We start from the raw sequence: 143,390 nt of genomic DNA on the forward strand, positions 1-143,390 counted from the left end.
CAAAGTGAGCCAATAACAGCTTTGAGTATTTCCTTAAAGCTATGTTTCACACCCACCCAGAACATAGAGATAACAGTGTTTACTATCACTTTGTAACTCTGGATGACTAAATCAAAAAGTAATGTCACGTAGCTGCCTGCTCTGTTCCTCTTTCCTCTTTCATTTATTCATCTTTCTGTAAAAGAGCCCAAGGTCTGTGATCCCCTCCTCTAGGAAAAGCAGGAGTAGGTTCCCCTCTGGGGAAAGCCTGGCTGCATCTGGGGAGATGTGGAGGCACAGAATGCTGCTCCTGGGGGATTTCAGCTTTGCTGGCAGAGTGGGCTTTGCTCAGGACTCTGAGTTTAGCCTCCCCACTGAGTAATCCTGCCACCCTCCAAACCCAGTGCAATATCCCTCTCTCTACCAGTACTGGCAACTGATTGTCAGAGCGAGGGAGGAAAAAGAGACAACAGTAGAGGAAGGAAACAGGGATACCGTTGGAAATCATTGGCCTTTGAAGACCTTTTTTAAAGTCTCTCTATTATTGCGAAGATGAGCTTGCTATAAACTCCCAAATGGACAGACAGAGCCTGATGTGCAAGAGAATGGGCCTGAGACAGTTTTCTATTATCTGGGAGATTTCTGTCTTAATAGAAGCTTTCAGAGCCAGCATGAATGTTGAGCTCTAAGATTATGCCCCCACAGGAACATAGTGTGTTCTGGTAGAAAAAGCAAATAAATTGTGTTTTATGATATTGGACACACACAGTATTATTCTGCTGGTTCTCAAGTCACGCAGACTCCATCACAGACATCGAACCTAAACATCTTCTGTGGCAAAAATCAAAATCACTTTCTGTTCTCACTGGGAAAATACTAATATGGAGCAATACCTGGTGAAGGTGGCTCCTGTATTCATCTCACAGAGCTCTTTTCTTCTCCTCTCTACTGCTCCTTTCTACTCTTATGCACTCATTTTTCTTTTAATTTTTCTTATGACAGTATCTACTTACTCAACCTGTAAGTGTGAAAATCAATGTTTACATAATTTGAAACAGTTAAAACTAATTAAAGCAAACTGTCACCTTCCAGGCTGGGCTGAAATGGAGAATACTCTGCCCCAATGCACACACACCCCTTCCATCCCCTTCAGCCTGTCTCACAGCAGGAGAAAATGGTAACAAATCACAATGTCAACTTAGATGAAATTCTGCTACCACACTGCTACTCTGTGCTGTGATTTCAGCCATCAGAACAGAACTCTCTCCACATTCAAACCTGTGGTTTACCAAATAGATTTTGTACTTCCAGTCTTGCCACTACTTTATTTACTTTACTACTTTCTTTACTTGCCACTTGTGGGTGGTGCCTCCTTTGGGAATACTGGCCATAGCTTCCATTACTGGCTGCACTATTTATCATAATTCCACATAATTTTATTTTCTGCCAATGGCAATCATATTGTAGCAATGGATTATTTACCTCCTTTCAGCTTAAATATGATTTATATATTTTAGACCAGCTTAATAGCTCTTACATTTACAGTGCATTTTTTAAAGATTTTAATCAGATGTATGCTCCAATAATTCCTACAAAAATATTTATTTTTCTAGCAAAACCCAGGATTCAATAAAGAGCCTGCCTTCATGTTTTGCAGATTTTTAAAAGACTCTCATGCGCAGTTTTTGGTGTTATATGTTTTTTTAAAATCTGCAATTAAGGGAATATAATTACTTTTCACCTTGTGTTCTGTTTGCTTTTTGCATTCCACTTCTGTGCTTGGGTTATGAATCATGTTTTATTTCATAGTTGGAAAGCAGGCATGGGTGTGCTGCTGATTCCATGTCTGGGCTGTATTTTTGGTAGAGACATTCAGCTGCTACAAATCAACAAAGGAGTCACTGAAGCCAAGTTGGTTTAGATGAGCAAAGGATGTAACCTTTGATCTTCTTCAAGAAAAAGCCCTTGACCCTACTCCTTTGAAAAATCTAATTTCAAACAAAAAAGTACATGACTGTCAATCAAACACATACAATTGTCTGGGTGAGGGTTTGCCCTTGCAGGCTTTTTTCCTCCTCCAAGGAATGCAGTCAACAGAATTCAGATAAAAACCTGATAGCTAAGAAAGACCCTTCAGCAAAATGTTTGTCCAGCAGTGTTAGAACTTGCCCCTGGATGATGAGTTAGATCCACCTTTGTCATTCCCCCACAGCTCTCACGCAATGAAGGCAGCCGATTCCACACTTGTTGGAACTCACTGAGAATTTCCAGCCTGGATCTGCTCCTGCTGACAATCAGTCTGACACTGCTGCAGCAGAGTGGGCCTGGGCCCATCTCTCCCAGGTCACCTGCCTGTGTTCTGTTCTCCTTTCCAAACCTCAGGCTGTGTCACTGATGCAATAACTCTGCAGGCTCAGCCGAGCTTTCCCTTGAACCTGCTCTGTAATTAACTCTGGTTTAGGTTCTTATCAGTAGATTAACTTACTGCAGAAACATTCTCCATTTCCACAGCTTCCAAGCCACAGAGGAACTTGGCCACAGCCTTGGCATTACTCAATATGTCAGCTGAAGTCTTAGAAGTTTTCCAGACCTTTTAATCTTTACTCCTCACATAATATTGTTCCCTTCAAATAGATGTCATTCCACCCACAGACACTTTGCCTCGTGGGGACCTAAAGCAAGCTGGGTTGGGTAAAGACCCATTTCACACATGGAGGAAAACACAAGAAAGATAAAGCCTCTAAATATACACCTCCATTTAGGAGTACAATAAAGCCCATGCTTAAATCCATACCTGTTGTAATTATTGGTGTTATGAGAGCTATAGAAACTACACCCCTATTTGTACTTGATGTTGTATGAACATATAATGAGGAGGAAGTGGTGTGTCCTGAAAGACTGCCTGGCAATGTAGGGATACAGACAACAGGGAGATCCAAACAACAGACAGGAGCACGGGAAAGTTGACAAAACCTTTATCTACAGAGGGATTCACTGGCCAAAACAAATTACTTGTTGAACAGCACTGTGATCTCTGTGGGTATTGTGGCATATCCTCAGCCCTAAGCATGTATTTAAGTCTAATTGAAGAAATTAAAGTTTAGCATGTGCTTCAGTGCTTTGCTGAGTCAGGGCCATAATGCTGCCACCAGCCATTTTAACACTGGACAGAGACAAACTAAAGACTTTGTGATATCAGTGACATTTCTCAGCGGCTCCCAAATTGGGGATGTCATGTCCAGCCAGGAGAACTGAAGCCCCTTTCTGTGCTGTGATTTTCAACTCTGATTAAACCATCTCAATCTACATTCCCGAGGCCACTGATGTAATAGATTCCTTCCAGAGAAAAATCTGGTAAAGCAATGCTGCCAAGAAATGGGAGCCCCACACTTGGTGCCTGTATTTATTGTAAATATCCTGACTGAAGGCTTTTGTGTAATAGTTTGAGAAGCAGCTTGTTGTTGCCACTCTCTTCAACTGCACCATTGTCCAAGTCTGAAAAGAAATTGGGATCTCATCTGTGGCAAAAAAAAAATCCATCTGAGAAAAGGAGATGAAATAGAGTCAAGACAAAAATAGCCTGAAAATGGGTTTTCAGTGGGAAAGTAAGTTTCCTGGAGTTCTTGTCAAAATAATCTCATCAACAAAGAGTTCTTAAATGCTATGGGATTTTCAGGGTTTTTTCTGTAACAGTAGATTCAGTACATGAATGCTCATTCCCAAAAGTGGCGCTCTCCCTGACCGTATGGTCACAGCATGACCCCTGCAAACAAATTCAGCAGCTTGGCAGCCTTCTATGCTCACCTTACCCTTAGTCAGTTCCCAGAAGCAGCAAAGTTGAAGGGGAGTTTTGCAGCTGAGGAGGATAAAACCGCTGAGTGTTTGTGCTGGGTGCTCCACCATACCCGTACCAAAGGCTCGAGAGCTCTTCTGCTGGAATCAACCCACCCCTGGTCCCAGCACTCTGAATGTGCAAGGCTCCTTTATGCATTGAAGCAGCTGAAATGTAGACAAAAGAAGCAGCCAGTTTTTTGGTATACTAATAGTATCAAATGTCATTATACTGTTAAAGATCAGAGAAACTGAGCTTGGACCAGAGTTCTCTGTTGCTGAAGCCAGTCAGTGACTGCAGGCTATGGCATCTGGGCACGCCAGCACTAACCAGGGGGGCACATCTGCTGCCTGTGCCACAGGATCAGCATCCACAGCTGCTCTCCAGCTACTGCTGAAACCTGCAGGCTTTTCCACAGCCCTGACCACTCACCAGATTCTCACTAAAGCTAAAGATGAGGAATTCCAGGTTAATGCAGGGCAAGGATAGGGCTTAGCCAGCGAGAAGCGCTCCAGACTTTGACCCTGGGGGCACGTGGGGACACTGCTCCAGGGATGATCACTGCTGTGGTTATGTGTGGTTATGTGCATGTCCATGTGCTGTGGACAGCCACACTGCCCTGTGGCTGCTGACAGGCCTCACATGGTAACAATTATCACAGTGCTAACAGAAGAGCACAGCTAATTACCAAAATTGAGAGGGGAATGTCTCAGTAAAACCGCACAGCTCATTGGGTGCGCCTTTCAATTTATGGTAAATCTCTCGGTGGAAACACCACCAATCTGCCACCACAGGTACCTTTCTAATTAAAGTGACAACATCCCCCACATGTTTCTCAATGTCCAGTGCTCTTTTTCCACTGGCACTCCTGGTTTTGATCTAGGAGCTCCTCATGTGATTTGGTTAAGGGCTGCCTTGGTGTGTGCTCCTTTTCCCTCCCGCAGCAGCAGAGACCAGGGATGCTGTGACAGGGACTTGCTGAAGCCAAACTGCTGATAGAGTTTGGGCAGTTCTGTCTTACTGGTATTAATTCCCCTGCTGAGTCAATAAAATCTGGATGTTAGCACAGAATGTAACACTGAGCCATGTGAGTGAGAGCTGAGAGGGTTTCTTAAGTGAAGAAACCATGCCGGTGACTGTCAGAGGACACGATTTTTTCTTCCACAAAAAAGTATGCAATTAATCAGCTGCTGATGAAGAAAATATACCTCTTTGCCACCTTTTTTCTTTCTGTCCTAGAGTCACATCTGCATGTCAAATGATGATGTGCAAGAACCCCACCCTTCCTTCAGAACCCTGCACTTCCTTCTGCAGCCTGCTGGCAACAGACAAAATGTGGCTCAGTTGTGTAGAGAGACAGCAGTGATGAGGATGTAGAACATCTGAAGACCAGAGGCTTCCCTCTGGATTTTTTCCATGGTGTTTTATAGATTCTACCACCATCCTCCCTCACCTGTGGGAGAAAGTTATGAAGTGACAGGGAGCAATGTAGTCACACAGCTGGGCGAAGCTGCATCTTTATGTGCTAGTACCAAAAAGTCCTTTTGTGGGAAGGCAGAGATAGGGAGAGATTGGGAGACCAATTCAAAAGTATTCTGGGATTTTTGTGGTTTTGTGATGTTTCTTCACTCTCCCAGGTGTCTCATTAAAAATGAATTAAAATGAGACAATTAGCTGCTACAGAGAATTTACAATGCTGCTGCATCAAAGTATTTTGGAGTACTCACTAAATAAGAGCCAAGTAATTGGTACCTATCTCTACTGCCTGTCATAAAAACAATGGACATGGTGAGGGTCCTGGAGAGATGTGGTCTTTTTTGAAGAAAGAAAATGAATGCTTATAAACACTAATTATAAACAACATATATAAATTAATATGATTAGCAGTAGCTTGACTGGCTTTTCCTTTCTTTTCTCTTTTTTTTCCCCTGCTTCCTTCCTCACATTTTTGTTCTGGTTGGCTGTAGGATGGGTTTCCTGGTGAACAAATAAGGAACTTCCAGAAAATTATGGTAAAAATGCCCTTGTGCTTCTTAAAAATGGAAGCCTGTCAGCTGGAACCCACTGCCTGACAGTGCCTGTAGCAGTTGCAAGCATTTGCAGCTTCTGTCTGTTCTCTCTGACCTTGCTGCTTCTCCTGCGAGTTCTTGAGCAGAATTCGGGTCTTGCCTACAATCAGGACCAAAATCAAGGCCAGCATTTCCCATGTCAAACGCGCTGTGAGTGCAGCAGCAGTCCCTGTGTGTGCAGGGCACACAGAGCCTGGCCAGGTCCCTCTCTGGCACAGCCATGTCTGATCCCTGTAGGCAGAGCCACCAGCCTGGACTGAGGGATCCTGCCAGCCCTCTGCTCTGAGCCAGGATTTACTGCTTCCCACATCTTCAGGAAGGTCTGCCTGCTTCTGCCTCCCCAGCTCTCATACTCTGCAGGATTTCACCCCAACAAAAGGAGGAAAGAAACAGAAAAAGCAGTAAGGCAGGGGAGTGGCAAGAGAGAATTTAGGATTAACTCATTTTCACAAGCTCCATTTTTATTTGAGACTATACCAATTCCAGTTTTCATAACAATGCATTTTCCCTTTGACAAGTGCTTATTTCATTTCATATAGTTGTCTAAATAGTTATCACACTGCTAATGTTTCCAGCCAGAAATTATTCCCCAGTGTGCCAGATCCAGACCTTCCAGTAATTTGTGTATGTAAATTTAGATTATTATTATGTTCACATGTAATACTACAGGTAACAAAATGAAAGAGCAGGTACAAATTATCTGCATAAAAATCTGCATAAAATATTCACATAGAGAAACCTAATTTTTCTTGTTTAAAGAAATGTCTGAACATGTGAGATCTATTAATCAATCTCACTTGCACCCATACAGCTCATACTTATTGTGTGACTCCTTACACCATCTTCCAGTAGTTCATAAAATATGATCACTGTGAGGAGCTGAACAGAATTCAGAACTGTATGCTTATTTGGTTACTACTCTGGGTCTAAAATGTCTTTTTTTTTTTCTCATTTGACAGCCAGTTCAACTGTACTGATCTCAGATTTAGCAGCTCATGACTGTTCAACACTGCAGGATGTTTAATGCAATTAGCAAAGTTAATAAAATATCAGACAGGTGCCTTGTACTGGGGTGGGGGGGAAGCGTTGGTCTTGTTTGTTCAGGATCAAACAGTTATATTATCTTGTTTCTTTTAAGAAAGCACCTATTCAAAAAATGGGATGAAATAAAGAACAGAATCAATGACTGACTTGTTACTGGTTGAATTTTACAGTAAGTTTCCCTGTTTTCTACTTCCAGGAAAATACAAGCACAATGCTTTCAGGAAACAACACCTACCTATTTGCAGAAGGGCACAGAAACAAAAATTACGCTGAAAAGGCCAAAGCCTAAAGAAGGTTACCCTGGAATATCTGAGGAGCAAGCTGGAGTCTGATCTGAACCATCTACCTTTAATAATGGATGGAGGACAGGAAATATAAGAGAGGTCAGAGAGGAGTAAGTCCACTGTTCCTCCTCTCTTTAACAGAGTTGATCCTTGGAAATTACACACTTACCAGTTAACACCTGGAAAGAGGCAGAGAAACTCAGTGAGAGAGAGCTGAAAAGTACTTATCTGTAGAACTGGGGGAAGCAGAAGGCTCCTGCTGGGAGATTGGCCATGAAGCATAAAAGCAAGGATAAGGTAAGTGTGAGTTTGCTTGTATCTTTACTGGAGAACTCACAAACTGGAGAACTTCTCTGCTTAAGGTGAATGTTCTGCATCTGCCCTCGAGGGGAAACTAAACTAGGTAGTTCTCTGAATTAATTTCTGTGCTGGTTTTAAAGAAAGATTGGGAAGTCTAAGTGAGAGCCTGTAATTATGATGGGCTAATTAAAAAAAAAAAAAAAAAAAAAAAAGAGCTTGAAAGAGAAATTGTAGTCAGTCTGTCAGGTTGCTTGTCCTCTGTTTCAAATCATGTTGTTCCAGGTTGTATTGCTTTTGTGCTTCCCTCACCTGTTCTATATTTATATCCTTCTAAGAAAGGATTCTACTATGGCTGAAATGAAACTGGAGGAAAGGATAGTCTTAGTTTCTTTGTTCCCACCCTGCCTCCTAAGCCATCCACACTGCAGAGGCATCTGCTCTCAGGGAATACACACAGCTGCCTCTGACACAATGCCTTCCCCATGCCTTCACTTCTGGAATCAGAACTGAATCAAGAACAAGAAGCAGACATCAAAAATAGTGTCTGGAAGACCAGTATCACTTGTATCTCTGTGACTGTGTTGGATTCTCTGTCTCCTGAGCAGCCATAGGCATACTACAGGGTGAGCAAAACCCCAAAGAGGCCCAGCAGAAGGCAAACCAAGGATGCTCCATGTTCTGCCCAGCTTGTGAAACCCTCTGTTTGTTTTGGTCCCTCAGAAATCCGCAGAGCATTGGTGTGAAAACAAGGAGTGTTGTACTGTTTCTGCTGAGGCAAAGGCAGAACTCCTCATGCTGAGAACAGAATTAACAGTGATGTAGCTCCAGACTCTGTGTAGAACCACCCTTTTACCCTTTCTATAGATCCAAAATGATTCTCTGTTCACAGGTGTCACCTTGGTATCAGTGGTAAATACAAAATGGGAGCATGACTATAGTTGTGGGCTCGGGCTGAGTTTTTAATTGCTTGAAAGAACTGTAGTCTCTTGCCTTCACTTAAATTGACAAGACCTGTTGGTTAAGACCCTGGACTAGGCAAGAGGAGTGGGCAGGACAGAATCTCTTTTGGGGATGGGGGAACTGACTTCCAACCTGCACTTTGTGTTAACAAGCAGGACTGCCCATCCCCTTAGACACTGCCTGAGCTGACAGGAGAGAAGTACAGATATGTCAGCTCTCTGCGGCTCCCCTCTGCAACCCTGGGCTAAAAGAATTCCCTAATCCTGCTTATCTGAAGTATTTACACCCCTCATAGTGTCCAGGTGTCAGCAGGAATGGTGTGGCTGGGTTTCAGCTTTGAGTCATCGGGTGAAAGCAGTGTGGTCTGGGGCCTGTAGTGACTAGAAATCATTACCTTGTGTTGGCTGCTTGTCCTCTGCAAGATGAATTTGTGGGCTTGATCCGTTTTCCCCACATAGATGCATAAAACGCCTACACATCTGGCTTGTATTAGCGTGTCCTCATTGGCAATTTCCCTAAAGACAAACCAAGCTGAGGGGAACTGGGAAGTTTTAACCATCAGCAGCTCACCTGGCCCATTGAGAGAACAGGTACAGCGAGGGAGCTGCACGGGGGTGCTGGTCCTGCTCAGATGGCCAGGACATCTCCTGCTGCTGAGCTCCTGTTCAATAACAAGGTCCTTCCTTTCCCAATGTGTGCAATAACCTTTCCGTCCTACAACCACGGTGTTTCATCCTCCCTGCCTACGGGCAGCCCAGTTTACAAAGCGAGCCCACACTCTCTGAGGACATGCACTTTAAGAAAGAAATAAATAAGCGTTGCGCCTCATGTTCACCTGCTGTGAGCCAAAAGCTCCCACTGCAGTCGCGGGTCTCTGAAGAAGGGGGGTTCTCGGGAGCAGGGCCCGGGCCATGGGGGGTCCCCACAGCCGGGGGTCCCCGGGGCAGAGCCCGGGCGCGGTGGCGGGGGCGGCCCCGGCTCTGCGCTGCCGGCGGAGGGAGCGCACGGCAGCCGGGAGGGGAATTCGATCAGCGCGGCTGCCAAAGCCAATTATCGGGGAGAGGACGATATAATTATATTAGGGAACATCTGTACTTCATTAAAAGCCCTCGCGGGGCAGATTCGCGCCCGGCCACGTTACACACAGGCGCTTCCAGCCGTTCCTCGCCCCCCGTTCCGCGCACGGCCGCCGCCAGCCCCGCTCCGGCGGCTGCGCCACCCCGGGGCCGCGCCCGGCTCCGGTTCCGCGCCGCCCCCCGCCCCGGGCGGCTGCACCTGCCCCCGCGGCCGGGCCCCCCCTCGCCCGCCGGGAGCGGATCCCATCCCATCCCATCCCATCCCATCCCATCCCGGCGCGGCGGGCAGGCGGCGCTCTGCGGCCGGGCTGTGCTGGGCTCTGGGGCGGCGCGCTCCGCTCTTCCTCCTCCTCCTCATCCTCCTCCTCCGCGGCGGCGGCGGCGCCGGGCAGATGCGGCGGATCGCGGGGCGGCTGTGGCCCGCAGCGGGCTCCCGTCCCCCCGCCGGCCCCATGGACGGCAGCGGGGGCAGCAGCAGCCGCGCGTAGCTCGGTGAGTGCCGGTCCCGTCCCCTCCGCCGCGCCCTGCCCGCACCGCGCTGCCGCAGCCGCGGCTGCCGCTCCTCTGCCGCGCTCCTCCGTCTCCTTCTCTCCGACGAAAAATCACCCCCGGCCCGGCCCCCCACGGGCGGCGGGGCCCCGGCTGGCGGCGGTGACCGGCTCTGGCACCTGCTCCCTGCGGCGGCTCCGGCTCCCCCCGGGGCTGCGGGAGCGCCGCCGCCGCCGCCTGCTCCCTCCCGCCGGGACGGGCTCGGGGAGCGCTCCCCGCTGTGCCGCGCCAGCGTCCTGTCCTGCCTTCCTCTCTGCCGGGAGTCCCGGGCTGGGATTGCACCTGAGCTCCCGAACGTTTGTTTCAGGGTAGGAATTTACCAATATCAATTTTGGAGTTATTTTGCTTCAGTTAAATTTGATTTAAATTGACCCAGCGGTTGTGAGATGAAAATGTCAGTTTCAGGATTGTTTTCTTTACCTCGCATTTAAAGATCTCTCCCTTTATATTCGGTAATGATTTCTTTTCGTAAAATAATTTTGTTGTGTTTTATTAACTCCTGGAGTTTAATAGTCCTCCAAGACAGTCAGGCTTGTTAGAGGCTGAAATTATCAGCTCCAAGGCGTAGATAGTGCCCTTGGTCGTAACAGGTGCAGCGTGCATGCTGTTATGAACAATGAAATGGTTTCAGCATTCAGGTTTATTTGTATGCTCTGCATTTCTGTGACTCTGGAAAAATTGTCATGCTGTGTTATGTCAAAGATGCGCTTACGGCGTGAGCGTGTCCACAGTACCCAATTAGCAGGACAGGGGAGCAGCTGCACAGCCCTCCTCAGCCCGTGGTGCCTTTAATACCCAGGGCATAGCCTTGGGTGTTTTGGTGGCTGTTTGAGGACCCACGCTGGGCACTGCTCCCTCTGGCACAGCATAAAACACTGGGAGATGAGGAGGAAAACGAGAAGTGCAGAGGAGGAACCATTTATGTTTTGATTGTATTTTTCTAGACTTGATGGTTTCTGTCCATGTGTTGAGTAGGGTGATGATGGCACATCCTATGATGTTAGTGAAACCTGAAATACTGACATTTGTATTCAACAGGAGAAATTTCCTGGGCATGTATTTTCCAGATAAAAAGATTGTTTAGTAGCTTCCTGGGCTCCTTATTTAAGGCAAACACCCAGAGTGATACCACAGCTGGGAATTGGCTTAATGGGAGTCACTAAGGAGTTAGAGCTGTAGATTAGGAGGAAATTAGACTGGAATTTAATTATTGTTTCTCAAGCCAGTGTAGCTGAAAAGGTGTATTCCAGCAGTTGTTGCCGTGGGATGCCTGTGCTCTGTGGTGCAGCCAGTGGCACCTGGTGCCTGGAGGTGTGTCTGCCCTCCTGAGCACTGAAAGATGCCCCTTGCTGGTGCTGTTTCCCAGGACTCTTTCAATCTTCCTGTTCACTTAGGGATGGGAGAAGGAGTGGGCTGCCTTTGAGGGGTGGGGAGGATGACAGGGTAAAGGAGTGAGGATGGGAAGTGCATTTCTTTGTTACTCTGGCTCTTTGTGCACTTAAACGAAGAAGTGGTAGAGCAAAGGAAGAGTCGAGGCTCTAGCAAGGGGAAGGTGCCTGGTAATGAAGTCCTGGGTGATATTAATGGGGGCACCAGAGATGAATAAGTGGTCTGAGCTTGTTTTGAGAGATGCCCCACACTGCACAGGCTTGGAGTTATGCCTTGTAGCTAACCCCATCATAGGAGACAGTGCTTCTTCCTCCAGGAAATTGGTGAAGGAAAGTCATGGAGGTGTCCCATGGGGCTTTCAGTCCTCTTCAGAGGGTTTCCCCAGTGGTGGGGTCTGCCAGGTCATGCTGATAAGCTGCAACAGCAGTGAACTTTGCGTTGTTTTGTAGTGTCTGCAAATCTTGGGACAGCAAAGTGTCTTGCAAAGGAGGTGGAGAAATACAACCAGGACTCCTTGTGGTGTCTTAACTTCACTTGACTTCTTACAGCCTCACCCAGCATTGTTATTTCATCCCTCGTGCTTCTTGGTTTAAGGCAGGTGAAGGTAGGAATACTTCTGCCTCCTTTGAGTCAGGGCATTTTGTGTAGTTCTAATTCAGCCAAACAAGGAAGATAAACACCTTGTTAACCCTTTGTAAGGTGTGACTAGTACAGCTCCCTCTGGTTTATTAAGGTAAAAGTGCTGTGCACTGTTATAATACAACGTGCTTCTCAGAAAGCCATTACTTGAGAATGGTTCTTTTATACCATCAAGGCAATTTCATCCAATGATGTTTAGTTGAAAATATTTATAGCATTTTTTAATTAAATTTGAGGACAGTAATCTTAAAGGATTCTTTAAAAATCTTTAGAAAAAATTTGCAGCCTTATTTAACTTCTCGGACAATTTATGCTGGTGAGAGAATGATTTGTGCTTTTCATGTTGCTGGCAAAACATGATGTTGCTGTGAGTAAGCTGGATAATGTTTACAGGTCTGCTACAGCAATGAGGCTCTGCATAGTGGCCCTTTGGTTGCCTGAGGCTTTTCTTGCTATACATGCTTGTTTAACAGGGTTTTGAAAATCATCTCTGGAAGCCAGCTCTATGTTTATGCTGCAGATGTTTGTCTGGCCAGGGCTGTGTCCATGCTGCAGCTGTGGTTGTAGCTGGAAGTGCTCTGCAGGAGTGTCTGACTGTGTGGAGCTGGCTACATCCTAACGCTGCAGGTCCCTGCTCTTGCTCTGCTGCTCCCACCTGCACCAGAGGAGCTGTGTCCTCACTCCACAGAGCTGATCCAGCTGCAGGAAAGGGCTCAGGGTGACCTGGCTCAAGGTGGGGTTGATGCAAGAGCAGAGACTGCTGGACACTCTGGCCAGCTGATTTAGCAGACTGGTAGCCCCAAGCCATTAGCTAGCCCAGGAGTTGAGCAGGACGTAAATTGAGTTAGATGTTTCAGATAGTGAGGATGAGAGAGCAGCATGTGCTGAAAATGAACAAGGCTTTAAGGGGGTTCCATTCCTTTTGCTCAGTATTGTTCCTTTCTGATGCAGAGTTACAAGATGCTTTCTAGGTGCTGCTGGAGGCATATGGAATTTGTGAGGACTGGGTGGCAGCGCCTGTCCTCTGAGGAAAGCCTCTTCTCTGACAGTAAACAGTTAATAAATGAATGCATTCATTTGCAACTATAAATTCCTAGTCAGAAGTTCAAATTTGTGTGGTGAATTTCTTAATAAACTTTGTTTCTTCTGTTTTCTGATTTTCTTGCTCGATGACTGCTCTGCCTGTGTAAGAATAGTAGGTCACATGCTCTGGGGTGTTTCTTTCAAATATCATCATGCTGGTTATTTTAGAAAGGTTTTGTCTAAGCAACCTCACTCTGGACACTTTTCCCACCTGCAGGTTTCCTGAGTGATGCGGAAGCTTAGCAGGTGTGTAGTGAAGGCTTTTCCTTTGCTGGCCAAATGTTTGCTCATGTCCTAAATATAACTTCTGGGAATTTGTGTTTGTTTTGGATCTAGGGAGCACTTTTCTCTTTTACTGTCTTTATAGATTCAGAGAATTTAAGCATATGATTAACATTAAACATGTGAATATTCTCCGTGGACTCATTTTTTGGATCAAAGGCAGAGTGCTCAGTCTGTTGAGAGGATGGAGCCCACAACCACTAACTGCAGGGAGCTGATCTGCTGCTATGCTTGTCTGAAAGAAGTATATGATATGAATGCTTTGGATTTATGTCTGTCTGTGCCCCAAATCCCTCTGCTAACTGCTGTCTTGATGTTGCTTATCTACAAAGTGCTTACAAGCATTAACAAACCTTTGTGATCTGCTGAGACATGTTGTTATCCCCCTTTTCCATAAGGGGATGCTGAGAGAGTTTGGTGATCTCCTGAGACCACTGTGGGTTATGGACAAAGCTGGGTATTGAACATGGGGCTGTGAATTCCCAGCCCAGGAAGGGAGCGGGAAGGGGCAGCAGCACAGCTCTCCAACACTACTGGGTTCAACACTGCCATCTCTCACACTGTCAGAATGCTTCCCAGATTTCTATCCTGACACAGAAGCTTCTCATTTCATCTGCTGGATCAGGCTGCAATGCAAAATGCAGCCTGTCTGCAGCAGTGAGCAGTGGCCTGTTAAGGGAAGGAATCTGAGAGTGAATTGTGTGTCCGTGCTGGCTCTCAGCCTTGCTGGATGCTACAGGCAGAGCTGATACGTCAAGATTCCTCTAATCTGAGCTTAGAGAAAAGGGAATTTTTCCATCTTCTCCAAGTACAGTGATTCTTCATTTCTTGCTGATATAAAAATACTCAGAGTGCCTCTACCAAGCAGGGAGCCTGAGCCCGTGCATATAAATATAGACACGCTAGGTGTGTGTGCCTATGAGCTGGCAAATGAATCAGTTTCCAAATCTGAAGTTGGCGTGGTGTCACTTTTGGCTCTGAGGTGGTTGTTTTTCTTCTTCCTGGTTTTATTGTGTTTCACTTGCTTAAATTAGAAGAATTTGTTGAAAGAGAATGGGAAAACTTCAAACATGGAAGGACATGCTTTGCACTGGTCCAGAGGTGAGAGGCCAGTGCCTGCCTCCCTCCCTTGCCCCTGGTCCATAAGACCCTCCTGAACCACTGCAGGATTCCAGGACATTGGGAAACTGTGGTGACCAGGCAGGCTTGTATTGGGTCCAATAATAAAGATTTGCTGTGACAAAGGCAAGGTTCTGTGCTTTTTGAATTTTTGGTTTAGGAAATGCGATTCATCAAAATCCAGTGTTCTGTAATATAAGGCTGGTGACAAATTTGCACCTATTCTCAAGTTTTTCCACGAGACAGCCACCTGCTGTACCTGTACACACAAACCTGTGAGGGACAGACAAGCCCTAATTGGGAATTTACTACCTTTATGTGCTGGGTGAATGAACCATCCTGAGATTTTGCATGTATATAATGGCATCCTTTCTTCATTCCTTTTATCCTCTGTAAGGAACCTGTGTTCTTCTGAACTAATGTTCCCTTCCATAAATGACCCAATCAGCCTTCATCACTCCTTGTTAGATCAGAAACTTATTAGTTAATAGCAGTACTGTTCTTCCTTTTAGCCCCTTCTACAGCTAAGCTCATGGCATTTACAGACAGACTTGTTAGTCATTAATATTCTTTGTATTCTTCATCTTTGGCTTCAGAAGAGAAGGCCTTTCATCTTTTGCCTTGCTTTGTTTTTTAGAAGAAGCCAAGTTTGACTGGAGGAATAAAGAAACCAAAAAACCATTTCTCTACTGCTTTCTTACAAGCTTCCAAGCAGTCTCCCCTGCTGACTTTGTACTTTCGCAGTAGACAAACATTGACTTTGTTTTCACAGAATATAGCTGATTTTTTTTTTCTTTTAGTTTGCCTTTTTGGTTATGCCTCAGTAGCTTGACAGGACAGGATTAATTAGTCAATGACTGCGTCTTTTGCTGAAATTCTCATTCTTTATTCAATTTTTCCATCAGGTTTATTGTAACTGAAGTCAAGTTGGTGTAGAGATAACATAAGCATGTGTCTAAATTTAGCAAAATTATGAAGGGTTTTCCTGGTTTGGAGACTAAAAGATTACTGAGATTGATCTGTGGGTTCTTGTTCTTTTCTATAAAAGAAACCCAAGTGCTGATACTCAGGAATGTGTTTTAAGTCTGTACACTGGGGGTGACATGTGCGTGGGCAGGTAGGACAGAAAATCGTGTTTCTCAGACTGGCAAGGCTTTGTTAACATCACTAAATTCTCACTACTTGTAAGTGGTCAAATCCTTTGCTAATCTGCAGTGCTAACTAAAAGGAAAACACAGAGAACAGCATTTGTTGTCTGTGATCACATGAAATCTCACACCTCATTTCTGAAGAGCAGGATCAAAAGATAAAAAACTTGGTGCCTGAGTTGTGTGTTTTGTTCCTGAGATTTGTTAAATGCTTTTTTGAGAGTGCCAGTAGTTCATATCCATTCTGCTCAGGTTTCCTCACTCCTAGCTCTGATGCGGTGCACATCACAGTGTGATCATTAAGTGTGATTGCTGCATTTTTGACCTATTTAAAAGTGTCTGGCTGTGAAATTCCAAAGATTCTAATTTAAGCTATAAAACAGATTATTAATGTGCCGCCGCTTACACATTTCATGGCTCATTTCCTGATTACAGCAGTTTTGAACGTGTACGTGTAGGCTGTTCCAATGCATGTGTATAAACATCCTGCACCGTGTTCAGCCTGGTCACCTGGCTCAGGGATCATGTTCCACGTACCTTCCACAGCTTAAAAACAAATAGAAGAGAAAGCCACAAGTGCAGGAAGTGCAGGAAGTTGGGATGTTCCACATCAGCGCTGTCAAAAAGCCCGATGCTTTCTGCAGGGCTGGAACTCGGGACAGGCTGTAGGAATGGGAATTGTGCAGAGGTATGGAAGCTGGGAAAGGAATGTCTTCATCTCCTGCTGTGTCCTGTGGACTGGAGAAGGTGCACTCTGAAAGCTTTAGGGATCCATGGCTGTCTCTGGATTGCTGCCAGGAGACTTCAGCTGTACTGAAACTGGAACATGGACAAGATGCTGAGTGTAGTCAGTGGATATGCAGAGAGAAAAGATGATTGTTGAGATCTTCAATCTTTTCCATTGCTTCATTCAGATCTGTCAGCTTTTTCATGGAATTGAAACTCTGCAGAGCCTCCTTATCTGTGTGCACAGAAAGAGTTTGGGGTTCTGGTTACATGGGTCACTTATGGTTCAGCCATTAGGATGAGCCAGCATGGAATAATTCACCAGGGTTACAGGTGCAACTGCAAACAGTGGGTCCATCAGAGAAATTCAGGGAGAAAGATCAAGAGCAGGTGAAAAGTGGTGTAGAAAATACGCTGTGAAGCACTTCCATGCATTACATTGAGTCTTCTCCTGGTGAGGACATAAGAAAAGCTTGTCTTGCAGTGTTTCATAGGATTATTTGTGTGCTGAAAACTGCACCTGGAGATTTCTCCCTGAGCTGGGAACATGTGTAAAGCTAGGTTTGTGACTGGCTGAGTTTGGTGCTTTGTTCCAGAGGGGCTGAACCTGGTCCTACATGAGCTGCCAGATCGTCTGTGTGAGATTAGCAGTGATTTTATACAAGTTTGGGATGCAGGATGAAAGCAAGGTCTGGAGCAGGTGTGATGCTCTGTATCAGGGGTGGGATTTGTGCCTCTGCTCCTGGCATGTGCTCACACTAAACAGCATTTCAGTGTATATTGCTTCAGAACTTCATGAAGGCAGAGTTGCTGCCCTTTGTTACTCAGTTGCTAGAACTGATTTGGATCCTTTGGATCCTTCTGTCTTTCTCCCAGCTGGAAGGTTGGTAGTGAGGCTGACTGAGCCCTGGTGGAAAGTATCATTGCATAGTGTACACAGCTGGGAGAGTATCAGCTTGTCGTTTGCAGTTGTCTTATTTCTTAATGTGGTGTAGTAAATTATAAATGTACACAAACACCTACGGAGTGTTTCATTCATGAGCTGCCAGACTGCACTGTGCTTTTTGAAAGTACTGGTTTGGGGGTTGTTTTTGTTTTGTGAGATAATTTCATTATCTGATACCAGGCATTTCCTAAAAGTAAATCGATCACATGAGGACTCTGTATCCATTAGTGATTCTGCTAATAAAAATTTGGGGTTTTTTTTATTCCATAAAAGACCTTCTGTGCCACAGCCTTTTTATGCTTTATGACAGTTATTAGCTCTTATTAGGTCATTTTAGGAAGGTCATGATTTGCTAATAGGTGTGCTGTGGGGCTTGGAAGCATATGCCACAACATCCTGTAGACCAAGTAAAGTATTTGAAAGTATCAATTGTTAGGAAAATGTGCAGGAGGGTTGTACAAACAGGGCTGGTTTTGGGGAGTCCCTCTCGTGGCATTACTCACATGCCTCTCTCCTGGGCAGCAGCAGTGCTAACAGCAATCCCATTTGTGTACTAAAGCAAGGATCTTCTGAAGTGAAACCACAAATGACAGCAGAATTATGATTAAAGGGCGGTCAGTACTGATGGCAAGCCCAACATAACATCCAAGCCTGCGGTTTGGAGAATGTGCCCATCTAATAAGCAGCTTAACTTGGTGTATTACTGCGAAATAGAAAGAACCATGGAATATGTGATGTGAATAGTAGGCTGGATTTCCCTGTCACTTCCTATTTATGTTCCTGGAGCTGCCCTGGCTTCTCCAGGGTTACTTCTGAATTGCACCCAAGGGAATGAGAAGTGGATTTCCACTTCTCAACACCTTTCTTTTTAATCTGAAAACTATACTAGAATTTCTTTGCTTTAGCCCTAGATTTGAAGTTTTCCTATCAGATAAAATGTGTGCTACGTGTCTTAGCAGTGAGACTAATTGGTCCAAATGTTTTATTTTTTCAGTTCAGGTGCTAACTGATACAACTTCATCCAACTCTACTGAAGAAAATGGACATTGTTCTCTTTTCACTAATACCAGTTGAATTGGGCCATTAAAGGCCAGTTCCAGGAGACATATTAGCAAATACAAAGTCTTGATCCACAGCACTTTGCAGTCAATAAATTAGCAATTGCTATCTACACAATAGCAGGTCTAGCAGGGTTTGAGTGTCTTTGAGATTGAGAGCCCTCGTCTTGAGTGTTGCTTAAGTTTCCTGAAATCAGTTAAATTGAGATAAAGCCAGTGACTTCTTCACGTCTCTTGGAGTTGCTCAAAATTTATGTTCTTCACTGAGAATAGACTGTGCTCTGCTCTGGACTGGGGAAAACCCAAACTTATTCCCTTGACCTATAAATAGCCTGCTGAATATTTGTATTCTAAAGGTGTTCAACCAGCCACAGAAACGGTGTTTACAAATTGCCTTTAATCACTTCCTAATAGTTTCTGTTACAGATATTCAAGTTTTACTTTTTGTAGCCTTTTACACGTGTGAAGCCTCCTTTTAAGATTGTTGTGTCTCCCTTCCCTCCCGTCAGGATTCTTCTTTACAACCAGGTCTCGGGGGTGTGTTGAGGAAAGAAAAGCCTGTGTTGGTACCAGGCTGTGTGTTTGGGTGTTTCAGCACAGACCACAAGAAACCGGCGCTTCATCAAGAAACCATCTCGGTGTTTTGACAAGCCCCATTGAAAAGCTCTTACGGCAAGTGATTTTTATGAGCACGTGGGGAGAGGAATGTGCAAAGTGTTTGGGATGGTAGGGGCTGCAAGAAGTGTGACAACTGCTTTGTGTAAGACGATCTGTGTTGGGAGGAACAAATGGTGCATTGAGATGACAAATGGAGCGGCAGAGGTGCAGCTGGGCTGCTCCATAGCGGGGCAGCTCATGGGAGGAGTTCGTAGTCGATATAAACAATTTCCTATTAACTTTGAACTTTCTGGTGAATTGACGATATAATTCTCATTGATTTAATTAAATTAAATTCCAGGGGCTTGATTTGCAGAGTTTTCTGCTAGTAGTTTTATAACTAGGTGGACAAATAAATGCCCTTTATTTTCTTGCTTGCTGGGTGGGGTGCCTGGTGATAATTATTGCATTTATCAAAGCGTCCTTCCCTGTCGGAGCCAGGCTGGTTTCCACTTGTGATGGACAGAAACAGGGACTGAGACTCTGGGACTCTGCTGTGTGACGGCTCAGAGCACAGGAGTTCAGTGCTGGCACACTAAAAGCCAAACTGGTCCCATCGCTCATCCTTTGGGCCACACTGAGCCTTTGCCCCTCCTCGGGAGGGTGAACAAATACCCCAAACCCGGCGCTGCTCCCCGCCCCAGGGCGTCACTGCTGCCACCGCTCCAAGCGCAATTGCAAAGGCTTCAGCTTTGGGTACCATCCCAGCTTGGCATCTCACCTGGTGAGACAGCCTGATGCTGTCACATTGCTCTCACTGGTTTTGGTTTCCCTCACACCAGTTTGAATGTGTGTTGGCTTTTGTCAGGACATCAGGAAGGAATTAAAGCTGTGTTCTACTTAATTGTTCCTGAACAGTTCAATCACGACAAAACTGCTCCACCCTAACCAGTAAAATACCACTTAAGAAGACTTAATTAGAGTCAATATCTGAATTTTATTTATATCTATCTGTTTATTTCTACTAATTACTGTGCTGAGTAACAAGTTTAATAAGACCAGCTTGTAAGATGAATGACAGTAAAAACATGGGAAGAAGAGAATGCTTAAGGTTTTTCCTGTAACAGGACTGGAGGAATTTGTACCCATGGGTTAGATTTGCAAATCCTCCAGCCCTCCCCTATTGGTATTTTTTTCCTAAAAACAAAGATGCTGTCAGCACAAGTCACCATATCTCAGAGAAGGTAGTTTACCTTTCATAAAAAATAATAAAGACCTGTATAAATACTCCCCATGTGCTGCTGCTGGATTGTATTAGTGAAATATGTCCCTATTCATGCCGTGTGGAGCCCCATGTTTCACAGCACCACTTGAAAAATGAAAGACATTCATGTGGGTCATTTGGAAGACAGTGACAAACCTATTCAGCAAAGCAGTGTCCTGAAGAGAGCATTTCCAGGCTCCCAGCAGAGGCAGACGTGTGTGACCAGGCATCACCAGTGCTGGGGGAGCTTCAGCCCAGTTGCTGCTGGAAGGATGGATGGATGGATGGCTGTGGGGCTTTCCAGATTGCTGGGTTTTCCCAGTGTGACCTGTGGGACCAAGTGCTTACAGGCACCAAGCCATGAAGATCTTTTCTGCATGACTTCCGGAAATTTGAAAGCGGGGCGGTTGTTTTTGGTTTGTTTTTTTTTTCTGACAGCCAATGTGCTGTTGGGTCTCTACTATACCTTGGCATTTCTTAGCCATGTCTTTACTGAGCTTCTTGGATAATCTGTGTGTTGCCAAGACATGTTGCAGAGCTCAGCTGACACAGCAGAATCCAAGGCTGTGGTTGACCTCTAAAGCAACGTGGCCTTCCACCTGCCAGTGCAGGCTGGAGCAGGTTGGAGCCCTGTACATCTGGTGCCCTGTACTGCTGGGTGCAGATGTTTGCATTGGTGACCAGAGGTGTTTTCTCTGAACCACAAGAACAGGGAAAGCTGTTCCCAGCTTGGGAGCTCAGGGATGAGCTGGGTTTGGATTTGGGCAGCCAAGGAGAAGGTTACCCCAGCCACCCTTCCTGCAGAAGCTGTTATGCTCTGCCTTCCCCATCCAATGCAGCAGGGACAACTGATAGTAAAGAGCAAGCAAGAAGCAGCTTTTGCCTGCATCTTTTTATGATTTTATCTAGTCCCTGAGCCTTCACTGTATTATCTCCTTAAATCTCTGTGCCTGACACTTTTGCTTTAGCACAGTTGAATGTATTACTGTCCTGGGTTGTAAAAGAAAAGCGTGTGCATGCAAGCTCCCATAGGCTTTGGGTTTGGAGTAAATCTCCCAATGTGCAGCTGCCCGCTCCAATTCTCCCTTTTCATGTAGCTCTTTTTTAAGCAGTGAACTATTGCGAGGATAAGTTGCCATATGCAAATTTTAGATTAAACCTTTTGTGTTTCCAGCATTTTCTGTTTGAATTGCTCAAGGGGCGGTTGCAGGTTCCCAGCTTTGGGCTCTGGCTGTGCAAATGCCCCAGCTGAGGGCTGGCAGTGTTGCTGCATTCGAGGCTCAGCATTCCTGGGACAGCGAGGGACAGGACTGATAAAACCTGTGGGTGGGTGATTTGTACCGCAGGCAGCAGCAGCACAAAGTGGGGGCTCTTTTGGTTAATGAATATTGAACTTCTCCTGTCTAACAGCAAGTTGTGTCCTGCTCTGCAAATGAGCATCTTTGCAAGAGACTGAGCTGCAGGCGAGGGGGCAGCTTGGGAATTCATTAATTCCTGTCTGGGTGATGAGTGTGCTCCAAACAGGGCTCTGCTGGTCACCCAACAGTTGGTGCCATGCAAAATGACTTTTTATTTTTTCAGTTGTTCAGTTCTAATTATTTTCCTCTCAAAAATCTTTACTCAGGGTTGGATGCTTTTCTCTAGATGCTTTTCTCTAGCTGCCCACATTGCATTTTCTACATGACAATGTCCTCAAAGAATTGATGTAATAAATTTGTGCACTCGACAGTCCCTACATTCAGCTGTTTGTGGCAGGAGTTCCAAAGGGCAAATGCATCTCAGAAGCACTGTGACTGTTGCATGAAATGGTAATTGTAATGCATGGGAGATCAGCTGCTGATTTATTTTTATTAGCGCAGAAGAAAATTACTATGATGTTTCAAGTAGGGTGTAAAATAATATCTTTAATCTCATTCCAGGAGGAATATTAACTTCACATTTTGTATTTCTTTTCTTTCCCAAACCACTGAAAAATGCTTAGTATGTGACTTGAGTGTCTGTTCTATCATGTTTATGTAGGAAGGTTTCTCCTTTATTTTTCATGCTCATAATAGGAAAAGTGTATTTTGATTTGTTGTGTTTTAGGTAGTATAGGAGTTTCTCTTCCTTTGATCAGAAAAGTCTCAGTTTTTAAGCAGAAATGTGCATTTATCCTCATAGACAAAAGTGCATTAGGGAATACTTTTCCAAACAGGTCCCTGAAGGCGAACTTCAATTTAAAATCCACCCAGAATCAAACATTTGCTATCAGCAGGAATACCTGGGCAGCCACAGCTTGTGGAAGGGACAGTTTCTACTCTTGGTTTCCTACAGATGAGAACCACTTTGTTCCTGGAGATATACAAGTAGTTCCATGGAAGGCTGACTGTAAATTGAGGTTCTGAGCAATGTCTGTGTGCTTGAGTCTCCACTTCTGGAGTTTCCCCAGCTATCTTGGCACGAGCTGCAGGGAGGATAAGGCCTTTGCAGACTTCAGCTGTGTCCTGTGTGTGACAGGTTAATCTGCTGCCCACGTCCATGCCTCAGGGTGGTTGGCAGCATGAAACCAGCTCTGGAAATGGAAAGCAGTGTTCCTTCCTGCTGCCACTGCAGGGCTGGCACGTTCTGCGAGGTGAGTGGCACGATGTGTCCCAGCTGCTCCAGCACCCCTGCGTGCTGTGTACAGCCCAGGTCATTCTGTGAGTGTTGACTGATGGCACTGGCCATGCCAAACATCCCTGAAGAAAGAGTGATGATTCTGCTGTTGTGACTCAGCACTCCTGCTCTGAACAGAGCAGGGTAAGCAGAGTTGTGAATAGATAAGGGTTTTCATCCCTAGATAATTTAACAAAAACATGGTTATGGGCAAGCCAGGACATCATACCTGCAGGTGAGGATGTGCAGAATGTGTGTTTCTATCACATTGTCCTGTCTCTGAGTGCTGCTGTAAGAGCATTAGATAGCAGTGGTGTTTCAGAGGGGTTAATTGCTAGTCTAAATAGTACTGTGGGGAAAATTGCAAAAGGCCTTGAAGAGAATATTAAAGGATTCAAGTATTGCTTAAAGTATTAACAAAAGATGAACATGTAGGTGTGTGCATGCATGTGTGTAATTGACAAAGCAATGCCTTTGAATTGGAAATCATTGGTACAGAAATACAGTTAAGGGTTTAGAGTGGACTTAGTTCAAACAGCCATAGGGAGAAGTCAGCAGTAAAAAGATGTATGGCAAGTCATTCACTACTTTATCAAGATATTGATTATACAGAAGGTGGAGTGTGTGCAGAGATGGAAGGGAAAGGAAAATGTATTTTTGGGAAATGGGAAAAATCACTGAAAGTGCTGTAGGATATTCTTAATGCTTCTTTCTAAAAGTCTGGAGAGGATCCTTGTGAGTTTTGCTCTATGTTCCAGAAGTTGAAGACTGTCCTCTATCTGGGGGAAGTTTTGCACAGGTGAAGAAGTCTGTGTGGTCTAAGACTCCACAGGAATAAGAGAAGGAAAGTAATGATATGAAAATATTTATAATGACAAGAATTGTACACTGCTGAAGTCACACTTCTGCTGTGAATAATTTTCCATAATGAAAGTCAAGAGTTGGGCATCCTGGTGAGTTGACATTGGCTGTTTGCAGTGAGAGTGCTCAGATCCTGAGGAGGCCAGGTTGGTGCTTATTATTCCATAGAACAACTCAAATAGTCTTTCTCTATCAGTAGCACACAGTCTGCTAAGGGTTATGATTAGCTAGTCTGGGGAATGAACACCTCCCCAGGAGTTTTGTGGTCAAGATGTTTATCCCAAATGCCTTACTTGCCTTGGAGCTCTCTGTGTGCAGTGCTGGTGAGCATCCCCTCATCTGGGCTGAGCATTTGGTGGGGGTAAAGCTTTTTATAGGCAAACATCTGGGAGGAATTTGGAGGAGGTGGCTTTGGGAGTGTTACAGGTTGAGCTGGGCAGAGACCTGATAACCCACTCTGCTCTTGTGCCTGGTCTGACTGCTGTTGACCTTGTTAGGGATGCCCCTGCCCACTCTCAGCAGGTTTAGGGTGTCTGAGGGTCTGTGATGGAAAGCTGCCACATCTGTGTGCTCCAGACTGAAGTGGGAGCAGGGGTCCACTACTGTCTCCACCACTTCTGTTTGCTCAAGCTGTGCACTCACCCACTTGTTGGTGCCCAAGGCCACTGGGGATTTCAGTACAGTGCTAGGGATGCTGAGCCTGTCTGCCCATACCCTACACAGTGCACAAACACTGTGAACTCCATCTGAACCAGCTCACACCGTGGCTCACTGTTCACATGAAATTCACAGTGGCCCCCAGGTACTGACCGTGTGAGAGATGTGATATCTGTGCAGTGCAGGCTATGGAGCAGTTCATTGCTTTATACTGCAGAGCATAAACCTGCCCCGGGAGCCTTCTGGTCACAGGAGGCAGCTCATCCCTGTCTCCTGAGCTTTTGTATAACCAATAGGCTGAGCTACTGTGGGGGTTTTTTACTACTAAGTGCTAAATCTTTGAATGTACCAGCTCCTGTAGGAGGTACTGGTATTTTTAAGGATTGCTTGGTTTCCGCTTGCAAATACACTGCTTGTATTCCTGGATGAAGATATTCTTGGAATACTTTAGTGTGAACCCTCCAGTGGGCAATCTTTTATTCCAGAATAATGGGCCTTTGTCCAATTTAACATAATGTACTTTGGAAGTGGAAGCCTGTAGTTTGTGGCACAGGAAATGCACTCATTTACCAAATCTCATTAATTAACTGGCACCTATTTAATGGAAGTCTCTTCTCTCATGTGGTGTTTAAAACCTCATCTATCATAAAAAGTAGCTCTTTAGTTTTTTAGAATTCATCTTTGATTTTACAAATGATTCCTTCTGCATATTAGAAGTAATGTTTCTGCTGTTTCTTGTTACGAAAAAGGGGCTTCAGCTTTGAGAATTAAGCTGCTCAGAGTTGTGTGGCAGCTCTGTGCTTGCTGCCAGAAGCTGGGACTGTGCTCAGGACACTGCGTCTCTGCCGTTCGACATAATATTCTACGTGATGAAAAACTAAAGTAGCTATTTTTTTCTTCTATATGTAGCCCTCACCACTTCTGAAAGGTACAAGATTAATCTTCTGGCTGCCAATCTACAGAGCTTTGCCCACAGCAGAGACATCCAGCAGCGCCTGCACTGCACCAACTGTGTCAGACAGACCTCGTCGCCTCTCCTCAGCGGGCGCTGTGGAAATAACCGTGCAGACGTTTCTCCTCAGCCACCTCGTCTTTGCTCCTTCCCTTGCTTCACTTTGTCATTTCCAGGTCACTTCCCTTGCCTTTGTCAGCATGTTTAGCACTGCTCCGTGTAGGCGCTGCCCTCAGGAGCACTGTCATGCATACTAAATCCACATCTGGGGCCAGGCGTGGAGTGGCCCATCCACTCGGGAGTGAGATACAGCCAGAGGGAAGAACAGGCAAGCTGTTGATCTCCTGGAGGTCACACACAGGCACCTTCTCCTGTCCTCCCAGAGCCAGGGTGGCTCTTGTGTGGGGGGTGCACTGCTCCTGCCACCCCTGGCTGCTCTGACCTATCTTCAGTGGTGCCTGAGCCAATCTATTTCAGTAATGCAATAATTCACATTGAATTATTAATCAATGAGCCACAGAGCAATCTACTGGTGGCTCCAATCAGTGGAATTAGTCAGAAGGATCAAAATGAGCTGCTCTTCCCGAAAATGAAGCTGTCCTTCACACAGAAATGAGTTGGAGGGAACCCTGTTCTTTATGCAGGCAGGGCATGCTGTGACCCAGAGTTCATGGAACTCCTTGTCTTGCTGTAGTGTAAGAGTAGGGGTCTGTGCATGGGAGGATGAGGATCCCAAAGCAAAAGGGCCAGGGTGATAACCTTACTGAGGGAATATGAATAAAGGGCTGGAGAGAACCCTGCACTTTCCTGTCTCCCTGCCAGCAGCACTGGTGCAGTGGATAAAAGATTGTTTCAGTGGGGCCCAGCTGAGTGTCTCGAGGGCAGTGTGGCACAGCCCTGACTGTGATCACCATCTGAGGGGGAAGTTTGTGCAGCTGTCCAGCTGTGAGCTGCTGTGTCTGGTACCTGCTGGCATGAGCCTGCTGTCCCCATGCTAATGTTCCTTATACCTTCAGCACCAATGCCTGAACACACAGCATGTGGGCAGCTCCTCCTGCCTCCCTCACATGTGCTCGTCCTTCCAAATTACAAGAATCCATGGAGGGTTTCAGGGGGTGGGGAGGGGTTTGGTGTGAAAGCTGGCACTCCTGTGTGCTTGGCAGCACTTGGTCCAGGCTCCCAGCTGTACGAGGGGAGGCCAAATGTGCACCCCTGTGTGAGCGTGCCTCGGCACAGCTGTGGGGAGGAATCCCACGGATTGTCAGCCCCGTGCTGTGATTTTTATGTGCACATCTCTGCCTGCACTGCTCATGTGTTACTCTGCAAACCTGCCTGTGTCTGCTGGCTAGACCCAAATCCCACAGCACTGTCTCCTCCCCCACATGTGCTGGATGCCACTTGCTCACTGAGAGCGTGGCTTGAAGGTTTTACCCTGCCCATGAACTGATGCCAAAAGGGAGTCTCTTTCCTCTTTTGGAGCTGTGAATCACCTCCCTCTCCCTTGTCTCAGGTTTGCAGGTTGTGGGACAGACAGGAGCAGGCTCCCTGGGCTCATTCTGTGGGCTATGTTCACTTCTGATAAGGGGCAGGGCAGTCCTTGGAGGGGTTTTTACCTCTGAGTGCTTTCATTTTCTGCTGGATCAGCAGATTTAACAGCCTCATCCCACTTTCTTCCAGTTGCTGTCTGTTGCAAGGAAAGCAACTGGCAGCAGTGGGAGAGCAGGATGTCTCCTTCACTCTCTGCATGGTCATACCACATTATGTTTAACATCCAAATGCTGTCTTGCTTCTTACCTTGGATGTGACTGCAAGTGGAAACTGCTGAGCTTTTATATGATTATTTTTGAGTTCTGAATATCAAAATGCAGCCACAAATAGCTCTGTTTGGCTCTGTAAAGCTAAGATGTTAGGTGCATGTAGTGATTATTTGCTGTCAGACTCTTAATCTGTCTGGGGTAAGTGAGAAGCTGATGGTGAGATCCAAATACTTCCTTGCTTTTAGAGATCTCAGTTCCCAAGTTGGAGATTAGCCCCAAATGTTCCTGGTGATCCTTCTCAAAATGCTTCATCCCAAAGGGCATAACACTTCCTGCCCATCTTTGGTCCCCTTCAGCTCAAGTTCTTGAGTTCAGTTCCTGTCCCTGTTCATCCCATGCTGTCCTGCAGAGGAAAGTGGGACACAAATCTGAAGGCATTTTGAATTGCCAGAGCCATTTGTATCTCTGTTATTTGAAATACACAAGCTACAAATGGGGAGGAGGGTTTGATCTACACTACATTACTGTTAATTTAATGTACTTGTTTGGGTCTTTGGACAGTTGTACTTTACTCGTAATCTTCTCAATAGATGTTTACGTGATACAGAAAACCTAGTCTAGGATTCCTGCTGCTCAGTAAAAATAAAGGCATAATTGAAAAACATTGGATCCAGCTTTTCAACTTAATTCAGATTCCTGAGTAGGGAACCCAAAATGTGGATGAGAAAGCCAAAATGCACAAGTAACCAATGTGTCCAAGACACCAGAGTGCTTCTGAGCACGTCTCTGGCATTGCCGTTCCTCTTGATCTGTAGGAGTCAGCGTAGTAATTGTGATACGTGTTGGCAATGGCAACTTCTCGTGGCTCTCTGCAGACTTTAGGCATCAGTTCAGCAAAACACAGAACCATCTGAGCAGCTCCATCACTGCTGGATGGGACATTTATATGTTTACTAAAGTCTGAGCACATGAGTAGCTTTGTTGGCTGTTGAATTTTGAAGAACATATTTAAATGATTTACTGACCTGGGGCCTATATGCAGATGTGAATATTAAAAATGAAAATTAAAGCATGCAGTCCAGATTGTGAATCTGAAATACATCTTTTCAAGGCAGTCTTGAGGTTTTAAGTAAACATTTTCCATTAAGTTTAATGGAAGAGACATGCCTTAACTCCTGTAGACCGCTTTGAAAAGAATCAAGTGTTCCAATGTGAAGCCCTAAATGCTGGATGCCTTTGCATTGCAGGTACGTTCTCAGCTCTGAGGATCTTGTAACATCTCCTGGTCACTGTTTTCTGACAGAATTCTCACTGTCCTTGTCACACTGTGTTGCCAGCCCCTGTAATTTTATCTTTAGCTTCATGGTACTTAGTTTTATCTTAAAATAACAATTCCTCATCCTGATTGGTTCAGTTTCAGTTTCTAGCCTCATTTCTACTTAGCATGTGTTGCAGGGGGAGATGAACATTTGCAGCCCTTAAATTCCTGAGGGAAACACTTGAAACACTTGACAACATTAACCATAAGCACTCTTATGGTTAGGGAATGGGAATTTGATAGACTTGTGCATGTGTTTTTAAATCTTGAGGCTTTAGCATCAGTCTCCTGACCTGTTGCTTTGCTGAGGGAGCATTTGGTGCCATCCTGGCACGTGCAGCCTCACAACCTCCCACGGGGGCATCATCAGCCAGACACGTGCATGGGGACCCTGGGTCTGTCCTGCTGTGTGTTCAGCATGAACCTCAGCTGGATGACTCTCCTACCTGTCTTTCTGGAGAGCACTCACAGTTGTCCCAGCTTCTCACATTTTTCAATGCTCTTTCTTTATAGTGGTGCTCCAGGGATTCCAGATTGGTGCAGCAAGTGTAATTTCTGTGTGCTATTTGTAGAGCTGCTTTGGTTTTTTGGAGGTAAAACTGTTTTCCTTCAACTCTGCCTTTTGTTCATAGGCACGGTGCTTGAGGCAGAGCGTTTCATTAAAGATTTATGTAAAGCAGGGGCTGGTCTCTGAAGCAGGAGGATAAAGCTGTGCTTCAGAATGCTAATGCAGAGCTGGAGCAGTTTGAGACGTGCATAATGCAGCACCGGTTGGCACGAGCTGATGTCTCATCCAGGAGAGCGAGACTTGCACCGTGTTGGTCTTTGCCACCCTGTAACTTGGAGGATTGTTCCCATTTCAGTGTAGGTGAGGAAACAGAAACATCCCACAGGCAGGCCCTACCAGGAGCCCTGGGAGTGCACGGGCTGGGAGGAGTGAGCAGGGTTTGGCTCCAGAGCTGGGGTGGCAGCAGCCACTGCACTGAGCTCCGTTTGTTGGAAGGAAACCACAGCCATGTGATTTTGTTCTCTCTGCCCGATCCTCCCTTTTCCAGCTGGCATGAGCAGGATGTGGAGGTGAAGCTCAGCTCATGCTTCCTCTGCTGAAATATCTCTGATAACTTCTTCAGTGGCTGAAATGTTTGGAGAGTTGCCTTTGTTCTGTCCCTGGTTCCCCAGTGATGTCCTGGTAGAGAATCCAGGGAATCTGTCAAATATTGAGGCACTTGAGAAAATGTACAGGTGCACCAGAAGCACTGGTGTGAGTGGCTTCACTGAGTACCTGGCAGCTGCTGCAGTGCTGCTGGAAACCTGCCTTGTGGGAGAGAACATGTGTTCCTACAGAGCTGGGAGCAGGGACTGTCCCAGCCCCAGCAGCTTGTGCAGAGCCAAGCAGCCTCTGTCTGACAGCACTAACCAGATATCTCAGAGCATATGGGGCTTCCCCTGGGCTCCACAGCTGTGCACAGGAACCCACAGCACTTTTTCAGAACGGTGCTGTTTGCTGTTCATGGCAGGTGCAGCTCCTGTTCCCCACTTTGCAGGCACAGCTCCTTCCTGTCAGGAGACACCCAGAGCTCCCAGGGACTTGCCAGCCTTCAGCCATGCATTAATGTATTGCTGAGCTGTTTCTTTGGATGTACAGGCACGACAGGAAATGGGGCTTGTATTCATGGAAATGTAATTATGTATGTTGTGTAAACTTAACCAGTAAAAGTAATTCTGGAACTCATAACAGGACAAGATTTGAATACTTATTAAGCAAAACAATGGCAATTGCTGTGTAGGTTGGAATAAACATCTTTATCCAATAGGAAAGGCTGTGTTGTCCCATCCTCCTTTATAGCCCTGGCAGCTGGAAATGACCATCCTGTAGGTCTTGTGTAGGAGGCTTTGGCAAATGTGGTTCTGGATTGTCTCTGCTGTGTGGAGGTCCTGCAAGTTACTGGATAAAAAACTGGAACAAGCTTGCCTGCACAGGCGGTGCCCTTCCAGCTAATCTCCTGAACATAGGATCTATATATCCCTTTGAAGTCTTTTATGGAGAGCCATGATAATGTGGAAATCTCTTGGACTGTCTCCTTCTGCCAGCAGCTCCAGCCAGGCTCACATGCCAGACTGCTGCATTGAATGTGTGAGAAGCAAATGCTGCTGCAGGACTCTGGGCATGCAGAGGGTGATGGTGATGAACAGCCTTGTCCAGGGATGAACGGGGTAGGGTTTGACTTGAATTTCAACAGAGCAGCATTAAGGGCTCAAGAGTGAAACAGCTCTAAGTTGGAGACCCCAAAGGTGTGGTTGTCCTTGTGGTGTGAGCTCCCAGTTTACATCAGCTGTGTGGAACAGTTGCACTGCCTGTCACTGATGTCAGACCCAGGACTGATTGGTTTCACTAATTCCACCATGTACCTGAATTAATACAGCAGAATGCCACACTCTCATCTGCAGCTCGTTTTGAGGTAAGGCTGTCACAAATCGGAAAGCCCAGTCCCAGTCCTCTTCACAACAATCATCTGCATCACCAGCCAAGTGTGTATTTCAACAAGAACACACCCTAGAGAAACACCTGGTGGTTTTTGCTCTGCATTTGCCAGAGGCAGGTAATGCCAGCTGATAGCTTTCTTAAGGGAAAGTTCTCAGAAACTGGAGTTATTCTGGTTCAAATCAACTCGGTTGCACTGCCAATAGAGCTATAGATAAAGACTGGCCAATATTGTTAATCTTAAGCAAGGGATTGTTTTCTAGTTCTCCTAAACTGTGGAATATGAATTGAAAAAATCCCCAAATCTATTGCCCTTTCTCAATTGTTGGCAGTGCCTGTGATGTAGGACAGCTAAATGTCACCTGGCTTACCTGTTGTGTCTTCAGCAATGAATGCAGGCAGCCATCAGCTTCCAGTGGCTTTCAGCATCTCTGCAAACAAGCCCTGGAAATGGCTTTGCTGATGTATGGACCATGTTGGATCTAGAAATAACAGGCTGGCAGTGTCAAGTTGTTGTTTCCCAGCAGCTTTGGAGGACAGGGTATACTTGAAATAAATCTATCAGGTAGATTTTCAAACTGGCCAGGGCTGTAACTAACAGTTTATTGAGCTTATTTATGATGTGGCACCTAGGAAATGAAATGGGGAAATGTCAAGTGCTTTCAACACCAGCCAGCACAGTTTAATGCCCCTTCCCCCTTGCTTGGAAGCTCTGTCTTGGCTTCATGCCGGAATCATATTATTGTAATAAAACACATTCACATTCTAGGTGGTAAATGGAATTTACCCAATGATTAAAACTAGAAATAAAATAAATGCATTCATCATCTTCATTCCCAGCATAGCTGACATTCTTACCACTATATATGGTATAAAAATGTGCACCTTGGGCTTTTTAGCTGTTCATGGTGTAATGACCAAATCCATCTGTGAGAGCCTTGGGAATTGAAGCTGAAGCAAAGCCACACAAAAGCTGAGCAGTTCCCATAAAGGATGTTTCCACAGCCTCTTCTCCTGAATTTGGACTTTAGCCTGGGCTGAAGCCCATCTTCTTTCCAGACTGCTGGTTGTTACCATTGTACAAAGACAGACCAGCTTCAAGTTCCTCAGCTGAGTAACAGAGTCTCTCCCACACAGACACCTGAAGATGAGATAATGCTGAAAAGAAAACAAATAAGTTAAATAATTTTAAAACCTCAAATGCATCCTTCTGCAATCTTTAAAATTTCCAATGTATTTTTTTTAATGTGTTAATAGGATAGATATATTCTTAGAGGTTAAATTTGCTTGTTACATTAGAATTATGCATTCAGTTTGATAGAGTTGTTTCATAATTGTGCAAAAGGTCTGTGCTAATGCACAAATGAGTTGGATTCAGTCCTGAGGAGCAGCAGCTCCTCTGCAAACCTGGGGCCTGGGAAGAGTGACGTGAGCCCTGCAGTCTGCTTTGCAAGTTATGTCTCTTTGTGCAGTCTTACTGAGTAAAGCCTTAGTAAGCAGTCAAATAATCCAGTACAAGCAGCACAACTGAGCACAGCAATTTCTTTTCAGAGGAGTGCTTGCTAATATTAGGATAAACTTACACAAAATAGAAAAATTAAAGACAACTTTGAAATGAATCCTGAAATTCAGCTAGAGGGATCTTGGATTAAAAACCTCTTGTGTGCTGCTTTATGAACAAACAACTTCATCCGTGATAGATTGTGAGCCCTGAGCGTACATAACAAGGCAATTAAGAGAAAGCACAGTCAATGGAATAATATTGCATTATCTTTTTGTTTCACATAAGTCCTGTATCTCCTTTCCACTGCCAGTTTGCTGTAAATTGCACCTTGTCATTAATAGGATTATTGATAACTCTGCCAAACAGAGCTTCTGCAGAATAGTGTTTGCTAAAACGCCTCCTTCACCATTTAAAAGTGTTACTAATATGCTTTAAACATGAATCTTGTATTGTTAATACTCTAGGTTACAGCCAGCAGCAAGTAAAGCTCCGTGGATCACTAAAGTTGGAAGACAGGGGTGCACTTCTGCTGTGGGATGTGGTGTGTCCAGCTGGTGGAATTTTCTTTAAATCTCTAAATGCTTAAAAGTGAGTTTGCCCTTCCCCCATGGGGCAAATTCAGGGGTGAATTCCATGCTGGATAAATTGTCTTGTGCCACAATCAAATGTTCACTAGACAAGTGGTATTTTCCTTTCCTTTTACCCTCTCCTGCAGCTTCCTTGGAGACAGCAGCTGTGGTGCAGGTGGCCCCAGGCCCGCTGCTGGTGTTGGCTCTGTGGGTGGCTTGTGCTGGCCATGGCCACAGGGACATGGTGATACACAGGTTCACAGTCTGATGGCCTCTGGGTCAGCTGAAGGACATGGGTTCATGTCCAGCAGCACAGAGCTCTTCATCTCCTGCCAGCAAGGCTATGAGCAGGGGGGCTGCACATCACACGCTGTCACTCTGCTTGGACCCAGGGTGGATGACTGCAGGGCATGGGCTCACTTGGGGATAAAAGACAGAATTGTGGCTGAAACCTTCTCCAAATCACTTTTCTTTGCAGAGTAGCATCACATCTCTGCAGCTTGGGTCTGGGTTTCAGCCAGCCTCTTCTGCTCTTTGTCATCCTGTGCTGGGTGCCATCGTGGCACCTGTAGTGTGGCTGTGCAGGGAAAAGGGCTGGAGGCTCTGGGTCTCCTCTGCCTTTTGACAGCTCCCCAAATCCTCCCCCACAATGTGGTCCCACAGGTGCTGAGTGAGATTCCAGAGCAGGGCTGGTAAGCAAAGGTGCCATTGCCCATCACTACAGTTTATTAGGAAGAATTATGTTGCAGGAGTATCCTGGACTACTTTGCTCTTGCTGGGAAGTGCTTTATTACTGACAGGTCTGAAAGCTGCAGAGGATTTGTAGAAAGGAAAATAAATTACTCTTCCATCTCTGGTGAGAGCCAGAGATCATCTGTCACTGCTTTTGGTGTCCCACCTCCAGCTTCAGTCCAGGTTGTTGTCTGGACCATGAGCTCATTCAGGTGATTGTTGCTGCACCCAGTGTGCTCTGTCTCTGTGTAGTATTCTGTAGTGCACAGTCCAGCTCAGACTGAAATAACACAAATGGATTTAATTGTTATTCGATGGAGCTGTGTGGTATCAATCTGACATTGTAACAAGACACACAAACAGATGTGCTGTGATACCATCCTGATGTTTTCAGCACAGTGACCAAATTCAGGCCAAGCAAAGATGGTGCAGAGCAATTCCTTGAGATTTTCATTACCAATGTGGTGATGTTCAGATCTTGTTGAAGTCCATGGCCTGCAAGGAGATGGAGCAGTGACCGCTACGTGCTCCTGTGGTCCCTTCTCTAGCTCATGTAAAGCAGCGATTGAGGGCTCCTGCTCAGTCATTTAGAAGATGGTTGTTCTCTCAAAGCAGCAGTTTGTCAGACTGTAATTTTAAAATTACATTGTGTTTTTCTAGGACTTGGCAGAACTTCTCCAAGACTTTTAAAATAGTACTCCAGAAAAGCTCATTCCTGGTGCAATTAAAATAAAGGAGGAGGAAGAGTGGTTTGAAATCAACTGTTTGTTTGGGAGCTGGGTTTTTGTTTTGGTTTTTTCTAAGAGAATGAATGGTGCCTGAAACTCTTGCTTTTGAAGATGTATTCCCACGCTGAGTCACATGCCAGGGTTCCTGCAGAACAGCCTGGCTGGTGTTTCAGAGGTCGATATTTGTTGACTATTTCAGTGATGTTGCTGCTGCACAGCAATAGTGTCTCGCAGAGGAGGGCTGCAGGCATGCCCTGAGATAAATTGATTCAAAAGGTAGGCATTGCCTCTTGGCTGCTTTAATTTTCCTCCTGCCAGGTTCACTGTGCTGCTGTGATTGCAGCACACACCAGGCTGGAGTTGCCATCTTTCACTGGGTGACAAGGACAAACATTTCTGCCTTCAGAGAGACTGAAGGTTTCTCTATTGTGTGTCATCGTGTCTGGGGAGCATGTAACTGCATGTCACCTGTGACAAACGCAGCATTAGAAATAAGTCTGCTGTGGGTTAAGAGCCTCTATCTGGAGGTTACGTGGCTGTTATGCTACTAAATGTCACTTTAACTTACAGAGTCTCACTCCAGCCTTATTTCTCAGTGCTTCAGTTGGTGAGCGTGTGGTTTTGTTGCTGCTCTTCATGAGGTGCATAACTCAGTGTGAGTAAAGACACCCATCTAAAACCATCATGTACAGCTACATTAAGCCCCATTAGTTAAGAGTCAGACTGGTTACAAATGAGGGTAAAACAGCCATTTCATTGCCACATCTGTCTCTTCTCTGTGTGCATGTTTAATTCTTTGAACAAAGGGTGGGGAACTAAGAGACACCTCTGTGATACATTTGGTGCCATTTTGAGCCAGCCCAAGTCTGGGACAGCAATCTTATTTTCATCATCTCTGTGAGTCATCGCAAAAAGTGCCAGCTCAGGTTTGATTTCTGAGATTGCATTGTTGCTGAAGTGTGAGACGTGGAGTAGAAGGAACACAACGTGGTATTTAGCTGCAAGACTGAGCTCAAGATGCTGACAATTTGAAAAAGCTCGATTTTGACTCTGTGTGCCAAACAAATTTACTGTCAGAAGAGCACGTTGGCCACACAATGGTGTCATTTTCATAGAGTCACTTTACAGATGGTGCCCACAGCTCAGCAGAAGGCTTGGTCTGAATACAAAGACCTCTTCAGGGGTCTTCTAAGTCTCCTGGTTGGAAGAAAGCCAGTACTGATGTGATACTGAAATGCAGGTAGTGAAACTACTCATCCGGTAAAATTCCTGCCTGAACTCACTTGCAAATCAAAAGTGTCGTTGAACTGACAGGAGAAGGTGAAAATTATCAAAGATCTGGAGACGTGAGAGAGACTAAAAAGAATGTGAGGATTCTACAGAGGACGGAGGCATGGTGCTGGACCAAACTCTTTTTTTGTGGATCATTTGGAACTTTGAAGCTCCTGGAGGCTTTTGTAGAAGTGAGTGTTGGATAATGATGGACTGAGCTCCAGAATAACCTCTTGGCTCTGGCTTCTCATGGTGTGTGGTGTGGCAGTGAAGCAGAATGAAGAGCTGGTGTAACATGAAAAGCTTTAAAAGCAGAGGATTTGGGAATTTTGAAATTGAGTTCTCACAGAGAAGTCACTCAGCTGGCAGCATGGACTACAGTCCTGAGAAATGGCGGTGGATTGTACCATATGTGAGATGGAACTATTTTTGCCCCCAGGTAATTGTGGTAGCCATCTAACTGCTCACTATGTTAATACAAATTTTAAACAAGAAAGCAATTATATATTTATGAATGGCAGGCACACACTAAAAAACGCCCTGGACAGTCAAGAAGAATGTTGGTCATTAGCGTGGTAGAAGATGTATAATAGGCTAAATCACTTAATTTCCCACACATTTCCGGATTTGGCCAGTGGGAAAGATTTCACTGAAACGATCACAGAACAGACTGAGATAATCTTGGCCAATATTCTCCTTTTTGACAAAACAGATTCTAATAATAAAATCCTGCATTTGATCACTTAGCCCAGTGAAAGGCTTTTCGTGGTCCTTCCTTTTCATCGTGTTTAATAGGCTGCAGCACCACTGCCAACCAGTCCGGAGCAGGAAGGGAAGGAGAGCTTTGTGCTGGCCTTGGCAGGAAGGTCAGGGCGCAGATCTGGCCAGAGTGCAGTGGCATTTACAGGGACCAGCTGGGGGCTTTATTGAATGTGTGGGATTGAAGTGAGTGGGAGCATTGGTGTGAAGGGGAGGATCTTCACAGATACCTCTATTTAGAAGATAGTTCTTGAACAAAATGCTTGTTACAGTATGGAGGCCATTCAGATGTGGGTGAATTCCTTCTGTTTCCCAAAAGGGCTCCCATGCCAGGACACTCTTGGCCCCACTGAGGTACACAGAGCTCTCCAGGTGATGTGACTGCAGGTGTGCACTGCTGAGCAGATAAATAGCAATACACCTCTGCTTTTGGACACTGCAGCTTCTCTGGAGTTTAATCTGCTAAAACTCTTTGAAGAACTTAAATATGCAGAGCTCTGTCTAAAACTGAATTATGTCTTGTCCTGCTCATGTAGCACAGTGTGGTGTTTTCAAGCCAGTTGCTGGATTGGGTTTTTTTTTTTCGCTGACTATTTAAAGGCACCTGATTCTGCCATGTTGTTTTAAAGCTAAGAGTATTTCAATTTTGTGGATATTTTAAGCTGGCATCCTTAAAATCCCTAAGAAACCAGCCTGTTTCTCTGAATCCCAGGCATGTCTTCTGAAAACACTGTAAATGTCATAAGAAGCGATTTCACTGTGCGGCTGCCCAGAGCAGACATATTGATGTTATTTAGCCTTCACTTGCCAAGTTGAGTGTTAGGATTGGGTTTTCACATGTGAGGCAGCTATCAGCTTTACAGATAGCCATATTTTCATAAGCTGCATTTGGCTGTCACACCTTCTCCTGTAGTTTCTTGATATGCAAACAAGTCTCAGTTATATATGCTCCTGGCATATAAACTGATATCCCTGAAGAGTTCCTGATTATCCTTCCATTAACTTTTACTCTCCTATGTCTCCCTTGGGGAGGTAACAAGTAGTCTTTCCTCCATCATGGGTTTCCAGCTGGTTACCTCCCCGCTTCCCTCCTAAATAGATTCTCTCTGTAGGGAAGTACAGTCTGTGAAGTTTCAGTGCCATCTAAAAGGACAGCAGGGACTGCTGAAACGGGAATTTGAAAATCTGAAATTCAAGAAGAGCATCCTGGATCTGAAAGTGCCCTCCCAAAGAACAGAATGACCATACACATCTAAATGCAGAATTTCTAGTGAAGCCAGGAGCCAGGGGCTATGCTGCTTGTACGTGGTGTTTCAGCTCCTCAGTTGTACTGCTGGAAACTTTAATGGAAGCTTGCGTGGGACTCTGCTATTCTTACATTTTCTGATCTAATTAGTGTTGTTTACAAACCAACATTCAGCCCAACTTCTTGGTTTCACTCAACACTGCACACTTCACAACATTCTTCACTTCCACAGTTTTCTCTTCATGGAGTTCAGATGGTTTCTTAATCAGGTTCCCATACCCCATGTCCATCACAGCTGCAGCTGGGGACATCCTAGCAAGGGATGCAATGAAATCTTCACTTGTGCTTGTCCATCCTCCTGCAAATTCAAGCAACAGTAAATGTTTGTGTGAGTACAGCCTGTTCCCAAAGACTGGGTCCATGGAGGGTGTATTTTATTGGGAACCTGCAAATGCAGGTTTTTGCACATGCTCCTGGCTTGACCCCCTAATCTTTATGATTATTTAAATTCAAAGTGTTCTTAAAACAGTCCTTGAGGCTACTCTGTGCTATCACATATTCCTACTTGGATTATACCCCTTTGACAAAGGGCAGTGTGTATCTTCTAGTTACTGCCCTAAATTGAGCAAAAAGCAGGATTATTGTCAATATTCTTTGTTTGCAGCAGGATGCTGGCTCAGCTTCTTTAGAATTATTCAAACTGAAATAATTATTTAGTTGAATAAACATTTCAAGACAAGTTGCACTTTTCTGGTTTTGGTATTAGCACTCTTAGAAAATTTGCAAATACCAGAGGCTTTTAAATGTGATCTCTAACCTTGTAAATGTTGATGTGAGCCTTCAGTTGAATTTGGGGAGCAAAGGTGACTCCCCTTACCCACATGAGCAGAAGCATACTTGTGGAATATTCACACTGATTTCAAGAGCTTTTTGAGGCCACAGAACAGAATTATGATGGCAAGAATATGGCCCCAGCTATGAGTGATGCCAGACCTAATTTGAGCATGTGATTCATCCAATTTCCCATGCAGGGTAGAAAGTCAAGGGTTTTCTTCAATTGCATATATAAATCTACAGGCTTGAGAGCTTACAGGTGACATTAGACTCGTCCTTTTGCAAATACTCTGTGTTTGCATATCTGTAGATGCATAGTTTACCAGAAATTCCTCTGTGGAATTTAAGGTCCTGTGTCTGTCTGTGCAGGTCTGATGCCTGAGAAGATTAAGTAAGGGTGAGACATTTAGCCACAGGGTAACAACTCTGGTGTACATTCAAATTTTGTATCAGCCAGTTTGTTATATTATTAAAACAGTACAATTTCATAACAGTGAGACTTGCTGTTTTTAATTCCTATTGCTCAAACAATATGCAAAATTAAGGGATGAATATAGTTTTTTTATGTTGGGTGCTATCTGCAGACACAAATTGGGATTTTCACTGTCTCTGTACAGCATATCCTTCCCAAGCACTCCAGAGGGGTGTCTGTGTCTGGGGCAAATCTTAAGCAAGCTGCTGCCCTGCAGTCTTGGAGGCTGGGGGGAAGAAAACCCATGTGTGTTTTTTGGGGCTTCTCAGAGCACCAAAATAATGAGTAATTAAAGCTCTGTGCCTTCTGACGGGTTACATATCTTTTTGATCTATAGGATTTGCACCCTTGACACCATCTTTTGAGGAGCACTTCCAAAAAGTATGGAATGAATGTAGATTATGTGGGAAATATCTCAGTAGTGTGCTCACACAGCTCGAGTCAGCACAGTCTCCCACTGTTAACTGGACATGTCCTTTATGGAAATTGGCTTTGTAGTCCACATTTCAACTGCTGAAGAGTTATGAGGTCAGCAAGTGCAGTTCAGAATTTAGCTCATTTTGTGTATATCTTGGACCATGTTCACCCCTGGGTTTTATACCACAAAAATCAGTGGAATGATGCCAAGAAAAAACTCATCTCCTGATATTTATAATCAGTTCCTCTGACAGGACTGTATTTCACTGAGCTCCCTACCATAGCTCTAGGAAGGGTTCTGGTCCTGGTTCCTGAGGGTTATAATTTCTGCATGGGCACTGAGAATCACAAACTAGAGCAGGTTTTGGATGGATATTAAATCTTGTGCTTTGGGGTACAAGCTATTCCCCTAACTCAGGAGCAGAAAGAGGCTCCTGTAGTGGGCAGTGTTGTATTTCTGCACCCTGCAGTGCTCTTGCCTGTCTGAGATGCTGCTGGTGGCCAGTGTGAGAGGCAGGTGGGTGAGCTGGATGGACCATGGGCAATTCCCGTGTTTCTCTAAGAGCAGATTGTTGATCCCAAAGCCAGGACATCACATTGCTGCTGCTTTGATTGGAAGCTAACAACAAATGTCTGCAGTCCTTTTTAATGACAGACTTCTAGCAGTGATCACAGAATTGCGTTGCAGAGTTAATTTTGGCTAATGAGCAATTAGTCAGCTCAGCAGTGACTCTCCCTTGCTCGTGTCCCCTGGGGAAGGGGTGGTCAGGGCTGAGCATGGTGCTTCCCTGGGGTGCCGGGAACCCCGGCATTGGGCCCAGCACCCTCACCTGCACTGCTGCTTGGGCTGCAGCTCAGATTTCCTCCTCCTGAAGCAGAGGGATTTATTTTCCAGCTACAGACTTGCAGTGTTATCCTAAATGTCAGCAGTCTCTTCTTTCTTTTTTTTTTTTTTTTCTTTTTTGTAATACTTAGTGCAGCCAGAGAAAATCTGTCAGCCAAAGACTCCTTGCCTGCCCAAATGAAGGTTGAACTTGTGTGTGCTTGAGCATATTCCAGCGTGAACGTGTTTAAATTTGGGGACAGCCAGAGATGCGGCGCTGCCTCGGGTCACGCTGCGGCAGCGGGTGGTGGGACTGGGAGCGGGCACAGATGGTGCTCCAGAAGGGGAAATCCAGAAGCTCACGAGCTCATTTCTTTCAGGGAGACGTGTCCATATGTCATCCATAGAGGATGAGAGCCTGCTCATCAGTCTGGAGCACTCTGAGGTTGCTGGGATGAAATAACCTGAGTCTGTGTGTAGGCTGGAGCCTGGTGCTGGCTGTGCTGGTGGAGCCCCTGTGCTCTGTCCATCCTCCCTGCCAGGGAGAGAACTCCTGAGTCTGTCTGAGTGTTCAGTGCCTCTCCTGCCCAGGGCTGAACAGGGGGACTGCACTAGGGGGCCTGCATGGCTGGATCCATCACTGACAGGCTCTGCTCTGACCTCTCAGTTTTCCTGCCCACAGTCCTGTGCACAGCTCCTGCAGGTGAGCTGAGGCTCAGAGATGTGAGCACCATAAATCAGGTGCCTGGTTGTCTGTCCCCTCAGCCAGGCACTGCACACCAGAGCTCAGAGATGCTCCACACAAAGGATGCCTTGCAGCTGGACATAAATCTCAGGGGTGCCTCCAGACCCTGGCAATTGGCACAATTGTCTCTTAGATTTTTGCTCCTGCTCTGGTAACTGAGCATTGCTGGAATACAGTGTAATGATGATACAGTGGTGATAAACTGACACTGGTGACAGTCAGAGCTTATGCTGCTCTTCAGAATGTGTTGATGTTTTCTGAGATAAAAATGAGACCCTCTTCCATTTAATATTTTAGCAAATTTGGGGAAGAAAATAGGTCAACAGAAATGTTGTCCCACTCAAACTGGAGCAGTGCTAAGGAGGTTACTTGAATTTCTGTATTTACATATTGAGGAGGAGGGGTGCACTTGCATGAATGTGTGTGTCTCTGTATAACTGCATTTACATATGTAACACCCAAAATACATCATTATGCATTCATATTCACATGTGGAGTCTGAGGATGTACGTGTATGTATAAAAATATGATTTATAGGTTTTTAAACCTCCCTGACAGATTCCAGGAGACCAATTTCTAAATGTATGCCAAGATCTTTGACTAAGAGACAGGTAGCAGTAGGTGCTAATAAATGAAAGAACTGCAAGTAAAATGTTGTGACATCCACCTCTCTGAACAACCTGCGGAGCGCTGGCAGAATCATCAAACCGAGCTGAGAGTAATCAGCAGGGACTGATAAAGCTGCTCTTATAATTATTTGTTTGATATACAGCTTTCCTTCTTCCTTCTGCATAAATAGCAGAAGTGCTTTGCTTAGTGTGGGAGGTTTTTTTATTCTTGTCAGGGCTTGTTCTCACCAAGATGTCATGAGAGGAGGACTGAGATCTGCATTTTTGTTTTATTTACGGGCTTTCCATTGTAATTCTGACAGCATGCGGTGGAGACAGCATTCATTTAGCTGGGGAGAGGCAGCCTTGCTCCTGCAAAGCTGTCGGTGTTGCGGGGGCCAGACTCTGCCATGCTGCTTTTAAGCCTCTCAGGTTCCTCCAGGTCTGGCCTGGAAGGAGCTGTTCCTGGGAGGAGGCGGCTGAGGTCTGACAGCAGTCGCGATGTCACGCTCGGGTGTTTGGGTATTAAATACAATTTCCACAGCGGCTTTCTTGGTTTTAGGTGTTTGACAATGCCACAGCCCAGGCTGCCCAACAAAATCACACAGCCTTGCAGGTTGACAAGTGTTAGTTATCCTTAAATAACTTCATCTCCTCACCACTTCCACTGCTGAAGCAAGAAAATCCAAGCATTGACTGATTTCCAGGCAGTCACAGTGGTGGCCCATCAGTGATGACTGAACTGAGCCAAAAGGCTCCTGTTGATGTCAGTGGTTTCTGGGAATGCTGCCTGCATGGTTTTGTTCCGGTATTTCCCTCTCTATCCATGCCTGGTTGAGCTCTGACTTCACTCAGGCAAAGTTTGCAATTTTGTGTTAAACAAAAGGTACAGTAATTCATTCCCACCCTAAGGACTCTCATTTTCCTTTTCCCATTTATGTTCTATTTAGCCACCTTCTTTCCTTAAAAGAGGGAGAAAAAAGATAATGGATAATTTCTAAGCAGATAAAAAAAGGATAACTTTCACTTTAAAAAAAATTCTATGCACTAGAATAGTTTTTATATTGTCTAAGGGTTTTACCAGGAACTGAGAAGGAAGGGGAGGTGTAAGGGGAGAGAGAGTCACATTAGAGCAGAAAATAGATTTCCTAGCCTAAAGAGAGAAATCCAGACTGCTGCCTTTGGCATTCATTTGAATATTGTCAAGGGCATCTGGAATATGCTGATAGCCGTTCTCCTTCTAATAATTCTAAAAATCTGCTAATGATGAGGTGCAGATTTGCCACCGGCCGTGTCTGCCACGTGCACACCCAGCACTGGGAAGGGCTCTGAGACATCAGAGGCTGTGCTGCTCTCCCAGCAGGGTCAGCACCAACTCCCTGCTACTCAGGAGGAATACCTCAGACTTGAACCAGATTAATGAAAAGAGAAATTGCTCTGAGACTAAGAAAAAAAGCTTTACACCCATTGCAGTGCTGTGGGGGGGTTGTTCTTAAGCGCTTGCAGCTCATCCTTTCAATGCCTTCTGATTCCGGGCAATGATGGCATTTTAAGATAAATAAACTGTTTGTGGCTCTGCTTGTTACTGAAGGGCTTTTGTTATTGCTGATGTTACGTGAAAAAGAAAGTTATTAAAAAAAAGTGGCACTAACAAATTGAAACCCCCAGGGAACTGTTGCCTGAATGGGATTTTGATTGGAGTTCAATTTAATTGGCCATAAATCTTCCCTTTTCTGATTTACATTCTACATCAGACCAGTCTACCAAATTCATGATAATCAGGTTTTCATTTTTCTCTATTGAGCAAAATACTCTGACATGAGCATAAACAGAAATATTCCTTCAGCAAGGTGACCTTGTTCTTGCTTGCACCGTGCTGGTAATTGATTTAATGCCTCTTTACCTATAAATTGAGCCTCTTTCTGAGGCGTGTCAGTCAGATTTCGAGGTAATTGGTCAGCATGGTTGTTTTTCTGACCGCAAGATATTTCTCATAAACCTCTAGTACAAGATCATTTTACATCTAGGATCATTTTACTGTGGTGGAATGAATTCAGCAGGCAGACGTACCCTGGCTCTGCTGCAGCTTTGAATGCACCGATGTGCCTTTCTTGGAGAATTACAAAAGATCTTGTTCTAGCCTGGAGTAAATCTGTGGAGTTGTAGAGCCCAGTAATTTCTGTGGAGATCAGTTTTGCAGAAGAAAAAGAAAAGTCTTCCAGGCACCCTGAGGCTCCTGACCCACATCCCCTGCTCTGGGGTGTTGTGTACCACAACACATCATAAAGCTGCCTTGTCCTGTCCTCTCTGGTACTCAGCTCCCCTTCCTTTACCCAAGGTTGCTTTCTGTGATTGCTGGTTTAGATTTGTGAGGAGTTTTCCTTCCCCTCCTCTCTGAGAAGGCTTCACCAGGTGAACTCTTTAGGGAAGTGATACGTGTGGGTGGATGAGTAAGAGGTGAGAACCAGGTGGGATCAAAGGAAACAGAATTGTCATCTAATTCTGATTAGATATACAAAGCCATAAATTCACTTGCTGCTCTTGCAGCATCATTCATGGGAATCTCAGTGAAGTCCTCAGCTGCTTCAAGGAGTGGGTGCAAAAGGGGAGGGAACCTGCATTGAGTTGTAATCATCATTACTGAGACTGGAGAATATTGCAGTGTTTTTCCCCACTGTTCTTATCCCTTGTGCTTCCTTTGTGTTTCTAACTCGTGTAGAGACTTCATTATATTGCTCGTTTAACCATTTCCAGCAGTACTGGGATTGACAGGTTCAGTTTTCAGCAATCTCACAACTGCATGGGCTGTAAATGGAATGTTTTAGGGCCTGGTGAAAGGGTGATAAGAAAGTTACATCTGCTACCAATTTCCTAATTTCATCATCATCAAATACATTGAGTTTGTTAATGCCAGGTACTCTTGCTGAAAATACATTTATAACCATGGCCTTGGAAACTGGAAGCAACTTGCAGTGGTTTTCCTTTTGTATTCTGAAACACCAGAATTATTTTCTCCTCTTTCCTCTGATTCCCTCCCTACAAAATAAGCAGAGAAAAATCTGAATGTTAACTTGTTATGATTATCTGATGGTTTTGATTTTTTTTGTCAGAAAAGATGAATAGCTGGAAAATTACTGAAAGTAATGTAAAGAGAAATGAGCATCTGCTACTGAAGTTTCTGATGAGCTCAGTGGTATTTAGGGCTTGTGTGACAGCGGAGGGCAGGTACTGAGGCTGAGGAGATCTCAGTGTGTCTTGTGCTATTCTGACAGGGTTTGCTCCCTGATGGCTGGTTATTTTATATATATATATATATACACACTAATAGACCTGGTTACTAAAACTAGTCAAGATGTTTTTCCAAAATGTTTTATTGTGAGCCATCTTCCTTTAGCTATGGTTTTGGTGGTTGTTCGATCAGAAAAGGCTTTTTCAGGATTGAGATGGGATGGCAGATGTCTCCTATCTTGATTCCCAGCTCACTCTGGATTAGGTATGTTTGTTAAAGTCTGTACCTTGCCAAACTAATGCTTGACTTGGGTCTTGGTTGGTCCTACCCATACTCCTTGGATGTTGACTTGAGTGACACTGGAGCCTCCCTCGTGGCACAGATGGATGTCCCAGCCTCCACACCTTCCCATACCACCCTCTCTAGCTCCTGTAAATCTGCTGGGAGATTGTCAGAAGCTTGTGCCTTTCATCCCTGAAGTGGGAAGGCTTTTATTTATTTGGTTAATCTGAAATTTAAGTGGGTGGGAAGATAAGTCGGCAGCCCCGTTCCTTTCGTCACATGGTACCAACTCTTGTTTCCCCTTGAGAGAGGCAGAGCAGATGGAAGGCAGAGATGAAATGAAGATCAAAAGTAAACAGTGTGATTAGGTTTTTGATAAAGGATAAAACACTTATCACATCAAAGGCACTGAAAACCACATTAAATGTTTTCTGAACATTTTGTGTCCACATAAGCATGATCTGTGCCTGCCATGGGGACACTTGTGACAGCAAGTGGTGGAGCAGGAGGATGCTGGTGGGTATTTCCCCTCCTGGCTGTGCTGCAGGAGGGCAGAGCTGGCAGCCTGCAGCTGTTCTCTGGTACCTTGAACCCCTCTTGCTGCAGATCAGCGGGCCCACGTGCATTCTTAGGGCTCCTTTACACCTCCTCAGTCTTCCAGGTCTGGGCACTGGTTTAACAGAGATTTCAAAGCACTTGAAGATGTAGATAGCTGCGCAGTGTGTGGGTAACTTTTCTCCCAAACACTGGTGATCCTTTGGTTCCATGCTTCAGCTCTGAGAATCAAGTCCAGAAATATTTTGTGTAAGCAGTGTCATTTGTAGTGAGAAGTGTCTGTGTCTCTTTTCATGTGTGGAAATACCAGGCAGTGCTGGCCAGTGGGGAAAGATAAAAAGGTGTATGTTGCCATTATTTTTAAAATGGTGGTTCTGATTGCTCTGGCCATGGCTGGTGGACATAACATTTTGGCAAAGTTAGCACAAAATGTTACCAGCCCAGCCCAGCAGCATTTGGTGTTCCTTTTCCCAAGTAGTGCTGAGTCCAATCTGCCTTTGCTCTTAATTTATCACCTTGTGTTTCTGTAGGCAAGGAAGGAGGCACATGCCCTGCTTTCTGCCACATGGGAGGTTCTGTGTAACACAGACCAGCCCCTGGATTTTCTCTTTGTTTTTTTTAGCCAGTGCAGAAACATTTTCCTGTCTCCTGGTCTCACCCCTTCAGAGTACAGAGGTAGTTTAAATGCTGTGTATGTGCAGCCACCTGTATCATCAGTCATTTTTTTGTTGGGGGTGGAAGTTTGCCCTTCACTAATATCTCACCATCTGACTTCCTCCAGAGCACCATTTATCAACTGAAATTGGCATCAGATTTGCTTCTGAAATGAGAGGAACAGCAAAACATTGTGTGTTGAATTGGATGAAAGTTCATGGAAGCACCTGCTGAATGTTCACATGTTTGAATCTCACTGGCTTCAGGTTAAATCCGAGAGGTTTTCAAGTGAGGTTTTGAGTATTTTTTACCATATTAGAGCTGTTGTTTCCAGGAAAAATGGAAAAAAACTTTTTATGCCAAGATGTACTTCTTTACAAATATCTAATAATCTGGACTCAATTTTTACTTGCCAGGGTTTATATTAAAAAGCTCAGAAATGGGGCAATATTTGAATGGAAATGTGTGTTAGAATTACAGAGAGGCTAATCAGAAGCGACTGCTTGCACTCTGTAGTCCAAGCTCCCACTTGAATCAGGGCTTGAAGTTTGCTCAGAGTCTTGTCTAGTTGAGTTTTGAAAACCTCACAGGATGGAAATTGAACAGCCTTTCCAGGTCCCTCTTCCAATTTCACACAGTGCTCAGGGGATGATTTTCTCTTCAGCTGGAATTTCTCTGCTGCAGCCTGGGAGTGCTGCCTCTGGTCCTGTCACTGCTCTTCAGGGAGGGGTCTGCCTCTGTCTGTGCTGCCTTTTCCATCATCCAAAGAGTTCAATGAGACAAATCTCCTTGGTTGTTTGCTTGTTTGTTTTCCTCTCAATGCTTTCCCTTGTTTCTGTATTCTGTGCCTGATTGACAGCAGAACCTTGTCTGTGTATTTGAGCTCTTTCAAAGAAATACCTTGTTTCTGTTTAGTACTCTTGAAGAGAGAACTCCTGAAATGTATGAACAGAAAAAGAAATTAGGCAGTGTGAGCAGAGAAGTCCCTGTCCTGAATTCATGTCTGCCAAATGCTAATGTTAGTTATTTTTAAGCTTAGTAAAGAAGGAGGCTTTTATCCTTTGTACATCTGGCCTCATCCTGCTGAGAATGTAATGCAAAAAGGAGCAAAAGGCATCTATTAAAACCTTCACATCTTCTTTGGTGGCAAGTAAGGTGGCAATCATACACCAGCTCAGATATGACATAGGTTTTGCCTGAAAACTTGAGGTTAGACCAGGAACTTCACAATAAAAAAGTAAAATTTAATTTTTTGACAATACCCAAGATAAATGTCTCAGTGACAGTTGTACAGCTGTTTTATTTCCTATTTTCAAATTGTAACTTTTTCTTAAAAAGCATTACCATGTATTTCAGCAAGATTTCTCATTTAATAAGATGCAAAAGTTCAGGCAATATCCTGTTTAGATGGTTTCTATTTGATAATAAAAATGGCTTTGACAGTGAGAGATTGCACTGAATAAATCATTGCTGTTTTATGCTGCAGCCAGGATGTCCTGTAAGTTCACAGCTGTTTTAACTTTTTATTTTCCTCATCTAGACAGCTGTATGTCCAAGAGATTTATTTCTTGATCTATGTGAACATGAAATCCTTCTTGGGATTATTGCTATAGAAACAAACCATAACATAGAGTGTGTTAGAAGTAACAAATGGGATTTGGCAATCCTTCCCATTTACTACACAGAGTCTGAGCTATGTAGTACAAAAAGCAGCAATTACTTGCTCTCAGAGCTTTATTAACAGGCACATCTGCACATTCATTAGGGCTAGATGCTTCAACTTCCATCCTGCCTGGGATGGCATTTACATATTCTGCTCTTTAAACTGAAATCCAGCATCTAGCTTATTTTCCAGTCAAGGTAGGAATTGGTCAGGTTTGACATTTTGGTTCCTTTTTGTTGGTTGCAAACCCCAGAGGCAGCCCGTGTGAGCCTCCCAGGAGGAGATAAGTGATTGAACTGCCAGCTCCAGGGAGCGGTCCCTCCTCTGAAGGATGAAGTCACCCAAGTTCTGCTTGTAAAGCCTGATCTCCCACGGAGCTGGGACTCAGCTCCCAGCCTCTCCCAGGGCTTCACACCCTGCCTGGCTCACAGGAATGATTCCCTTCTCCTCGGTGGCCCAGGGTGGCTCTGAGCTGGGGGAGCAGATGGGTTGTACCAGGCAAGGAAGGGTTTTTGCAGAATTGAGCACAACAAGCCGTACCTGGAGCTGGGGCTGAGCTGTCTGGGTCACAGCACAGCTGCTGCTATCTCCTGGGATAGTAAAGAAGCAGAAAAGCAGAGGGAACAGAACACAGGAATGGACAGAAGATTATATTAAAACCCAAGGTGTGTCTGTGTGCCCGAGCCCCAGCAGCGCTGTCACCATGGCCCTGAGCCTTCTGCTGTGGGAGGTCAGTGCTGGCTCAGCAGGGCACAGAGTGCAGATCATGCTCGGCTCTGGTGCTCTTCTCTTATCTCTTTCCTATCTTCCCTTTTATGAGGTAAAATCAAACATGGAAACAAACAGTCAGGTCACAGAGAGGTCCCTGGCTCTGGAAGATGCATTTGCAGACCTGGAAGGGAGCACACACTGTTCTTTTCCCATCCATGTCCTATAATGCTGCCTCTAGCTGAGAGAGGAACAAGCTTCCAGGGGGGATTTCAGAGGCAGCTGGAGATGCTTTAAAGCTCTCAAGGCAAAATCTCTCATCCCTCTGCAGCAATTCAAAAACAAAACAACTTTGCTCAACAGGAGGAGCATTCAAAGCTGGGTGTAAACCACAAAATCAAGACGAAACCTAGAATGCAACCTGAAAAACCCAGATAACTGAAATGCAGGGATTTGAATCTGAGCTGTGTGCTCAGAGTCTGCCTGGCCTCCTTTTCAGAAGTGCTGAGGACTGAGCAGCTCTAGTGAAGGCGATGAGTGCTCAGGATTTCTTTGAAACATTTATTTAGTACCTAAGTATAGATCTAGGACTGACTAACTTCAGGCTCCAAATATAGTTCAGGTGTCTGCCTTCTCACTCTTCCTCATTTCTCTTTTCCTTGCTATTTAGTCTCTTCATCAGCTCCCACATTCTCTGTTTCCTCCAACTCCCTTAACTTTTCCATCCTCCCCCAGCTGACTTCTGCTCCTGCTTCTATCTCCTCAATCACACTGACACTTCTGCCACAGGGCATCTCCAAAGTCCATACCAAGCAAGCTCTAGGTGGCACCCCCTTTCTCTCCCTCACACCCTAAATTCTCCCTGCCTCATTCTCAGGAGGGCAGAGGTTCAAACAAACTCCTTCATCCTGTTGAGGAACCTGCTGAGGTTTAGGTCCCAGGTATCTCTCCTCTCCTGTGTGGGCCTGACCAGAGATGGCAGTGAAAAGGGAATTGTAACAGACACTCTGGATAGGGGGAGAGCTCAAAGTAGCTGCCATCACTTTCTGGCCCAAAAGAAACAATCAAAATGTCCCATTTTCCATGTTCTGCCCATTGCAGGTGTGATCTGCCAGTGCCAGCAGTGAGAGAGACGTGGAGGTTATCGATCAGGGACCGTGTTAATTTTGTGAACAGGAAGCTCTCATTAGTGACTGTGTTGTTCAAATCAGCCAGAAGACAGACGTGGCTGTGGATGTGATGGATCTTGTCTCTGTTGCAGGAAGGCATGCCCCAAACGCTGAGTTCTACCAGTATGTTTACCCCATGTGGCTTCAGCCCTCATCTACATACTTCAAAAGAAGGTGAACAAGGAGGACTGATCTTCCAGGATGGAAACCTTACCTCAGCATCTCTGGATGCTCTAATCCAGCATCTGATACCTACCACTGATTACTACCCTGAAGTAAGCAATTCACAGTATAATAAATGGTTTAATTTTGATGAATTGGGGCAGCACTTTATGCAAAAGTGCAAATGTGTTAAATTTTGAATTAAGAGGGTTCATTTAAAAGCTGCATACAATTAAAGCTTGGTAAATTGATGCATTGCTTTAAATGCTGTTTCACTGCTCTATAATTGTTCCCATGAAAAAGCAGATCCCAAAGATGATACTGCCTTTAAATAAGAGAACAGGGTAGTGGGGGGAGCTGTCGTGGTGATGAATTAGTGATGTAGCAGTTGGAGCATTTCAAAAATAGCAGCACTTCCCAGAGAGGTTTAGAGGAAAACTGAAGCAAAAAACTCCCAAGTCTGAACTGGCATTAAATTAACTAAATTTCAGTGGCTGCTGAGGTCATCCAGGTTTGCCTGTATGTACAGAGCGTTCCATTTATGACAATACAGATGATGCTTCTGCTGGGTTTATAATTTACCTGGTGTTGTATTCACAACTGAGCAGTCACTGGACACCATAATCCAGATCCTAATCCTTGTTGCATCAGTGGAAATTGTTTCCTCAACAAGAGTGAGGGTCTGAACTGGAAGAAGGTTTATGGTCCTGCAAGCTATTGACTTCACTGGATTTTGCACATCCTCAGTGGAATTCAGACAGTTTGACTGGAAGACTTTTAAGTGCTAATATAACTCCATGACTTGTATTTCAAAGCACAGAGTAGCATTGACTTCTGGGTACTTGAGGAGACTGGGAAAGTTATCAATGCAGAACAGGCAGCATGTTTTAAATTACCCGGAGCTCAGTTTCTGATCAGCTAAAAATAAGTAATAAAGAAGCATCTCAATTTAAAAAAAAAAAGCAAAAAACAAACCAGAAAGGCAATAAAAATAGGTAATGGACAGATCAGGCTGTGAGATTTTCATTAGGCAAGGTGTGATATGTAATATTATACCTGCTGCTTGGAAGCATAGCTGGGGCTGGGGGAAAGGAGATAAATCAGGTGCAAAGATGCAAGGAGGGGTCAGGATGCAAACAACTGAGACTTCATGCATGTATTTTAAATTCACTGCTGGAATAATTTGAATAATCCAAGGATTTATCCAGCAGACCTGCTTCCCACAGCCTCACAGATGTGGAACTGCATATGATATGAATTGGCTGATAGAAATGAAATTTGGGGAGTTAATAGAATAAATGAAATATTGCTTAAAATAGGCTGGGTGAGATCTGCAGGGCAGTAGCGAGATGTGGCTGACGTGGGGTGGGGGTGTCTGCAGCTCCCAGCACAGTTGAACACAGAGATTCCTGCCCATTTAGCCTCTCCAGCATCCTGGTTGTGCTGTCTCCTGTACCTGGGCTTGCTCCTGCACACTGAACACTGAATGTTTGCCCAGGGTTTAGGCAACCAAGCGCTGGAAGTGGCTGCTGGGGAGGAAGAGATGCTGCTGCCTCCTGCACCCAGTATAACCAGTTCCATATTCAGTGTCAGGAATTGTTACATCTTTTAGGTAAAAAGGTCTTGCCAAGTAGAAATGGAAAAGCTGTGAATGAAGTTCAGGGCTTTTACAGTCAATATTACCCACTGTGTGGCTGCTTACAGTAGGTCTGCTTGTCTGTCTCCTGCAGAAAGCCTATATCTTTACATTCCTGCTGAGTTCCAGGCTCTTCATCGAACCCCATGAGCTTTTGTCCCGGGTTTGTCACAAGTGCATTGAGCAGCAGCGGCTGGATGACCCTGTGCTGGACAAGGTTAGTTTATCCTTACAGCAGGAAAATGTCAGGTATTTTCAATGGGTAGAGAATTCTGGGGCTCTGGTGTGTGTCCTTTGCCTCTCTTTAGATTGAATGAAACTTTCTCATAAAGGATTTGCCACTGAGATCCTGACATTGAGGCATCCTGGTATCCATGCCTGAGAGCAATGCTTCAGGCAGTAGTCACTTCAAATCTTCTTCTAATTTTCCCTTTCCCCCTGTCTCAGTCTTCCCAGGTGACTTTCCCTCTTAACTTCTTTAAGGCTCTGGTGAAGCCTGCGGGATGCAAGGAGGTAGGATGTAACCCTCACACACTGTCAAGTGCAGATGTCCACACACCACTCTCTCCCCCATTTTTACTTGGTGTCTCTGCCCCTTTGCTTTCTTGCTCCTGATACAGTAGAATTTCCTCTTGGCCTTCCCTGTCACTCTGAGCACCATGTAACAGGTGCCCAGCACACTCCTGCCCTGTGTGCTGCAGAGCGGCACCGATGGAGCACCAGGAACGGGCAGGAGCGGCAGTGGGGCCCTGACAGGTGAACACAGTGAGAAAATCCAAGCTGTTCCTGCCTCAGCACTCCTCCCTCTTTGCCCCAGGGACTGTGCAGGATCCTGGTGCAGTGTATAGCAGCACACATGCATCCTCTGGCAGTGCCACAGACGGTGCAGTGCTGATGGATCCCACTCAGTCTGGGTTCTGCCCAAGCTCTCCTTGCTGCATCCATGAACACTTGTTCAGTGCATTATCTGGAGCAGGAGATGCACCTTCAGAGCAGTGGAGAGGGAAAAAATGTGCATTTGTTGCAAATTTCCAGAAATCCCAAAATTCTGAACTGGTTTTCAGGATTAGGCTTTCCAGCTTTGAAACTGTGAGTTTGGCATCAAATACTGAGTCACCAGCATCTGACCACGTGCTTGTTTTTGCACAGGCAACTGGTTCCATGAGTAACAGGAGCTCTGCCTTCACTGTGGAGAGCCATTCTCCAGAATGCTCAGCAATCCCAGGTCTGGGTTACCCATACAGTGAGTGTTAATAATCTGTATGGGGTGAACCATGCAAAACAAGTTTTCTAAGGTTTGAGGTTCCATTCTCCAATTCTATGATACATACAAGTTTAGGAGGATTAAACGTGAGCATTGCAAAGTTTTGCTGCTCATTAAACTTTCAAGAAATGAGAAACACTGTCTTGTTATGAAGACCTCTAATCTGCCTGAAGTGCATCTGGGTTTTGTAGCATCACAAGGTTGGTGGGTCACAGCTGATTTTGTGTACCCTGAGAGTGGGGCTGATTTTGAAACTTTGTACACAAGCAACCTCCTATCCCACGTCCTATGACTTACACAAAGTCCTCTCCATCAATTCATAATGCAGTTTACACAGCTGGAGCAAATGTCTCCCCAGACCTTTGTAGTTTCCAATAAAGCTTTCCTTTTAGCAGCCACCTGCTGGTCTTTGAGCCTGAGCTTAATGCTAGCTGACAGCAGTTATTTTTAGAGATGTGGTTCATTGAAACCTGTTGTTGGTGGAAAGCTGAAATATGCATTTTAACCACCTTGGTTGAAAAACAAAGAGCCAGGGAGCTTAAGAGTATAATTTTTCCTGATTGCAGGGTACACTTTAGCTGCAGTACGTGGGGATGCAGAAGAAGGCTGTTTGTTTCAGTCTGTGTTTTCTGTAAATAAAAATGCAGTTTGTTGTTTAACACTATTTCTTTTTCGCGTAATGGAGAATGAAAGCTTTGGGAGCAGCCACACTGGCTGTCTTTTGAGATAACACTAATGCACCAGAAATGCCATTCCCTGCATTTCCCTCCTTGCCCCATCCCGAATATTTCCACTGCCACATCCTCAGATAAATCTCCACCAGAGGTGGGCATCAGCTGTGTGCTATTTGAGTGTCCTTGTCCCATCATGACCTTGAGCTCATGTGGGAGGAGAGCAGCATTACCAGCAGCCCAGGTAAAGTTACAAAAGTGCTGCTGTTTTGTTCATTTTTTCTTCATTGTACATCTGCCACTGGTAACTAAGCAGTTTTTTTCATACAGCCAGAAAGCAAAGGAGCAAAAAACCTCTTTGTTTGTCGAGAAATTTATTGCAGTTTTTCAGAGAAGGATGAAAATATAGAAGGGTTTTAAGTACAAAAGGGAAGAACAAATGGTTTGAATCAGCAAAAAGGCCAGATGTTTTTAAAAAAGGTATAAAGGTTGCACCAACAAAATGTCCATCCAGCCATAAACAGGCCAATTGCATGTGCAGAATACTTAAATCTGCATGTAAAACAGGCAGTTGTGCATGCACCTGAGTTCTGGTACATTTTGCATGCCAAAATGTACTATTTGTGCACCACACTCTTCGTATGCATGTGAATTTTTACAGGTGCAAAACAAATGCCTTCTTTGAAAACCTGGCCCCATGCTCAGTGACACACACAGTGAGAGACTTTAATGAGTAAACATGTTTCAATCCCTGTCCATCATTCAATGCTTTGCATTTCAGGCTCGAATCAGAAAATTTGGACCCAAAATCTTACAGTTGCTGACAGAGTGGACAGAGACATTCCCGTATGACTTTCAGGAGGAGCGGATGATTGGCCATCTGAAAGACATGATTCACAGGATAGCCCCATGTGATGAGGTGAGGATGCCTGGCTTGGCATGTTCTGCTGATATGTTTAAGTTCATTTTCCCACTTCGTTCCTCCTTTTTGTATTTTTTCTGCATTCTGTTCCATGCCTCTTCCTGGATACTCTGAGTTTTGTTCTCCAATAATGTAAAAACCTGTATTATCTTCCCTGAAAGCCACATCTCTCTTTAGGTGCTCCTGGAGCAGTGAGCACTGGAATTTATCTGCTGCACATTGAATTGTAGGATAACAACATTCCCGTTTTATGGAAGGAATATATGAAGGCATAGCATAGACTGAATGTGCTGGTGATAATTCAAATAGAAGCAGAGCTGCGGTCTCCCAAGTAGAATCATAGAATCACAGACTGCTTTGGGTTGAAGGGACCTTTGTTCCTCATCCCTGCTATGGGCAGGGACATCTCCCTCTAGATCAGGCTTCTCCAAGCCGTGTCCAACCTGGCCCTGAACACTTCCAAGGGTGGGGCAATAACAGCTTCTGTGGATCCAAGTTCTTGCATTTAAATAAAATACTGATATTAGTGGACATGTAGCTTGTGTGGGAGCATGGAGGTGGCAGAAGACAGCGGTGTGTGGCCTGCTGAGCACAGACTCAGGCTAGATGTCTGCATGGTCCTGGTGCTGAAATATGAGAGCTCTGTGTGTGGCACAGTGGGTCACAGTGAATGGAGCCTCTGGGAGACCTGCTTGCAAATTCAGGTGGGTGAACCCCAGAAGTTAATTTGGAAACATTAAAAAGACCACAAAGTTGATGAAAATAATAAGCAAAATAGTACACTGAGAGTCTCTAATTACTTCTAGGTTAGCCATGGGATGTGGAAAAATTCAGTTTCACTGGCTACATGAAGGCCTGGCCTCAAGCCAGAGAGGGGTGCAGTCCAGTGGAACAACGAACATACTCATCCTTGAGGATGAGAAAGAAGAGTGGAGAGAGGACAGAAGGAATTAGCAGGGCTGCAGCACAACTGAAATGAAATTGGGCTCTCCTATGCTCATGAAATACGTCATAAATGGGAACAGCTGCTCTTGGACTGGGCTGGCATCGTGTCTGGCACTTCAGGGAGCTGTAGGCTGGTGTGGGTGACTGGCTGGGCTGGGCAGCTCGTGGGAGAGAAGGGGCAGGACAGGGAAGCTGTGAGACACAGTGGTGGAGGTGAAGGCAACAAAGAAACTCAGAAAGAGCCAAAGTGGCTTTAGTTCCATTAACCAGAGTAGTAGAATTCCCTCAAGGGAAAGAGGCAATGGACTTGCTCCTGGCCAGCCTTGGCAAAAGATGCCTTGCAGCCCTTCATCATCAGAAGTGAGGGAAACCTGTCCAGACCCACCAGAAGTGTGTCTGTTGGAAAGAGGGAAGAGAAGGGTGGGGAACAGGGACTTAGCATGTGCTCTTTAAGAGCAGTAGTTGTCCTGGTGAAGAATCATAGATGCTATAAATCAACTTTCTGCATGCAAAGCAGTGGTTTATTTGCCTAACCTGAGCAAGCACTGCACACCTTTGTTCTGGAGCGTGCACAGCTGTGTACAAATGCTTGTGGGTGCCCTGGGGGAGACTATATTAGTTTCAAAACACTGTTTTTCAGATATTACTAGGGACTGTAATTGCAAGTGATTATGCCTGAGCAAAATCAATAATTAATTTAAGAAACAGCTCATATCCTCCAAATGCAAATTTCCTTTTTTTAAGGGATGGCACAGAAGAGTGATGGTGGCCATTAGTTTTTTGGAAGAAACTTGTTCCCATTGTGAACCACAGAAATTAAAGACTGAAAGATTTGTGATGTCATCCAGTCCATGTAGGTCAGTGCAGGATTTTCCCCTGCAGTGTCTGCTCCTGTCCTTTGTAAAGTCCACTTTCTAAAGGCTGTGATGTGCTTATAAAGGTGTCCATGCTGAGAAGCATTTCTTAGTAAGTACTGTGATTTGCATTTAGAGTTAGAAATTTTAATTAAAATTTGAGCTCTTAAGCCACCTGCTGAGGCCTGCTGTCTTCAGAGGAACTTTCCTAGTTAAGAAAGAAACATTTTCTTTAAATATTAAACAGTAGTGTGCTTCTTTTGACTGTTAATGTGGCAGTGAAGTGAGATGGGTTGATAAAGTCCAGCATGCAGCCCCTGTACGGTGGGGGGTCACTTTGTGGCAAGATAATTACCAGCACATTGAAGGTAATGAACAATGTTGTTTTCAGTTAGTGGATGTAGTTTAAAGAAGACAGGAAAGGCTTTTAGAAGAACAAAAGCAGGATTTTTTTTTTTAATTTTTTTTTTTTATTTCTCTCCCAATGTGCACAGAAAAGCTTTCTAGGCAAGGGTGCACCCAACTGATTTCCAGTGAGTCTCTTCAAGAGCTCTGATTTCTGTGTAATTTTTTGTGTCCTTTAAGTGTCTCTCTTTTTTTTTTTCATTCTTTATTAGGTGGTTGGCTTACCTGAGTCTTTGTTTACTGTTGTCTATATATATTTTTTGTGCCATATTCCCTACAAAATGAGGTGAAACTAGATCTCTTGATAAAGATTTATTGAAAGACTGGCTAATATGCATGTCTTTCAAGCAATTTTATGTGGCTTTTTGGCGTTTCATCCGAACTATGAAGAATTTGATACCGTGTAGACATGGCTGATCCAAGATTTTTCATCCAAATTCCTTTTAGAAAGAGGAACTGGGTTTCCAGCCAAGTCTTTTAGCCAGATGTTTTATATTCATTAGAAGGCTTGGGTTTCAGTGCTGTACCCCCACCCCCAAAAACCTGAATTTCCCGTTTACAAAATAAGTTCACAAAATGTCATTATTTGAGTTTTCACTAAAAAATCAAACTGTGTTCACAGAGCTTCATAAGCTGTGTTGAGATTTGCAAACACACCTGGATGTAAAACAGAGAAATATTTAGATGGTGGTCAGTAGTTTGGGCCCAGAAGAGTCTTTGTAAATCAAAAGTGTGACTGTCTGTTGACAGGAGGATTTACAAGAAGAAGGTCTTTCTTGGAGCTAATATACATCAGTAACAGAGAACAGCTGAAAGAGTGGGCTTTTCTTTTCCTCAATCATTTCTCACTCCACCTTTGGGATTTGATTTCAAATACATTGTGTATTGTCATTCTCCAAGACATGTCTCTCCTGCCTTCTGGGTGATTGCTTCATTTCAGACTTAACAGCTCTATTTTACAAAAAAACCCAGCCTGACTACATCCTGCTTATCTGGTACATGTTCTAGCCCAGCTCGAGAGAGCATCTTCCTTAAGTGAAAGGAGAGCAATGTGAGTCCAAGAAAGCAATGTGAAACCTTTGCTAGAAAAGCTGCATCAAAGTTACAAAGTGTGGCAAAAGTTGAAGCACTTAGGATGTTCTAAAGGTCTGCAGCCTTTCCTGCCCTATAATGAGGACACAGTAGATGTGAGGAGTTATTCTTCACTGTGAAATAGGAGGAGGTGCTATCTCCAATGTGCAGATTGGATTCTGTGCAGGTGAGAAGAGCAGTGACTCTGGTTTCTGGTTCCTTGAACACTTCAGACATGAACACTGTCAATGCCTAACACTGAAAACTATCCACAGCCTACAGAATTCTGAAGACAGGGGCTGGATCTAAACCGTGGGGTTACTTCCCGAAGGCTCACTTGAGCTGCATCCAGCCTGTGTGGTGTTCTTTGAGGTGAGGCACAGTCTAGCCAAGCCACATTTCCAATTAACCTTGTCCCTAGAACCCATTCACCAGTTCTGTTTTCTCAGTTTTGTGATGTCTGCATCTGTCAGTCGTGAAGAGTTGAAGTAATTTCTTTCTGCCCATCCTCCATGCCAGAGACTCCACTCACTGTCTGTAAAAGGTTGCTCCAGCTCTGAGAACAACCTGGGCAAGTTGGTAATGATGATCCTGCTGAGCACATGGCTGTGCTTGGAATCCAATATGAGCTTCCTTCAGTAGCAATGAACATTTGGATATTAAATACTCAAAGCTACACAATGCTCCAGCCACTCCAGCTGGGGAGCAGGCAGCTGTGATCTTCTTCTGCATTCAGGTCAAAAGGATGGAGAAAACAGCATTAGAAACATTTCTTATTCTTAATTAATAAGAGTTGACAAGGCAGCATTAACAGGCAGAGTTCTCAGCCAAAATGTCGCTGACATAAAAGATAGGTACCAAAAGCAGCTGTGATCCAGAAAGCTGCAGTAAGTCTTGTTGTAGCATTGCCTCTCCTTTGAACCTGATGTTGGCAGAAATCTGGAGTATCAGTGCCAGCCCAACCCACCAGTCCTGCCTGCCTCTTCTCTTGACTGCAGTCTCTGTGTCCAGAGCACTGAACTGTAATTAAGCCAGCTGGTTATTCTGAAATAGCCTTGTTGGAAATAAAATGGTAACCTGTTGCTGCCTTAGGTGTATTTTGCAGAAAGGAAAGTTCAGCACAAAAACCCACTCCTATGTCAAGTTTTCTGGGTGGCTTATGTTTCTCTCCCTGTCTCTCCAGGCTTACTGGAAAAAGATGAATCAGCTTTTGCAAGCCCTGAATCAGAAGCTTGCAACCCTCAGCCATGGGCAAGAAGGGATTGTCAAGATCAGTACTGCTGTCTCTGATAAGCTGGTTGCCTTTAAAACTAAACCTCCATCAATTCAGAGAGAAATCCTGAGCGTCTGCAGTGACCCTTACACCCTGGCTCAGCAGCTGACACATGTGGAGCTGGTAAGTGGGAATGGTTCCCAACTTCTGCAGCCAGAGATGTTATTTTAAGCCATCAGCTGCTAAGTATTCCAGACATAACCAAAAAATGTCTGCACTGCTGCAGCACATCCCATGCTGTATCAGCACTGCAGCAGGAGGCAGGGTTTGACAGGTTAAGAGATGCTTGGGAAGCAGATTATATATCAGTGTCCCTGTGCAGCTTGGAGCAGGTCACTGTGCTTCAGCTTGCTTATTTGTGAAATGAGAATCCTATCCCAGCAAAGTCAAGTCCCAGGAATGTCACTTCTATAAGGTGCTCAGAGCCCCACAAGCTCTGCAGGTGCTATGGAAATGGCTGCTCATTAACCCTTTTATAAATGTGGAAGAAATTTTAGCAGTTCAAATACATTTCTCCAGATGCACAAAGCATGTGAGTTGTCTAATGAGGCTTTCATTCTTCCCTTTGGGATGTTGTGCATGGACAAATAAGGGTGTGCAGATACCACCCCCACAAATTCCTGCTGTTCCCCCTGTGCTAGGCTGTAGTCTGCTCCCGAGCAGGCTCTTGTGTGAAAAATGGCAGTGCTGAAACCCTGGATGTGCTGTTGTGCTGCACACCCTTCTCCCAGGGTCAGGTCCTCCCCACGGACCTCCTGGATGTGCACAGAAGAACGTAAAACATTGCTGCCATCTGCAGATCTCTTGTTGCTCTGGTGTCCTGCTGCCTGTCCTCCTGTGGACTCTGCTCATCCAGTTTTTCAGGATGGAAAAACTAAACATGAAACACACTGTGGACTGGACTGAGTATTAGGAAATCAGCCTTTATTTGTGAAGATAGTTTATATTCTGTTTGTCAAGAAGTGGAATGGTTAGTTTTCAGAACATGCAGCTTTGGCTCTCTTTGCTTTCCATAACTTAAGCCAGAGAGTAGAAATCCTTTGCATGGAATTTTTTCCTTGCTTTTGTTTTTTTTTCCCACAGTACAACTGTCTTCCAAGGGGAAATTCCCTGTAACTGAGGCATCACTGCCTTTTTAAAACAGATCCAGCTAGAGATTATAATCCCACTGTACTGTAATGAATTGTCTCTGCCTTCTCTTAAATTGCTATGTCCAATGCATCAAGTGCTCTGCACTGAAACTGTCCAATGTTTATTTGTTAGTAAGAATTATTTGATACTTATTTATTACAGTTATTGATTAGTAAGAGCCCTATGCAGTTATCAGTGTTATGGTGAGAGTCCCAGAGAAAAAGCATAGGACTAGACATAAAATATTCCCTTGAGCAGGATTATCATTTATTTTTTTGTTGCTTGAGTATTCTAAGTTTGGGCTGTAGGAATTCCAAAATACTTTCTCTGAGGTACCTTTGTGGCCTCCAACCTACTGAAAATATTTATTTTTGTAATAAACATGTTTAAGGAGAGTGAAAACTTAGCAGGAAGGTCAGTGTGTGCTTGGAGCTGCCACATTTTTTCAGAAACTGCTGGAGGTGGCCTCTCTTTTACTAAGAGAGATTTGAATACTTTATTTATTCTTTTGCTTAGTGCCTAGGACACTCTCCAGTGTAAGCAAAGCCTTTAATGTGTCCCATGCATCCTCAGTGCCTTCCTTACCCAATGACCCAGAGCCAGCACCCTGGGGCAGCACCTGAGGGTCAGTGGGCAGGGAGCCAGGGCAGAGCCCTACGTGGGCAGTGAGCAGTGGGGTGCTGTGGACACCAGATAACAGCATCACTGCCACTGTAACAGCTGAAAAAAGGTTTTTGAGCCTCTCAGTAAGGAGACATATTTATTCTAATTTTCATCTTTCTGCTGACATAGTTCTAACTGTTATTATGAATTTTAATGTCTGGTTAGTTGGCTGTCTACCAGTTCAGTGACACCACTCAGAGCTGACAGAAAATGATGTTTTATCAAGAGAAATAGAACATTTTCTGCAATGCTTTCTTATTTTCCCCTCTCTCTTTCCACTCCCTTACCCTCAACAGGAAAGACTAAGTCACATTGGACCTGAGGAGTTTGTGCAAGCATTTGTACATAAGGACCCTCTGGACGGCACCAAGGTATGGTTTCTCCACATGCAGAGTGTCTCCTGTGAGCACAGTTTGTCCAGCTGTGATGAGGTCCCCAGGAGCAGGGCCTGAGTCTCAAGCTGGCATGGGCCAGCCCAGCTGGTGGCCTGTGCTGTCACAGCAAGGCTGGAAACCTGTTGGCAGAGCTCACGCTGGAGGTCACTGCCATCCCTCCCTGGTGACAAACTGGCCACCACCCTGACGTGCTTTTGGGCTTGTTCCTCCCAACCTGCTTTGACTGGGACAGATGGTTGTGGCTGTCCACAGCCAGGGAATGTCTGCTGCTCTGCTGAAGGACTAAAGGCTCGGGGTGTGATGTAATGGCCTCAGTGTGTGCCCAGACACCACAGCAGTGAGTCAGTGCGTCATGAATCAACTCTTCTCTCTCTGCACAATAGCTTCTAACCCAAAGCACCACAGGGAATGAAGAGTCTGATCAGGGCTTCATCCAAAGGCTGTGAAAGCCACTTGGAGTCTTTCCACTGAGGCTTGAAGTAACATTTCAGAGAGTGCCTGAATAAGGAAAGAGTCTTCCTAGCTGGAGAGGGAAAGTCAGAGATTTCACATGCTGTCTGAAAAGAAAGGGTGGAAAGTTCTTCCCCTGAACTGTATATGCGTTCCCACTGAGATCATACATCAAGGGCTGAATTTCCTCATTGGATGCCAAAGGTATCAGGAAGACCTGTGTTTGTAGTGCTGCACAAACTGCACCAAAGCAGCATGTAATGGTGAAAAGATGGATGGATGGATGGATGGATGGATGGATGGATGGATGGATGGATGGATGGATGGATGGATGGATGGAATGTGCAAGATTGGGCCCTTTCCTTCTCTTCTTGGACTTGTGGAGGTTCTACAGTTTGTTTCATGTTGAGGGAAATAGGCAGAGATGGAGTTCCAGGTATTCTGGGCATTGATCACATTCTTTAGAAAGGAGCCCCAAGGCAGCAAATGTGCATCAGAAACACAAGATACCAAATCAGCCACAGTGAGATTTCAGCCACTTGGGCTTCAAGTCAGCAAGGCTGATGAGAGTGGGGCTAGTCTGGAGCTTTTCTTCATGCTCTTTGTGGCTGATTTAGAAAAGTTTCTGTGCCAAGATATAGCCCAGGGGGAGACCATTGCACACAGAATCACAAAATAGTTTAGGTAGGACAAGACCTTCAAGATCATTCACTTCAACCCTTAACCCAGCACTGCCAAGGCCACTACTAAACCGTGTCCCTAGGTGCCACATCCATACATTTTTTTAACACTTCCAGGGATGGTGATTCCACCACTTTCCTGGGCAGCCTGTTCCAATGCCTGACTACCCTTTCAGTGAAGAAATTTTTCCTAATATCCAATCTAAATCTCTCCTGGCACAACTTGAGGGCATTTCCCTTTGTCCTGCTGCCTGTTACTTAGGAGAAGAGACCAGCTTTTCCCCGCCCTACAACCTCCTTCCACAGAGCTGTGGAGAGCAAGAAGGTTCCCCCTCTGTCTCCAAGCTGAGCTCCCTCAGCTGCTGCTCATCAGATTTGTGCTCCAGACCCTTCCCCAGCTCCTTTGCCCTTCTCTGGACATGTCTTTGGACAAAGTAGCACAAACCTTATGTGGAGTCATATTCCCTGACCCATGAAGAAATTCCTGTCAAACACAGGGAGTTGGCTCAGGTCTGAATTCCCTCCAGCTGGAGATCATACTAAACAACTTTCTTGCGTGAGGGCTTCAAAAGGCTTCACTTATGAATGTTTATCAAGCATTCTGAGCTGCAGATGGAAGATGCTTGGGAGGTGCTAAATACTGCTGCCATTTATAAAGCTTAACCTTTAAAAAGCAGCCTGTCTCAACTTTACTGTTGCACATTTTTCACAAGTCTTGCGTTATTAGCTGTGGCTCTTACGCCCTGGCACAGGACAACAGTTCTGAGATGGAAATACTATTTTCAGAGCAAAACCTGGGGTTTGTGTACTTTTTCTGTAACAGGAAACAAGAAACAGAGCACATGAAAAGCAGCCACTATGGTTAGACTGGGGCTAACCATTAGATTTGGGGTTTCTTTGGGGTTTTGATATTTGCATGCTGCTTGCTAACATTTACTTTTGAGATGCTTTAAAAATACACTTTTATTGTGTTTGTAGTCTATTCACAAGGTGGCTCAGAATTTCAGTCCTGTTAGGCTTTGCTCCTCCATAGCATGGTACAGTGATTTCTGTTTCTAAACACGTCTGTATGCAGAACCACAGGTGAATATTTTCTTACTTGGAATTACCTTGGGAATCATATTAAGCCATATTTCTGAAGGGTTTCTTAGTCACTGGTTTACCTTACATGATATGGGTGATCCCATTGACATTAATGGATCTTTGCTTATGCATTATTATTTTCCTCTTATTGGCATGTGTTTATGGTACCTCTGGGAAATGATTGCCCTAATGAAACAAAAATCAGTATTCTCTGGTACCCTCTAGTGGATGTTACTGAATGTTCAGACAAATCTCCAGCTTTAGAGAGCTGAGTGTCCTAGATGGACTGCCTAAGGATTTAAAACTGGGAAAAGCTCTTAAATTCTTACAATCCCAAGCAACATATTCAGGCTGTGTGAGCTGCCCTGTCACTCCTCTGAAGTCAAATTTTCTGTTGATGACAAAGGAACTGGAAGAGTTTGGTCAAGTATCTGCTCGTATAACCTGTATCAGTTATGGGAATTTATGTTAAGTTTATATACATAAGTGAAAAATATGCTTCTTGTAATGTCTCTTATCAGTGAAATGCCTCTGGCACATAAATGACCTGTTTAAGCACAGCCACCCAGGCAGAGCTGGCTGCTAAGAACCTTTTTTTCTGAAAACTCACTAAGGAAAATACTGGGTTTTTTCATAAAAAAAATCAACCAGAACTGTGTTTTCCCTTATTTACCTCTTGTATACTTCACTAAATTCTGGTCCCTCCCCTCCAATAAAGGGCTGTGGGTGATTTTATTTACTGAAGTGGAGGAAATCCTGGAATCTAAGTCACAAACTGAGCCTGCTGTGGAAGACTGTGCCTTGTCTTATTTTGTCTTCATGTCAGAATCCTGCAATGCCTCAGCTGTTCACATCCCAGTGAACAAGGGTCAGTGCAGACTCTCAGTGAACACTTGCTGCAGGCAAAATGAGGCTGTTTTTTGGACACCAGTGTGAATTGTGCAGTGTGACACATCCAGCTAGACCCCCCCATCTGCCACTCAGGATTTTTAAAAGGGGCCCTTAAATGCACAGTCTTCCATGAGCATGAGAGAGATGTGGCCAGTAATTACCTTTGTGCAGTATTTATCTTAGCAATCAGGTCACTGACTGGAACACAGTTACATCTTTCTGTGCCTTTTTTCCCCCCAGACTTGTTTCAGTGAACAGAAGAAGACAAGTAACCTTGAGGCCTATGTGAAATGGTTCAATAGACTCTGCTATCTTGTAGCAACAGAAATTTGCATGGTAAGTTACAAGTATGTGCCATGTTTTACCACTCTGAGATTTTATATTAATAAGCAATCCTGGGGATTTGTTTCTTAGGATCCAGCTAAGCATCTGATGGTAAGTTTTAGTAGTGTTGCAGTTGCAGGAGCGACCGGATAAATGACAAATGTATTGCAAACCAGAGGCAGCAGCACACGGGGGAATGCACTGTTCTCTTGATGTAGTGGGAGCACAGTGTGGAATAATGAACCCTGCAGGGAAAAAGAGAGGAAAAAATGCCTTGAGTTATCCTGTGAGATTTCTGCCAGCAAAGATTCTAGTGGAGCCATATTTGTTATCTGTCATCCTAAAGACCTGCTCTGTGTGTGAATTCCCACTTCATGGCTCTCTGTTCTGCTGCCCATTAGTGTAGCTGTGGCTGTTGTTTCTTAACTTGGTAGTGGTTTTAGTTTGATTAACTTGGTCCCATCAGAATGAAAATTAATGTTTTCCTCTTTGAAGAGGGCATCCTGGAAGGGAGGAATAATAATAATAGTTTAAAGAGCCTGGATAGCCTGTGACATGTAAGAATTACCATTTGAAGATCCTCTTTGGAAAAGATAGGGTGATTCTAGTCCAATTAAAATGTGTATTTAAAATGCTCTTGTTTGGCCTGGCCATATTGCTAAAGGGACAGAAGAGGGGAAAGGGATTAATGCAGTGAAACATCAGAAAATCTTTCTGGGATGAGCCCACAACTCTGGGGAGGCCATCAGGGAGCTGAGGCTCTGCTCCAGGGCTGCTTGGGCTGCCTGTTCCAGCACTGAGACAGTCACTGGGGCTGGGAATTGCCGTGAATTTCTTCTGTGTCACTGCAGGGAAAGCTTTGATTTCAGAGGCTGCCAGTCACCAGCATCCACTGGAGAGCTGGAACAGAATTAGGGCCAGTGACTGAAAGCAGATGGCCCAAGCTGTGCGTGAAGCCACACTATGCATGGAACAAATGCTTAGGATGACCTCCAATTCTGCATATGCCCATTACAGATACTCATTTATTTTAATTTACAGCCTGCAAAAAAGAAACAGCGAGCACAAGTCATCGAATTCTTCATTGATGTTGCCCGAGAGTGCTTTAACATAGGGAATTTTAATTCACTGATGGCAATCATTTGTAAGTACAGCTTCTAACTGGGTCTTCCATCAGCTGTCACAGATGAAAAAGGAAACTCAGCTCTTATCAATGGCTCTGTATTTTTCTCTCTCACTGATAGCTGGAATGAACATGAGTCCAGTTTCCAGGCTAAAGAAGACTTGGTCAAAAGTGAAAACAGCCAAATTCTTCATTCTTGAGGTAAAATAAATAAATAAATAAATAAATTCCTGATGCACTGCTTTAATAGTATTTTTGTTCAGGATATTTTTGTTCAGCAATTTTACATTGTTATCCACGTGTGAAATGTCTGGAGACACATTTCACAGGCAGAGGGTCTGATTCTAAGCTGAAATAAGGTGTAGTGGGGAGGGTGTAAAGCTGATGATATGTAGAGGGAATTCAGAGTACGCAAATAAATAAGATGACTTTAAAAAAACCCCAAAGTATAAACCTATATGCACACCACAGTGCTTCCACTGATGCATATTTTGTTTAACCTTGGACACAATGCTGAATGTAAAGCTCCCAGTCTGTACCTTGGAGGTTGAGTGAAGACCCAAGGCTTTATTTTGTATTGAGGAGTCCAGGATTTGGCACACACAGAATGTGCAGGGCTTATTCTTCACATAAAAGCTCTGTCACATAACTGTCAGTAGTAAAATCAAATGTATGAACACTCATGGGCTGTAGACCTCTCCTTGTACCCTTGGTGCATGGGGATGTGGATTTTGAAGATGTACATTTTGAAGATGTAGGCTCTGCTCTGCTCATGGTTTGCTACAGCTGAGTGTAAAATTATCTTTAGAGGGCCCAGGCTACTTCCTAACCAACGTGTGTTGTTTTGTGCATGTAGCACCAGATGGACCCCACTGGCAATTTCTACAACTACCGGACAGCGCTGCGGGGGGCTGCCCACAGGTCCCTGACAGCACACAGCAACAGGGAGAAGGTGGGTGTGAGCACATCCCATCCATCAGCACACGCTGGGGGGCACTTCTGCTGGGACTCTGTGGCTCAAACACTGCATGTAGATCCTCTCCTCCCTTCTATGGGTCACCAGTGCAAGGCCTGTGTGCTTCAAGATGCAGCTGGAAATGTAAAATGTAAAAAAATAAAATGTGATTGAAAGAGTCTGGATAGGATCAAAGCAAATCTTTGTGGACTTGCTGTCAGACATTGGGAGGGTTAAAGAGGGCAGGACACACAGTGTGGAGGACTTTGTTGCAAATGTCTTTACACCCTTGGAAAACTCTCATTGTTCAGATTGATAAACCTGATGGAACAGGTATTCCAGACTGAAATTACTTTTATTTTGGTGATGGAGCATGAGCCTGGCAGAACATGGAGCTGTGCTTTGTTACAACTGTGCCCTGAGGCTCTGGCACAGAAGCCCCTATTGTGAGATGTGTGAGGTGAGATGGAGAGCAAAGGGCAGAGCAATGGAGAAGGGCTGGTTCTCCATTTGCATAAGGGAAAGATTTTATCCCAAGTCCTGCAAGGGAATCTAGTCTGAATTCATTGCAACAAATTTGGGGTAATATTCTGTCCTTGTGAATTTTCATTTCATTTGGTTGTTGTTGCCATCTCGGTGAGCAAGAATTGAAGTGTTATATCAGTGTTCATGGCAGATGTGGAGCTTTCTGACATGTCACTGATGCTGCAAAATTCAGATTGACAAGATGTTAGAGTGTAGGATCCTCCTGTTTTGTGCCTTGATATGTTTCTTGTTAATTTTCTTATTCCTCCATTCAATTCTTTATTTTTTTGATATATAAAAGAGGGGTTTGTGTTTTATGCTGCAATTACCCATAGTCATAAATGGGTAATCTCTGCACTAAGCATGGCAAAGCTAAAGTAGATGCTGCATGAACAAGCACAATATGGAATTCAGTATTCATTCACTAGAGGAGCCAGGCCAGATGCTAATCTCACACCCCTGTAAATTTGATGTAAATCTGCTGAAGCTAATGGAATCTCACAGCATTTACAGTGAAATGAGATCAGCATCTGGTGGCAGGCTGACTCAGCTGCAATGGGAGTACACTGAGTTGTTCTGAAAAGCACTTCTCTATGCAAAAGAGACATGATTTGGATGTTTGTGACTGGAAAAGCAATTCTTTCAACTCTCACACACTGCAGCGAGGACCTGTCAGCCTGAGATGCTTTTGCAGTTTAGTTTTTCTGCAACCATCATAGATATTCAAACCAGTTGCTTTGTTGTTTGACTTAATTTCCTGTAAAGTTAGCAATCTCTGTCATATCTCTACCCCAGCTGGTTAATACTGATGGCAGAGAGGTTATTAGACTGAAAGGAATCTACTTTACATTAGAAAAAGCCCATGTTCTGTTTTCCTTGTGTAGACAACGTTAGATCAGGAAAATGCTCCAGGATATGATGTGGTAGCTGCTCATACTGGGTATTTTACAGTGTCAGATACAGCAATCATGTAATGCTTTCTGTAGCATTAAGGAATTTTGTTTCCTTTTATAAGCAAGATTATAATTTATTTGTTTAATGAACAAATCCAAAAGAACACCATCACTCCTTTTTGATTGAAGATGTTACATTGTGTCTTGGCAAACTCGTAGCAAAGCTCACTCTGAAGAAAATTTTTATCTTCAAACTGAATTGTGCTTGCAGAGGGCTGTACTGGTTAGTAAGTCTGGTTTTGTCTGTGCAGTCAAATGACCTGTGACAGCTCCAAAATGAAGCCATTCCACTGGGGAGCTCTGCATTGTACTCATGGCATGGCTGTGCCTTTGAAATGTGGGGAGTATGTACAGCACAGTGCTGTGTGTTGTTGCTGCCTGATACTGTGGAGCAAGAACATGTCAAATCTCATTAATTTTCTTCTTTCTGCAGGAGGCAATTGTCCTTCAGTATGTGGGTGGGTTGGATGGCATGGAAGGGGGATAAAAATGGAGAGAAATATGAATTTCTGGCACTAACCCAGGTTTTATACTAGCAAAGTGCCTGGAGCGAAGCCAGTATTAGAGTACAATTGCAACCACTTTTGTTGTTTTTCCTACAGAAATTTGGAAAGCAAAACATACAGGGTAATATATTTTTATTGGGGAAATAAACGGTGACCAAAATACAGAAATTCCTTGGAAATGTGTAGAGAATGTATCCTCGGGTATGTCTTCAGCACCTTTTGGATGAGATGAGAACGAGCTCTGCCGTGGTCTGAGCTGACTGGGGGCTCTATAGCTGTATTAGCCTGGCATCCAGCCCACATTTGTGTACCTTTCCTCTCAGCAAGGCTTTTCCTTCATGTTTAGTACCACTAATGGTGCTGACCTTGCTCCCAGGCAGTGAAGCAGGACAGAACAAGCTCACATCTGCCTGCAAACAAATATGTAGACAGAACCTGGCAGTGATTTCTAGCAGGGCATCAGTGTCTGGCTCCAGCTCTCTGTATCTTTCCACCTTTTGGGATCACACTGGTTACAGAGTCATCATCATTTTTGGTAGAAAACAAATCACATAGAGTTGTATTCTTTACTACAGGCTGATTGATCTAGTTTGGGTAACAAGAGAACAAATCCTGAAACACACTTAGCTCAGTTTGACTAGAAATTGCTCTACCTGACCCTAATAGGAGGGCTCAGCATTTTGGGAGGATAAGGCTTTGTTTTCATTCCTGAGTTTTATCAGTGGAATGTATCAGGATAAGTATCCAGTGGCTCTTGGAGTGTCAGTCCAGGCTTTTTTATGGGTGTTTGCAGAGACATTACAGAGTTTGTGTGTGGCTGTCCCATAAGAAAGCCAGCAGAGATGCAGATCTTTATAAATTTACTGGATATGTTAATTTAGCTGGAACAGAAATTGGCTTCCATTTTCACAACACACACTGGCTTGTGGACTCCTTACCTCAGTGTTTTCACTTCTATGACTTGTTCACACTCATTGGAGCATCACAGTGCTGTGGCATCCATGTAGACTGGAAAATATCAGCTGCCAATCCTGTTCTGGGTCCATTTCATATCCTGTTACAGCTGATGTACAGCATGACATGGAATAACAGTAAATAATTAAAGGATTGCTCTCTTGGCTGTTCTTGCTTGCCATGAGGGCTCTTCAGCTTTGGTGCTGATTAGTAAGGTCCAGTTCAGTTAATATATAAAAAGTGGAAACATTTGGACACTACCATGCAGTGTGTTTTCTTTTATGTTTGTGGTGGTTAAGTTTGTATTTGGTGGTATAAAAGACAGACATTGCTGCCACAGGAAAATTCTCACAGGGCAGCTGGTGACCTTCAGCTCAAGCCCCCAAGCAGCCTTTTGCTGTCACAGTGTCACTGCTGGAGAGGTGGGCAGACTGAGGTTTGACTGTCAGCTTTCATGGACTGGTCCTTTGTGTTACCTTTCTTGTCCCTTTGAGTTGTGAGACAAAGGACCCTGAGGGAGTCTGCTTCACTCTGCATCTCTGCTGAGGCTGAGGATGCACTTCAGGAGCACTGTTTCTGCTTTCTCCTGTAGAGCATCTGGCATAAAATTTATTTATCTTTGCTTGTAATTTCATCAATTACAAGAGTCTTACCCAGACTTCTTTTATAGTAAATTATGACCCAGCTCTGATTGATTAGAGGGAAGGCTTGGATCACTGCTATATGCCACTCTGCCCTGGGGATGATGGCCAGGGATAACTTTGAGATCGACAACAGCCTCTCTGGTTACTGTTAGCAGTTTCTTGTCAACCAGCGTAATATTTTCAATCCTGTTGTCTGCAGGTTAATTTGGAGAAGCAGGTTGTACTAATCAGGCACCAGGAAGGAAATTACATGCCTCAAGAGGTAGCCATGCATGGAGTTGTTGAAAATGAAACAGCTCCTGATTAACAGTTTGTAGACAAGCCCTTGGTCATCAAATTTTATGCTGTCTTTCCCTTTCCAGGGATAGTATTGGTTCTTTGGTTCCCACCTGTGTTTAAATTGCTCAATTTGCGTGTTCCACATCTCTGCTTATAAGGACACTACAGGAAAGGGAAAAGTTCTGCAATGTTATTTTGCTCTTTGCTGTCTGATGTTGTCATCAAACAGTGATGTTGATAATAAACTGGGCTTTTAGCATTTTCTTAGTCATGTTATTGTGCTCAGTGAACATTGTGTTCAGGTCACTTTCATCTCAGCCTACATTCTCCTGGTGGCTGAAGGTCTCTCTAGACACTACTGCCCTTTTGCCTGCCTGTTCCTGTACTGCTTTTAAGTGCACAGCACACTGAAAAGTTCATACTTCTTTATTCTCCTCTCTCCCACCTGAGTTGTTCTTCCATGCAGAGAAAATACTGAACTGAAAAGATAATGGTTATGTCATTTCTCTCCACAGATTGTGATCCCCTTCTTCAGCCTATTGATCAAAGACATTTATTTTTTGAATGAGGGATGTGCTAATCGCCTTCCAAATGGACACGTCAACTTTGAAGTAAGAGCTGAAAAACGTTTTTACCTCTCCCACCCCCACAGCCAAGGGACTGTCGGAAACTATTGGCCTGCAGTTTTCAGTGCAGACCATCAAACATTGAATATGAGGTAATCTTACTATGTCTGAGTGGAATGATTTTATGTTTACAGAAATTTCTGGAACTGGCTAAGCAAGTAGGAGAATTTATAACATGGAAACAAGTGGAGTGTCCATTTGAGCAAGACCCCAACATCATCCACTACTTGCACACTGCTCCCATTTTTACTGAAGATGGTAAGACTCACTCATCACTGAAAATGTCTCTCTTCATCACTACTAATTAACACCCTGATCCATACTTTGGGGATCTCTCTCACTGACCAGTCCCAGCTGTTTCCTAGCTTTCCTGCCAAACAGCTTGTTTATTGATAGTTTATCAATGTGTTTTTGCAAGTAAAACCTTTTAACACATGACGCTGTTGCCTTGTCTGTAGCTTCTCTGTGAGGCACTGTCTAGGAAGCTGCCATTGTGGCCCTGTTTTTGTAATCCCAGAAAGAGGCCACACAAGCATGTCATGGGCTGCTGTGAATGTCAGCTGTCCCTTAGCCACTCATTCTGTGATTGATGGAACCAGAGCTAATCTCTTTCACAAACCAATGCTGTCATCTCTTCAGTAAACACAGCCCAGGGCAATGGAGTCCAGCTGACCTCCTTCTCTACAGCAACAGCACATGTTATGTACAGAAAAGAATCTTTAAGAAAACCTTTTCTATTAATTTCAGCTGCAGCTATGAAAGCTCTGTTCTGAAATTATTTCTCTGATTGTCTTTTTGTACTTTTCTGTCCTTGTCAGTTTGGTATCCAGCATGTCAGACTGTCACTTCATACTGGTTTGTGTCAGCTGCCTCTCTATACATTGTCACACACTGAATTGTCTATAGCAACCCTCCTGTAAGCTATTCTGGTGGTGTGTTTATTTCTTCTTCATTCTATAGGCAGTTTTCTGTTCTAATCCAAGGTAATCAGACCAGACAGCTTTTATTTCACAGACTACTTCAGAAAACAAAATACCACTTCTAAAAGCCTGCCTAAATCTTAAGAATGACTGCCAAAATAGAATAATTAATGTGATCAAATTAATATGTATCAAAAGGAGAATAGGATGAAGGCATTCTTCTTGTTTTAGGCTCTAAAGGGACAGAAAATGAAAGTCAGGGTAAAAGTACAGTTTTCAGGCTACTGGACTAAAAAAGAGTGACCTCAACCCACTAATTGTTTGCACATTTTCTCCCTCGTGTCCTCCCCTGTACTCATACCGCTTTTGTGAAATGCCCTTTGCAGAAGCCACAGGAAGCCTTCCCCCATTACCCAGGGGCAGTGCAGAGTAGAAAGAACTGCTCTGAATGAAAGGTGGGAGGATATCTGAGAGAGATTCAGCAGTGATATCTGAAATGCAGCTGTACTCTGCTTGTCACAATGTGGAGGAATGGCCAACATTTGAATATTAAAAGACAATGCATTTGTAGCACAGACTTGAATGCTGAGATAGATCCAGCATTAAAGAATAAAAGCATCATGAAACAGTCAAATGAGGAAATGTGTGTGAGCACAAATTACAGCCTGTGATTCCGTGAAGACAGTGAGGTCTTAATGCACTGCCAGCTTTTGCAGAGGAGACTCTACAGTCTAGACTCATTTTGGTGGGATAAAATGCATCCCACAGTGTAAAGATTTGCAGGGGGGAAAAGGACAGATTTATTTTCTTCCACTGTATTCCTGCTCTGGTTTCTGTAACTCACTCTTACCTTCAGGGTATTGTGTATGCATTCAAGCTACCATGTCCCCATAAGCTTTAAAAATATTGAGGAACATAAAGTTGTGTTATGTGATGAAAATATCCTTAGTTTTTAAAAGCTTATGTGTTTAGGTGTCAGCTCTCACTGTCTCTTTTAAAATTCATGTAACTCTTGAGCAGCAGTGCTGTGATGGAGGAAATGGGCCCAGAACTATGCATGCAAAAACATTCAACTGCTTAATACTGTAAAGAGATGGTCATGCTAACATACTTTAACTCTGGGCTCCCTCACTGTTGCCTCAAAATTAACGTGACAGCATTCCAAGGTAGGACAGTGAGCTAAACATCAGTGTCCCACTGATCACCAGATACCTGAGGGACCAGGAAGTTTTAAAATTTCTCTTTCTGTGTGCTACAAAAGGACATATAAGAATGCAGAGGGTGGGGGTTACCAGTGCTGTTGGAAATAACACATATTTACCATTTTCAGGTTTGTATCTGGCTTCCTATGAAAGTGAAAGTCCAGAAAACCAGACAGAAAAAGACAGGTGGAAATCCTTAAGGTAATGTCTCATTTTATCAGCTCATTTCTAAAGTACCTCAAAATGGCTGCTCTGATACCAAAGCTTGTGAAGTGCAGGTATTTAAGCTGTGACCTCTGAGGAAGGCCCATTTAAAACTAATTTGCAGAGTTGAGGCTGCACTGATAAAAGCTCGTTTTAATCTCAAATTATCCTCCCTCTAAAGAATACCCTCATCTTGCTGTACCCATGCAAATGCCTGATGCAGATGAAGAATGTCCCAGATCAACGGGATCTTCCAACAGTTTACAGCTCTTGTAAGAGATATGTAATGGTTTGATATAAGTGAGAATATGAAGAGAGTAATTAAAACAACACAAACCTTTAAATCTGCTTTTTTTTTAAAAATGTCCTTATGTTTTACATTTACAGATCCACTATTTTAGGAAAGACTTGAAGATTGAGAGATTATTGCAGTAGGTCAAGGAAAAGAAATCCGCAAACATTTTGCACTACTGATTCCAAAGATGCCTGTTTGGGATTTAGACAATTTCTTTTGTTTGAGTTTTTTTGTTGGGTTTTTTTTGACTGCCTAACATGATGGATGAACTGGATTCATCCGCTGAAATCAACAGAACTGTGTACACAATGATTCTTTTCTATGAGACAGAGAGAGGAAGGACAAACAGACAATTTGTGGCTGTGCCCAAACTGCGTCAGAATCACTGTAATTTTGCCTCTGAAGGAAAATGCAAGAAAACCAGGATCAGGGGGAATCATGGTACTGCAACAGAGAATGGAAAAGTATAAAAAAGGAAAGCAAAAATATACAAGAGTATTTCAGAAGCAGGTGCTTCAGACAACAGTTCTTTAAACCTCTGAGGATTGTAAAATTAAATCAAAGACAGACAACAGCAATCTGGTTAATTGCTGAATGAAGAAAAAAGAACTTAAGCTTGCGTTCGCAGTCCCCCAGCCTTGTTGAACAAAGCACTGACTGCTGCAGGTTTGAGTTTGCAGGGATGAGGACTGACACTGCTCACATACACGTCTGTCACATCTCGGCCACGTCAGCGCGGGACCATTGTCCTGACCCCATGGATTTTTACAGAAAACAGCCTGGAAGTTCAATTACTCTTCCCACCACTGTTGTTGCTTTCCTTACTGTGAATCTGGGCTGGTCTGAGGAGGGCACAGAGGGTTGATGGTGCTGCTTAAAGACACCCCCACCACTTCTGAGGTTGAATGAAGAAGCAAATTACTCTGGACTCAACTTACCTCTATTTAATGTATGTAGTGTATTCCCTAAATTTATTGATGCCGAGTTGCATCTTTTAAGGGGTTTTATCACACTCAAAGAAAAAAGATACTGCATTACCATTTCTATCAGGTTCCAATTAACACAGTACTGTTTATTTTGTAACATGATAATTAGGAGGATGGGGGGTAATTGCTCTGAACTTTGGAACTACCTGGTATGCTTCAAAAGGACAAAGGGTTTCAGACTGGAATGAATGCACTAAAGAATTTGTCATTTGTGAGCAGATAACCATTTTTGTCTTTGTTACTTTTAGGATGTAAAGTTCACCGTTTCCTTACAGAGAACATGACATAGGGACTATATCTTGTGTTTAAAGTTGTACAGTAATCAAGGTGCTACTATAATAGATATATTAAATGATAATGAACTCTATTAGATTCAAAACTAAGCCCTAACAGTAGATTTATTGTGTGTGGAAGGAATGTTCCTAACTGCCCCAGAAAATATCTTAAAAAGCTTAAATGAAACCTAAATGCCACATCATACTGAACTTTGCATTTTTATTACTGACTTGGTGCTACCTTTTCAGATGTTCCGGCCCTTCTCTCCCTACAACAGAAGGATTACTTACAAAGAAAGTAAGCCTTTCTTTGAAATCAGTAATAATTTTATTTCAGCACAGAGTGATTCCAAATGGCTGTAATGTTTTGAAAAATTATGGAAATCACAAAACCTGGCTGTGTTGGCCTATTCAGCCAGAAAACTGGAACTGTTCCTGCCCTCTGCCAGGCTTTGAAATTGTCTGTGCCTGAGTGAGCTGTTGACCCGGAGGCATTGGTGGGCTGGTGTTAGAGAATGCTCTGTGTGGTGCACTCCAGGGTTGATGTGTCTGCAGAGCATTTGTGTGTTGGGTTATGGCCTGTGGGAGCCCAGTCTGGCTCACTGAATCCACTTGTGCTTGCTGAGCTGAGCAGGATGGATTCTTCAGGATTTGCAAACAGGGCTTGAGGCAGAACTTCAGGTCTCCTTTTCCTGCAGATCTCTCAGTGCATAATTTCAGATGGGGACATAAAACTCTAATGTGTTTATTTGAGCTTTGTATGGAAGAACTGAGTGTAAGGATGGTACAGCATCATTGCAGCCACGGAATGATGACTGTTCTGCTGATACTGTGAATCTGCTGTCTGTTAATTTTTGTACATGAGCTGAGAGCTATACAAAGAAACTATACACATATAGCTGTTCCTTCAGGCAGAACCATTTCCAAAATGAAGCCATTAAAAGCCTGTTAAATTTCAGATGAATCCAGAGCAATAACCATAAACATATCTACAACAATGCTAATGTTTAAGTGTGTTTGCTAAATGGTTGTTTTTTCTTAACTATCTGCATATTTTTAGCAGGCACAGTGTGACTTCACAGTGGAAATATGGGGGTTTTGCTTATCTGAAACCCAGTGCAGGTGGATGGGCCCTTTCTTAAAACCTGCTTTTTAAAATGGAAATCCTCACTCTTTTTCTAATGAGCCACTAGAGATTGGTACATATGAGATTATAAAACCATGACAATTAATTAAAATGTGATTTCTCATTATAATTCCTTATATTTTGGGGCACCTTTCATGAATTTGAGTAATTTTGTAAGTACAAGTTAAATTAGATCTAAAGTTTATCACTGTTGCAAACTAAACCACTTTCGTAGTCCAAAACTTTCAAACCTCAGTGCTTAAAATGGAAGCATAAAGGTCAGATTTAGGTGGGTATTAAGGGCTTAGTGAGACTGTCAGAAGCACTAAATTATTCTTAAGCCTTTATGTAGTCACACATTTAAAAGTCTTTTTTCAGAGGTGCTAAACATCCTCATCTCCTGGGGAGTAGTGAAGCAATTATTGCTTTATAGAGGTGCGTGGCACATTAATCTGTAGTATTTGATCTCCAGAGACACTCACTGCTCTTTGCAAAAGGACTTTGCATTGAGATGAGAGTGCAAAACAACTTAAAAGAAGAAGACAGTGCTTTTAAAAAAGGGACTTGAGGAGCCATAGCTTGTCTTCACATATTTTGTAGCTAAATGCTATTTAAACAGAAACAATGTAAGCCTTAAATTGCAGCTGTGGGTTGCATTTCTAATGGATCTGTGGCCTAACCAGGGTGAACAGCTCCTGGTAGGAGCAGGCTCAGAGCTTTGCTTCACCAACAAGCACCAGTACTGGTGAAACTGAAAACAAAGAATGATAACTTGGGCAATATATTTCTTCTAAAAATTTATTAATATTTCATGAAAATGAGAGCATTAATATGTTCAGTAATCAATTTTTTTTTTGCTATAAAGGCATAAAGAACTCCTGCCATGCTGAAAATGAAGGATTTCCCACCAAGCACTAAAACCCCTGTAAGGTGTGCAGTCATTAGACAAACATCTAGACAGGTTACTTGTAGTGATGTTGTGGCTTTCTAATTCTGCTTCTTTGAGTGGATTCACTCTCTGACAGCTGCTTGAAATGCTACAATTCTCTGTGATGCTACAGAGAGAACAGAGCAAAACCTGACCTGCAGGTCTGCAGTGCTGGTATCAAACCTCTCTCTAAGCTGGTACGATGTGAATATGACAGTCGTGCAGAAGCATTAACTTAGCTTCTGGAATTTTAAAAGTATTTTAAAAGACCCAAATACATGAAATCACTTCTGCACCTCCTCCAGTGTAATCAGAATGGTAGCACAAGTCCCATTTTTCCATTTCATGAGTGTGCTATCCTGCAATGCAGGGCTAAGTATAAAGCTCAGTGGAAAGCAAGGAGGGAATTGTGTGCCTTTAGCTTGTGTGAAGTCAGTAGATGAATTTGCTCAATGCCTTTCAAAAGACACTTAATCATACAATGTTGCCCTCAATTTCACATCAGCATTGATCACATTACCGAATTAAAGGTGCAGGGATGTAGGGCAGCTGGGCATGACTAAATTTTCAGGGCAGAAACTCAAAATGAGTCAAGCACTCAAGCACCCTGTGCACCAGAGTACCCTGATTAGACTGTCATTGTTCCCTCTCCTAGGCACTGAGCACAGTCCTGTTGTACATCTCTGGAAGCTCCCCATGTGGATAGAGCAAACTGTGATCTCAGCTTCTGCTGAGCTGTCACTTTAAAAAAGTGTGGACAGCTGCTAAAGCACTTCAAATAAGAAACAATTTAAATGCAGAGATATTTTTCTCAGCTTGAGAATATTTTATAATGTGGTCAGTGGTGATAAGATAATCACTCACTTAAAATTAAGCCTGTCCTTTCCTGATATCTTGGTTATTTCATCATGGTTTATTGCAATAGTATATGCACCTTTTCTTAAAGCACATGAGCACTGGTTTGCACATGACTGTAAATCCAGTTTAGAACAGAGCTCAGATCACTGAATATGTAATTGGAATTATCAACTGAAAAGACATGTTAGTAGAAAAGATAGTTATGCATATCAGTGTAAAAATGTTACACAGTTAACAGTCTCTGGCCTAGCAGTGACTGTGTTCCATGGAATGAGGCTGATCCCAAGCACAGCAACGTGCCAGAGGAAAATCTCCAAGTAATTTTGATGGGCTTTGGAGCAGTCCTGCAATTATTAACTGTAGTGCAGTTTTTAGTTATTCATAGGTATTAAACTGTACTGTCAGCTGGTGTAGTCTCTATGCCAGGTGCAACTCTCAGATGGGAGGTGCACTTAGTAAGGTGAAGATTCAGCCTTAGCAGAAGTTTTCTTTGACATTGTTGAAGTTTCAGCAGCAAATTCAAGGACTAAATCTGATCAAATGAATTAATTAATATCTGAGAGTAAAATTTGACTTTCTGGCTTTAACAACCTTTCTTTTCGTACTTGTAGAAATTAGCCAAACTGTCTCAAATTACTCTCTCATTGGAAATTAAACCCCCTTTGATTGTGAACTGATTATTTCCATTGTTGTAATTGCAGGATGGGGTTAGGGAGTGGCAAAGAAACAAGGAAAAGCCCCTTTGTCACTGCACAACTGTGGGCCAAAGCTGTCTTTACTTTCTAACATTACTTGTCAAGTGGAATTCCCTCTGTAGGTGGTGCAGAGCATTCCTGAAGTGTGGCTGGGGAGCAGCACACACACCCAGCTCGGGCTGGCAGCACAGGCACCATCAGGGACACACAGGGGTGATGGGATGATCCTGGACAAAGCTGAGTGCACATTCACACCTGAGCCTGCACTCTGCTTTCCAATGCTGGGGCACATCCCTTTTGAAAGAGAGAAAGTTTTTGGAAGTTCACCTGAGGCAAAGCCTACTTATACTTCCTTATCCACCCAACAGAATGAGTACAAGAAAATTCTTTGAACTAAAAGAGGTTTTCTCTAGTGGATTTAAAACAATGAAGAATTTGTTACTTAGTTGACAGAGATTTTAAGATCTAATAAAAATAAGTATTTTAAAAGTTACGATAAATACTTTGATGGTTGTTAACTTTCGTGTTTCACTGCATGGCAGCAGAGTGGAACAAAATATCTTCTGTTAATACCAATGGCAGCTGGGCAGGTGAAGGCAGGAGAGAATACAATGAAATACTGGTGCAGAAAATGTTACCAATAATTTTGTTTTAATATTGGCTAGAATGTGTCCCTTGTTCTGACACCACTGCTCCCTGCTCTGTGGAGCAGCTGAACCAGTTATCTTTTAAGATGGAACAGATCTGTTTAATCTGGTTTGTATTAATTTCTTTTACAATTCTTCCTGCATATTTTCAGATGTGCAAAAAATACCAAGTACACTAAAGCTAATGCTCATACAAGCATCACATCCTGCATTGTTACATTATGCAAGTGTAGCTAGGGAGCTCGTATGGCTGGTATTTCATACACTCTGCATGGGTGCAAGACACTGAAACTCAGGCTGCAGCCTCAGCTGCAGAAAAAAGCTGAGTAACTCCTGCCTAAGCTCCCCTGCCCTGCTCCATGGCCAGCACAGAGCTGTAAATTCAGAGTGGCTTGGACTGCTCACTCCTCCCTTGATGCCTTTCCCTCCACAGAAGAATTTTGCTCCATAAACCGCTCTTGCAAAATGCCAAAGGAACATTTTTCTAGCTTTCTGCCATACAAAGGCTCTGTATTCATACTCCAGATCTGTCATAACAGAATAGGAGTCCTTCTCTCTTTTCATCCCCATGGCCTTAAAACTGCCAACCCAGATTAATATTACAGTGTAGCAATGTTCCCAGGCCTCCTAGAATGCAGAAGACTTAGGAGTTCAGAGCTCAGGAGTCCTCCAAATTAAATGTTTGTAAAGGAACCTTCCTTCTAAAAGGTGAATAGCCCCAGCTGATGGAATTCTGAACAGAAAATTCCATATTCCAGCTACCTTTCAGAGAAACATAACTTCCTCAGTGAACCATTACTGGTCAGTACTATATCACTACCTTCATTATTGAATTATGCTTCTAAAATTCCAGTCTTTTAGAAATGAACATATGATGGTTTTTATGATTGGTCTGTGGGCAAACAGAATAGAGAAAATGGGGGCTGTAGTTTAGACTGTTGACATCATCTGTATTTCTTTAGCAGCCCAAGCTGAGTTACCACTTACTGTCTGTCCTTGCCTTGAACCAGAAGGAATTGTTCTAATACAGTTGCCCGAATTATTAAAACTTAGTGAACGATGCACACACAGCTATTAAATTCAAGTGCTTCAAAGTCTGATTCTTACAAATGTACAAGTACTTCCCTTAGGGGTCTGTCTGTAAAAACACCAATACTAGTACACAGCATAGATGGAAAATAAATTATCATCTGTGTTTCAGAACTCTTAGCAAGCATTCATCAGCTTATAAAGGTGAAAAATCAGGTTTTAATTTTTTTTTTTTCACTTTTAACAACAGTGACTATTAACTATCTTAAACCTAAACTCCAAGAACATAGTATTCTAAAACTATTAGAATGATACTATTTAGTCACAGACCTAAAAGCACAGAATAAAAATGGGTAAGCAGAACTGTCTTTATTTTCAGACTGAGAAATTCAAAGGTTGCATGACAGGCCCAGGGTTACCTGGGAAGTATGTCCTTTCAAAAATTACCCCCAAAAGATACCCAAATTTTAGTTGTGCATTTCTTCTGGTGTTACTCCTTTTTACAGCTGTGCTTAGATAAATGGGATTAAATTGTCACTTAGGTTTTAAAAATAATCAAGCTAAGAAATAAATACGGCTTAAGAGAGGGGTATATATTAATCATGTGAATGATAGCAATGAGGAACTGAGCTTTTACTGTATCTTTGTCATTAAATTAAAAAATTCATGTTGTGATTAGCATTTTCAGGTCAAATTGAAATCCCTCTACCATAGAACCATAAAATTGTAGAATCATTTAGGTTGGAAAGGACCTTTAAGATCAAGTCAAATTTTTAACCCATCCATAATATTCAAACCATGTAGCTTTGTTAGAAATTCCCAGAACAAATACCAACACTTTATTAATTGCACAGGCAGGAAACAGTAAAGTTACCTGAAAGTGGCTGTTATGATTTTGTGACTGTACATAGATCTTGCAAAATGTTATTGGTAATATGCATCCTGTAGCCCACATAAACACGGCGAGAATAGCATGGTCATTGTTACGCTTTATAGCTGTTGTGGAAAATGTCTTAACCTGCATCCATGATGATAGTGCCCATCCTACTCCCATGCCTTTTTATACAGTTGTGGTAAGATTGTTATGAAATCCTTTTGTCAGTCATGTTCCAGCTAACTTACCTATGTATAGAATTTATATATTAAACCCCCCTAATTTATACTGTGTTTTAACAGTTTGCCTGAACTGTCTATGGTTTCTAAATTTTGTAATGTGAGTGTCAAATAAGAATAACAATTAAAAAAAAAAAAAGGCTCAGCTGTGGGGATTTTTTGTTTTGTTTTTTATGAAGTAAAGATTTCAACAACTGGTAATCTACAGGATAGGCTGTGAAGAAACTCACATTGCTTTGAAACTCCAAAAATATGGTGATGTCCCCAACTTTGCACAACTATTCACGAATATGTGTGTAGGAAGAAACTTGGGGTTTCTGATCTTTCTCATTTCCACTTTACTGCTTCTCTTCATCGTCACATGTTCAGAGCATTGCACTGCACTTGCACTGCAAGGAAAGGAGACAGATTCACAGTTACCATAATAAAATATTTTCCTAAATAGGAGTTCTAGAATGGAAACTTCATAATAATAATAGGAGGAAAAAGCTGAGACTGGGTCTGAGTATTTTACAGTTTGGTTCTATAAAACTCTGTGGTACAACTGATGTCTAAATGTGCTCTTTTAATATTTATATTGCTGACAGTACAAATAATAAACTGAGAAATGCTTACATGAGGGCCCCATTTCAGTAACAATATACAGTAAGAGACATCATTGGTTCAAGCAGCTTAAATTTTTTTAAAATAAAGAAGAAAGAGACTCAGAGGTGAAACTTGTGTAGACAGAAGCGGTGGAGTTCCCTTGATGTAACATTTGGCACCTGCAGCATGATGCTTCTGTGAGTGTGGAACTGCTGTTCAGTACTGCTGGTCCTGTCTGTTGTCACCAAGGTAGAACAGCTCAATGTGAGTGGTGGCCCTGTACAAGTGGGATGTGCAACCTCCTTTCTCAGCAGTGTTCTTACTCACAGTGCCAGAGCTCTTGCCAAAAGGAACTGTTGAGTCATCTGGCTGAATTTCCTGTAAACTGTGGTTTATTCAGGCTTCCCTTTGTGAAACTCCCAGTTCTCTATAAGGCTAAAACATTTCAGTCCTCAGGAGGCCCAGCTGTGCCACAGAGAGTGAGAGCAGTCCCAAGTTTCAAGCGTCCCTGTGAGCTTTCCAGTTAAAGGAGTGGACCAGCTCAGCCCAAGGTGATCCCAGCTGGCTGGTGTATCACCAAGGTGAGACCCAGTGTGCCCACTGGAGGGAACGCTCCTCACTCCCGGTGAGCTGCCAGCTGCTCAGGGCATGGTGGCCCCAGAGCCCTCAGACAACAGGAACAGCTGAAGGCAGCAGAGGCCATTCCAGTCTGCCACTGACCTCAGCTCAGGGAGAACCATCATATGCCTGGTCACAACTTTTCCCCAGTGCATATGGGAATGAACATGTGCCTGTGCTCACACAAAGTTTCTGGGTCACCGCTTTTCTAAGAAAAATTCTACTAACTCTTAAAGAAGGAGAATGTGTCCCTGAATAACCATACCTTGTTCTTTTTCACCTGGCTGAGTATATTTGCATTTTGTCTATTCAACTTCATAATCTAAAAAGAATAATAATTTTTTAAAAAATCTATTTAAAGTTTTTCCTTTATAAAAATAAACTCTCATGGAATGGAAATAGAACTGTCAGTGGGTTCTCACTTTGCCTTTCTGCTGATCCACACATCCAAGCTCCTATTATCTCTTTGAATTTACATATGCCACAACAATCTGGGACACTGTCTCCCTTGATCAGTAGTTACAGTGATTTGTGAAATGAATAATATATTTTGCCTGATATATCTTAGAAATCCTTGTGGTGGATTTTCCATCCTTGTTCAGTTCAGTCCCTTATAAAGAGACAGTAATGTCATTACTCTATGCCTGAGCTCCCAAGCAAAGATACAGCTGCTCCCCCACAGTCAAGGGAACCTAAGAAAATCTCTGTCAGTATGAAAATTAAACCCTGGAACTGCAGAAATCCATGAACAGCTAAAGGCAAAGCACAACTGCTAATCAGCCACCTTCTGACACTAACCAGAGAGAGGAAAAACAAAACAAATACATCTGTAATTAAAAGAAAGCAAGCACAGCACTGGACGTACTGAAAACCAGGAATTTTTGGCTCTGCCTCTGAGTTTTTCTGAGGCTTTGGGCAAGACAGACCACCTTTGCTTTAAATTTTGTATCCAAACAATGAGAAAACTAGGTAAGATCTGTATCTCCTGAAGAGCTGCTGTGAGGATGGATCACTTCCTGTGGTAAGGCATTTGAAAGAAGGACCTTACAAAATTGCATTTTGAAGCAAATGGTTTTAATGTATCTTTTCATGCACTCACAAATGTGTCCCAGCAGCGCAGTAACACTGAATTGTAATGTACTCTACTGTAGGAAGCAATCTAAAACATAGTTGCATTGTGTTGCTCACTCCACAAGCTGTGCATACATTTGGCATTGCAAGTCTAATGAAAGAAGTAGATCTCTCACATAAACAAAAGTAAATACCATAAGGGCTGACAGCAGAAGTGGCTCTAACTACACTCAAATGGATTTCCTGAGTTTTGTAAAAATTAAATTCCGCTAATTTGATTCTTCAGTGTTCTTCACCTCATTCCTGACTTAAAAATGGCCATTTCTAGAGGGACTGCCACTTTGTGCTACATAGCCTGGTGTCCCGGTTTGGAAGACAGGTGTCTGCCAGGGAGGGCAGGAGCCTCCCTTGGAATGAAAATGTAGATGCCCTCCATCCCTCCAAATTATTATAATTTTGAAATCAAAAGGCTCTCAGGCAAAGATATGGGGATAGGAATAACAGTTCTTTACTAGTATGTATAACAAGGCAAACAAAAGACAATAACTACAGCATTAACAACAAAACAGAACCAGGGACCCCGTGACAGCCTTCTCGGTGAGATGGGAAGGGATGGAGGAGAGGCTTTGTTTCACAAACCCCCTCGGGCGGGCAGTCCCGGTGCTCCTGCAGGGCTCTGAGGAACACTCAGCTGGAACAGCAGGGATGAGCTGAGATCCTGGGCCGGTGGATGAGGTGGATCAGCAGCTCCGCGGCGATACCTGGTACTGGCACACGTCCCAGCAGGGCGGGGGCTGCGGGGGCCCACAGACGAAGAAGAAGGACAAGAAGAAGCAGCAGCTCCGTGTGGGTTATGGCGAACTCCTTTCTCCAAACAACAACAGCTCCGAGTGTGTCCTGCTCTGAAGCCGAAGGAAGCAGCCCGCCCGCAGCTGCCCCTGCCCTCCTTGTTACCTTCCCTCCTTCCCCCTGTTCCCAGCCGATCTCTTTGTCTGCTCAGGCACCCAATAAATACCAGCAGTCAGGTTTCCCCGCAAGTAATGGGGAAATATTGTGTAGGTGAGAAGGAGCAAAAGGAAGGACACCTAACCCCCAACACCTGGTCATGGCCAGAAAATTTCTCCTGACTTTATCCTTCTCTGAGACATCACCTAAATTCCAGCTGACATTCCTCCACTGCTGTGTCTCCACTGCCACCTCCTGAACAGAAAGCAAAATTAACTTCCAATTCTGCTTTTCTTTTGAATGTCTGCAGAGGTGGTTGTCAAAGCGCTTTGTTCAGCACACAGAGCAGGAGTGGGACTGCTTTGCAATCTGTCTGCAGAGGCTACATTCTATAAAATCCATTGTAAGGCTTTTGCTTCAGAGGGAAATTTCTTTATGTCTGTTTGATATGATGGTAGTTCAACCTTTATACACTGCTTTTCTTCTTCAAAAAGGTCTAATTACTGACTTCTGATAGGTTTATTCCTCTTTCAACTGTCAGCTGAAAGCCTCTGACTGAAACCAGTAAACTTACAGCTCCCATTCATTGTCTATTCACAATGTACAATAGTTATTTCTACCTTTTCTATTCCAGGCTGAAGATTGTTATTCCTAACAGGAAAGAATCAAAATCTCCTAAACCTAAAATTTTCCTGCTTCCAAAGGTAGCCAGTTCTGAGAATCTCTTCTGCATTAATTTCCTTTTTTCCCATTAAATATGATTTCCCAGAATTGTTTCTGAACTGCTATATCCTGTTAGAGGCCCTGGCATCCATTTATAAGGGGAGAGGAAATTAGTAAAAGTAAAATCCAGTAAAAACTTAGAAGAGGTAGCAAGGCAAGAAAGGCAGACAGTGTGATCCTGTCACATCCCATCTTCTCTGCCCTGCCAGGAATACCAGCCACTGGTTTGTCACCAGCCTTCCAGCAAGAAACTTTCCATAAAATCCAGATAGTCTTCCTAGACACACCTTTTGGATTAAGAAATTAGAGAAAAACTGTAATTGTGTGGTACAGTTGACTAATATCAGGTACATGGATATTTTCTGCCTCTTCACGGGTGCATGGTCACTCTCTGTAAATTTAATTTTATGTTTCTATCTTTTCTCTGCTGCTTGCAGTCTGAGAGAATTCCTCAGTATCAGTGGATGTTGAGAAAACTCTTAATGCTTGGCAGATACTACTAGTTTTTTATGACTAATAACCAATTATTTTGGTGCTAAATGAGAAACATTGAAGCAATGGCACCAAAGCCTTATTTGGCATTAATCGATTTGGTATACAACATGAATTATGAGGTTAAAAGATTTTTAAAAATACAGGGGGCAACAAACAGGTGTCAATGCTCTGTATTTTACTTTCTCTTCTTAAAACAAACAAGCCCAGAAAGAACCAAGAAAAAAATCCCAAGAAGAGGAACAGGATTTCCACTCTAGTGGAAAGGTTTAAGGTTGTAATGAAGTTGCAAACCAGGTTTAAAATGGTTACCTTATGCTTGTTGGCAAATGAATTTTAATGAAAATTTTAAAACCACAAATCCAAAAGTATGCTCTCATTTTAGAACAATTTACTAATGTTGTTAGGGACTAACATTAAAAAGACAATGACACTCATTAAATTAAAAGTACATTACACTTTAGCTATTCTGGACTTTGCTTCAGCTGCAAAACCTTGGTGTATTAGAAGCAACACTTGCTAAAATTATGCTGGGAGAGAGTCATTGAGTTCAGGAATTTTTCAATTTACCCATTAACCTTCAGAGATTGTGATTTTCCCCAGATAAAACCTTGTGAGCTCCTAAATCTAAAGCTTGCGCTTCAGTTCAACTTTTCCCTGTTTTGAGGTTTGCCTTTCTTTACTTCGTAACAATCTCCTTGGGCTTATTAATTATTAAAAAAATATAAAATATATATTATTATAATATTATAAAATATAAACCCATTATTTATTAATGACAGCAGGAGGAGCTGGTGATACCAAGTTTCCCCTTGCAGTCCAGCATTACCTCAGGCCTGGGACGCTGGGTTTTACCTGTGCCGGGACATGACTCGGCTGGATCCACCATCCCACCGGAGCGGGGCAGGAACCGCTTCCCGATCCATGCGATTGCACACGGCAGAGGGGGCAGCTCCAAGCTGCGGAGTCCGGCGGATGAAATATTTTACTGGGTTTTTACCGTGAGCATCACACAGGAACAGCTCGCACAGGAAACTGTGAGCAAGAAGCCAGGCCTGACTGCAGAATTAACTCCACTTTGTTTAAGCCAAACTGCTTAAACACTGCGTTTGGCGAGTTCATTAGAAGGAATTAATTAGCGGTTGTAACTAGTTAAGTGATTTCTGCACTGCTAAACGCGTTTGATGAGGCACCACAGGAGGGCAGGCCTGCAGCTCTGGAGTGGAGCTCGCCCTCCATGTTTGAACTTTTCCATGAGGTTGGCGTACAAAGCCATGAAGATTTGGGTAAAGTCGATGCCCAGCGTGTAGGGTGGGTTGGGACGGGACCTAAAGATCACCTCCCCACTGCCCTCAGAGCCGCAGCCCTGACGGCGGCACCACCTCAGGGGCGGGGGCGGAGCCTCCCCATGGAGCTCTCGCCCGGCCGGGTCTTACGTTGTGCGTCTGACGTCACGGCGCAGAGACGCCGCGAGAACGAGGGAGAAGGAGGAAGCAGCTTCTCCGCGCTCGCAACCGCCATTTTGTCTGTGCGCTTGGAGGACACGGAACTCGCTCGCTTTCTGTTCCAGTTGTAAGTGGTGAGGGCGGCCCTTCTTCCTTCTCTTTTCACCTTCGCTTCCTTCGCCTTTTTCTTCACTCCTTTCTGTTTCTAGGGGGGACGAAGCAGCGGGTAGACGGAGGGGACGCAGGGCGTGGGGTTGGGTGGGAGAGCTGCTCGCGTTGTCTCCGCTGGGGCGCATCAGGAGGTGTTGAGAGGGGAGGAGGATTCTCCCAGGGGCTCTGTGGGGGTCTCCGCGGAGGTGCGGAGGGCAGGGCCGGGCGGAGCTGGCCTCATCCGGGCCGGCCGTGCCTGGCGCCCGCCCAGGTGGCAGCGGGAACCGGCCCTTCCTCCCCCGCCGGCCCCGGAGGCCTCCCCGGGGGAACGTGGCGTGAAGTGGGCCCGGTGCCCCGGCTTGGGGTGGCGGGTGTCCCCTCCAGGATCTGCGGTGTCGGACTTTGGTCATCCCAAAGGAATAAGCCTTTGACCTCTTCCGCCTGCCAGGATTTTGAGGAGAGGCATCTAAAAATTGCTGTGTAGGCAGCTTACGGCAGGGCTTTCGTGGCCCTTATGTGTATGGATCTGTTCAGTAGGGGAATGGCTCCTTATGGCAAAATGTGGGAGTGAAAATTGCCTGTTATATGGATTAGTTCCACATGCTACAGAAATGCATATGTTCGTGGCAGCTGTCAGTATTACATAAGTGAAGTTCTTCGGCGCTTAAAATCAGACAGAGCACAGTAGTAAAAAGTTTTAAGGTGGCTTCTACCTTAAAATGGACTCAGACCGATTCTGGCCATTTCCTCCTCATTTAAATTTACTCGGCTCCTTTAGGGACACAATTTGTAATTTTTATCCTAATTTCACTTATGCTATGTGAATTTGATTGTAGTTAAGCAGTAGTTAGTCTTCAGCAAAGCATTTTCTCCAGTTTCCTGTGTCAAGTATTTCTTGCCCCCATGCCCTGCTCTGCAGAACAGTTTAATGGTGATTTTATTTAGATAGTTTTTCATTACCTTAGTGCAGCCTGCTTTCTGCCAAGCAGGGAAAGAAAAAATATCCCAAGCAACCATAAGTAGAATTTTCAGTTTCCCTATAACTGCGTGGAGCTCTGCACCTCAAGAGTCACTGAAACCTGAGTGTGCTTCAGAACCTGAGTTATGTAAGGTGAAAATAGAGGAAAATGGCTCTGGAGTTGTGTAAAAAGAGAGGAAATTAAAGCACATAAATGAAACACCAACTCGGTTTTAATTTTTTCAGGTGTTTTTGTTTGTCATTTGTTACATTATTATTTTTATTAGAATCCCATAAGTGAGTAAGATTTTCTGAATCATGACTCACCCAAAATGTATACAAGGCACATATTTTGCACGGTTTGGTAATATGCTTTTGATTTAAAAAATATTGTTGCGGATGTCTGTAGTTTTTTTTAGTTTCATTCTTTTTAATTACCAGCCTCTCACAGATCTTCTAAAAGTATTAAAAAAAACTTTTTTTTTTTTTCCTCCAGAATAGGCCTGTCGTTTGCATGTTCTAGGAGTTTCTGTCTTAATGCCTTCTCTTTGTATAGAGGCATTGTTCTCTGTAAATTTACACGGATTTGCACAATTTACACATGATTTACAATCATGATTTTTCTACTCTATTGCTGTCATTGTCTCTAAACTAGTGTTCTCACTGTCACTGCTTACTGCAGAAACTTTTTATTATCTTGTATAAAATCATTCTTTGGAATATACTGAAGTAGATACAGAAGATTATTCAGATTATTCTTACTTTTAAAAAACCCTTTCTTCAGATGAGTAAACAGTTGGTTTTGTTACACTAATTCTACTGTGTTTTACTTTGCCTTTTTTTTTTTTTTCAGTTGTGCATGTACCTGTTTGAACAGAGAATTCCTGCACCTAACATCCAGCAACAGAAGCTGGTGGGTTTTGTCTTTGGCAAATCAGCTGAACTGTAGAACACTCACAGTCCTGCATGCTAATAGGGTGCAGAAGTTGTGACTTGGCTCCAGGTGCTCCAAAGCTGTGTTAATCCATCAGCATTCACAGTGGTTGTTGCTAAAAGTGACTGTTTCCTGGTGTTCTGTAAATAGTTTAGTGAGAGAAGTTTTTAGGCTGATTGTGCATACTTGATTTTACTTTACAATACAGTAGGAAGACCTAAATCCAGGTTTTGTTAGAGGATGTCTGGAGAGGAAGGTTTCTTCCAATAGAAGGCTCTTTAAGGATGCTATTGTGTTTAGTCACTCGAGGGTTTATTTAAAACAGGCTTTAATGACATGTTTGAAGCTATTAAATGAAGATGAGTTGGCCCATTTAATCTTGATTTGTGTTTCATAACAGTGTTAGTGTTGGGATGAGGGAGCTGTGTCTGCCTGCCAAACCGACATAGTTGGGGGAGGGAGCTGAGAAAAAATGTGTCTTTTTAGTTTTGTCATACTTGATCAAGCTACCATTGTTGACTTGCACCTACATGTGTGTTCATTGATTTAAAAAAAATAACGATTATTGTATTTTGCAGTGGGAGATGAGGCATTCAAAGCAATCTCATTGTCCTGAGTGGGACGACAGAAGGAGCTGGGATCAGAGGAGGAACAGCAGCAGCCGCAAACGCAGAAAGAGGTCCCACAGCAGTGGCCAAGAGAGCAAGCACTATAAACCCAGTCGCATTTCAGAAAGGTATAAGGCTCTGAACTGAGTAGTGCAAATGTTTCTTACCGTGTCTAAAGTAAATGTGTTTTCAGGGTAGGAGTTTTTGAATGCCTAGAGTTGTCAGTTCCTTATGGCTTAGCTCGCTTAAGACAAGCCTGATATGTAGCTGTTAACACAGCACCTGAACCATTAAATAGAAATTCTTGAATAAAAGCAAGTAAGTGTTACTAGTTTGTCTCAGTGATGTCAGTTAAATATTGGTATTGAATACAATCAATATTAAATTTCATGTGAAAAGTGCCTTTTAACTTAGTGTGAACAAAAGAAGGTTTGTTTAATCATTTAATACAATGGTAAGTATGAATTTCTCGTACTAATCTGGAAGTGATTTGTGTTTTCTCCTACACTGCTTTCACTGGAAAGATGTATTTTTCTGTTTTGTCTTGGTTTGTTTTGATTTTTTTTCCTTCAAAAGATCCAATGGAATTATTTTAAAAGCTCATACTCATGCTTATTAAAATGCTGGAAGGAGTAGGCGTACAGCAGTAAGGGAACTCTGTGCCTCAGCAGCTTTCTTAATGGTCTGTTTTCTGTGCAAAAGATCCTTGTTCCAGATAATCTGAGGTTTTAATGTTGGTTGCAGAGCACTTAGAACTATGCTACTTCTCTCAGTCTCTAGGCTTTATTTAACACCTGGAGCTTTGAAAGCATAGAAGGGATGATTTCTGTATTGAAAGTGGTTTATCATATGACTTTAAAGGTTGTCATGAAGTTGCTCAGTATATTTTAGGAAGTGTTTATCTTTTTTAAGTCTGAGTTTCTTACTATGCAAACTGTGGACAGATCGTACATTGTTCATGTGGATGGCTGCCATGTATTTGAGACTGACAATGTTGTTAAATCCCTAATAAAGTAACATGAAAAGCTCCACTATTTTTGGGGAGGGATTCAATTAAAAAAACATTTCTGCTGTAAAGACAGATACTGTATAACTCAGCTCAGGTCACTTATCTTGTTGGAACCTCAAGTTTTTGAAGTGGAGAACATTCACTTAAAATATATTTTCAGTCATTATTTGGACGATAGAGCCATAAATGAAAGAGACCATCATGACCGGAGATATGTTGAGGAATACAGAAATGACTTCTGTGAAGTGTATGACCACAGGCATTATCACAGAGACTATGAAAAGAGTCACCATCATCACTATAGCAAATCCTCTGGTCGGAGCAGGAAAAGTAGTCATAAAAGGAAGCATAAGAGACATCATTGCTCCAGTCACCAATCGCATTCGGTATGAGTAATTTTTAACTTTATTATTAATGAATTAGTGGTAATAGACTTCGTAAATGAGTGCTAGAGCTGCAATTCCTGATCCACGGTATTTAAGAAATACATTATTAAAAAAGGATTTGTATTTAATTGAGTCTGTTTGTGGAGCATGTGAATATGTTGTTAGTTGAGATTCTTGGATCAGTGTTGGGTGGGGGAGTGGGATCATCAGTATTAGTTGAACGCTGGGAATGCAGGTGGTTGGTAGTCAAAATCACTGGGATTGATCTGAAAAAAAATGTTGTCTTGAAAATGAAGACAGGTAGCTGTCCTGTTTTGAAGTACAGCTGTCACTTAGCTTTGCAACATAGTGAACCTTGTTTTATCAGGTGGGTTGTGAGATGTTATCCATCCTATTGCTAAAAGTAATTGAATTGACATGCCTTTTTAACATGAATTGAAAGGATGAATGTGCATGTCTGGTAAATTGATGTGAATAATTCTACACGTAATTCCAGAAAGCTTTGATGAGCCCGGTACCCAGCTAATGGCACCTAATGTCTTAGTGAGATGGGATAAGTTTGCTGCTTGCCTTCTTTGAAGGTGTGCTCTCTGAATTTCTCATGATTGTCGTGATGCCCACTGATGCATCTACAGCTCCAGGTGTTTTATACCACTTTTCTGTAGTAGAACAGCAAGATTAGCAAAGTTATTAGATTATATAATGTAAATTAAGGACTTCAGGGTACTTTTTATCCCCTCTCTAAACATGGGGGAAGTAAAATTGTTTACATGAGTGGATGTTTTAAGAATAGAAACATTTCACCTGACTGAGAGCTTAGGTGTGTAGATAAATACTATTTTTTTGCTATTTGCTAGCAAAGTATTAGAAATAGCAGTGTTGCAGTCTTAATCTGTCTTCAATTAAGCCACTGTTTGAGAGACAAAATTGTGTTGTTTTTTTTCTGTTGCTTGTATCACTTTAAGTATTTATCTGAAAATCTGTTCCTTGCCATGTTTTTCTTCTGTAACATAAACTGTGCCCTGTGAATTTCTGGGGACTGAATTTGAAATTGCTCCTGCCAACTGTTCGTGGCCTGGTGTGTAACTGAATGCCTGAATATCTCCCCGCTGAATGAATTGCGTATTCTGCCCTGAATTCACTCTGATATATTGATTGGCTGGACGATCTTGGTGCCGTTTCCAGAAGAGTCACCGAAGGAAAAGATCCAGGAGTGTAGAGGATGATGAGGAGGGTCACCTGATCTGTGAAAGTGGAGACGTTCTAAGAGCAAGATGTATAGAACATTTTTCAACACTTTTAAAAAACTTTTCAGAAAAAAATCTGTTTAGAATAGTATGTCAGAGGAGGGGGGCTAAAGAAATCTCATTGCTCTTTTTGTTCTGTTTTTTTTTGTGCTTTTTTGTTTTTTTGCATATCTTCTTTTCTGTAGAATTTAAATACTGTGTTCAAAAAGTTCCAATTAGTAAATGAACTTGAGATTAGAACAAGAGATAGTTTTTTGGCTAACTGTTTTCATGACTCCTGTCCAATAAAATAATGCATTCTGATGCTGAAATTTAAAGTAATTATGCTTTTGTAATGGCACATTTTTAAATCTACATTAATATGTTCATTCTCCTTTAAGTATTTGTATAATTCTAACTTATTTTTATTCTTTTTAGATGAAATTGTTGCGACTTTAGGAGAAGGAGCTTTTGGAAAAGTAGTGGAGTGCATAGATCATGATATGTAAGTGTTGGGTTATCTTTATTAGTGGATCTCATGATAAAAGCTACTTAGATCTGAAATTAAAGCTCAAGGACATTTTATTTAAGAGAAAGTTGCAGTCAAATGCCTTATTTAATGATTGAGAATTTTATTTCGTTTTTCTGTTACTATTAAGTGCTGCTGCTGTAACTGGAGACTGAGAGCAGCTAAAGAGTGCAGAGTTAGTTTGGGAGACTTTAAAAGATGGTGCAGTGAGTTACTGAGGAAGTAGTTTTGCTTCTTAATGAAAGCAGTTTCTGGAAAGCAGTTGCTTGGAATTGGTTGAGCTGTAAATTGCTTTCCTCAGTTTTCAGAATCAAAATTATCCTTTAAAGTGTTTTTGAATCAACAGTTACCCAGTATCCAGTACTTACTTAATGGAATGATTGCTTCCATGTTGGCGACGTGTCTGCTGAAGGAGGAGAAGCTTAACTGTATTTCCATTAATTCTGTGTTTTCTAACAGTTGTTAGAACTCAGGCTGTTTTAACTGTATGTTCTATATCAGCAGTTCTGTGACATAGCTTTAGTACCTTTTCCTCTGTCTTTGGTTTGTTTGTCATTTCATAAGTCTGTTTTGGAGTTTGAGATCATGTTGTGAGGGCAAAGAATGTTCTGAAGTTGTTAGAATTGAAAGAACTCTGCAGAGACAAAAGTTGTCTAAGAGCGAATGGGACAGAGGAGCTGTGTCTGTGTTCCATTTCAGTGACAGCCTTACAGTCTGAATGCATGCAGGCATTCAGTGCAGGGCAGTTTTCACTGGTATAAAATACTCACAATCCAAACTTCAGAAATTACTCAATTCCCCTGATTCCGTAAGAGCACTGGAAAAGAGCCAGGACAAATTGTGCAAGTTGCAGGGAGAAAAAAAAAAAAATCAAGTTTTTGTAGTATTTTTGTTCAAATGAGAATTTTGTTAATATTTTGATCGTTCTGCTGGCATAGTCCCAATATTTATTCTACTTCAGATGAGATAGTAACACTGAGAAGTTATTAATAAAGCATAGTAGTATAGGTATTTGAGAAAGAGAAGATCAGGATTACTTTGTTTTTTATAGAACTGTTCTGGTTGAGTGCAGCATGCTTAAATCAAATTCCCCTAATCCAGCTCATAATTCTCCATGACCTTTAATCTTCCTGTGTTTCTTTTATTAAAATCAGGCTGCTTTGGGGTTGTGGTATTTAACAATAATTGATCCACTTTTTCCATGCTTTACTTTCTTTTCAAGGAGAGGAATGCATGTAGCAGTTAAAATAGTGAAAAATGTTGGTCGATACCGGGAGGCAGCCCGTTCAGAAATACAGGTGTTGGAACACTTGAACAACATGGATCCAAGCAGCAATTTGTAAGTATGGAATTTGAGTAGTCAGCATACCAAGGATTTGAAGAAAGTAATTATTCAATCAATTTTCATTTGTTTTCTTTTTTTTTTTATTTTCTCTTTTAAGCCGCTGCGTCCAGATGCTGGAATGGTTTGATCACCATGGCCACGTCTGCATTGTTTTTGAGCTACTGGGGCTCAGTACTTATGACTTCATTAAGGAAAACAGCTTTCTGCCATTTCACATTAATGACATTAGGAACATGGCCTATCAAATTTGCCAGTCTATAAACTGTAAGTAAATTTCAATACTCCTTTCAAATATATGGGTGTGCTTTGGATTCTCCTTTAGGAATTTAATGTGCAAATTATGGAATACTGTTCTCTTTTTCCTTGTAGTTCTACACCATAATAAACTAACTCACACAGATCTAAAGCCTGAAAATATTTTGTTTGTGGAGTCTGATTACATAGTGAAGTACAATGCCAAAATGGTAAGTTTGTTCTTTGTTTCTCTCAACTTGAATTTCACTAATTCTGTTTTCATTGAAACTTTAAAAAAAAAAAGAAAAAATAACAGAGATAACAAGTACCTGAAGCTAATTTAAGGTTAACAAAAGAGGAAAAGAACTCTTGTTACTGTAAATGGTCTTTACTCAGCTGTTTTGGGCATTGAGATTAAATCACTTTGTTACCCACTCTTCTTGGAGCATTGAGCTGCACAGGAATTAAAGTATTTGGAGGAAGTGTTTTGTTACACATTTTATGCTAGCTGGTACTTTGAAGATAATGTGATAATGCTTTTTGCCTAAGTATGCTTTTAAAAAGAATTAACAGCATTTTGATTTCTTGCAGAAACGAGATGAACGCACTTTGAAAAACACAGACATCAAAGTTGTTGATTTTGGAAGTGCAACTTTTGATGATGAGCATCATAGCACATTGGTATCTACAAGACATTATAGAGCTCCTGAGGTTATTTTAGGTCAGTAAAGACTCTTAAACCTTCTGAAAGTTCATCATAGTTCATTCAGATGTCTTTACTTCATAAACCAGAGTAGTTGTTCATGGTTCTAGTAATCAGTCATCTCTTAGATGGTGGTGCTAAAATTATTGAGAATAAACAGTAAAATAAATACTCTAAAACCAGAAATAAACACCAGGGTTTGAGGAGGGCTTGGGCGTAAGTTGAGCATCAGTAAATGTGTGGAAACTGGGCATGTGCTTTGTGGGTTATAGATTCTGAGAACATACTAAAAAGTAAAACAAACTTTGCCTATTTTGCAGCACTGGGATGGTCTCAGCCGTGTGATGTGTGGAGTATTGGTTGTATTCTGATTGAGTATTACCTGGGATTTACAGTGTTTCAGGTGTGTATCTACACTTACATAGAACATGTCTCTTACAGACTACTGATTTTAATATTTTAATGACATGCACTTAACTATGTAAAAGGCATAACCTCATGGGGTTTTAAGGATTATATAGATGAGACTGGAAAATCAGCATCCATACAGGAACATGTTACCTGTTGGATATCTCCTTCAGAGTATCTAAGATGATCTTGTCTGGCATTTTGAGTGAAGAAGACTGTCATGATACTGCTGGAATTAAGAGTAAAGAAAACACTTGTACAATGTTTGCTTTATGAACTGTTGTTCAAGGGTCATCCTAACTGTGGAAAGTGTTGTATAATCTGCATTGCATAATCTGTTTTTTATAATTGAAGGTGGCAGTGTTTAAAGATATTGTGACAGTGCTCTAGCAAAATCATGTTTGCAGTTTGAGTGTTGCTACCAGCACTCAAGTGGCTCAGAGGAGAAAAATGCGCTAAGTGCCTTCATTGCTTTTTCTACACAGACTCATGATAGTAAAGAACACCTGGCAATGATGGAAAGAATACTGGGGCCTCTGCCCACTCACATGATCAAGAAATCCAGGTATGTTCATTGTAGAAGTGGTAAGTTGCCTAATATTTTCTCTTACAAGAGAAATTGCGAAGTTGCCATTGTAAGCTAGGAATTGCTGCAGATCAACAGGGATTCAAGGATTCAAAGCTAACTTTGGTATGGTCACCAGAACAGTATTAGACATCAATTTTTCTTTAACTCTGAGAATAAAGAACGTGTCATCACAATAATTATTGTGAGGAAGAAGAGGGTCCTTGCTTGCAAAGATAGCTGTCATCCTCTTCTATTGCCCCTCCATATCCTTCAGACATATGCTTCAGTGATCTTTTTCTCTTCCTCAAAGATAACTCCATGCAACAGAAGTTTCTCACTTCATGGCAAGGACAAGCAGCCAGCACAGGGTTCTCCCCTGACCCCTCTATGTCCAAAATTTAGAGGTCCTGGGATTTGATGGTCTGGTCTCTTTCTTACATAAGCTGTCTTCTTGCCAGTTCATGTAGATAATTCTGTAACTCATGTTAGAGTAGAATTCCAATAATTCTGGGTTGGATAATGTATATTGTTTGTTACAGTTGTCCAGTTGATTATAGTGCATTTTGAAAAACAGGAAAAAGCTTGGAAAGCAGCAATTGCAATAGATTCAAGTAATACTAAAAAAAAAGATTTTCTAATGATTGTGGCAGCAGTAATAAAAAAGCAGGAGATCTCTGTGAATAAATATTTACTTAAAGAAATGTTAGCTCTCAAATGCAGAGAGACATGCAGGAATACTTAATGGTGTTTTAAAACTTCTTGGAAAAGCATCTGCTTGCTGTGTGCAATGACACCAACTTACTGTTATTTCCTTGTCCTGCAGAAAACATTATTTTCACCATGACCAGTTAGACTGGGATGAGCACAGCTCTGCAGGCCGGTATGTCAGGAGACGCTGTAAGCCTCTGAAGGTAGGAGACAGCATTTTTATTGCTGTTAGACTGCAGTTGTGAAAGCTCTCTCTAAAATACCTCCTGCTTGTTTCTTTCAGGAATTCATGCATTGCCAAGACACAGATCATCAAAGTCTGTTTGACCTTGTTCGCAGAATGCTGGAATATGATCCAGCCAAAAGAATTACTCTTGATGAAGCCTTGCAGCATCCTTTTTTTGATCCATTAAATAAATAAATTCAAAGATCTTCTATGCTTCTTCAAGGAGATTTCCTAGACTGTGTCAGTCAGTCAGCAGAGGTTGCATGAAACTTTTGTAAGCTTTAAATTATTTTGTACAGTTAAGTCTGTAAATAATTACATATGTTTTGTATAACTGTTATGTTTACCTTGTTGAGCAGTTGTAGTCTTATGGATATCAAAGTGAAAAATAAAAGTAATTTTCATTTTTGAAAGCCTGCACCGCTCTCCTTTTACAGATGATGCTAGTGGACCGTCTCACTGTAGGTGAGGAGTCTGAGCTAGCTGAAGGAGTTCTGGAAACATTCCCCAAAACTTACTTTCATTAGTCATGAAGATCCACCTAGTTATACTGTATGTAACAGTTTGATGGCATTTTGAACAGTTTGAAACAGTGTGTATCCTAAGTAGGTGGCTTTTGTGGGTCACCTTTTTTCCAGATTTTCTGTTACATAGCCGCATTGCTCCCCAGCCAGTTAGCTTTTGGAAACTTGTCTGATGCTTAAAGTGTTAAATATTCAGAGCTAATCTTTTTAGTTAAGGTCTGGAAAGTAACATTTCCTACTTTCAGCATTGTTTCTAGTCATTAAAGATGAACATTTTTGTGATAAGTTCTTAGACTGCAGAGAAATATGGCCTGCCATAGAATTATGCTATATTTAAGCTCTTGCAGTAATGAGATCATTCTGAAGTCTTCAATGTGTATTTCTGTGCAGCTTTGTTTGTATTTACTGGTAAATGAAGTGACCTTGGGAACTGAGAAATGCTGGCATTGAACCTGTACAGGATGGACGTGGCTGGGTTCTCAGTTGTGACTCCTGAACTCTGGTACTGGGTTCAGAAGAAAATGGTGCAACTTTCCAGGATCTGTACTTTGTACAAAGTACAAATGTACTTTGGTAGTTTTGGGGGTTCCATGTCTATAAGTTGATGATTTTTACTCCAGCTCTCTTAATCCATTTGACACTGTATGGGTGGCTTACTGAGCAGTAGGAGGGGAGCCTTTCATGGAAAAGTTCATTCTGACTGGAATAAGCAAGTTTTGACTATTTATTTCAATCTTGACTTTACTGCACAAGCCTTTCTTCAAAGAAAGGAAACAAAATTGTTTCTGCTCCACAGGAGCCTGACTTCATGTTTTGTGCTTGCTGAGTTAGCCCTAATGCACAGGAGGCTTCATTTGCAAGAGGCTCCAGACATGCATATCTCTGAGCCGGGGGTAGAATAGAGCTGGGCCAGGCTTTGAAAGCTTATCTTCTGTTACCAGTGCCACCTCCTGGGCTTGATTGTAGGTCATCATAGCCGCCTCCTTTCCTTGGATGTTGGTGATGATGACATTGTTTCTGCTTGGCATGACAGAAAATGTAACCAGTCTGTGCCATGCAGGTCAGCTTGGGAGAGCTGAGTGGGACAAGAGTAAATTCCTTCTTCCCACAGTACTTACCATCCCACAGCTTCAGAGGCAAAGCAAGGACTTGGCTGAGTGTATCAGCTAAGCAATGCAAATCAAAGGCAGATGGGGGGAGAAAATTTTATATGCTGCTATAACAATAAAACTGTAACCATAAAACAGTTCTATCGAAATTAGGGAAAGATGGTGTGCTCTTACTTACAGAGTGCTTCTAGCTGTTGATGTAGGTACTGAAATTTGTTGTGCTTGGTAAAGGAGATACAGCTTAGTCCTGTTATAAAGCCATGTTTAAATTGTCTTTCCTTCCTGTAAATTTAAAAGCACTATCAGAAATAGTGTGGCACCTGCAGCAAGGTGCCAAGTGCTTTTGCAGGCCTTGCAGCATCTGCAGCAGTGTTGGTTTGCAGGCACACGAGCCCAAGGTCCCTGGATTCCCCAGGGAAGCTGGGTAGGGCTCCAAGCAGCACCACAGGGCAGGGGCTGGGGCTGTGGGGCTGCCCTCGGTGCTTTAGTCTTTAGTAGGGGTTGGATTTTTATGTGTACACACCACCACCCGCAGTATCATCTTCATACTTGAAGTTTGTAATTTTGGCATCTTTGGGTCAAGCTCTAGCTGTTAAATAATTAGAAGAGCATTCACATCTGTTTCTGCATTTCAGATTCCAGCTATTGTCCCTTCAAAATATGGCCTGTGTCTGGGTCAGCCAGGCAGACACAGTGTGCATTTCCCTTATGAACCACTCACACTTTTTACTAAACACGGAAGACAAGACAGAATAAGCTGTCTTTTAAGGGAACAGCCCAGGCTTCATCACTGAAGCGCAGAATGTGATCTAGGGCTCCAGAAGCTGATCCAAGTGAGGGAAGAGTTGAGCTCAGGGCTGAACTACATCAGAAAGGAGCTTGGATTTCTGGGGCAGGGAGTTATTTGCTGCAGGAATGATCAGTCCTGCCTGTTCTTTCAGTGTCTGGATCTCAGGGCTGCCTGGAGGGCTCAGGTCACACAGGATGAGATGCTTTGCACCCAAGCATCTCCCCACAAATGATGGCACTGTGCTTCTACCACTCTCATGGAGCTTGTACGAAAAGCCTTGGCAAGCTCATACAAAGGAGAGTGGGAAAAGGAGGTAAGAAATAGGGTCTCACAGAAACCTGGAGTTTTCTTTTTATCTTCAGGATATGTAAGAGAGCAGGAACTGGTTGTCAGCAAATGCTATGGATTTTCCTGGTTTATCGGCTTTGGAAATAGCTACAAGAAGCCTGATAGCTACACTGTCCCTCTGTTCGTATGTGTTGGTAACGTTACTGACATTGTAGCATTTCCTAACTCTGTCCTAGGCTTCAATCACCTATCCTAGAAATAAGAATTACACCTCTAAGGGCAAGTGTCTTTGTCTAGAGGGAAAAGAGAACACTGGGATTTGTATACGTGCTTAGAATCTAGACAATCATTAAGTTGCAGGAGGATGTTTTTAGGTAAGTTGAGAGTTTTAATGCTCTATGTAAAAGCAAGGAAAAGGCACGTCAATATGTGGATGCTTAGTGCTTATCTGTGAGCAGTTTTCTCTTGTTCAAAGGCTGGCGAAAGTGGATGGAGCACTCCACTGAAGTAACAGCGAGTTACTTCAGTGCGTAGTGGGGTTCCGGCTACGGTCTCCTCATTAGAACAGATCGCGGCGCAGACGGCCTGTAGGGCAGAAGGTACAAAGCTCCCGGCCGGGTGACACCTCTCGGAGGTCGCGGGTTCCAGGGGAGCTGGGCCCGGGCCGCTCTCCCGGCGGGGGGAGCCCGCTGGAGGGCGCCCGGCCCGCGCCCGCCGCCGCCCCCGCCGCGGGCAGCGCAGCTACCGGCACCGAGCGGCGACCGGAGCGGGGCCGCCCGGCCGGCACCCTGCGCTCCCGAGTGGATGTCGTGCAGCACGGGCGGGACCCCGAGGGCCGCGGGCGGGCGGGGACGGGGCCGTGGGGAGCGGTCCCCGCGGGGGGCCGGGCAGCGGGGGTGGGATCTGCTCCGCGTAATGCCCCATGGGGGGCGGCGGGCCGCGCTCGGAGCATCCCCCCTTCCCCAGCGCGGGGGGAGGCGGCGGGGGAGCCGCCACCCCCCTCTTCCTCCGTTTAAGACCCGGGCTGGCGGGGCGAGCGCAGGAGAGCGGCCGCTCCGCAGCTCCGGCCCCACGCCCGCGGCGCGCACGGGGCGGCGCTGGATGCGCCGGCGGCGGGAGGCGGGCGGCAGCCGAGCGGGACCCCGCGCAGCGGCGCGGAGCGCGGCGCGATGAGCGCGGGCAGCGGCAGCGGAGCCGCCGGCGCGGCGGGCACCGCCACCTCCGCGCTGTGCCTGCTGCTCTCGCTCACCGCCGTGGCCGTGTGCCTGCTGCTGGGCGCCAAGACGGCGGAGCTGCAGGGCCGGCTGGCCGCGCTGGAGGAGCGGGGCGCCGCCGGCCACGGGCCGCTGCTGGACGCGCTGCAGCCCCGCGTGGAGCAGCTTTTCCGCGAGGTGAGTGAGAGGAGGCGCGGGCGGGCGCGCACGATGGGGGAAGGCGCTCCGGCCCCGCTCCGCCGCGGGGTTCACTCCGTGTTTCACCCGCTTCTCCTCCTCGCTGAAAAACTTCTTCCCTTTTACCAAACTTTACTCTTTTTGCTGCCGTTTCCATGAATCAGGAGTAGGGCGAGGCGTGGCAGAGCCCACCTTGTTTAGAAGAGAAAGCGCCCCAGGTGAAGGGCCGGCAGCCGAAGGTTAGAGGACATGCGACTTTCCCCCTTATTCTATTCACTGACATAGGTAACCCGAGTACTTTAACTATGTATCTTGGGATTTAATGGACCATAATTTCCTTGTTAGAAATTATGAACGTGATCCCCGCTATCTGGACTGTCTGTCACAGAGTATTGTGGTCTGGCAGTGCAGAACTGATTTATGGCAGGCAGAGGATACCCGCCACTAGTTACTTCACTTTCAGTCCTGGGGTTTTCTGAAATTATTCAATAAATATTTCTGTGCTGAACAATTTCCCCTACTCGGAGAACTATTATCCACACCGATGCCCTTCTCTAAACTAAACCAAACTGAACCTAATCTCTTGGAGAAGTTACACTTTATCCCAGGGTTATCTTTTTCCTGATTCTGGTGTTTAGGTTTGGGGCTTTTTACAGGCAAGGGGGACATGAAGGGCTCCATCACTCATAGGAAATACTTGAAGATCCCACAGTTGGTTTGCTGGATTTGTATAAACAGTAGTTCATAAAGTTCAGCATGATTCAACACGGCTTGTGGAGCTGCTGAAGGGCACCCCTGAGTGATCAGTTCTGACATCTGGGGAAGGTTTTACACTGGGATTTTATTAATGGCCTGACTGGGATGCAAAACATGCATTAAAATCATGACAACCACGAAGCCTAAATCATGCAAAAATGTATTTCTATGTGGAGCTCTGTGAAAGCTCTGAGGCTGTGAGCAGGGATGGAGGCAGTGCTGGGGGCATGGAGAGACAATTCCTCATGCTGTGTGTTGCTGTTGGAGCTAGGGTGAGGGTATTGCTCCACGGCATGTCCTTTTGCCTGGAAACTTGGTTGTATTGATGTGCCTCGATAAAAGTGAAATGTTAAAATATTTTTGTGAAAACCCTGAATACCAGACCAGGGGGGGTGCCTGTGAGGCGTAATCACAGTCTCTAGTTAACGTCTTTTCTCCAGGCAGGAATTAGCCTGCCGGTTGTGGCAGTGGTTCTGTTCCAATTACTCCAATAAATGTGCTTAGCAATGGGAATGGTTTCTGTGGCACTTCCTAAGATCATGTGCAACCTCTTGCTGAGATTTAGTTAAGTGTGGAAAGCTTGTTTTGTACTGGGAATGCTCAGATGGAGCTTGTACAGGGGAAAATAAAGCAAAACCACATAATTGTGTTTCTAATGGAAGAGTGAGCTTGTTGAAACATTTAGTATGACCAAACTTTTGTCAATACTAAAGAAAATTCTGAATCAGGGAACAAATTCGAGGAATTCATAGTAGTAATTGCACTATCTATTAATGGTCATTTTAAATGAACCTCTTAATTTATGGTAAAGTTTCAGAAAGTGTTTCTTGCCCAAACTGTTACATAAGACTGCTCGCTTGTCAAACAACTCCTGCCCTTTCTGTGCTTGAGAGTTTCTGGAGAGCCAGAGACTATTTCCATCATCATGAATATCAACTGATGCCTGGGGTCAGTTTTTTTGTTAAATTCTGAGTTGGTCCTCCTTTGAAGTTTACCACAGTATTTCAGAAGTGAAACCAAAGCTCCATACGCTCTCTGTGCATGACCCAGCATCCTTTGTTCTCTGCCACGACCCAAAAAGCTTTACTCCATGTACCAATCAAGGGCTTTGCTGGCATAATTTACGGCAGAGCTGCGCACAGAGAGCAGCAAATACAACACCAACACACTGGCTCTGTTCCTTTTAGCGCTGTTTAAATGTTTGGCAAGTTAAAGAGGATAGGAAATAATAAAGGAAGGATAAGTGTGTAGTTAGGGTAATGAAAGCCAATTTGGACAGCTAGGATTTAGTTTCTGGCTCTGTGACAGGCATCCGTGTAGCTCAGGAGAAATTGCTGATTTGACTGTGGCAGGACCTTGCCCTTCCCTTGGCTCGTCCCGTTAGTGGGACATGCTGCAGGCTCCTGCTTTCATGCCCTCTGAAACACTGCCAACAACACAGTCCAGACGTGGCAGCATCTCCACTTGCTCTGTGTCAAAAACCCCAGCTCCAAGTGTGTAGTTTTCACACTGGAGGGAAAATATTAACGGGAGGATTATAGTAACATCCAGTTGTTGTAAACAAAGCTGGACCGTTTTGTTCACAAAGGATTTATTGTCTGCAGTGTCCAGATTAATCAGTTTCACGACAAGAACAATTCAATGGGAGAACAGAGGATTTGCTCCAGGATTCAGATCTCCTCTGCTGTTCCCAGTGATGCCTGCTGAACTGAAAATATGGGAAAGCTTATTTACATTTCCTGGTGCATCTTCATCATCCAAATTACTTTAAGAGTAATATATAAATAAACAGATAAAACTTGAGCAACTCTGTAACCTTTAGACTTCAGATGGCTGTCAGAAAAATCTCCTTAGGTGTTTTTTTTGCCACATTTTCTCAAGGGAAGTGTATGTTTTGCAGAAGGCAGCTGGATCGTTCTGGTATTTATACTTTCCTTTAAGACAACTTCTCTGTCAGGTGATATGAAACCATTTTGATACTTTCAGGACCTCTTAGCATCACAGCCAAGCAGATAGAGGAAGCATAGGATTTCAACAACAGATAGAACTAATTAATCCTCAGAACAGAAAGAAAATAACCGAATTCACAGGCAGCCTAATTCCTGAATAGTCCAAAGTGTTCAAATATTTGAGAAGGGACTTGGTCATCAGTTGTACAAAGTCAAGTCTTAACACCCTGAGCTATTCACTAAACTGAGTAAGTACTTTGAGTTTTCTCTCTTTGAAATGTAGGGACTCCAGTTATCAGATTATTCGTTTGTCTTTTGGCAAGTACTTTAGGTAGGACAGGGCATTCCTGGAGGACCTGGAGAGTGAAGATTGTGGGTGAAGATGAGCTGTTCCCACCCTTGCTGGGCTGTCCCAGGCAGGGAGTATGCCTGATCTAATATAATGTACCTGTCATCAGGCTCATTAACTTGGGCTTGGCAGTGGGCTAAATGCAGACACGAACAGTCTCGTTGGCTTAGGCAGAGTGTGCACACATCTGCCTGCAATATGCCACGTAGACACTGCTCTAGTTTTGTGAATCTTCATGTGTTCTAGTTGTCCCATTGATGAGTTTTTGACTTTGGGGATGGAAACACTGGCTTTGGGTAGGCCTGAGAGTGGGTGAGCACTCCAGTCTTGACAGTCCTCCACCTCATCCCTCTGCTAAAGAAACCTTTAATACTCCACAGAGCATGAATTTTAAGTACAAAATCAATCAAATCAGGTCATGCCTGGACATGGGACTTGTAAAGGAGCTCAGGATGAACCCTGCCAATGGAGCTTAGCACAAGGGACTTTGGGATGTGCAGGAGGAGTGTGCCTGCTCCACGTGAGGGCTGTAGGCTGCCCCTGCTCTGAAACATTTAATATTTATGTACTACCATAGCATGGGGTATTACCTAAGGAGGCTGAACGCCACAGGATGAAACCATTACTCCTCCCTGGAAGGCGGCTGGATGGTTTGGATGTCAACATGCATGCACAGTCCATGTTTAGGTATAATGCACTCTCTAAAGGGCTGTTCTCATTCCCCCTCCAAACAGAAACTCGGCGAAGGACTTGCGAAGCTGCGGGCGGCGCGAGAGGCCCCGTCAGACTGCGTGTGCCCCCCAGGTAGGTACCGAGGTTCCAGCACAGCCACACCACCCACCTGCCTGCTGCACCCTCTGAGCTCCCCCTCTCCTGGTTTATATGCTCCTTTCCAGGGAGGAAAACGTGGTAAGAAGTGTTTTTCCCAAGCTGAAGCACTCTTGTGCTTGAGACTGTTAACATCTCCCAGTGCCTTGCTTTGGCCTGTTAACAGATCAAGGAGTTTGAGGTTTGGACAAATGCGACGTTTGGCTATAAGAATAGAAGAGTGAAGAACTTGACTGGGTTGTTGAGCGCTGGGTGTTGGGCCAAAACAATTTAGAAGTAGTAACAAAATTACTGGGGCTTAATGCAAGTGTGATAATTAAAAGCTGCAGCCTCTCTGCCTTTTCAGAGGGCAGCGACTTCTTTTGCTGTAGGAAAGCTGTCACCGATTGTTTAAATTTCCTCCCAGAGTTTAATGAACTTCTAAAACTGTCAAAACTTCCTGTTCTGCCGTGGAAGTGCATGCTCCTTGGAAACAATAAACAGCTTAGATTAGTTTGTAAAGGAACCTCCTTTATAGAAATGTTCTATGAAGTGCTCTGCTGTCACACTGAGGGCTGCGAGTGCCTTTGAGCTTGGGGCACTTCAGAGCTTTTCTAGTCTTTTTTTCTTTTCACAAAAATAGCAAAAGATGGGTGAAAGATGTGCAGTGCTTTGATGGGAGAGAATTCACAGGGTGTTACAAGGACTTCCAAGCAGCAGAGAGTTCCATTCTAGTTATACAAACAGTAAATGCTACATGGGGATGGCAGACTAGGGAAAGGGGCAGGGTCAGTTTTTCCTGCCACCCTGGATACGAATTGTACCAAAACACACAGTGTTAGTCCACATTCACAGCACACACACACACACACAAAAAAAAAAAAAAAAAAAAAAAAAAAAAAAGAAGCTTTTTTCCTCCATAAGATTATGTTTAATCTCAGAAACATTTCACTAATGATGCTCTTAAATGTACTCACTGCTTTTCTGGTGGAAGGCTCCCAGTGTGCCTCACTGCCTGGTAACAAAACCCATCAACTGAGAAAAAAAATCCTGCTTATTTTCAGCTCTTTTCAAGGTGGTCAAATCAGATTTCCCTCTTATGATGCACAGACACATCAAGTCCACCAACCTCACGGGACTCTGGGGCTGTGCCTTTCTCTGGTCTGGGCAAACAGGGTGCACTACTGGTGTGCTTAAGTGGTCAAGAGGCTTTTCCTTTGCTCTGCAGAAAGCAATTGGGATTGAAGAGGCTTCTTTTGTCCAGGAAAGTCCCAACTCTGTTCTGGGTCACTGGGTTGCTGGTTTCTGTGTTTGGGAGATGGGGGGAAGAGAGGAAGGAGAAGGTTTTCCCACGTGCTGCTGAAATGCTCGTTACAGTCATTAGTAACAAACGTCAAAGTAATTTGTGAGCAGAGGGAAGGAGAAGTGATTTCCTGGTGGGTAGGAAATGTCCCATTGGTGGCTGCTCCTGGCCACCACTACGGGGAGCTCAGGTAAGGATGTGCTGCTGGACTGTCCTGAAGCCTTTTGGCTGTTTTTGTGCAAATCTAAAACTGTGTTTCATTTTTTTCCTCTTTCTCCTGAAAAAGGCTGAATTGCCTTCTAATCTGTAGTTAGAGAGCTTGGTCTGGAAACATTTGAGAGCTTGTGGCCCTCACTGGCATTCGCTGCTGAGCTATGCCAGGTTGCAGACCAACAGCTAAGCTTCAATTTGCACTGGAAAAGCAGCCCCTGGAGAAAGGAAAATTTCCTTGTGGAGGGGATGGGGAGATGCTGCCAGCCCCACTCCTGCTTCCCATGGGCAGCTGGTGGGTATCCTGAGCATCAGGGCTGGGGAGATTTCCTCTGCCAATAACGCTGCCAAGCTTAAGGATTCCTTATTACGAGTGGATTTAAAGCAAGCTGGGGAGGGAGAGCCGGGGATGAGGATTCTGTCTGTGCTGCCATGCAGGCGTGGTCCCTCCCTTGGTGCCTCTCTGGAAACTCGGGACCGGCTGCCCCGCACACCCACCCCTGGGCAGTGCAGGAGCAAATACATGCTCAGAGCTGGCCTTGCCAGCTGGGCTCCTTTTAAACAAGCTCCATTTTTCCTAGAGGTGAGTTTGGGGTTTCCTAAAAGTGAGTCAATTTGGGGTTTGTTTGGATTTGAGGGGGTGGGGGTTGTTTTTAGGGCACTGTTTTGATACAATTGACTTGCTACACATCCAAAGCAGTTTGGAACAAGATGACAACGATCCACTTAAAAGTTAAATGAGGGTCAAGTTATTCCGACTAGATAAATCATGTATCACTGCTTGTAAAACACACACAAAAGCCAAACACCCTTCCCTCCCAGAAAAACCCCCGAACTGACCCATTTTGTGCTTTGTGGTCCGTAGGAAGTCACCTATGTGGCCGCAGGGCACAGCTGGGTTGGTTTCTGGAGCGGGACCCTCGGGGATTTTGCGGCTCCGAGGGGCCGGCGGCCGGCAGAGGGGGCCCGGCGGTTTCGGCAGGGCCACGGAGAGATCGCGATCGGCACAAGAAATCAAAGAAGGATTCCTCTGAAATCATCTAGTCCAGCTGCCCTGCAGCAGTCAGGGACATCTCCAGCTAGGTCAGGTTTCTCAGAGCCCTATGCAACCTGACCTTGGAAGTAATAACAATTTGGAAAAAAAAAAGATAATTAAAAGAATATATTTTTAAAAGCTTGGAAAATAACATTTCTGTCTCTAATGCTGAGCATGCTTCAAAAAGTTGCTTCTGCAGTTGCTCTGAGCATCTGTGTGCTGCTTTGAGTTTTGCTTTATTCATTCAACCAAGGCGATGCGGGGGAGGATGACAACAACTTTGTGTCACTTTGAGTCCTTTGTGGTTCGGGCATTTTTGTGGCTGAGGGAGAGGAGAGCATCCTTGGGGAGTTGAGGCAGCTGGACTGAGTGTGGGTCAGGCTCGGGAACGCTGTGACAGCCTGGTGACCCCACTCTGGGGACGAACATGGCCTTCGAGTCCCCTCAGCTATTTGGGACGGGGTGGCAGCGGTTGGACGCTGCGGGCGCCAGGACAGGCTGTCCCCATATGTTGTCTCACAGGGAAACAGCAGCTTAATACTTGTGCTATTGTCATTCCCTAAGCCAGGCCTGTAACACTTTGCAGAGAGGCCCCTCGTCCCCTTGTGTTCAGCCTCTTTCTCTGGTGGGATCCTCACAAAGCCTTTGCTGCAGGATGAAGCGCAGCAGGTGCGGGGATGCTGGCATTTCAGCTGATGAGCACTGGGAGGTGGCTGGAAGGCAAGACTAAAACTTCACACTGGTAAACAATTTGTTTATCAGTTGTGTGGGCTCTGGCTGCCTTCTCATATATATGGTTTTTTGAGGATTATTTTTTATTCTTCCTACTTTGTAATTTTAACAGTGTTTTAAAGCCTCAGGTGCAAAAGGCTCTTGTTAAAGGTGGTATTTGCTGTGCCAAAAGTCTTCAAGCTCTGTGAGAACAGGTCCCTCGAGGTTCAAGGTGCTGGATGTACCACACTAGAGCCTGAGAGCAAATGTTTCCTTAAATACAGTAAAAAAAGGCTTAAACCAGCCCCAGTCCACAGAGCGTGCTTTGCCCAGCAGCTGGTCCTTGCTGAATTGTGGACTAAGGGTGTGAAAAGCTCCAGCTCTGTTGGCTGCCCTTGCACTGCGTATTTCTACGTATGCATTGTGTTTCCATGTGCCTTTTTTATTTTAACAGTACCTCTGGAGCCTTAACTCCAAATTTCCTGGCCGCTGGATGATGCATATCCCTGTTTTAATCTTGAATTCATGCTGAGACGGTGTCATATGCTTTTGAACGTATGGATATATTACAAAACAGCGTTAAATGTTCAGTGTAGTAATCTGATGTTCCAGCTAATATGTGACAAATATTTCCCAATAATGGCTTGGCAGCAGCAGGAGTGCAGTGGTGCTGCAGCCGGCAGGACGGCGGATTGCTCCATTTCTCAGCAATTCAAACCATGTGTACTGGGGGAAGCTGAGCATGGCAAACCCTCTCTACCTCTGCAGACTCAGCAGCTCCAGAGGCTCTCTTGCTTAGATTATTTATAAAATTTAACTCTTTTTTTATTATTACTTTTAAAATATTTACCCTAAATTTATACCCAGGGATCAGCGTTCTCCAGCTTGTCCTGGGAGGTAGGTTGTGGCACTTTTTGTGATTTCCAGTAACTTGAAATATCTGCCTGGTTTTTACTGGTGTAAATGTTGCCTTCAAATGTCACTCGCTATCTGCCTTCTCCCTGTGTTGTCTCCCCAGGTAATTAGCACAACAGAATTTCCCTAATTGCTGGAGATCAAGGGGGAGAGGCTTTGTAGTCCTGACAAATGGCAGATGTTTTCCAGGAGGCCAAATGGGATGCACCCAGCTCTGCTAATTCTGGCTCTTTGTTTTGTGCTCTGCTGCGACAGCAGCTCTGTTATTGCATCTTCAGGGTCTGGGCCTGTAGTGCCACATTTCTGAGTCCTTCAGGGTAATTCAATAGATACTGAAAAATATAAAATATAAGCAAGTATTAATTTTTTTATCTTTAATTAGCAGTGTTCTCTGCTTTTCTGAGTTGCTTTGCGTCTACTGACCTTAAACCTCTGAGGTATTCCTTACACTCACCTCAAGATACCCTTTTCTGCCTACTGAAGACATGAAAACTCAATATTTTTCTGTAATTTCTATGATATAAAATGAGACAAAGAGGTTTACAAAATCTTTAAGTTCTAAAATGTCTTCTGAATCCCCCTTTGCCTCTGTTTTCTGTCCCCTGCCAGTCACTTTGCTTCAGCAGGGTTTGCTTTCTCCATCTGCCTTTGCCCACAGGAGGCTGGGACATTGGAATTATGGATTAGTATAAACAGGATTTTTTTTGGTTTTTTTTTTGGTTTTTTTTTGGTTTTTTTTTTACAAATGCAATCAGAATTCTCTCCTGCACAGAAAAGGCTGTGCCAGGATTTTAAAAAACGAGCCAGAAGCCAAGTGTTAAAGCATCTAAATAACAAAGAACAACTGGCTGGGAAGGACTTTTGACAAATGGTGCCATTTAAATGCAGGCACTTTCTTTCTGTTTCACGTGTTTTCAAATCTTACTCCTTCAAAAATCCAATCTGCAGACCTTAGCAACTTTTGGAAAAATGCTCTTTGAGCATAGAAATGACTGCTGGCTACCTTCCATCAGCTCCTTCCTGGCGACCATTCCCCAGTCCCTTTTGGATATTTGTGGAAGGCCCCAGGGACATCTGGAGCCGTGTCTGCACACCACATGTGCAGGAGCTGCCCGTTCCTTCTCCCAGGAGCTACCTGGGATGGGCCCTCACACCCTCCATCATCTTACTGGAAGGTGCTGGGAAGCAGCTGCCACAGAGTGATGGGTCCCCACCTCATCCTTGGGACCTCAAAGCTTTGGCTTCAGGGTTCTTTATTGATGGAAACCTTTAAGTCAGGGGGTTGTTTTCTTGAGTGGTTGCAAATAAATGGAGGAGAGGGAGTCTTGCTTGGTTTGGCATCTCCTCCCAGCCATGTGGGTGCCAGCCAGCAATGGGGAAAGGAGCCCAAAGTCCCTCTGGAAAGAGGAATGACTTTCTGGTGGTCCTCTGGGTTTCTGTGTGTCCTGGGGGGGTTGTTGGGGTGGTAGCAGCAGCCAGGTGTGTCATGGGAGTGTCAGGGGGGCTCTGCTCACTATTTTGGCACTGCTCCACACCCCTGCAAGGAGCTTGTGGTGGTGGGAGCAGGAGGCAACAGCCAGGTGTGCAGCAAAGGGAAGGTTTGAGTCCGGGAATTTGGGGATGCTCTCAAGCTGAGCTCCCCTGTGTGCTGGAGTGTGAGGGAGGGCACGTCCTCTGTTCCACACCCATCCACACAGCATCTCCCAGATCAGCTGCTGTGTCAGCCAGCAGTGACATTTAACGTCCTACCGAGGTGACTTTAAATGCTGGATGTGGTCAGGACTTTCTGAGGCAGGAAATAGCACAGAACCAGTGTTATTCCCAGAGCTGACGGCGCCTCTAACACCGAGGCAGAGCACGAGCTAAAAGTCAGTCTGGCCTCAAAACCACTGTCACAGGGAAATGGGCTAGAGGCATCTTCCAGTGAGGCTGAGGCAGGATTTATCCTGGTGGTGTTTGGTGCAACCCCAGCATTTGAACACAGAGGCCTGGAACAGTACACCAGGAACCAGCCCATCCCAGCAGCATTTGCCTTTAGACCACTTCAGCAAAAAATAATTAAAACTGGTGACATCAATAGGAGAAGGCTTTGAAAATTTATTTTTTCTAAGTCTGCCAAAGTTATTTTGAGTGTAATGAAAACTACAAAAATAAACCTGATGACCACGTCCTCTGCAAGAGTCTCTGTGTAACTTTATCTTTGTCTCGACATATGAAGTCATTTATCCAGGCACATATTTTTTGCTGCCAACCCCTTCAGTGCTGCCTTTCCAGAGAGGAGCAGGTTCAGTGTTCATGGACTGACTCACCTGGGAAGTTCCCATTAGTTTCCAGTTGTTTTCTTCCTCTTTCTTGTTCAAATGATGGATCAATGTCCCTGAAGACAGCAGTCACTTGGCTGTGGAGACCTGATTACTGAAAACAGACAGTGCTGGCGTGGTACCTCCTGTACCTCCATCCCTCCTCAGCAGTGCTGTCATCTCCTGTCCACCCTGGGTGTGACAGGGTGAGAATGTATCTCACCCCAGCAGGCCTTAGGTTGAATTTTTCAGTCATGCAGAGTTGATAGAAGCAGGTCCTAGCGCAGAAATGATTTTGGGACAGTGAGCTACCACTGACGTACTCCTGAAGCCACCTTATTTCTTTGGGACAAGAAGCTCCAGGCTGACATTTCTTACTGACATAGCACAAATACTCTCTGCACAAGAAGCACCGTCACCTGTGCCTGTGGCTGGGGGTGTGTAGGTGACAGCAACCAAAACCTCGAGCAGAGAAGTTGTAAGAAAGTTTTTAATCTGCTCTTGCTGCCCTGGGTGGGTGCCACGTCATCCATCAACAGGTACCATTAATTAACCTTCCCTCTGGCCTCTTTCAGGGAGTGCCAGCTCAGACAAAGACTGGACAAATAGCCCCATCTGCCTCACCAGCTTCTTCCCTTGGATTCCCACCTGAGATATCCTAAACTATCCATAAAACTGGTGACTCCTGATTGCCATGACCAGAAACACTTCTCTTCCCCAATGCTCTTTGTTTGCTCCTGTTTCATTGCTCCAAGACATGGTCATTTGATCGACTTTGTTGACTGCAGGGGCTGTAGGTGTACTGCCCTTTAAAGGATCCAAATATAATTCTGTCACTCCTGACACTCTAATAAAGGCTGGAGCAGCCAAGAGCTGAGTGGTACTTAGTTGCCAGCTGGGGTCAAAACATGAGCAAATCTATCAGTAGCTTTTTTTGGTTATTTTACAGATTTCTGGGTTAGACAGTCCCTTTCAGCACTTGTTAAATAAAGTTTTCTTGAAGAAAAGTGTTCTGAGCTCCAGTCCCTGAACAGCGGTGTCTTCACATTGCAAATTTGCTTGTGCTTTGACCACCACATTATCATGGGAGAGAGGAAGGTGGACTGGAGAGTGATACCCATAGTTGGCTGTAGCTGAGAGTCCTAACAGGATTATAACCAAGTAATTATGTTGCAACAGTTGCTCACTGAGAAGTGTGGCTTGCCTGGATTACAGAGACCAGGGTGTGAATCCAAATACCAGCCACAAGCGTGGATCCCTTTCCCTTCCACTACCACCCAACCCAACACAAGCCAAGAGCTGATTATACCAGTTGTGATCACACTTAAGACTCCAGGTGTTATTTCAGACAGAAAACAGAGATCAGGAGACTGTTGTCTGTTATGTTCTGTTACCTTTATTGCAGTAGCTGTCTGTCTAGATCAAGTCTGATACACAGAGCACCCAGACCTTGCTCCATGGGAACGCGCTGTGACAAACCAGCAGGTTTGTCCCCACATGTGCTAAGGGAGAGGCAGTTCTGACATTGTGTGATGGGATACTCCTGCACCTCGCTTTTCACAAAGCCAGTTTTTCATGAAGCCAGGCTGGCTGTAGAAAATCAATTAATAGCTATTTTCAAAGCAGCCAGAGTGAAGAATTTGGCCACAGGTTTGCCTGTCCGTGGTTGTGAGGAATCTGGAAACAGCATTGCTGCAGTGGTGTCCCTGGGTCCCTTGGCCAAGGGGGTCTGGGTGGGGTGGCAGGGATGCACGTGGTGGCATCCTGGCTGGAGCAGGTGCAGGAACCATCAAATGAACTCAAGGTACACCAGTGTGAGTGGCAGGTCCTCGTGGAGATGCACTGCAGGAGAAGCAGCACAAGGACACAGATTCAGTTGCTGATCTTTTTTGCATTGCACCTGTCCTACCATGAGAAACTAGACTGTAAAAAGGCTGGATTGCTTTCTGCTTTTCTAAATTGGACCCAGGAGGCAACAATTCTCATCACTTCCCAGCATGAGCCCAGGGTAATCCCACTCAGCACCCAGCCTGGGGGGAGCAATGGTCTCTGCAGGCTGTGCCTTCCCACCCCAGAATGGACTGGTGGGTATGAGCACTTGGCTTAATGCAGTTTACAGGATGCACTCACGTGGTTAACGGCCTAATCAAGCCTCCACCTGTTCCTTGTTGTCAGCATCAGTCTGTTTCATCATGTGGCAGAAGAGGTGCTTGTGCCAAGATGCCCCTGAACACGCGGCTTTGGCAGGCTGTGCAGCACAATGTGCTTCTTGGGTTTCATCCCTGTGGCAGATGGAGCAAGCTCACGGCCTTGTGTAGGAACGAGGCACAGAGCTGCTGGAACTGCAGGAATGACAGATCCCCAATGCCCCCCTGCATGTGCTCGTTTGCTTTTTAAAATGTGACCATTTGGGGCAAGAAGGAGAAAAAGCTGCATGTGCTGGAGGAATTGAGTGTAGCCAGAGGACTGACAGAAGAGGGCTCTGGAGAGCCCCACCACTGCCTTGAATGCTGATTTGGTGTCAGGAATTCACTTTTTTTTCCACAAATTTGAGGTAGGGATGTGTTTGTGAAAGACCTCACATTCATGTTGTATGCCATACAGAATCTTGGTTGGGATAGGGTTGTGGGGCTGTGTTGGTTGAAGTTGAAGCTGTTGTTCATGTTTCTGGCTCACTTTTAAATTGGGTCTATTTATGTAATTACATATTGAAGGCATTAAAAGAACTTGGCTTCTGCTGAATGGGAGCTGCCCTTGATGTTTTATTTTTTCACAATGATTGCAATCATGGCAAGACATGAAGGCCAAGAAAAGCCAGTCTTTACCTGAGGCTGGTTGTGTGACACAAATTACTTTTTAACCCACTTGAGTAACCCTATGGTAAGAGCCACTGACTTTAGGACTTGGTTCATCTGAAGGTTCCCTTCAGTGCAAGTTTACTGGGACCATTTATGTCAAGGTAACTCCACTGGTGGACTGGGCTCCAGCCCATGTGTAATGTTTCCTGTACATTGCAAGAAATCCCACATTTCTGCCTTTGTTTCTGGCTCCCAGTGGCACAACTGTGGATGTTGGCTGTACAAGCAACAGAGAGAGGCCATGAGCCCCTGAGTGGACATATTAAATTTTGTGCACCACATAAAAATTTTACCCCTCATGTCCCAGGCTCTTGGGTGGCTTCTCAGCAAGGGTGACATGTTGGAGAGAGAAGTATTCACAAAGAAAAATTAAATAGGTTCGATGTTCCCGACCATCTGTGTGTTTGTGGTCAGACTTCGAAAAAAATGCTAGTAGAGATGAGATCTGTCAGAGCAGTACATCTGGAAATGTTTCTTTCTGGCTCGCCTTTGTCTGGGTTTTCTCCCCATTTTGTGCAGTCTCTGAGCTGTCCCCGTTCGTGCTATTCCAGCGCACTCGGTGCAGGAGGATCGAGCAGGTTTGTGCTGCTTCACTGCTCAGAGACACTGAAGAACTTGGAGGAGATGTTGAACAGATTTTTCTTTTTCTTTTTTTTTTCTTTTCCCCCAGCAGATCTGTCTGGAGGATGAGAACAGTTGGTATTGATATGATCTGCTTCATATTTTGGGAAGTCTTGGCAGTAACTAGTACCAAATAATGATGCTTCTGGGGCCCTATTGTGCAAACATTTAAATATGTTCAACCGTGTTGCGCAGAAGCCCTGTCAAGAGACTAACACGCCATCCCAGAGGGACTCGAGGGCATGGCTGATGGCAAAAATGGGCCGTGATAGGGAATTGGGAATGTATGTTCCCATTTCTTAGAAGAAATCCTGGCTTTTTGGCTACTGGCAGCTGCTGGTAGCTTGCCTGAAGGCTGCTGGTTATTTATTGGATTAGATGGGAAGCACGCTGTTGCTGGAGGATTGGGTGCTGTTGGTGTGGAGTGTTGCTTATCTGTGCCATGGGTGCAGGGATTCCTTGTGTTCATTTGCTTCTTTCAATTTTTCCCCTAAACTTTGCATTCCAAACCAGAGCTTGTCCAGCTTGTCCACCTCATTACTGGGGTGATCACTGCATGTGAGTCTGCCCCATCCCTCATCCTGGGCAGGGGGTGCTGGGGGAGGGCAGTGGTGCTCTGAACCTTCCACATGCTTTCCTTTTCTTTTTTTTTCCTTTTTTTTCTTTTTTATTTTTTTTTAAATATGTATATATTTTGAATCTATCAATTTTGTAGATCAGGACTGTATAAAAGCAGGTTTTTAAAATGGATATGGTTAAATTCCCCAATAAGTGCTATTCAACTCCACTTGGGAGCTTATGCAAACCAGTTGACTTTAAGGATGAAAGCACTGTATTTGAGCTCTTCAAGGGTTGCTTTAATGTGAATTAAGCCAGACTTCAAGGAGCTGTGCTTCATTTTCAGAGTGACAAGGTTCCCAGTCTTTAAACAATTTCTTCACACAGGAGTGAGGTCAGAGTGCATCGGTGCCTCGCAGCATCCCCGGTGCCGGGGACAGGCGGCTGTGCTGGAGATGATCAGACACACGAGGTCTGCTCTGTGTGGAGCAGCAGCAGCACAGCCACCCCCCTGCTTTGGTTCCCTTTGGTTGTAGTGACACAAAGACACATTCAGGCCCTTTGATAAAAGCCAGGCTTGGCTGCTTTTACAAACACAAAACAAAACAGGAAAACAGCAGAGGAGAGGAGGCTGGGTTTTGTTAAAGTAGGGACTGGGGATTTAGCAAGAAAAGAAAACCCAAACCTCCGCTACTTTCTGAATTAACAAGGGAGTCTGAAGTTGGAAGCGCCCTTCTCCATTGCTCCCACCCTGTCAGGTCAGTGGACATTTCCATCCCGTTTTTCTGGGAACATCTTTTTCCTCTTCAGCCCCATGGTGGTGTTTATAAGGAAGAAGGAGTTTTGTAGAAATACATCTCTCTCCCTCTCTCTCTCTCTCTATATATATATATTCCTTCCCATATATAATTCCATAAATATTTATATTTACTGCTTGTTAAGTGGCAAAGCAAATGCAGTGAAAACCAGCAAGTGACAAACACATTCCTTCTCTGTGGTAACTAAATGCCCACCCTCTTTTACTGGGGTTTATTCTGGGCTTTGCTGATTACAGGTTTTAGCTCCTCTTTGCTCCAGACTGGCCCTGGCTGCCAGCTCAGTGCTGAGAGCTATCCCCAGGGGATTCCACTGGTGGCAGTGGGTGAATTTGGGTGGCTTCATCCTGGTTTGGTTTAAGATGGTAATTATGTGTTGGTCGAACCGAACAGTTTGTTGAACTGTTTTGCTTTAAAATTATTTAATACCTTATTTTGGAAGTTTTTCTTGCTGTAGGTGGGGGTTCCTTACATCTGTTCCACTGCTGTGTGTCTATATTCCATTACTAGCCTGAATTCCAGCTCCTCTGCAGAGGTGGAATTCGCTGCCAGCAGGAACTACCCTGTGTGGAGCCACCCTAATGAACTGGTGATGTCAAACCTTGCACTGATGCCCTGAGGAGATTGGCCTTTGCCACCAAATGCTGAAAATGTTTCCTTTTTCCTGGCTATAAAACTGTGCATTGTGGGCAGAGGGAACACACACACACTGAAGTTGTGTCACTTGTGACAGCTCATCTGAGAGGATGCTGAGGCCCTGGCAGAGGGTGTCCAGAGGAGCTGTGGCTGTCCCATCCCTGGAAATGTCCAAGGCCAGGTTGGACAGGGCTTGGAGCAGCCTGGGGGAGTGGAAGGTGTCCCTGCCCATGGCTGGGGGTTGGAGTGAGGTGAGTTTTAAGTGAGATGAGGTTTAAGCTCCCTTCCAACCCAAACCGTTCTGTGACTGTACAGAAAGTCTTGTTGCCTGGGTTCCCTGAGGTAATTTGTTCAGGCACTGAGAGGCTGAAACCCTAACAATGAAGCTGTATTGGCAGATTCTTCCCTCAGTCACATCCCCTCTGCCCCCAGGAATGACCCCAAAACTGGCCTCTGCCTCGCTGCTGAGGAGCCAGGAAGGATATCAGGAATATCTCTCCCTGTTCTGAGTATCTTAGGGAGGGGACAGAAAAGGCAATAGGACTGTTCCCCTGTTTTAGCCGAGGGGAGCATTCTTTGGTTCACACTCTCTGTCTGGAACACACTCTCTGGAAGAACAAGAGCTGCCGGGTGCCTTTGCAGGTGAGTGGGGGCAGGTGCTGCTCCTGGCACACACAGGGGTGTCTGGGGGTTTCTGTCCATAAAGCCTGGCTCAGGGGTGGGCTGGGGCTGTCCACTGAGCCTTGTGGGGTGTCTTGGCAGCATGTGTGGGGCTCCAGGCTGGGGCATGCAGCTCTGTGCTCTCTGAGGCTGAGGAGAGCCTTGTGCCCTTCACTCCTTCTCAATGAGCTGGGATTGCTGGTTAGCTGGGCAATGAGAGCAATGTGCAGGTGACTTGAAAATATCAGAATCCCCTTGCCTTTTTAGCTGCAGGGCAGGGATTGATACGTACTGGAGTGAAGCAGACAAGCAGAGGGGTGTACATATTTATGCACATGTGTGTGTGGGAGAGCTTGTGTCAGGTATGTCAGGCTGAGGCAGCCTGGCTGCCCTCTTGAGAAGCCCTTTATGATTTTGTTGTTGGAGATGTGGGGCTGTAGCAGAAATCTCTGTGCAGTCTTTGATGCAGGAGGTGTTGTAATGGCTTTTGGTCTGATCAGGGGCACAATTTTGTGTGATTTTGAAGTTGGTTTTAAGTCATCTGCCCTAGAAATGAATGTCTGCTTGACCATGCTGTAACTGGTGAACGTGGGAAATGTCTAAAAAAAGTGGACATTAAGGAGAAATCCTGTCTAGAAGGGTGAAGTGGCCCAGCTTCAATGTGTTAAATCACAGGATGCCTTTGAGGGGTCCTCATTCTTTTGGCTGTTATTTTTAGTGCCTTTCTTGTGTAAAGTATTGCTTTTACACACAGGCTGTGCAGGTATTCCAGTGCAGTTGAGGAGTGGTGGGGAGCAGGGGCTGAGCCTGGTTGCTGGCCCTGGTGAGACACCAGTATGGGGTTGTGTGAGAATGGTAGGTGACATACCGGGATGCAATCACAAAAAGATGATTCCTAGAGATGAAAAGATTCATCAGGTAGTGGGGACAATATTAGTAATGACACTAATTGGCTTCTGTCTGTAAGAGTCTTTCCAGCTCAGTTCTGTGACTGCACTATTGTCTTTAGTGCTTTTTTTCCCTGTGGTGTTTGTTTGTTTGTTTGCTTTTATGGAATGCCTCTTTTGGGGCTGGGAGGAGGCAGACCTTTATGGATGAAGGAAACATTGTCTTGGCTAGGTCTTACAGAATGCGAGAGGAGAGGAATCCCAAAATTCCTACAAGCAAGCCCTGATTTGAAGAGGCATCTCCCTGCTCTGGGCAGTGACTGCTGATGGTTCTGCTGCTCAGCCACGCTGAAAAGCACGAGCTGGTGGCTGTTGGTGGAGCTGGGGGATGCTGAGGTCGCTGCTGATGGGCCCCAGCTTTTGTGGGGTTGGTGCCAAATTCTGCCTTTAGATCTCAGTGCTTGGTAGAATTTAGCAATAGCCTGGCCTAATGTGAAATGGGGCCCTGGGTCTGAGCCATTTATCTCTCCTGCTTGGGCCTGTGCCCTTGCCAAGGAGCCACCAACAGCCTGAGGAGTGGGGGCAGCTGAGATACAACCTTCAGCTGGGGGGTGGAGAGGGATCCCTCTCATCCAGCCCACTGACTGAGGTTGTTTCCACTCTTAGGACATTCCTGATAGCACCTGGGATGCTGAATAACAACGCCTGTTACAGGCAATTTGTCCTTATCTGATAACCTGAAGTGTAAAAGCTGGAAGAGGGAAGATGAAGGGACAGAGGCTCAGCCCAGGACCAGAGGGTTTGATTTCCCTCTCCCAGCTGCCAGCATTTTGATGGGGAGCCAGGAATGCTGTGGGCTGTGAAATGTTTTTGTTTCGCTTCATCGGGTTTGTGCAGCCAAGTCCTAATCGAGGTTGTCATTTCCAGAGAGGGGAAAGGGGAGGTCTGTGTTTGGAACACCTCTGTGGGACTGTAGTAGGGGAAGGGTCCTTCCTGGCAGCTTTAAGAGCTAAATTTTACTTGATGTTTGAGGAGGTTGTTGTTTTTGTCTGGTTTGGCTTTGTTTTCCTTCTTTAAAAAGTTTTTTTTAAGCAACACTGAATTGCTGTTTAGAGTCTGAGTGGTATAAAATGGGACTGAACTGAAGCTTTCCAGTGCCAAGCATCAAGCACAGCTCTGATCAGCTGGAGAGCTGCAGCCACAACTTGTTCCTTTCAGCTCAGTCAGGTAAAAACACATCAGTGATTACCATGATCCTCCATCTGCATCTTTCTTAGGGACCAGCCTAGAATATCAACATCACTAATGTGTTATCATTTAAGTCTCTTAATTCCTGTTCACATGCAACTCTTCAGCTCTCATCTGTGAATAATTCATCTGAAATTCAGAATAGCAAACTGACTTTGTTTGCAGATATTCTTGGAGGAGCCCTCCTTGGTTTGCTTGTCTTCCTTACCAGTTTATGTATCTTGACATGTCATTTCCTTCATGGTCTTCCCCCCTCCCAAAATGATTTGCATATGAATAATTAAAAACAAAAGGAGGCAAATCCCCATCATAAATGTCTTTCACATTGAGTTAGACACGATTTTTGGGGAAAGATGGCTGATGTAGCCTGAAATTCAAACATCACAAACAATGTACCTGTGCATGGAAGGGAACCTGCCCCTCTCATGCTCCTGCCTTGCTTCCATCTCATCCTCTCTTGCTCAGTGCTCTGCTGCCCTTTCTTGAATCCTCCCTCAGAAGAGCAGGAGGGAACCATAACAATTAAATTAGACAGGAATACATATTTTTGCAGCAGGCTTCTTGAGGACATGAATTTAGTCATCAAGCCCATCTTCCTCCCACAGCCTTCAGTGCAGCCCCTGCTTGCTGGGCCCTTACCCTACACTGCTGAGTGAATCCCTGGTGTCTCTGCTGTATGCAACAAGACAGTTGTAATTTTAGATTGAATATCCTTAAATATCCTCCTACACCAGCTCTAAAAGGGAATGTAACTTTAAATCCTTGGGTTGCAGTCAATCCCGGTTCTAGTTTTTGTTGGTCAGTATTATTTTGGTTATTGTTAACAGATTTCTTTTTTCTTTATTATGATTGAAAGGTTTTTATTAGGACATAGAGATTTTTATTAGGCTCATGTATGCATTGATTTGCCCAATGTTCCCAACAGATCATCCAGAAGATGATCATATTTCCTGCAGGTGGTTTAACTGTAGATTTTGTAGTGTTGTGGTACCTCTCCTGAAATAGATTGACCTTTCAGTTTCAGTTCTGCTCAATTCTGCCAAAATTATTTCCTCCTTACTCTGGTTCACATTATCGAATTGCAAAGCCATTAGTTCTAGTTCTTGGTAAGGATGCTGCTGTCCAAATCTGGCCTTCACTTAGGCTGAGTGAAACTCGTGATTATTTACTCAGCCCGAGGCAAAGTACTGGGAAAATGAGATACAGCATTGGCTCGAACAAGTCCCATCAGTAAGAAATTAGTTTATTTTTAAAATTATTTTGATTATATTTGAACTACAGCAACGTGTCCTGGAGAGCTTGGGATGTGGTGCCCACAGAGACAAGGCAGCCTGTGAACCCTCTGTAAGAGCTGCAGTGGTGCTGGCTGTCACTGGTTGTCCCTGCCCAGTGTGGGGACAGCAATGATTTGATTTTTCAGGAGGAGATAGTTTGATTGCATTTGGTAGAAATTCAGGTGAAATAGATGTTTGTTTTGTGTTCCCCCCCACCCCCAGAGTTACTGGATAAAAATTTAACTTAAAAATGTAGAAGTTTTATTTCAAACATCGACATAAGGAAAGTTTTCTTGAGCTAGAGTTCATCGCTCCCCTTCTCTTGCTTCATACAAACACAGCCAGAATGAACAAGTGGTCCTGCAGGAACCCAGCCTGTTCTTGTGCTCTGTTCTTCTGGCCCTGCAGGTCACTGAGTCACATCACTGGAGCAGAGGTGCTGCTGTGACCTAACTTTGCACCTCCTCTGTAGCTCATAGGACACCCCGTGGAAACCATGAGCCTGCTGAGATCTAAGGTGTCCCTGACTGATTTATTTATTTTAAAAAACCCAAATATACTACCCACAAAACAACCCTCTCCCCCCATCCCATAATTGAGTATTTACTTTATTTGGCTTTGAGTGCATTATTCTGCTGCAAGTCTGCAGACTGCAGTGCAGGGCTGCAAAATGTGGGTGAGAACCTCCTGCACTGAACAGCTGAACTTGGTTTTTTTTTGCATGGCAATAGCTCTGATCTAAAATTGTTACTGAGAGTTCAAGAAACATGGTCCCTGTGACTCAAGTGTGAGTAACACAGATGCACTTCTCCAGCTGATGTCAGACCCTCAGAGACCAGATTTTCTGCAGGTAAATTCACCTCCTGAATCCAGATTTCTCACCCAGCAAAGCCAAAGGTGTGTGCTGGTGACCTGTTGGATGGCACTGTGTGTTGTGCATTGCTGCAGGTGGGGCAGAGGAAGAAATCTGGGGTGGGAAGGGGGTGAAGTGGCTAAAAGATTTTAAAAACTGGCTAGATCCTGGTAATAGTTGTAACAGTACGTGAAATATTGGCTCACACTGAATGAGGAGATAGTCTTGGCATAATTCAGAAAAAAATTACTCTTAAAAATGCGTGGCTTTTCTTTAGATTTACTCTAAATATCCTAACTAATCTCCAGCTTTGACATTTTAATTGTACAGCACAGATGTGAAAACTTTCCACCAGGTCCTGGCAGAAATCCCAGCAAACTTCTTCAACTAGGAAAGTTTAAAAGGGGGGAAAAATTGTTTCTTGCGCTTGTAAACCCTATTGTTTCAGAATTTATGAGGTAATATTGACCTCTCCAGGCTTTATAAAAGGCAGGATAAAAATATTGCAAGTGATGGTGCGAAGGAGATGTGATGGAAGGACTTTGTGAGCATCAAGTAGTGTATTTGATGCTGAGGAAATAGGAAGCTTTTGACATTTGTTTGGTTTTTGTAAGATCAGAGGGAGGCAGAGATCCAGTCATTGGTGCTCAATACTGGCCTAGATGTTACAGGTTTAGCACTTCTGCTTTGAATTTTATTCAGTGGTACTTTCTTGCAGGGGACAGACTTTTCCCATCTGTTTAGCAAGTAATCCTGGACCTGATTCCTTTTGTATCCACTCTGCTGCCAGGAAAGATAGGAAATATGCATAAAATCTACAGAATATGCGTAAAATCAATTATGTAGGGTTTGGTGATTCTTTTGAGTCTGCTGTAATGGACAAGCTCCTTGAGAGGGGCCAGTACAGCCCCAGAGCTCTCCTTGTGTCTGGAACATGTCTGGAGAGGCAGACCAAGCTCCTGCAGCTACTTCTTCCCTTAAAGCACTGTCCTGGCTCTGTGTGTGCATGGTGAGGCCTTCCCTTGCCAGAGGTCTCTTTGGGAGATGAAAATGGAGTTTTAATTGGTTTTGCCAGTTTCTGTGCTGGATCCTTTTGGCACTGAAGACTTTGAGACAGTGGCTCCTGTCTCAGGTGGGATGGAGGGGCAGATATTCATATCTGAGAGCCAAGTAGAGGCTGATCTGTGACCCCTTTGGGGGTCAGTGGTCAATCACTTGGTGTGCAGAGCAGGGAAGGGCTGTGGTACTGGAGGAAGTGGCTCTGTCAGCCCAGCATCCATAACCTGCATCTCCCACTCTGCTCTTGTGGCTCAGGCTCAGCCCTGTCCCTTTGCAGCTCTTGCTGCCCCTCCTGGGTGCTGGGGTGACCTGCTCCAGAGCCGGCCTCCATCCCCAAAATGCTCTTTAATATCAGCTCAGCTCTGATTACAGGAGTGTAGGGATGGCCTTCCCTGTCTCTTGATGGGGAGCTTGTGTTGGGCTGAGCCAAGCAAGCCTTTGCCTGGAGCGTGATGCCTTTTAAGTGCTGGGTCAAGTCAGTTCAGCAGCTCCTGCGGGAATCATAGGCGGCCACAGGCTGAGCCTTTGTTGTCCAAGTATCTCCCCTGTCCCAGTGGAAAACCATTACAGAAAGACAGAGAACATGGAACCCTTGTAATTGGGCTCAAAGAGGATCCAGACCTCACCCAGGCGTCTTCCTCTTATCGCACGGAGTTTGAACTGATGAATTAATTGAGTCTGCAGAAGAGGGATGGGTGAGCACAGAGGGGCTGTAAATTAAATTCCCATGTGGGAATGTGAATGCTGGAATAAACTGGCAGGGAGGATTGGTGCACACATGGCCACTGCTGTAGGTGAGGGGAGCTTGTGAGGGCTCATTTATGGAAGCAAAGAGACGTTGCTGGGAGTTCAGTGCTGCTGTTGCAGGGAAGAAAGAACAGGGATAAGTTTGAGTTGTCAGATCTCCAGTGGTGCTGCCAGCCCACTCATGATGGTTCTCCACTGTCGTTCTGGCACACTGGAGCTCATCACATCCCTTGGAGGGTATTTGGACCAGCAGCACTATTTATGGAGGCAGAAGCACCAGCAGTGCCCTTTGGCTTGTCTGTCTCTGCTCTATACCATGTGGTTTGCCTTTGATGCCAGTAAAGTATTTTTCTAAAATTTGGTGTGTTTTTTGTGGCTGCTGGGCTCTTCCACAAAGGTCCAACATCTGAAATTACAGCAAGGCATCTCTGGAGCTTTGCTGATGTCTCAGAATTTCATTAGCTTGGAATTGCTGTTAGTGCACTAATTGTATTTCCCCCCACCCTTTATTTTTTTTTTCTTTTTGCCTGCAGGAAAATGTATGGTTTTTACAAACACTGTTTGTTATTTAGCTCTGGCTTCACAGAATGCCTGTGAAGATTAGTCTCCATGAGAATCAATTGCAGATAATTTTCATTGCAAACAAGATCCTGCAGCACATACATGTGCAGCTGGGTTGGCCTCTCCTTGGAGCATATGTAATGGTTTCTAGATGGAAAGGAAAGTCTGAGATGAAATAGATCATGACATGACATTTTGAAAGTTTATGAAACAATAAAACACAATAATCATGGTTAAAATTTGATAAATGTGTGGTGCTGTTTTTCTAGCACAGAATACAGTTCTGCAATAAACTCTTAATTAATACAGTCTGTGGTAAACAGATTAATTCCTGTTAAAATCAAACTTTCCATGCCCTGAACTGAGACAAGCATGCATTTTAGCAGCCAGTGTCTAAACCAGGGAGTAAAAATATTTCTGTTGTTTTATTTTTTTTTAATTGTTGTTATATTCATTGTGTGCCTTGAGCAAGGCAAAAAAAAAAAAAAAAGTTCTGAAACTGCCCTGGGTGACATCGGGCCCCGGCTGTGTATGCACAAACCCATCTCCCTTGCTGTGAAATTCTTACAACTTCATGTCTGCCTGTGCTGGATTGTGTGGGTTTATTTTCTTAGGGAAAGGGTGATTTCTTTACCAGTTTGGATACATTTTCCCCAGTGGGAATTTCCATTTTTCCCAGGGCTGAAGTGAGTGGCTGTGGGAAGGGGCACAAATGTCCTCAGAAAGCACCACCTTGAGAGGAGATGTGCTGGGGTACTTTGAACTGAATTTTATTTTGGCTTCAGCTGTGAAGATGCATGCTTGCTTTAGTTAGAATTAATTAACTTGGAGAGTCATCCTCTGGTAAATCAGGATCTGGGAATCTGAGATGCACTGAGTGTCAGTGTGTGGTGGTTCCTGTATGAGGGGACCTGTGTTTTGGGACCAGGAGAACATTTGCCTTCCCAGGTCTGAACTTCCAGGGCTACTTGTGAATCAATGAAATGATTCCTTGATGACTAAATCTAAAATTGTTGTATCAAGTTTTTTAATTTTTTGAAAAGTGGAAGATGGCCTAAGTTTTTTCCATTTTGATAAAACAAACTTCATCCTTAATGCAGCGGATCTGCACTGAAAATGCACTTTTTCACCTCTGTCCAGCTGTGGTTTTCTTAGTGTGTTTCTGAAATAGACTTGACTGCCAAGGAAAACATCAACTATTACACTTGCTGGGAGAAGAGGATTAAATTCTGCTTCCTGATGGCTGGATTTCACACAGGTAGTTTAGGCCTAATAAAATTCCATTCTGGTTTTTACAAAAAAGGAGAGATTTTTGTATTGACACTGAGCTGTGGCTTGGAGAGTGTGTACTTTGGCTCTGATCATATGGGTTCTGTTTCACTGGAGCAGGGATGCCCAACCTCCTACACCACAAGAAACCTCTCAAAGCCTCTCATGCAGCTCCTGCTCTGGTCTCCAGAGAGGATGCTCTGCTGAGAAATTCATCAGCAGTGTTGGTATTTAAAATTAAAAAGAAAAAAAGATTAAAATCACTGAGGTGAATAAAAACTTGACGGAATTAGGGCATATTTATCTAAGCTCCCACAGTTTTATTGTGATTATTGAAAGCAGCAATAGCAAACTCTGGTGCATCTTCCATTTGGCAGCAGTGCCTGGAGTGCAACTCTTGTTAAAATCTGGACTGGACAGCAGAGTTTGGTGTGATGGGGTCTTTCCCCTCTTCAGCAAGTTGAGTGGAGCTGAATGATGCCCTGGCTCGTGGGGCTGCAGGCACAGCAGCAGTGGCTGCTCACCCACAGCCAGGAGCCCCAGCAGCTGACGCCTGCTGCAGAGAGCCAAAGGCAGGATTCCTGCTGGGACCAGGGATTGGAAATAACGATTTAAATGAATGTTCCTGTGAAGTTCAGCTTACTGAGCTGGCTCTGGGCTGTCTCTGCTCCACAGGCTTAATTATTAAGTTGTCCCAAGAGCATGGGATTTGCTGCAGAGGAGTTCCAGGCAGCTGTGGGGTTAAAGAGGAGGGTGTGAATCTTTACATGCAAAAACATCTTTGTTTGTTAATGTAGGATATGTGACTCAAAACCTGATAACGTGCCTCTGAAGGTTTTCTAAGTGACTATATCAGTGATTTGTTTACTGAACTAATTGAGTTTATCATGTCAACAGTGTTTATGGCTGTCCCTGGGATCTTTCTGGCAGACATATTAATGTGTTTCCACATACCTAAAATTTGTAAAGCCAATTGTTTATTGTGCACTTAAACATAAACAATTGTGCCAGACTGAGTTTTCACACTGATGTTTGTAGACACCATGAGCATTTCTGCTGTAAATACCTTCTCTGTTACAGCATTTCTTAGCCTGGACTGATTTCTCTGCCTTTAAAATAGCAGTTACTTCCTCTCATGATTCCTTGCATAGAATTACCTTTGAATGGGGTGTGTATAATGTGCAATGCACATGTGTGAACATATATGTGTGTGTAGTCATATTAAAAAAATAATAAATATGTGCTTTTCCCTCTCGAGAGGGTGTGCTTCAGTCGGGCTGTTTCAAAAATGGTAGCAAATCCACACCTGGGAGGGTGAATAAGAAGTGTATTTCAATAGTGAGATAAACTCAGCAAGAAGGTCTTGCTTCTATGCTGCCCTTTTTTCTTTTTAATGTAATACTCTGTAGATGCAGTGGGTAGGCATACACATGTACTCTGTCTTATTATGAAATAGTCCCAAATATTTCAGACTGGACTGTATTAAGAACTGGAATATATAGGTGTTTGTAACTGGGGGGGAAGAGACCAAATGGTGTTAAATATCTGCATAATGAAGTCCCAAGCCCTGGGTGAGCTGTGTGCATGTTGAGCTTTGGGAGGGCACTGCCAGGTCTGTGGCCAGGAGGAGTTTGCTGGGTTAGGATCTCTGTGCTTATGACAATCTCCTGAACCACCGAGGCTGAAGGAAAAAGCAGTCACCTGGCCTGTTTTGGGGACTGACTGCAGAATTGAGCCAAAATGTGTAAGTCTCAGACTGTTTCTGAGCAGTTATCCCCAGGAAGCAACAGGTAGCGAGAAATCCAATGACTGAATAATTCCTCTGCTTAGGATGGTTTCCAGTTTTCTTTCTCCTCTGAGCACCAGAAGGCCTTCAACTAATTCTGACCCGAGTTAAATGAGTGCTTTAATTAATGTGTGTGTCTGTTGCTTAACCATGGGGAAAATCAGGTTGAAAAAGGTTTGGGGTTGTTTGGAAAGCTCTAAATGTCCTGAATAGTTTCAGCCTGAAAACATCCCTGTTCACATTATCACAGCTCTTATTTCCCCAGCCCCCTGCTCCTTTTCCTTAGGAAGTGCAGAACTAGAGAGGGACTTTGGCAATTAAATGGGCGACAGTGCAGGCCCTTTTCCTGTTGGGACAAAGCACAGCCTGAATTCCGTGATGAAAGGGACGGTGCTGTGGGATTTTACCCGAAGGTCAGCCCACATCTCCCTGTCCCTGCACAGTGAGCAGAGCAGGGGCTCCTGGAGACCCGAGTGTGGCACTGAAAACTGCTCAACACAGCAAAACTCCTGTCAGGAGCTTCACACCTCGCTCCCGGAGCCCCTTCAGAGGCTTTCACACCTTCAGCTGCAGAGCAGGTGGAGGTGTTTTAAATGCATGAACGCTCCTGTGATCACAGGGAAGGTTTCACTGCGGTAAATGTTCCTCCCGTCCTGCAGCGGTCACTGCAAACTTGAAAAGGAAGCGATTTATAGAGCCTTCAAATGCCTCCTCCTCCTCCTCCCTGGGGGAATTGGAAAAGGAGGTGGGGAAGTCTCACCATGGCACCCTCGAATGCCTTGAACTTGCCTACCTGAACTGAAATTTTCCAAGTGTTAAATGATGGTTCTTCTACTTAAGGGACTCTGCCCTGATTGTATTGATGGCACCAGCATAATTCTCCAACCAAAGTCCTTTTTCTCCCTATATTTCTGTAATTAAGAGATGAATAACAAAATTATTTTATGCATGAAAAGGGATTACTCCTTTTGAGTAATTTTTACTGAAGAGCAGATTGTTTAAGTAACTGTTTATGGTGATTAGTTGTGAGTTTTCAGACTGAATCAATAGCAGATGTTACTTTAGAATGACCTTTATGAAATGTGGATGTGTTTTCATGCTAAGTTGACTCTTCAAGGTACCCTTGAAGTAAATCAGATGTCTTAAAAACCCCTAGCCTGTGCTGTGCCAGAATGCCATGCACTTAGGAAATAAATGACAGACAACTCTGCAGGCCAGAGCACCTTGGGATCTGCATAAGTGATTTTATGCTCTTGCAGCCAACAAACATCAGGATGTGGTTTTCATACAGGTTTCCATGCTAATTGAGTTATACATGGAAAAACCAACATGATAAAAAAATCAGCTTCTTTTTTTTTTAATAACCTCTGGCCAGGTTTGGTTTTCAGTATTTTTTCATGCAGTTATCTCTGTGGTTTGTTTTAGAAGCTATGAATTTAGAAAATAGGAAGACTTTATTTCTAATATGTGTTGTTGGCTGCTCATTAATAGGTTTATAGATTTTTTTTTGGCAGTGCAATTAGCAGATATCCACATGAATGGAAAGATCAGATCTTTATTTAGATTAACATTTAAAAATCTGTTCTTTGTCAAAAGTATTTTACTTTGATTTGTGTGGTTATTCTTCAGGGCTTTTTTGATGGCCTTGACAAGTGATGCCGATTCGGCTGCTCTGAAACCCGGCATCCTCATCATCTACACCAGAAATGTGATGCTTGAGTTGGGTTAGCCTGCCTTGCAAAAACATGTTTGAAGCGGATAATCAGTGAATATGCATCTCGGAATTCTCCCACTCAAGTGTGTGAAAACCTTGTGTGCTGGGGACTGGGGTAAGACAAAGCACTTTGGGAGTCTTTGTTTTGCCTGCAAGCAGCAGACCCCACACTGGGGTCTTCATTTAGAGGTGAGGCTTCTTGGTATGCTGCACTCAATCAGCAGTAACCTGAGTTTCTGGTGGGCTACAGTGACTTTTATCTGTGTGTGTCCCAGCTCCACCCCCCACTGGAGTTCTGTCTCAAACTAGACAAGAAATTACATTTTTAAATCAATAATGATTTTTCTGAATCAGTTGCTTTGTTTTGACTTGATTGCAAGATTGTCTTCCAGCTTCAGGTAATTATTAATATCTTTTGAATACCACAAAAATTTCAGTTGTATCTTTGTTTATGGCTTTTTTTTTCCTCCTGTCTCTGTTGTTGAACAAAAACCATTCATAATCTTTAGCAAGGGAAGATGTTTCCTGACCAGTACACTTTTGTTGGTAGGAAAATATCCAGATCAACTGTAAAACATGGATGAAATCACAGGTTCATTTCCTCTGGAATGACCCTCTTTTATAATGAGCACTGAACATATTTGCAGTATGGCACCAACTGGCTCTCATTTGCAGAGCACATCCATGCCTGTGCCTGGTTCACTTCCAGTGAGAAATTTTCCAGACACGTTTTTTCCTTGGATATGTAATACACTAACATGGGAGTGCTCAGCAAAACCTGTCCATGGTATTTGAAGTTAGAGAGCTTGGGGGCTATCCCAAGATCTCTCATTAGGTACTTAAATCTCAGCTGTGGAGGGGTAGTGGGAAGGAATAAAGGGAAAACACCAATAAGTCCCATAGAATTGATTTCTCTGTAAACTTCTTTGTCCTGGTTTGATGGGTCGGGCTGCTCTGTCTGACCGTAGAAGTGCAGAAGCACTCGGAGCTCACCGGGGTGCTTCTGAACCTGAAGAAAAAGGCAATAGAGTAATTTTAGCTGTTGCTGAAGCTTTCAGTGAGATCAGTGATTGAAGTGAATCATCTTGAAGCTCTGGAATTTTTCTGTGGAGTGGGGGCGTGTGTTTTGGGAGAGAAATAACAATGCATTGTTATTTCTTCCGTAGCAGTTCTTGCACATCTAGTAATATGTATGTAGCACCCAGAAACCTCAATTAAGGACCATTATTATCCACAGCCTGGAAATGAAGTGCCCTGAGGGCTTGTAACTCACCTGTTACTGAGGCAGGTAAAAAAAAAAAAAAAGTGTGAGTTCCTGACGTTTTTGCTTGTGTGACATAGCAGTATAGAAAGCACTTGACAAATGCATTTATGCCATAAATGGTGGAAGAGGATAATGAGATCTGTCAGAGGCACGTGTGGGTGTTTCACTCCTGTCTGTCCTGAGCATGCACATTGTAGTTCACAGTATAATTTTGTGTAGGAACAAGATGTTTAAGTGTATTTGTTCTCTGACAGTCTGGCCCATCCTCTCAGCCTGGGTGGACAGCAGGGAAGGAAATCCATCTGGGTCTCGTTTGGAAGGTGCGTGCTGCAGTGCTGAGCCTGCCCCCAGCACAGGCTGCTGGGCACCTCCTGCTGCCCTGGCCCTTCTCCTGGCTGCCTTCTCCTTTGTTTCCCACCATGTATATCAAATTCATCATGTTAAAATCCATTTCCAAAAACTCAGTTTAGGTCCAATGTCTAGAAATAAATAATGATGCTACAAGTGGGACTAAGTGAAAAATGGATTTTTAAAGCACAGTGAATTCTGGTGGTGTCTCAGTTAGAACTCTGTTCTAACTGTGAAAAGTTGTGAACCGTGGAGGAAGTTGTGTTGTGATTGCAAGATTTAGAAATCAATGAGATGCACAAAATACATGCTTTTGACTCTGTCTCTTATGGTTTTATATCCTATTTTATATGTATTTTGGAAAAAATAGTTTTTGCCTCACATTTTTCTTTGAGGAAATGTAGCAATGTGACTTTCATATGTACTTGGGGTAACTTGCTGAATCCTGCCCTGTAATGCAACACCTACTTCACAAAATTTAAAGTGAAAGCAGGTGTATTTGAATAATTTTTATTTTTTAAAGAAGTATTTTCTTAAGAATGGGTGAAATTAGTTAAGTGGAAGATGGATTTTTAAAAATTATTTTTCTTTTTCTTGGGCTCATGTACCATTAGCAGGGTTTTCCCACCATGTAGGAAGGACCTAACCTGGCTTCTCGATCTTGAGGGACTGGGACCTGAACCACTTTTTCTTGATATCTATAACTCTGAATTTGAGTCAAAACCCCCAAAAAAGATAAGCTTTTAAGCATCTCCTCTTCATGTACTTTAGTGAAACTGAGCAATAATGGAGGAGCTTCTAAACCCTTGCTGATATGAACAACTCAGTGGGTTGTTCATAATCAAAACATACAGATGAAGAAATCATCCCATTCTGACTTGGCAAAGTCAACATTTAGAATAAGCTCTCCCAAAGGAGCCACAAAGGCCATCCTGAATGAGATTGCAGCAGTGTGAAGTGTTGTGGCAACAGCTGCACCATCCAGATTGTCACGCTTGGGCAGAGCGATGAACATCCCCAAAGTGCTGTTAAATGTTCTTTTATTGGTTTGGTTAAAGCCCTGGTAGTTGTAATTAGAGTGACAAAAAACACTTCAAAAATGAACAATCACTTTATGGCAATAAAATCCTGGAGCAGGCCGGCCCCTCCGCAAGGGCACAGGCCGCACGCTGGCTACAGGGCAGGCGCCTTTGAAGAGCCTGAAATGAGTCTGGTAAGAAAACTGCAGAATAGTTTGTCAGCCCAGGAAAAACCTTGGTTTACTTTTTGAACAGCTGTTGTTTCTTCCTAGGAGAACGTTGAATCGTAGGAGCACCATGGAAAGGGGTTGATGAAGGGCTCTTGTCCGGGCTCCAGCGCAGAAGGGTTTGATCAACATCCCCCTTGATCTGAGAGCCCAAAGCTGGGTCCAGCTCCCATGTGCAGCTGTGCCAGCCTCAGCAGAGGGGGGATAGTGCTGTTTTCAATCCACTGCCCTCTCAGCACTATTGAGCAATGCAAACCAATAAATCCACAGTGGCTGTGCCTCCTCCAGCCAGCCCCACCCTGTGCCTCCCTGGGTTGGGATGTTGGTTTGTTGGGCTAAGCCTTGCTGTCGAAGGATGTGACATTTAGCAGTCTGCCTTGTAAAATCCATCATTTGTGTTTGGACATCCTCAAATGCCCGTGGGAGAATGCAAGGTCAGCCATTAGGTTCACAGTTGTGCTTGCACATGTCCAGCTGTTCAGCCCCCCAAGCTGGAAGAGCTTTTTTTCCTTTCTTGTTTGCATATCACAAACTGTTGCAGGTCTGTGGACCCCCACCAGATCTACTGGGTTTTACATTATGATAAGCCACAACAGTTTAATTCTCTTGTGAAAAGCATTAAGTGTATTTAGGCTGAAGGAACACTTACAATTGTTTCATGTGGTCTGATTATGAATTTAATGTGTTGAAAACATAGACTACTTTTTTTTCCTTTTAAACACACAGCACGTGGTGTGGAAGGTGGAAAGCTTTTGTCTTCTATGATCTCACCCCAGTATATAGGGGAAAAACTTAGTCTGGTGCTTGTGATGACTCTGAGGTTCACTTTAGGTAGCTGTTCAGAGGTTTCCTTCTTGCTGGCTTATTTTTAAAAGAGCCTTCAGGGAAAAACTGGATGCTGCTTCATGAAACTGCACGCATGAATCATTAAAACAAAACAAATGGGAAAAGGAGTACCAGTCATTCTACTAAATTTGGGCTTTGAAGTGGATACTCGCTGTATGGAAGTCTGTTTTTGTCAAATGCCCTGTTCTGTGTCTCTGCCCATTTTCCCCACAGCACCATCTCAGTTTCCTGGTCGGTTTGCAGAGAGAAGGTTAGTGCCTTGTGTCGCTGGTGTGGGGCAGTGTGTAATGGTCACCACTTTCTACAAATTATGAACTTTATTATTCAGAAGTTTGCATTTCTGCAAGAGATGAGGATGAGGGAATAAGCAGGGAGGGAGAAATATCTCCAGGTGTTCAGCTTGTGGAAAGATGGCAACTGATACAGGTGGGCTGGAGTGCCTTGGCAGAGGTGGGACAGGACATTGATCCTGGAGGCTGCTGGGGTTTGGTTTAATGCAATATTGTTGTAATTTACAGGAGAATAAACCAACATGACTCCTTCAAGACCTGTGAATTTTTTGTAGATTAGGCTGCACCTTAAATCCTGTGCTCATTTTTGGGCCCCTCAATGTAAAAACCACATCGAGGTGCTGGGGTGAGATGAAACAGCCTCAAGGTGTTCCAGGGGAGGTTCACACTGGACACTAGGAAACATTTCTTCACTGAAAGGGCTGTCATGCCCAAGGAGTGGTGGAGTTCCCCTCTCTGGAGCTGTTCAAATGAAACAGATATGGCACAGGGGACATGGTTTAGTGGTGGGTCTGGTAGTGCTGGGTTAATGGTTGGACCCTGTGATCTTAGAAGACTTTTCCAACCTCGATAATAATGATTCTAGGTATAATTCTGAACAAAGTTGGATCTGCTCTGCTGAATCTCTAACCTGAAGACTAGGACAATAGTCCTGGGAAGCTTTGGTATTGCAAAGCTAGTTTTGGTTAGGATATTTTTATCACTCAAAAATAGTCTTTTTTATAAGAAGTTTTTGTTTATAAGAAGGAAAGATTTCTACAAAAACCTACACATCTGCAAAGTCTGTGGAAGAATTGATAGGTAATTCAAAACCCCGGCCTTGCTTTTAGTTGTTGAAGCTATTCTAATTGTATAAAAACATTTTGATTAACACAATCTCTGTTTTTCAGATGGTTTTGGAAAGGAACGAGCTTCTGTGGGAAGTGAGGTCTTCTGTGATGCTTGAGTAGACCAAAGAACAGGGGAAATGGGGATTCTCTGGAAAAATACTCTTATGATTCACTCAGATTCTGTAAACTAATATGGGAAGGGCTTATTCTTCCTAAAATCTGGTGGTAACACCTGGTTTTAGTTTTTAAAGGAGCTTGTTGCCTGTGCTGCTCTATCAGCAGAGCATGACATTTTCCATTACTTTAGGCAAGAGTTTTAACATGTTTCTTTAGCAGATGTACTACTGTGAGTTTTTTCCAGTTTCTAAAAATGCAAATATTCTGTTTTCCAGTAGGAGAGCACCCTACTATTTTCTCTTGTAGCTCAATAATGTGTATACATTCTTTTTTCCAAGGAAAACTCAGGGCCAAAATATCAAGGTAAGAAGCACAAGTACAGATTGTTGCAAGTACAAATTGCTGCTGCTCTGTTGAATATTCTCACTCTGCACACATGGAGAGACTTATGCCCACTTTTGTAATTATGATCTGGTCCTTAGAATCTGCCTTAACCTATATATTACACTTAATAATATCCTTTTTTTAAACTTATAAACATCTGAAATAACTCACCATTAGACTTTGCATGTGATTTGAGGGGGACTCATCAAATCCAGAGACTGAATGCTGACAGCAGGAATCAATTATGAAACCTAATATGAGATTAAAAGGTTCCTGAGTGTATCTGTAATTGAATTGTACAAAATGCCTGATTTGTGCACTGGACACAGTGCACAAGAGACCACAAACCTAAATGAAGCAAATTATAATTCAATTATATAAATGCTTCCAGAGCAGTTCAAATCCCATCTTTAAGACCACTAAATGTGGAGAAAATGCTTTTGCTTTTTTTCTGTTAGGATATAAAAAATAAGCCGTTATCTGAAGGGTATCCTCTGTACCACTTCTGGCTGCAAACTGGAGTGTATAACCACACTGGCTACAGTGATGATGTTGGTCTGTAAAAGAGGAAGAAAATAGATATTTTGTAGAGAAATTGGAGAAAATTATGATAATTTGTAGTGGTGAAAAACAGTCCACTGGAGCTGTCTTGCAAGCTCGGCTCAGATTTTCCCATTTTCATGAGGCACTTATGAATTCAGTCCCCTTGCAGAGCTTGTCACCAAGTAAGTCCAGCCTGACTTAAATTTAATTCAATCCAACTTGTGCTTATCTTGGGATATCTGTTTGTTTCTTCCCTTACAATCAATGCATGTTGGCAGTTTGAGTGCTGTAATGTTTAACTAACCCTCTCAGTTGCTCTGTTTAATTGCAGGGGAAATTTAGTCCTCACTGGATGCCCATGTCTACAGCTCACCATAGCAAAGCAAAAAACCCCTAATTTTTAACAGAAATAAGAACCTAAAATGTCAGAAATTTATAAAATATGAAGGTTTCAAGTCACTTCTGCCTCTTTCATTTCTTATTTTTCCAGAGGGTGATATTGGAGTCAAATACTACCACCTTACAAGGGTATGTATATAAGGGTATGGCTGTATCCAAAATTTGCAGAGAAATGATGGATAAAGTGTGAAGTAAGTTGGGATGGTGATTGCAGGGGTCTAGAAAGCTTAGTTGGGATTGATACACTTGGAAAATAATAGGAGAAATGGGAGCTTGTTTGCTTGACATAAGTCTGACACTCATTCTCACTGTTTTCTAGCAGATTACTTTTATTGAGGATTTTAAAAAATTTTTTTTTTTTTTACTTTTTTATTTCCTCCTAGTGGGGCAGATGAGTGTAGCATTCCATTAAACTTCTGCAGAGCCAGCAGCAGGAATAACTCTTGCAGCAGTCAGGTTGTGCTTTCTTGTCCAGACTTCTCAGCTGTCTGGGCATCACTGTAAGTCACAAATAATAATAATAATAATAATAGTGCACCTTTAAAAACTTGTGGGGCTGGGAGGGGTCTGACTATCAGGCATGCTGGCAGACTGCAGCCACTCAGTAAATACCACAGGAAATTGCTTAATGAGAGAAGATATAAGAATATCTCTTCCTCTAAAAAATTTTTGGCTTGGCTGCTCCTGGATAATGTGAATTAGACTGTGTGCTTTGTGAGGCCCAGAGGGCAAAATTGGCATGACTTCCCTGCCCGTATTAGGGAATAATTGCTGCCTAGATGAGGGAGGGCAAGGTTGCCTATTAATTTTAAGTGGAAGCAGTGAATGGGCTTGCTGGTTAATTCAGTGTATCCTATAGAAAAACTGCTGTTCCTCCATCAGTGGTAGCATCAAACAGATTTATACAATGGTTAGCTACATTTTATCTTGTCTGGAGGATCTCTTGCTTGGGGTGCTCCTGGTGTTCTCCAGGTCCAGGAAATACTTGTCCAGGATGACCCCAACTATCCCAGGTGAAAATCACTGATCTGAAACCTCTGTTTCTCTACAACAAATTGCTGTGTAAGCAAAAGCAGGCTCAGAAATATGTCCCATGTGTAGATAATTGCCACAAATCCTTTGTGATATCCAACAAAGGGGTGCTGAACGCAGCAGTCACATTAACTCTTATGCGAGTTTTGGGTAGCTGAGACATATCCAACAAGTTTAAATTGTTCAGTCACCTGCAGTCTTTAAGAATTTAATTAAAAATCCTCCTCTGTATAAATTTATTGGTTTTAGGATGTGATGATATAAGTACTATTCCATGGATTTGTTCAGCAGGCCAGATTTGTCTGTCTCAAAGCTGGGAGAGCTGTGCCAGAGATGAGTTGAGCTTGGTGCATTTAAGGCAAATTTCCTTATGTTTGATAGTTTTGGTGTTTGTGATAGGCACTTCTCAATGTTAAACATCTTGCTCATTTTAGTTTCTTCTTTGAAAATTCTTTAGTCTGAAAGACTGTGTGATGGATTGCCAAAGTTCACATTTCAAATTACATTCCTTCTGGGCTATATAAAAGAATAAATGAGCATCATGCTGCTTGTGTATTTCTTGTTCACTTTATTATATTCTGGTTTCAAAAGAAGTGTTTTTGTGTTGTTGTTTTTTTGTTTAACTTGTGAAATGAAATGTGCTCTTTTGCCAAATTAATGCATGTTCAGATTTACTGGAGAGTGAAACTCAGCTCTGGGTTTCCAGTACATCTATTTGGAGAGGTTAGTGGAGGTATTAAAAGAATGACCCATCCTTCCCTGACTTCAGCTCAAGGTACCGTTCATGGAAGCTGTTTTAAAGAGTAAATTAAGAACCATCCAAAGGCTCCAATGATTCTTTTTTTTCTGCCTGGATTCTGTTCCTTCAAGCAGACAGTTTCTTTCTCAACCTGTAACCCCAGCTCTCTGCTGGTCTTTTCTCTGGCAACAGCTGTAGGAATTAGTGAAGCTCTTTGGTTCTCCTCTGACTTGTCACTGCCCATCCACCTTTCTCTCATTCCCCAAGGTGAGCTGCAGCAGGGCAGATGCCCTGGGAACTCAGGGGGTTGATTTTATGGTTTATTTTTATTATGTTATTGGTCCCTTGTGTTTTCTCTTAACACACACTTGTGGGTGGATGGTGGGAAGGTCTGTGGGATTTGACTTTTATTTTGGTGTCCTGCACCAATATGGGCAGCACCAGTGTGTTTGAAGTGCCTTGAAAGTTCAGTTACTAGACATTAATTTTTGTGGTCAGGCTGAAGGAGTCACATTGTTATTGAGTGTACTTTAACACCAAATCCCCCAGTTTGCTGAATCTACCAGCAGCACATCTGCAGAGAGCAGGAGCTGCCCTGTGTGCTGGGGTCTCTAAAAGGCTGGTGGGCAGCTTCCTGCAAAACCTCCTTTCTGGAGTTGTTAAGATCTGCCACGAGCTGAGAGTTCAACCCCACACATAAATTTTTCATGGTCCAGCAGGAAAAACTATAAGCTCCTTCTGGTCTGAAAAAGACTTGCTTCTAAACTGCACTTCTATTACTCTTGGCCCACTCCTTCAGGGAAATGATTCCATAATAAAAACAAGATCTTTATTTCTTAGAACTCTGTTTCTTTCTGCTTTCCTGAATTTCTCATCTTCCCCTTCTGATATGGCCCAATCAGGCAAGCGACTCCATGTAAATCCACTAAAAATCAAGATTTCTTGTTTCCTTTAAAAAAACTCTTCTCCACTTCCTATGCTCGGACTACCTCAGTTAAACTATTTATGACAATAGGTGCAAATTCATAGGCTTTGTTTTCTTAGCTTGGATTTGTTTTCTTTTATGAATATCGTGTTTCCTTAGCCCTGCTGAATTGAACATCCTCTTTAACCATCAGTAAAACTCCTAGTGCAAAACACAATGAATGCCTCTTTTGACCTTCTTGCTATAGGAACTTCATTTATTGCTTGGGATTTTTTTAGACTAAAATTAAGGTTTTTACTAGCCCCATTTCTTGAACAGTTAATTAAAAAACAAAACAACCTCAAACTCAAAAGCCAAAAGAAACAACAAAACTATGAATGAGCAAATTTAGGAAATGGCCCTAAAATACCTTTTGGCAAATTTCCTGAACGGGCATCTTGCCATGCTTGTCTTTGGAGATGCAGGAAGTTTAATCCTCTAGAGCTGATCAAATTTGCAGAACTTTGAGCTTTTAGCAGCTTGTTTTTTGTGGTAAATAACTGGGATGAATCAAATTGTGTTGCTCCTTGGCCCTTTTTTGGGCTAAAAAGAAGCAAATTTATCCAACACAGAGTGAACGCTACTGATCTTGGCTGCCCCAGCTCTGTGTTGTAGGGTTGCTCTGGGGTGGTTGTACATCTGTTTCTTGAAATTTTGACTTATAACATGTAAGGGTGTTTGGTTTATTGTGATACTGCAGGCAGGGGAGGTTGAGCTGGGTGCCGGTGGAAGTGATGGAAAAGTCAAGGCATAGGACACAGGTGTGCCCTGCATCAGGATCAGCCCTTGTGAGAGGGGCTTGAGGTCTGGGAAGGGGATGGTGGAGGGGTTTGGTTATTTTTCATCCCTGTGTAGGCTGAGCTCATACAGAGCTGGGTGCTTTGGGGAGGTGAAGGCTGGGATGAGGCATCAAGGTTTAGCTCAGGGCAGCGTGGTGGGGCTGCACTCTGGATTTGCTTATGTGTGCAGCAGGGGTGGCTTTCATCTAAATAAAAAATGCCTGAGTAACTCAAAATACATATATTTTTGTTTGTAGAGCAGATCACCTATTCCCTTTGCTGGCTCTCTAAAATCTTTGCACCTTCTGTCATGTCAGAGCAGGGAAAGCACCACATGCAGTACTTTGTCTTTTTTTTAGAGCATGTGAGAAAGGCAGAAGGGGACAGGAAGATCATCACTACCTGTGATGTGAACTTCTTGGTGGAAGTGCATCCCTGCCTCTCTCCCTGCCTCTCTCCCTGCCTCAGTCTCTTTTCCAAGCAAAAAGCAAGCTATAAAATGGGTGCTGTTGAATGTTGACTTCAGCTGTAAATTTATTCTAGAAGGGAATTATTTTATTTTTAAAAAATGGTAGTTTTGTGTAAGTGAGCAATAATTCCTCTCAGAGGCCTGTCTGTAGCAGGATAAGAGGATGTGTAAGAAAATGAGGCAAACCAGACCCTGACCTGCTTCTTTTTATCTGGTTGCTGTCAACTCAACTGATCTTGATTGTCGACTTCTGCGTTCCTGTAGTTTACTTGTTTATCTGAGCAGAGGCCAAATCAAACAGCCACAAAATGTGCCTTTAATCTGCAGCGATAAAGAATACCTTGGAGAGGAAATTACACTGTAATGTTGGGAGAAGAGGAATAACTGGAGAGAAATGCATGTGAAAGCATTGCTCTGCTTTCCCTAGAACAGTTTTTTCCCACCACATTTTTTCTCCCGAAAGAAGAAAAATGAGGGAGGGAAGGGGAGCTGTGGGGAATGACAGGTTCCTGTTTGCTGTTTCAGAAGGAAATTGCAAAATATTAATTACAAAGATAAAATTTGAGAGGAGATTAAGAATTGTTATTTTGAGACATTAGTTTCCATCTTAAATGCTTTGATGACATTGCTGCCTTTCTTTAATAAGAATCTTTAACTTTGTCTTTATTTAATGTAATAAGTGTTAATTATCTTAATTTTTTCTCTTCTTTCTCCATATTTCAAAATCTTGTCTGGGAGCGAATTATTTTGAGTTTTTCTGGCCTGCCTGGCTCTCTGGATTTAGCCCTGATTGTCAGGCCTTTGAGGAAGAGATCATATTTCATTATGTGTGGACTATCTAGCCCAGAGGTTTCCCTTCTCCCAGTCAGAACTGCAGATGCCCATATGTGCAGAAGTATTCTGCTTTTTAAGTAAAAATAATTCTGAATAAATTTTGCCATGAGTTTGTTTTCCCTTCTTCAACTAATGGGTTGAAAACCCGGTTTGTGTTTTCTTTTTTTCTGGTGCTCATAATTCTGACTTAACATCACCTAAAGTTTTACAAGGAAAGCTGCCTTTGGGGCTTTGACAGGAAAACTTTAGTCCTTTGCAAAATTTGTTTAGTAAACCTATTTGCAACTGAAAAAGGGGATTAAATTGGAAATGCTATCTAGTCCTAATGCTCTCTGCTGTAACCTATGGCTGCAGATATGTAATACCTCATATCCTTACCATAACCTCCTGCCTTACTGAGTGGCTTATCTCTGTGTGAAATTCCTGCTTAAATATTTTCGGTGAACAAGTTTAAATAAACTGATGGATAATTGCTTTCTCTCATTCCTTACAGCTTTTGGCACTTCTAGACCTTGCAGCGTTTTTATGAGGCGTTTTAGCCTCATGCATTAAATTGGTAACCTGAGAAGAAAGCTGGTGTATACTTCATTTAAGTGAAATCAGAGCATTTTAATTAAGCCATTTCTTGGGCTGTGGTGGGGACTGACAGAGATGCAGAGCACAGCCAGCCATTGGTAAAGCAAATTATGCAGATTTTTGCTTTGCCTGTCTCTCCCTGCACTGCACATCAGCCCAGTGTTGATGTGGTAGTGTACCCCCTAATTCTGATTTATTTCTGGTTTTCGTTTCAGGGGGGTTTTTCAGTGCTTTTGGTTTGTACAAACAAATTGATGTGTTAATCTGGTCTTTCAGGTTCATATGCAGCCTAGAAGTCTGAGGAAAGTAGCTGTCCCCTAAAGAAAACCCTCATATTATGTTACCAAGTGCTGTGAACCAAAGCTGGTCTTGGAAAACAGACCATAAAACACAGCCCTGGTGGCTCTAATCCCTGGTTTAGGATGGGGTGGAAACTGGTTTCCTGTGGCATACTGGGCACTGCTTTCACTGGGGAGCGTATTTGATGGCTAAGAAAATAATTTGGTATTTCAAACCTGCTCAGCTGATTTTGGTTGATATTTCACTCTCCCTGGGAGTTTAGTACATGGAGCCAGAGCTGTATCACAACCCCAAACTTCTGTGGGGCTCTGAGAGGAAAATGTTATCCCTGCCCTTGTTGCTTTTGAATAATAAATTCCCATAGTGACTTATGCATTTCATCTCCTCTGACTCCTCAAACAGAATGAGTTACATGTTTAGTGGTATTTTGTAGCCAGGAAAGGGAAGGAGACACACAGATTCCCTAATTTCTTGCCTTAGGTGTATTTCTGTTGAGTTTTTGGAGGATTGGAAATGAATATGCAGTTGTCCTCTTTAATCTAGATCTTGTGACACATTGCAGATTAAATACCGTAAGTCAGAGTTTAACGTTGCCTGAACATGACAGTTTCAGCCATAAGAAATCAATCATCTTGCAATACAGCCTTGCAGCACATAAAATGCCCCAGCAATTACATTCACATGCATTGCTTGGACTCACATATTTTGAAAAGCTGCTATTTCTGGACTCTGTTGGAAATGGAGGCATCAGAAAGGAGGAACTGGTTGCACCAGTATTTTGTGTTAACACAGAAAATGTATTTGTACTTGATTAAGTACCAAGTCCCTCATGTCTGGCCTCGAGATGTGTGTTTGACTGATCAGTATATGTTCCTTTTTTGACACTGAATCTGGGAGTGACACACGTAAATAAATCTAGGGAAATGTACAAGGAAACTCTTTTAATGAAAATAGTGAAAAGTCTTACAAAATTACCATGATAAGTAAGGGTATCAGATTATGGTATTAAAGGTACTTGTGCTCTGAATGGACTGCCCACACTGCACTCTTTAAATGGCCTTTTTATTTAATCCAGAGTTCTCTGTAAACAAGCAGGGAAATAGAAAAAATTCTCTTCTTATACAAGAGTAGTTGAAGACTGAGGACAAAGCCGTGTGAGAAGCTGGTTCTCTCAGTGCTGTAGCTCTTTTTGGGATTGATTTGGTCAGTAAAAAGACCACAACTGCACTATTGGTAGCTCAGAGTGAACATGGAAGAGTGGATACTGTTCTCCAAACTGGCACCATCACTGAAGTTTCCATGATGTCTTCTGAGGCAGAGGGAGGGTTGCAATAAAAACCTGTGGCTGGGCTCTCACTTTACACACTGAGAAAGAGAGGAACCACTTGAAGAAAAAGAAATATAGAAAAGCTTTTTGTGTTCTAGTTAATGAATAAGTACAGGATTGAATTTAATACTTTAAGATCTGTTTGGATTCATGTCTCTTGCCCTGTTGATTTAAAAAAATTTTAAAGTATATGGGTTCAGATGGTGCTACGGCTGCTGTGCTTTCCTAAAGAAATTTCTCTTGTTGAGGAACTTAAAATTTAATAGTTTGATCAAGTAAAAATTTTTGAACTAGACAGTTGTGGTTTTGTCCAAATCTGAAATGACAATTTACAACTTGATAAGCGCAAGTGCTGCAGAGCTGAAGTCTTTGTGAACCCCAACACAAACACTTTTTTCTGCCAAAGTCACTTTGACCCAACCTTTTCTTTTGGGAATTAGTCATTGCATCCTTCTGTTTTTAATCAACCTTATTGGTAAAAAAAGAAAATTAAAGAAAAGCTGAGACTTATACCAGTCAGTCTGCTGATCACAATTGTGGTGTATGGTTTGATGGAGGTACTTAGCAGCTGCTGCTGGTTGTCTCTGCAGTAGTTCTTCTAATGTGAAGCA

General features: G+C 43.7%; 2 protein-coding genes across 6 annotated transcripts; both read left to right on the plus strand.

The window, feature by feature from the left end:
- Positions 1-9,849: 9,849 nt before the first annotated feature.
- Positions 9,850-81,776, plus strand: RASGEF1C (RasGEF domain family member 1C). Its single transcript, XM_058849076.1, has 14 exons — positions 9,850-10,036; positions 50,067-50,249; positions 51,867-51,989; positions 54,489-54,626; positions 59,088-59,300; positions 61,268-61,342; positions 64,711-64,806; positions 65,836-65,938; positions 66,039-66,118; positions 66,774-66,869; positions 71,249-71,344; positions 71,494-71,617; positions 73,610-73,682; positions 74,073-81,776. Exons 2-14 carry the CDS (start codon positions 50,073-50,075, stop codon positions 74,095-74,097), a joined length of 1,419 nt encoding a protein of 472 aa, XP_058705059.1. The 5' UTR covers positions 9,850-10,036; positions 50,067-50,072; the 3' UTR covers positions 74,098-81,776.
- Positions 81,777-87,505: 5,729 nt separating this feature from the next.
- CLK4 (CDC like kinase 4) lies at positions 87,506-97,916 on the plus strand. 5 transcript variants are annotated; one of them, XM_058848656.1, is made up of 14 exons: positions 87,506-87,643; positions 89,478-89,537; positions 90,137-90,294; positions 91,336-91,561; positions 92,747-92,837; positions 93,226-93,292; positions 94,539-94,655; positions 94,759-94,925; positions 95,031-95,125; positions 95,487-95,616; positions 95,919-96,001; positions 96,492-96,571; positions 97,398-97,485; positions 97,566-97,916. In XM_058848656.1, exons 2-14 carry the CDS (start codon positions 89,484-89,486, stop codon positions 97,701-97,703), a joined length of 1,494 nt encoding a protein of 497 aa, XP_058704639.1. In that variant the 5' UTR covers positions 87,506-87,643; positions 89,478-89,483; the 3' UTR covers positions 97,704-97,916. The 5 variants fall into 5 exon arrangements, with proteins under 5 accessions (XP_058704639.1, XP_058704640.1, XP_058704641.1 ...); XM_058848657.1 differs by having other exon boundaries at positions 87,517-87,650; XM_058848658.1 differs by having other exon boundaries at positions 87,537-87,647.
- The last annotated feature ends 45,474 nt before the right edge of the window (positions 97,917-143,390 follow it).

This window comes from Poecile atricapillus, chromosome 13, assembly GCF_030490865.1.
Source record: "Poecile atricapillus isolate bPoeAtr1 chromosome 13, bPoeAtr1.hap1, whole genome shotgun sequence".
Taxonomy (NCBI): domain Eukaryota; kingdom Metazoa; phylum Chordata; class Aves; order Passeriformes; family Paridae; genus Poecile; species Poecile atricapillus.

Bases quoted from the DNA above. Each gene is read 5' to 3' on its own strand.
- RASGEF1C (XM_058849076.1), top strand. From the start codon at position 50,073: ATGCCCCAAACGCTGAGTTCTACCAGTATGTTTACCCCATGTGGCTTC. The intron at 71,345-71,493 runs GTAAGAGCTGAA...TTATGTTTACAG, and splicing joins ATGGACACGTCAACTTTGAA to AAATTTCTGGAACTGGCTAA. The intron at 73,683-74,072 runs GTAATGTCTCAT...TTACATTTACAG, and splicing joins GACAGGTGGAAATCCTTAAG to ATCCACTATTTTAGGAAAGA.
- CLK4 (XM_058848656.1), top strand. From the start codon at position 89,484: ATGTACCTGTTTGAACAGAGAATTCCTGCACCTAACATCCAGCAACAG. The intron at 90,295-91,335 runs GTATAAGGCTCT...ATATATTTTCAG, and splicing joins CCCAGTCGCATTTCAGAAAG to TCATTATTTGGACGATAGAG. The intron at 91,562-92,746 runs GTATGAGTAATT...TGCCGTTTCCAG, and splicing joins CCAGTCACCAATCGCATTCG to AAGAGTCACCGAAGGAAAAG.